The following is a 129,352-nucleotide window of genomic DNA, read 5'->3' on the forward strand; positions in this document are numbered from 1 at the left end:
TTTATAAAAAAAAAAAAAAAACACACACATTTCCTGAAGAAGTTGTATATTTTCCCATAAAGAATATTCGATTTCAAAGAAAAATGTATAATTTCATTTAAAAAAAAAACTGCTCCATCCTCCACAGCATCACCAGTTTGATGCCGGAACGCATGAAAGAAATTCTTCCATTAGATCGACTGAAAACGTAACGCGTCTTTTAAATTTTGACAGCCTGTAATTAGGGTCTTTAGTTATTGCAAAAATTACAATTTCGTCAGGGAATCTGTTAGCTTATTTTTAGTGGCTACCGCGTACGCAGCAAAACTTGGACGCGATAAGCATTTTCACGGAGTATAATACGAGGACGTCAAAGAAACGATACGAGAGTGCGGCGGGGTGTTCGACGTTCTCGGTGCCTCATGGAGCCCGGTTCATAGGTCGCCGGGTCGCCGGGGTCACACGTTCTCCGCTTTCGAGGTTGGCTTATGGACCCTCCAGAGCTTCGACCCGTTCAGCTCGGATCCGATGCTCCGGGTCTTCGGGGTCTCCTTCGAATCCCACAGGCCGTATTTTACCGCGATATCTTACGCGTCTGGAGATGATCGTCAAGACCGGCGCAGCTTGCACCATGCCGCATATTTACGGACGGAAAATTTCACGGGAATCTTGGATTTTATTGAGTTTCTCTGTCACGTCTATTACGCAGGGTAATAATTCTTATTATAGGGGGTCACGTGGAAGATACTCGAAAGTTGTGACTTTTTTTGGCTCGCACACGCTGAACAGGAATTGTGTTTTTTTTTTCTTTTTTTTGAAACAATGTGCATTTTCACTTGACGATACAGACTGTCAATGTTTCTACATGATCGATTCTTGTAGAATTTAGCGACGTTTTATTCGATCGAAGAAACACATCCCAATAAAGTAGGACTAGATTTTTTATTAGTTCGGAAATTTCTACCATTTGTTTCATCGTCGCCATTTTGACTATTGTGCAATCAAAGTTTATGTGGTTGAAATAAAATTAGGTGTTTTGATCTGTACCATGCGTACATGAACACTCATTTTTTAAGTAATAAAGTGAATATAATTGAATGTTGAAACTTTCCAGCGAAAACTTTGTCAAACCAGTTGAATTTTATTAACGAATTTAATGATCGAATTGTTATGTGAAAAGTCACATATTTTTCCTCGCATGCGATTCACTTGATATTTTGCATAAATGGGCTTTTGAGATCGCTGTTTATGAATCTGGTTTCAAAATTCGAAAATTAAAATTGGCGGACAGGCAAAAACAACAACGAGAAAATTTTTCAAATAATTCTGTGAAATTTTTCGGTATTTACCAAGTATGTACAAAAATTGGCATTTGGATTTTCACAACGGATTAACAGAGACTGTTTGTTTTTCGTGGAAAACTACGAGTTTTGACCATTTATTTACACTTACCATTTCAACAATAAATAAATAAATAAATTTTACATGACTTTTTAGACTTGGCAATATTCCGGGTACCGTGTGCAATCGAAAAAACTCAGCATTTGTTATAAAAAAAATGTGGTTTGATTCGTAAAGAGATGTAAAAAAAAAAAAAAAAAAAACATGCGGAACGCTGGGCGTACCGGCGTGAATTAAAGGGTTAAAAGAACAGGACTCGAAGAAGATTTCGGTTCCGCCAGTACGAAGAATGACACGCGTAGGTATAAATTGAGCTCGCAACGTGCAACGGATCGTTCGCAGCGCATCTGGATCAGCGGGCATTCCGCCTCTGCCGTCATCGTCGTCGTTTGACATTTGACAAGAGCGTGGGTCAGGAAGGTCGCGTAGGTCGCGCGTCGACCGCAGCCCTGACCCTTGGCCCATCCATCCCTCCCCCCTACCCTGATCCAAAACCGTACGAGAAACTCCGTCGCGACGGGTGCCGCCTGCGGCTACGAGATCAGGTTCACAACCAGTACGAATCGAAAGAAACCAGCCGTCGTGACGCGTTTGCCGAATACACTCGCCTAATTGCGTCGCTCCGAATCGATAACGAAATATGGAAATCTAAGTCGCGCGTTTCTTCTTCCCGCGTATGTCGTCTTTTTTATTTTTATTGTTTTTATTTATTTTATTTTTGGTTTTATTCCAATCGTTTCTAATCTTTTTTTTTTTTTGGTTCTTTATCGCGCCTCTATCGTGTAAAATGCTCCAGGTGGAAGTGTGTGACAGATTTTCCGAAGGAATCTAGAACGACTTGGAAAGTTGATTGTTTCTGCTGGTTCGAAGTTGCACGGTGACTTGTGTCGGATAGGTGATGCAGCCTGCGAGGTTTTCCTAGTTTTGTTTTTACTGCCAATTATTTAACAGTGCATGTACGTTAACTCCCCAACACCTGTCACCGAATCGCTCCTCTAGACCTGCGCTATGTCAGTAATAACCTGCGATTAAGTCTGTCAAGTACGCGGCGCGATCAGCATTGATATTTGTAATAACGTACGTAAACGAGATTTGTAAAGAAACGTTAAATGTGTAACAGTAATACCGTGGCTCAAGAACGTGGTTTACGAATCGGAGCTTCCAGTCGGCAAGCGTTAATTATACCTCGAGTATTATAAAGGTGTAACGTTGAGTATAAGTCAGAGTATTCATTCTTGTCGAAGCAGTGTTGCTTTTTATTAGCTATAAGCTGTGCTTTTACGTTTTGCAACAGAAATGCAGATTCCATTGCGAACGCGAAACTTGATCGATTTTAAGCTGTGAAATATCGCGCATACGTCTTGGGTTTTTACTGGTCGAGAATTGTTGCTCTCAAATTTGATCAACATCATTGTCATTATGTATATGTGTATGTTTTTGTTGATCGACATCGTTATCGAGCAACATTCGACGCTTTCACTACGGTCAAGCAAGACTCGTTGATGTACGTATATATACGTTTTGTATTTTTTGCCATCCCCGTTTGGTGTAGGTCGAAGGCTCGGCGGCTCTCGACTTATACCCGGCACGTCGTCGTCGTTCTCGTATAAGATAATAGACGTCAAATGTCGTGTCAAAGTTCAAGTGTCATAAGGCTAGCTCATTGTAGGCAAATGCCACCTTATACCACCAACTGCTTTTCTGCTTTTCACGCATTATACGTATATTTCTGTGCTCGCATATATGTGTGTATATATATACATATGGGTTGCATATTCGACGAAATATGACGAATTATTCCCTCAGTTTGTGTGTACAATTCGCTCGCGTTTTAACCTGGATCTTTGCAGTCATATTTGCGCACCTACCTCAGTCCATTTCAGGATGAATTGATTCAACACAGTACGATTGTTTTTTGCAAGATTTTTAATGTCAAATTTGCATGCCGATTATGGTACTCAATGATTTGTGCTTCTTTCGTTATGACAAAATATGCACTCCAAGAATTATGTACACGGGGAATTCTGTGCGAATCCAACCAATGCAGTTCTGATCTTCACCATTTTTCATTTCGTTGCTCAAATTTTTTTCTGCGACTTTTCCAATCCTGAAACAGTACCCTGAATTTTTTCAGATTTTTTATTTGACTGGTTAATTGTTTATAATTATTGAGAATGATTGTGAAAAAGACCTTTTGGGAAATACTCAAAAACTGTATCTTTCTTTTCCAAACATTTCAAGACTGGCCCGTTTTTTTTCTATTTTTTTTGTTTCAGCACTCAATTTTTCTGATCAACTAAAACATTGTTCAGACGGTATGAAAATACAAAAAAATTCTCAAAACTTTTATTCTTCCTTTACAGCATTTCTAGATCGGTTTCATTACGAAGTTGATAGCAAAAATTGAATGCGCTAAAAAAAAATAGACAAGAATTGCTCGATAAAGGAATCAGTCTGGAAATGTTTTAAGTGAAAAGTAGAAGTTTTGAGAATATTTCGGGAACTTTCAGATCATGCTGAAAAAAAAAAAAAATTGAAAAAATCGGCTCATCATGGGTCCGGTCTGGAAATGTTTGGAATAGAAAATACAGTTTCTGGTAATTTGTTGAGAATTTTAAAAGGGGTCCTTATCAAAATCACTTCGAATATTTATAATTAATTGAACAGTTGAATATGAAATTTGGAAAAATTCAGGATACCATTTCAGAGTTGGGACAATTGCAGAATTTTTTTTTTTTTAACTGCATCAGAAATCGTGAGGATCAGACGTTGGTCGGGTTTGCATTGAATTCCCCATATATGTATAGTATATATAAATATGCTTTGATGGAAAATATCGGACAGTGTAAGCAACATACACGTATGAATATACATCCGACGTATTCGGTTGTAGATTTTTGTCTCGTCGATTAATTTACTTCTTCTTTTACACGCAACTTGTTTCCGCACGAGTGATATTCACGTATGGATTTCAGTCGATAATGTCGCGTTTGACGATTATTTGCATAATTATTACGGCGCGTGGCTGAAACGCCCACGCGGATCGCTCGCTACCTCGTTTCATCTTAATTTTATTCTCCGACTCTGTATAAAAGGAAGCCTCGAGGTCCTCCTTTGCTTGCCGCGCTGCGTCAAGTTCGCATCTATCATATATCTATTAGTAGAGGTATGCACGTTTTTGCGCGTGTGCGATTTGCCTAAGTCGTAAGGAAATTCTTATACCAACGCGCAAAATTACCGCGACCAACTTCCATTGCGCGTGTTGTGGAAGACTTAAGATTGCAGTATACATCGCACTTCAACACTTCCGCACCATTGTTAAGTCTTTATCCGATTATACGGTTACAGATCGGTTAATTGCACGATTGTTATGCGCGCACTCGTGAAAATTTAATTGCTTAATTTCTACAACTTTGACTTTGTACGTGAGAAATTTTTATTCTTTTTCACAGATCTGCTATAATTTGTAGGTACATTTATACATTTCAATATTTATAGAGAATGATATTTTTTTCAGTTCATCATTTATTTTTATAGTCGAGTAAATTTTTCGACAGTTAATTTTTTTTTTCCTTCGGTATCCTTTTTTTCGCCTTCCATTTTGTTAAAAATGCGTAAACATCATCAAGCGTTGTATACACATTTCTTAGAACAATTATATACGGTAACAAAAAATCTCGAAAAGGCCCTCAGCAGAATTCTTATGGAATTTGACTCCCGGTTAAATTGACTAGATTTTCAGTATGTCATAGTACATATCCTCACGAACACAAGTACAAGTACAAATTAATTGTTGGGCAACAAAATGCTTTAATGGGAAAATACGTGATTACAGTTCGAAGTCGGAAACAAGACTGTTTTTACAATAATATTGGTCGATGCAGCAACTTTATTCATTTTGTGTGACATGTGAAAGTTTTAATGCTTATTTTATCTGCGACGACTACTAGATAAGAAAAAAGAGCGACACGGGTAATTTCACTCTTTCCAACCGTACAATACAAAGCGTGGACTACCATTTCATCATCGAAGCGGGTATGGATTTAAGGGGGGCGGGGGGGGGGGGGGGGGGGGGCTGCAGGGGCTATAGCCCCGGGCCCCGCACGCTCAAGGGCCCCCAAATTTGCAACTGGCACTTTAAAAACGGATTAGTGAATTAAATTCCGGTCATCTTTTTTTTTTAGAATTTTTTTTTTCATTTTGCATCTCCAGAAACCAATTCAAATAATTTAAAATGTCAAAAATGTGATATCAATATTATTATCAAATAATAATTTTTTTATTGATTGATACAGTTCTTTTCTCGATTCTGCAGCGCTGCTCATTCATTGAACTTATTTGGCCAGAGTAGTGCTGAATCATGCGGAGAGTCCACAAAGTTTTTTATGTTTTTGCAAAAATTGTATGCTTCTTTTTCGGCTTCTACCCATCGTTGGACTGTATTAACAACCAAAATTAATAACCCGAATACGAAGCATTTAACTTTGAAAATTTTCTTCTATTTGCAAAGACATTGTCCTCACGCAGGGCCCCGAAAAATGTGTGTAACCCCAGGCCCCTTGCACATTAAATCCGGCCTTGCCTTTCCTGGCTAATCGGAACCCCAGGAACTCAGAAAACGCAGCGAAAGTAGCCTGGGATCAACAGAAAAGAAGTTACGATGGAAAAAGCACCAGCTGAAAAATGTCGAAAACTCAGGTTCTCGTTTTTCGGCTCTAACTCTTCATACGTTGCTCGCAGCGTATCGGGACTGCGCCCAATCGTTTTCTCTCACAAAATTACGTCGGAATAGTGCATCCAAGAATTTATTCCAGCACTTTTCAAAATCGCGAAAATTTTCGCCAAAAATGCAAAGGGGTTAGCCTTACTTTTTTGCCTAATTTTCGACCGGAAATTTTTGGTCTCAGATTCGATTTGTATGACCCTTTCTGATCGAAGCAACGATTTTTCTACAGCTGCTGCGATTCGCGGTATAAACGGATTTCGAGTTCGATTCTCGCCGAATTTCGAGACACACGCGAGGATCGAGGCAGATACGCTTTATTCGTGCATGGCCTGGAAGAGCGGCGCTCCTCGACAACGCCTCCTCCTATCCAGCCTCCGCCACCTCCCGGAGGTCCGCCCACCGGGGTCCTCCTCGATCCCGGGGCTTCTTTGCTCGCCGCGAACTCCCACGCGACGCGCTCGATCTCGATCTCGACTCTCTTCTCCCAGCCTCTCGCCTCGCGCCGCGATACAGCCTCTCTTTCATCTCGCGCGCTTTTGTAGCTCTTACGTTTATGCCTACCTATGGAGGCTCGCGTTAGGATGCCGGACCCGGACCCACCCAGCATCCTCCGCTCACGTCGCGCCGATTAAAACCGTGCGACCCACCTTCGAGGATTAACGTGCGAATTTGACCGAAATCGGCCGGACGAGGATTCGCTGATTTTAAAAGCGAAATGTTAACCCGGGTGATCGATTCTTTGGAGCCTTATTGGAATTTCATTTATCCCAATGTAATCCCGCATGAATTCGGATGAGAGATGAATAGGAAATAAGAAATGAAATATCTATTTATATATAACGATCGAAGGGATTTATAGCGATGCTTGAATTTGAACGGATCATTTTGGTTTGATTTTTTTTTAAATTTAAAATCCCTTCGAAACGACAAACGATCTGTACAGTATTTCTTTTTCTCCATACATGTTACAAGATCCTTGTACATTTCATGAAATAAACTTGCTGTAAATTAGTAATTAAATTGAAAGAGAGGAAGAAAAATGAAAGGCAAAAAAGGGGGGAAAAAATGGTGATTTAAGTGCAGAAGGATTTTAATAACCGTATACCGTAATCCAGCAGTTGAAGACGCAATGACGGTCATGTGTGATACACACGACTGCGTCACATTTCACCAACGCGTGTAATAAATTTACCAACTAATGTGCAGAAAATTAGTTGAGGTTTATTTTACTCAACGATCTTCCGTGTGTACATAATGCGTATGTTCACACGTGCGTTTAAGCTCGCAAATAGTTATTTCGTGTACATGCATTTCACGTATTTATATACACCAAGTTTTGCACCGAAGGATACACGTATAATATTATACGCATGTGCGCAAACCTGTAATAATATACAACGTAGCTCGAAACACCGTGGCTGAACGCATTTCACTCGTAAGAAATAATTCTCATTAGCCAAGACATGCGACGAGAGTGGTGTGCCTGTATTATATAAACGTTTAGCAAGAACGAAAAGAAAAGAAAAAAAGGAGACAAAAGAGAAAGAGAAATATGAATAAAAACGGTAAAATACCCGCCATAATTCATTGTACCATTTAACTTGCTGTATGGAAACGGAGAACATATGTGTGTGTGTGTGTGTGTGTTGTGTTTATACATTATACAGCACTTGTTGTACACACACATAGTACATACATAGTAAAAGTTTCTTTTATCAACTGTAGCAGAGTCGTCGAAACGTTAGAACGATAAATCAGTAATCGAAAAATTAAGTTTACATGAATTTAAAGAGAAAAGAAAATCGATTTCGTAACTAGTGTATTATTCTCCCGGGTAAATAAATAAATAATTTCTTGCCTATAGAGACTTTTGCAAGTGCTTGGATTATTGAATTTTTAGTTTAAAATTTAGCGGTATGTGCGCATACACCATACGTGGTACACGAAGCTGCGTGCGAACGAATAACTCTTCAACATTATTCCGAGCCGTGACATCCAGGGATTTCAGCAATTCTATAATATTATAATTCAGAGGGCGGCATTTACCCGCTTGTTACCACATTATGCGTGTACAGGTACAGTTTAGTTGACAGTGTTACGGTAGACAGGGACTAATAGACCTTATCGCGTGAAGTGTATTTATGCATACCGACGCCGCGTGGTTTGACAGACAAGGTTTATGCGCGAGCTGGCGACTTTATCGAGTGTTAAAACGCACCTCGGACACACTCGCTGCAAGCCGACGCGTGTTATTCGATCAGAGCATGGCTGTACCACCTTTGATAACCGCGTTGAATATGATCCGTGTGATACGCGTGACGTTATTATTATAATTACTTCAACTCGTCAACTTTTCGATTATGCGTGATATTTAGAAATTTTATGAATTCGTCGATCTACCGTTGAAATTTTCGGCTATTCAACTTGCAACGCGCCATGTTCGATCTTGGCTGCGGATTTCGAATTTTGTCCGATTACTTCAGAGGTAACATTATTCGCTGTACGATGTAATCTGTAAGTTTTATTACCTGAAATTCTCCGAGTCTCTGCAGAATTTTATATGCTTGTTAGGTACACGCTGGTTTCGGGTATAATTGTGGTAAAATAGTCCAAACTTCGTTTTTCTTTTCTCTTCAGGCACTTTTCAATCTCCTTGCTTACACGTGTGGGTCGATAAATTAGTCATTTTCCTGGTTAATTGGAAGTTTCATTTGATGCAACGAAAAAGTTGAAGTGTATTTTATCAATAATTTTCTGAGAACAAGAAGAAAAAAAAAAATGTACACGTATAATATGGAGACCGGTTTTCGAAAGGATATATTCGTGTAATAATTACCGGCGCTACGTCCGCGAGTGATTTGCATATATTGCAAGAATTCAAAAAAGCTTCGAAAACACGGAATTCCAGTGGTTAGCAATCAAGGTACAAGAGGCGATATAAAAAATAGGTGGTAAAAAAACACGACGAATCGGTGAATGACTCTTCTTCACCTCGCATCATCAACGTCACCGTAATATCGCCGACGAACGGAAAGTAACATAATAAAAATGTCGGGCCGGCCGTCTCATTATACAAAGACGCCGAAAAATTCCACGAACTATCAGCTTATTAGAGGTGCAGTACGAAAATCGTGGAAACGGTCAACGGTTTTACACGATCCGAGTGTTACGGCCATACGTCAGCTTAAAACTTTGAAGCTTTTTTCCTAAAATAAAATTTTTGTATTTTGAGTCCGCCATGTTGGATCCGATATTTTTAATTTTGACATTTTGACGTCGGATTCGTTTTTAACGACAAAAACACAATATTACCGAGTCATACTTTTCTAATCACCAGAACCTTCCCACAGTTACGTTTATTCTGTAAAAACAGGCGTTTTCAACATTTTGTTTATTTATAGCGCTCACTGTATTCGCGGAATCATCGTAATCCTTCTTGAAACATCAACATCTTCGAAATCTTCGAAGTCCTGTTATGCGCAAAATAAAAAAAAAAAAAAAAAAAGACAGCGATATATAAAAAATTGAATATAAATCTTGAATAACCGATTCGAAAAAGGTGTCTGATATACGAGACTCTGTGCCGCAAAAGGTTAAAGGACTTACAATTAACAGTCTGAGCCATTCGTGACAACGTCTAGGCACATACACAAAGCACATACGAGACATGCACGATATATGGAAATCGTAGTCGCGGCATTAAGTTCGCGTGGTCCAATTAAACGGGCGTCTTCCATTGCATTATACATATAGTTGTGACATTTTTTCATTCGCTTAATTGACTCGTTAATGAGACGCGGTTGGAAAATTAAAAGAGGCGTAAAAAATTAGTTCGGAAAAACGAAAGAGAGAGAGAGAGACAGAGATAGAGAGAGAGAGAGAGTGGGAAGAGGTTAGAAAAATCTTCGCCGTCTTACATACACCGTCCGCGGTTAACAACCACCCTGCATCTCTCCTCTTCCTCCTCCTTCTTCTTCTTCTGCAAGGCATCCGATCCTCGGTGGTCAGTCTCGTATACATCACTGATCAATTACGAGGGCTGCCCTGATTTATCAACGTATTTCTAATCAACTAGCCGGCTATGCGAAGGGCACCGGAGGACCCCTGAATCGGTATTAGTTAACGTTGTCGGATAGCCGGGTGCACCGGCTGCCAGCTTCGTGCTCCTGGATCGATCCTCCGGGTCCAGCATGCTAAACAGTGTTCGGCTTCGTGGGTGGCGTCTGTATTTAAAGCTGGGCTCAACCGGACCTGACGATACGCGCTTATTGACGTATCGACGTTGATCAATCCGATCGGCATCGAGGCTTTGTCGAAATTTCAAACGCCGCGATCGAGTCGTTCGGTTCGGATCTTGTGGTATTCAAAATACGAATCGACTCATTACGATGGGATCGTTACGGATCGGGCAGAGGTGAGGAGAAATATCTCACGTACGAGTTTGTCGACTGAAAAAGTGTACGACAAAAAGCAGGAAATAGTCGTTCAACGAGTCATCGGAACGGCGCTTATAAGCGACAAGGCTTCGATCTGATCGGTGCTTAGCAATCAGGGTTCGATTGGATTTAATCTGATTGGTGCTTTGTCGAACTTTTGACTGCAGCAACGCCGTCGTAATTAACTTCCCTGTACTTTACGGACACTTTTTATACTCGGAGATAGTCCTTCTTGTCTCTGCCCTTCATGGAATTGGGACAAACTCGACTCGAAATTAATTGCCAATCTGTGTGTGACCTCCGTCGTTTAACGTCTTACGATATTTTGTTTTCTCTTACAGATTCCGAGATCAACGCAGCGTCGGATGACACCTCCGTCGGTAACCCTTTCGGTGAGTCTTCGAACCTCGACTTTAACTTATCCTTTGATGTACGTAACGGTGATTTGCTAATCGTTGAAATACTATTTCGTTCCTTTCTTTCTCGCGAACTAACTCCGTGCTGATGCCACTGTGCGCAGCTGAGGTAGATTCTAGGAACTGAAATCTCTGCTACTGAGTTACGAGCAGAAGCTGCAACAATTTCATGCCACGGAACGATCGTTTTGCCGATATAATTTACCAAGGGTATAAACTGCCTTTCCGTGAAAATTACTCCCGATCGCACCACGCTGGTCTTTCTAATTCCTTTTTCAACACGATTTCGACGAAGGGCTCGCGACCCAACCCGATTCACCCGTACACCGATCAGTAGGGGTCTGATAAATATGTATTAAAAATTACAAAACATAAATGTAACGTAGACTCGATCAACTAAAATATGGAAAATAAAAACCGCATTTTCCGGCTCCAAACGTCGTACTTCGTACGTATAGAAAACCGAACACATCTAATCTAGGCCCTACTGATCAGATTTGTGCTATAAAAACGGAAGAGTTCCGGGGATCGTTTAGACCTATAATGAAAACGATGAATCTTTATGAAATACTTAGTCCGACCCTTACAAAGAACCTCATCAAAAGTGGGGCCAAACCATGCAACGGCTACTCTTTAGCGTTTATCTAATCGTTCGTCGTCTGAAATCGTCGATTCGAAACCATTCGTGCTTCGGCGTTCGGGCTTACGTCTGCACACCGAGCATGTTTTCAATGCTGATGTCCTTTTCTATAAACGACCGTTCGACGAAACGTTTTAAAATTTCGCAATCCTCAACGAGATCACGGTTTTACACACGCAGTAACCGTAAACACACAGTTGGTACGTAGAGAAAAATTTATTGTTTCATGTAATTACACTTCTTTCCTCGCGACGATAGAGTTACTTGCCTACCTTCGTATGTTGGAGGCAAGGGACCGGAAGACGGTAATAAAAGCGATCCAAGAGGCAAAGCATGAAAATGCGAGCGACCGTCTCGCGCGTCCCGCGTGAGCAGCTTTTGCAGGATGGGATGGAAGGCAGCGGATCCTCGCATCGCACGCGTGTGTTGCGAGTCTCTCCGATGAACTTGCATCGCCGATGCAGCTACCGCGTACCGTGCCAAAGACATATAATATATATACGCGTGTGTGCATGCTTCGGATGATTTGCACGCGATGCTATAAATTAGCTCAAGCTGAATTTTTTCACCTCAGTCGCGGCAGGCTCTGATTCGAGATTATTATTATTTTTTTTTTTTATTTCTTTTATTTCTTTATTTTTATTACCGTATCTACACTTTCCTGCCACGGAATGATCTTTTTCTTGTGTTACGCCTCGACAGCGAGAACCGATGCATATATTTCCAGCTTCAGCTCTGTCTGTATCCTGCGGGTTTAATACTCCGTTCAAACTGTCAATTGAGCAATTAGATTGTGTATTTATAATCCCTCTGCCAGCTTCTCTACATACATATGTGTATATGTGTGTCTTTTCGTATAACGCGTATATACGGTCGGAGACTTAATATTATCCGCGGATAAAGTACCGGCGATAACTTAAGAGCGCGACGGCTGTATAATACCGGTGTCATTCAATCTGGATATCGTTCGCTTTGATTTATAGTACAAAAACTCGATTAACATCGACGTCTTCTGCTGCTACTGCCGCTGCTCCACTGTTTCTGCATAACTCGAGATCACTTGCTTCGATTTATGGTCTTAACTTGTACGTTGTACCAGAATTGCATGTATATGCAACTTGAAATGTGAAATTCAGTCTAATTAACAAGAGAATTAATACCCGATATATACTAAATCATTAATGCGATTTCACAAAACGAAAGAAATCATTCGTCCTTTTTCACAATTATTTTTCACCGTCAAACTTGTTTCTCAAAGGGTTATAAACGGATCGCTACTCTATCTCGGGTAGGAATGATCAAATTGTTTCATTGTCGGTATAAGAAGTTTGGACTGTGTAATTCGCGCGGATCAAACAACTGCGAAGTGTACAAAATTTCGGTAAGGAATTTTTCCTTGAATGTAATTTTGAATCACCCGCATAGGCAACGAAGTTCGCCTCGACAATGTACGAGAAGTCAGACTCTTTCTCTATCTCTTATTTTATTTCAGTTTTACCTTGTTCTACGCGTACATTCCTTTATACCTTTACATTTGGTTTCACCTCTTTCAATTTTCCTATTACTGCTTCACTTCTGTTTCTAATTCTTGTCCAACATTGTTGTGGTAAAATAATTCTAATCTATCTACCTATCTATCTCTTTTTATCGGTACGTTTATTTCTTCATCGTTACTTTCCTTATTTATTTACTAAACTTTTTAAATTTTATCTTATTACATTATCATGTTTTTTTTTTCCGTTCAATTACGTTTTTCCTTCACTACGTCGACTTTTCATGCCACCTTCGGGAACTTGTCCCAAGTTAAATAAATTCCAAATTTAATTATCTCTTCCTCCTCCTTTTACTCCCGACGTTCAGTTTTGTGGTAAGAATAAAAAAAAAGAAAAAAAAAGAAAGAATAATAATAATTTCAAGATGGGCGTAGAGGACGAAACAAATGTACCCGACAGTTAATACCGCGACGACGCGAAGCGTTATACTTGGAACTGCGCCATCAGTTAAAGGCGATTCGTACGTACGTACATAAGACAACCTCCAGGTATTAATAATAAGGGCATGGGAGAGAGAGCTCGGATCCCGCCGGCCTGCGTGCCCCGGTTCTCTTTTTTACCTCGAGCAAATATTTTTTCTTTTTTTTTTTTCAACCTGTTTGTTTTGCGGTCCCTCCCTCCCTCATCTTCTTTTTATTTCACTTCGTAGCTTTTCCGTATAATCCACCGTCCCGATCGCAATACACGCACGCGAGTTGACCGTATAACCCGGGGATGTGTGGAACTTTATTTACTCCCTTTCGTTGTTGTTGTTGTTTCTGTTTTTTAGTTTATTTTTTTAAATTTTTTTGCTTCTCTATTTGTTCCTTTACCCGCGTGCGCACGGCGCTCTTGCCGGTAGCTCCGCTGCGGCGCGGCAGGAAGAGGAGGAGGAGGAGGTGGAGGAGGAGGAGGGCTTCCTCGGGTCTTGGAAGTCTCCCTTCGGTCGTGCCCGGCACGCCCACGGCTACCACTGCGGGTCCGGAGGGAAGAGAGAAGCTGAGATGCTGCGCCGGCAATCAACAGTTTTACACCTCGATTACTCACCTACACCATCGCACGTGTAACGATACGCCGGATGTATTCTGGACCGCTTGTCCATCGCTCACGTGCACGATTCTCGAACATGTCGGGCTTCTTCTTCGGACGCGGACCGCGCTTAGGTGCAGCGGTGATCTAACAATAAGCTACCGCAGGGAGACTTGTTACAATTGTGTAACGCGCCGCTACGCCGACTACCGAAACCCGTGACTAATACCATAAGAAATTATCAGCCGTTACATTGCTCTCCAGATTTTTAGGGGATGATCGCGGATCTTTGTTTAATTACTCGTTTTAGGTACGATTGTGATCGTCGGTTGGATGAACAGAATTCGGAAAATTGAATATAAGATGCCGAAGATATTTGATTTTATTCCGCGGTAACGTACGTTGAGAAGAGAGTTTGTTTACTGTTGACAAACGTAGGTTTCAATATGGTGATATAAATGTTACGTTATCATTAACAGATTTTAGTTGAGCCAAATAGAATTTTTTAGCTGTTAACTGATCTCTATCGATCGCTATTTGGCTAAACTCAGATTTTTAAATAGTAACAAAACGTGTATTTCGCCATGTTCAAATATATGCACTCTTTGCCCGGTGTTTAATTGTAACCTTAAATCGAGGGAAAATAAGCTAGACGCGAATAGTCGAGTGATTTCTTTCAATTCGCTGAAAGCGCAATCGAAAACCTTATCATTCGTCAAAGTTTGACGGAAGAGAGATACCATTATTTGGAAAAAGACATAATTTCAAATTACGCGATTCGCGGATATTCTCTTTACCCGAAAATCTAAACATTTCCAAAATTCTACGTAATCTTTTCTTTCTTTCTTTTTTTTTTTCCATCATACGTTTCATTTAGAAATCAGACTTACGGAAGATAGAAGAGGGAAGAACGGCTGCTCTTTACACTTGATAATTATACATACATTGAACTCGGTGACAGATATTTCGAACGAACAGGTATATAATGCCCACAGATGCAGCTCGGCAAGAGCCCGCCTGCAGGTACTTACCTCTACCTATCTTCACTACGGATGGATCTTTTGAAATTTAAAACTACTCAAGAGACGCGCCCGCTCTTTAAGCTGGGTGTATGCGATGTGTGAAGAACGGCTGTATGAAATGAATTTGAATACATTATCGCTTATATGCGGGTAAATATTATCTATACTTATAATATACATATCTGGAAGAGCACGGAGAGTTTGGTCTGTTGCTCCATGAAATCACTGCGGAGAGTGTATTATCGTCTCTTTTTTTTTTTTTTTATTTATTTTTCATAATACGAGAAAAAGAAGGTGATAAACCTGACGTTAAACGGCTTAGCCACGTATACCTTATATTATATTTACGTAATAGTGCGTGTACGAGTTTGACTTAAACCTCCTGTCATCCGTATCTTCAAACCGGAAAACTCGCCGAGGCTGCAACGCACCTCGCTCAATCCACATTGGCGTTTTAATTGAGATCTTACGGACGTCGAATGTATATTCATGGTCTGTAAATCAGCGGACGTTTCCGTAAAAACGATTCAACGTAACTTTGTTATCCCCGGGGTTTTCCCCCAGGCGAAGCTTCTTCTTGTACAAAATGTTTCTCCGCTTCTTTGTCGAGGCGTAACGCATATCCCCGTCAAAGTGGCCGTATCTTGCAACTTAAATCACTGGCCAAATCTTAAGCTAAGTCGCGTTGTTGTTCCGATAGTTCGTAAACTTGTATAAATCGCAGGCTATTTCAGTCGCTTCGCGGTGGTAATTTAATTTTCTTACACCTGGTTATTACAGGATCGTCGGGGGCTGAAAATGAATTTATTTTTCAAGCCAAACTTATTTACTATTCTCGAAAATTTAGATTCGTATCGATTTAGTCGGTTGTATGTATGAATATGATACCTTTTTACAGCGACGAGTGAAATCTTTTCCATTTTAATATACGGTGAATATATGCAATGTTCTACGTTTCAGTGCGTGTTAAAAGAGAACAGAAAGCGAATCGTTTTACCTCCGTGTCGTAATATTATACGTATACGTACACATATTATGCTGTGGGCTACGCGGCACGTTATTATGTAATTCATAAAATACGACGACGTTTATTATCCGGTAGATATAATTGAAAATGCATTTTATCCAAGTTAATTTATATTGAAACAATTAAGCATTAATGTCCGTTGATAATCTCTGCCTTTGGCCGTTACTCTCGCCGGTAGTATGAGCGGGATATGTATAATATGTATATATATATGTGTGTGTGCGTGTATTGAAAAGCTTACGAAAAAAGGGCTGAAATTTTTTCAATCGCTCGTCTTTACCCTATGATTTTTTAAACCCATCTGAAAAAATCCAAATTGATTTTTATAAAATAAGGAAAAAAAAATATTTCGTTACCGATATGAAACATTTTCACACAAGATTCAGAGTAGGACCTCGTTTTTTTCTATTTCTTTTAAATCGATTTTTATACTTGCACACCTGTTAAAAATATATTATAATAGATACCGTATCTCTGATTTGATGAATGATTTTTTAAAGAGATTTACGATTTCTTTCAAAATCTTATCAAAGATTTTGGAACGCCTCATATACGTATATTTACATGTGTCTCTATGTATCTATACGTACGAGTCACGTACGCCTGAAAAAAATTGTTAAAGGTATCCTACTGTAATTTTTTCCTTCTCGTACTCATATCTATTTTATAAATATATTATCGGGGGCGCATTTTTTCCATAGACTTATTTTTATCCCATTCAAGTGTTATCCATTAGTTTTTATGAAATTACTACGATTGCGCGCGGTGAATCGTTATAAGTGTAGAAAGTAGTACAAACACCTGTAACTATAGACTTAACGGGTTTTTCGAATCACTCGACTATACCGGAACAGATGTGATGGAGTGAATTATTATAGCGCCGCAATAATTCATTACCAATATTACGTAGTAAAAATGTTTTTCTTTTTTTTTTTTTTTCTCGTCGAAAAATGTAGTCAGAATTAGCACAATTCATACGATATAATTCTCGGGTTTGATTTGAATTTTGTACTCGAAAAATCGAGATCTGACATGACTTTTTTTATGATTTGATGGAAATTGAAGTAATCTAATTTTTGGAAAATAAAATAGACAAGTGTTAGGAAGATTTTAATATTGTTGTGAAAGCAAATGAGATCGATGGTGAATCTAGACTCTCTAGTCTACAATATTAGTTTCAGGAACTTAGCCAATTGATTATTGAGCATCGGCTTATAGAGTATACGTATAACTTCTGTTCCAATTATAATCCGTACGTGTCAAATAGATCTGATTCTCCTCACGTAGACGGTGTACCTATTCGTATCTATCTATCTATCTTCTACGTGTATAAAAGCAACGCGAGTGAAAGCCGAGGTGAGAAAGATACAGATCGATCGATAATGATCCAATATAATGGTACATCCGCGTGAAGTAATTGCGCAATAATGCTGCTGGCCCATCAATTTCTTTGATTTGAAAAAGGTAGTGTAAAAAAATTTGGATCACAGACACAAACGCGTTGTTGGTATATTGATCTATAATTGAATGCATGTATAGACGAATAGGTATATGTATATGTTATATACATGGGTAAGCATAAGAATATTTCTTTGCTGTTAACATACGAAATATTTTATCGTCTGATCAGTTCCGAGTTTCGTTCTTCTCTTATCTTTTATTCTTTACTTTTTCTGTACGTTGGTAAAAAGCAGAATGTAAATGTGTCGTGTTTTTCAATTACTAAAAATATGCGTACACTTGAGTATAATATATTTCATTTTGCGAAATAATTACGTCGAACAGTCTTCTGACAATGAATCAATTATGTTTGTACGTTTCATCAGTCTTATTCAGAGGTGAATTGAAACGTTCGCTTCTCGTTGGAATGACAGAGTAGGGAGAAAAACAGGCAGTTCAGATTGAGAGAGAAATTGGCGAGCAATCAGAAAACATTTCTTGTCAATGTCTTTTCTTATCGTCACCCGGGGAATTTGGGAATTATTTGTCACGACGAAATCTATCACTTTCTTTTCCTCCTTCATCTCGTCTCTTATTTCTTTCACTTTCATACTTTCTCATAATTAGCGATCAATCGAGGATGTCAAGTTTTTTAAAATTACAAACAGAGGCTGTGATCGCCGGCTTGGTACAACTTAAGAAAAAGGAAAAAAAATCGCGTTACTCTACTTACATTCCTGTCTTATTCTCGTACGAATCAATGCGAATTCGCGTCCCGCGGCGGAAGCGCAACATTTACAGAGAACCAGGAAGGGCATTAAAGTCGAATGAAAAAAACATGACAACGAAAAGTAAGGGAAACGGAGGAAATACAGCTGCGGAGGAAGAGGAGCAAATATCTCTCCGCGGGGTCGTCACGGGGCAAAAAGTCACGCTGGATAAATCTATAGCAACGGCTCTCGGCTATTATTGTGGAGCCAACCATAGCCTGCTGGCCAGCATGGGTTGAGGTGACCGGAAGTGCGTCATTGGCGGACGTGCAGCACCGAGAGAACCAGCTGGGCCTACACTCAGCGCTTCGATAACCATGCCGAGCCGCGATATCATCTCAATTCCACTCAGCTCAGTTCAGATCTACGTGCTCATTTATGCTGTACACGCTTCTTCTCGTCCCCTTCCAGAACAGAAGTGTGTTAATTCCATGGGACCAATTAAACTTTATGTTCAAAATTAATGGTTCTTCGCAAAATTACAATTCAAGCGTATAAATGATTGGTAATTGTCTTGGATCTTGGTTTAGGGTCTATGCGATACAAAATGTACGTCATACCGACCGTGAAAATGGTCTAAAAGTTGACCATGGTTTGGGCACGTCAAACCATTAACCAAGGTTCAGTTCCACCATATCTTTCCGTCATACTGCATTTTCGATTCTGGGTTCAAGGATCACGTGGATCGTTGGACGGAGGTATCCGCGAGTCGATGTTACAGAGTTTGCGAATGGGATCGGCGATCCGTTCTCTGGACCCGACACATCGATCTCTCCTTCTCTCTCACATCGAGGAAAGAAGCTGCCAAGTGCTTCCCGGCTTAACGCGGCACCCGAGGAACCGGAGCCCCGCCTCCTGGGCACGGGTTGTTCTTTCTAGATCGAAGATTACATCGATTGTTGGCAAGCCGAAGAAGGAGATAGAGTGAGAGAGAGAGAGAGAGAAGGGCGGCCGCGTACTCGAGCGGCAGGTTACACCGTATCGGTTTGCCGAATTGAATCGCCGCATGTATGGAACAAGGTGGGCAGCAAACTCATGGTGAGGAACGTCTCGCGATGGCCGCCGTCGTTAGCCATTCCATCAAAGCGATAGCGGATTGAAGAATTGTCGTCATTGGGTCTCTTCCTCCCCCCCCCCCCTCCCCCCTCCCCCCTTATTATTAAAAAATATATTCTATTTGTCGAGCATATTAACTCTCGGGCGAGTGTGTGTGTGTATAAAGAAGCGGATGTGCAATGTTGACATTATCTCGTACGTGCGCGTCACATTTTTATATGTAATCTGCGTAAAAGATCAGATATTCTGAAATTACCTTGATTGATTTTCGAGGCCGTTGACTTGTCGTAGTACACGTGGAAATTTTTCACCGTCTCGATTGGACTTTATTCAAAGTTCCACGTGTTTCTTCTCTCGTTCGTTTCTAGTATTTTTCTTCCCTGGTTGATTCGGATCACGCTTCGCGTACCCAGAACTATGCCTGCAGACCGTCCTCGATATAATGCACCGGGAACTTTCATTGACCAATTTTTTTTATTTTTCTTTTCTTCTTTTAGACGTCTTCAACAACGAACCTGTATATCCATCGCAAGGAACGGAGATCCTGATGAACTTGACTCGCGTCGCGACTGAAGAACTAGCTGAGCTTGAATCGCGAGCTAAGTTTACCATCCATCTCTGGTACTTCTTTTTGCGACCGGACTTTAATACTCCCGGAGTATCATTATAGCGGAGCCAGTCGTTCTTGGCAGATCACGGACTGCGCATCGAGTGACCGCAACAATACACTAGATTGAAGCCCCATTTTTTCGGCCCAATTTCGTCTTCTTCTTCCTCTTCTTTTTCTTCTTCTTCCTGTTCTCTCTCTCTCTCTCTCTCTCTCTCTCTCTCTCTCTCTCTCTCTCTGCGGGTCATCACGTCCGTTCGACTGTCCGACAGGTGATCCTTGACGAGCCTTGTAACATAGAAGGAATTATTGTAGGATACTGTAGAGACGAGGTTGATCCACTGGTCTTCACCATTTCCGATCTAACAATAAGATTCTTGCCAGTCTCTTACAGGGAAGGTATAATCCCAGGTCGATCTCCGATTCGATTGCTTTTGTAATATGTAAGCGACACGTATTTTTTTATCCACCATAAAATACTTTAAAGAGGTGGAACCACCCTTCAAAGTAATGCACCTTAAGGTGCGATTTGGCACCCTCCCTTAAAGTGTTTAATGGCACTTGAAAAAAAATACATGTCGCTTAGTTTTTAGGCCACTGTAACACATTGCAAAAAAAAAATCAAATCGCAGAGATCGACCTGGGATACGTTCCTTGTTAGAAGAGGGTAATTGAACCGAGATAGCGGTGATTATTCGTCGGATGACTACATTCTCATAATCTGGACTAATGAATTTACCGGAAAGTAGTCAATTATTCCCAACTCACGAAACTCTTTGAGGAGAAACGAGGCCGCGGCGAACGGAGACAAGGAACCAGATGAGTGAAAAAGCACAGTTCTAGCATCGTTACACAAGCCATCGAGGTGAAACGCGTGAACGGGTCTTTGAAGATTACCTGGGAAGTGAATTATGCTTGTACAGCTTTATAACTGGGCACACATCGGTCACCTACTCGTCAGTTGTACACGAAAGGAGAAACACTTGTACCACTGATCATCAAGAGTACTGCAAAGGTGGCCAAGGGAAGGCAGGTGATGGATCTTGAGTGGATCTCACCTTGGTAGTGTCGGTATATTGAATGGTTTACAGCTTTTAGAATAAAATTCTAGATCCTTCTCTCCTCCGTCTATGACCACTCCGCAGATCTCTTTTCTCTGGAAGTGGGTATGCCCACTCTTACAATCTTCTTCTCTCGGTTCAAGCTACCCCCGAGGCACCTTCCCAAACAATTTTCTCGTCTCCAGAGCGGTGCGGATCGCTCGTAAATAAAAGATAATCTATTCCACCCGGAAGATAAAAAAAATGAACAATGCGGCTTCGGGTCAGTTTGTCTCGGCGAGGCGCATTCGAGCGCCACTTTCAACGGCGAACGGACGAACTGGACGAACTGCTCTCTGCTGCTGCCGCTTTTGCCGTTGATGCCGATGCTGCCCTCCAGGGTGAACGATCTTCCAGTTATTCATTTTTAGCCTCGCTCATTCCTCCGATTTTATGACGCAAAAATTATTAAATTGCACTTTGTGCTGCTCGAGCGGCGGGTCGGCCAGTCCGTGCTTCCTAAGAACAGAAGAGAACCAAGAATCGAGAACCGAGTTCAACTCAAAGCTCTCTTTTCACGTGACGTATCCATCCGTGCCCGCCACTCTTGCCGGGACCATGTTCCACCATTAAGCGCAATAAAAGTATATCGTCCTTTGATTTTACTCCGGAGCGATTCTCCGACGTCGGGTCCGAGTCATTCATCTCCGATCATGCGGCTTAGGCTCACCGCACCGTGATCCGAAACATCGAGTTCGACTGGTTATACTAATTGAAAGAAAAGTCTCATTTTGTTGTTTTTCATTTGGAAATGAGTGTAACTACAGTAAAATCAGCATCGTTGAAGTGTAATTTTCAAACATTGTTCGAATTGCAAAAATAAATGTATACAATTGGTGGCTTCTTGTTAGTATGATTATACAGTTGCTGATGCTACGTTTGATGACTGTTGAAACATTACGAATCTGTGTGTTCATTGGGCTACAACTTTTTCTGACGAACGCAAGATCTTGAAATCACTTTCTTCTAGAATCAAAAATTTCACCACCATAGAATTTATGATCACTGATGAGAAAAGGAAAAAGAAAAAATAAACTCGTCTTCATTTCGTAGCCTTGTCTGAAATCGCATACGGCGATACCGTAAGAGCATGGATGCCCGTATAATGATATCAAAATGGGCGTAATAGGAAATGGCCTGGCGGAGCTTCGAGTTATCCGAAAGACACTAAATTCACTTGTCCGTCATTTTGTATATATACGGTGTATTATAATTGCGCAGTATATTTCATAGGGTCGTAATTAAGTGAGAGAGCCCGTTGAGTCGCTTTACGATATTTTAAGTCGACTCGAGTCTTGATTCGAACGCGCGCGGCCGCGTAAACGCGTCACGCGTCGATGATGGCGTCTCGTGAACATTATGTGGAAAAAAAAGCGCATTCCGTGGGACGTCGAACGTCTTCATTGCCGCTGCAGCGCTTCGGAGTTATTAATCGTAAATCTCCTATTATCGGTTTATTCTCTCTGACGACGGTCGTCCCATCGGCGACACGAGTTTCTCTCTCTCTCTCCCCCCCATCTTTTTCTCTCCTATCCTCGGGCATTTCGGAGACGCGGCCGCAGAAAATTAATCGCCTAGTCTCGGATTACCTCGCGTTACTAATTGGATATCGATGCAAACACGGCCGGCAACCCTGGTCTAATAATGTTATCTGATTGCTCGATGAACGTTAGAATCTGATGCTCGGACATATTTTATCGACCCTCGTTCTCCGTGTGTTTCTCCCGCCCCCCCCCCTCCCCCCTTCTTATTCATTAAAAAATTTCAAAATGATTTTTTCTTTTTTTTTTTTTGAAACTGGTTATCAGGTACGCATTTCTTGTTCTAATTCAATTAGACTTACATATTTATGTCATTTATTTATCGGTTTGTTTGTTTTTTTTTTCCTCTCGCTCGAGGCTGGATCAGTTTTATTGTCACTTCGACATCCGGTCTCCGCTTCTTCGGTTCTTTATCATCGTTATTTTTCTTATTCTTTTTTTTTCTTTCTCTCTTCTTCTTCTCTTTCATTTCGTTCGAGGTTCAACGGTACTACTCTAATTTTCATCGGTCATCCTGGGGGCGGGGGGGATTTCTGTGTCGTGATGCAGGATCGAACGCGGAGAGTTAAAAGTCAACCATGTAAAATTTGTTAACGTCAATCGTTCCAGCTCTGTCCATTCAACCAGATCGGCCGCTTTTATCAATGACTTTTGTAACCCCGAAATCTCTCTCTCTTTCTCTCTCATTCTCTCATTCCCTCTTCTTTCTCCGTCTCCTTCATTCTCTCCTTTTCTCGGTGTAAATTCGGCCCGTGACGTATATATACACTCTGCAGCTGCACTAAATTTAATTTATCGATGTCTTACCGGCTGTTGAGAAGTCGCGTAAATATCGCGATCGTCTTTACACTAAACTACGATTCATTTAGCAATACATTGCGAGAATATGCGAGGCGTATATTTTACTTGACGTTTTTTCTCCTCCTATGTTCACTCGATTCATTTATTTACACGCATATACCGCGGCATAAGAATATATGGATTCCTGCACGTCTGTATGGAAAAAGTCGCGAAAGTAATTATATTCAGGTTGTAAAATTTGCAAGTAGAGTCAATTTTGACGGTGTTGTCGAGACGACGACAACGACGTGATTACAGTTGAAAAAACATTCTCCGTCGTATTATAAGGCAAACACGAAAATTTTAAACTTGTAGCGAGAAGGTATGTATTAAAATTGTCGTTAATTGAAACGGTGAATCTCCAATTCATTATTCCCGAGAAACGATTCGGTATAACAAATTTACGATTGATGTTTGACGTTCGTTCGATCTACACTTTCGACGCTACGGACGTCTCAATTTATATACTTACAAACTTACATGCAAGATTTGTCGTAAAAAGGCGAGGTCTGTTCAACGCTCGCTTATAAACCAATGATAATTAGCCGGAGTAAGGAATGAAAATAAATTACAGGCGTATAAATATGCGCGGCGTGTATACAGCAATAAACTACAATACTGTTGCGTGAAAGGGCGTGACTAAAAATCTGGCGAATATTTTTGACGAGAATCAACTCTTACGAAAATATCGCGAATCTTGATCAGTGGATAATCACGGCACAAGTGAGAAAAATCCGTTATATCCGTGTTTGAATAGTCGTATATATCTGCTCGTTTCTTCAAATAGTATAATGTCACATATTCGTGCTCATTTATCTTCTCTCGAGTGGACGATAAATTAATAAAGAAACCGGCGGTATACATTTTCAACTCATTTGGAGGAAAAGAAAGGTTCAATATTAAGCTTGAAAAATTCTTACAAATAACACAGGTCCGCAATCAAAAGACTGCACAGATTTTTACACTGTAACTTATAGACTTTTACTCAGTCAAACCGGAAAAATACTCAACAAGTTCCACGTCAGGTTTTTTCCTTGAACTTATATTCGTAGTTTCATTTAGAGTTCAACTCATGTTTAATTGAAAACCTAGTATCCTGTATTCTTGATTCGAAAAATCCAATGCAAAAGTGATTTCTTACTTCTGTTTAAGAATAAATCGTAAAATACATAATAAATAATTTTTCAATCAACTCATAATTTATTCGTTTAAAAATCGGAACAAACGTAATTTCCATTTCCAGCGACTCGTTCCGTTTTTCCCCACGAACGACGTTGATGACGATCTTAAGTTTCCCGCCGTAACAGCTCCGGGTTGTCTATAGACGTAAAAAACCCGATCCAAACGACATCCCAGGTTTCAGGGTATCCGCCCTCATTCGAACCCGAAACACGCCGCCTGCTCAGGATATCCTATCTTTTCTCCGGATTTTAGTGCCGTTGCGACGCGCTCAATACGACGTCTCAATTAACTCCTCACACATATATATGTATATATATTTGTTTACGCTATATATCGAAATGCTTTTAGGTGTCTGGTGGTAGCTTTTTTTCTCTCCTCTTCCTCGTGTTTTCATCCTTTTGGACCGATAAACGTGGTTAGGAAACGAGGCTGGAACGGGACGTCGACGTGGAAGTGTCAGTTTTATGAGGGATTAATATAAAGACTCTCGAATTCTCGATGGAGAGATCCCGTTTGATTAGAAGGAAGTAACTTGAAATGGTCCATCACGCGATGATGTGAAATTGATGAAAAAAACATAATATTGATAGCAATAACAATAATAACGAAAGAAGAAATTATACCTAGATTTAAGTGAGAATTATTCCACAATCAACAGTTTGCTTTTATTTTCTGTTTCTCTTTTCTCGAAAGCTTGATTCAATAATCATCATTATTTACTATATATTCCAATTCATATTATTATCCATTGCCCAATGGGTTTAAGTACTTAAACTGTACAAGTATTTGCTTGCGTCCTGCACTAACATTGGACGGATCCTTAAGCACGTATGCATTTACAGACATAATGTATAAGGTACCTGCCCGTAATATCTGCTCAACAAAGCAAGCAGTCGTAAGGTTGTAAAAATGAGCGTAGAAAACGCTTTTGTCGGTTAATACGTCATAATGGCAATATATGTATTTACAGAAACTAATTGCAGGAACAATTACAGTTTCTTCGTGTACCTGTTTCGGTTTATTATAGTGCAGCTGGTGTATATATGCGTGCACTAATATACTTCGCGATTGTTCATTGCACCGCGTTTCGTACCATGACCTCGTAATTAGGGATACTTTGCTTTCCGTAACGCGATAAACCCTCTGATAATTTTACTGGTCAAGTCGATAATGATTTTTTTTTTTTTTCTTACATTTATTCTCACGGCGTTCTTTCTCCTTGACTACGGATCTTCTTGTACAATGCAAATTACCTATCCACGCTACTGGTCAGAGAATTCTGGAAAACCTGGAAATGTCACGGTATTCGAAACTTCTGCAACAGTCACGGAAATGTCGGATGTTTTTGCGAAAAGTCGGAAAATCGTCTACTGTATTTTTTTCTTCGCACAAATACGTCCCGTGATTTTTTTTTAAGCTTCAGATAAATTAGATCGACAACACACTTTTTCTTTACCATTGCCGGAAGATTTTCATCAAACTTTGAATATTCCGAAATATCAACTTACAAAAGATTTTACTCATCGGCCGGATGAGACAGTGTGACCCAAATGACAGTTCGTACTGTCATGAGTATATACTTTTTCAATTTGCTATAACCAATTTACCCGAATTGTTCAGATTTTCGTTTCGAAAACTTGGAAAAGTCGGGGAATTTCGTGATAGAGATTTAATGGCCGCTCTGACATGTGCGTTACGAAATTTGCCAGAAGCGAGTCGAAATAAATTAGCCTCAGATCTTTTTGTTTTTTGTAAACTCTTTTCTCCGGCTTGAATCGTCAGTCCGAAATATCATATTTGAATGTAATGTATATATATGGAGAACGTAATAATTTTGTACAGGTGTTCTTACACCGTGGACGTAACGTTTTTTCGCTAATTTTCTTATTCGTTTTTTTTTCAGTACACGGTGGTTGTTAACAAGTGTTGATCCTTCTGCCGTTATTTAGAGATATTTTCGACGAGTGGCAAAGCCCGCAAACGGTATATTCTTTGCTAACGGTATTAGGTTATACAAAACTCATTGAACAAGTTGCACCTGCAACAAGACTACAGCAGCGAATTGTTTCAAACTCTATTTGAATAATTGCCAAATTACTGTCTACAGTAGGTATTATCGTTTCTGTCCGAACGGCTAAAACGCAGCGCAATAATTCATCATATTGATTGATAAATTCCGAACGTCTTCGCGTCAAAATATACCGTTAGGATCAATTCATCGATCATTGATTCAATTTGCTGCAGCTGTTGCTTTTAGTTGTGATCTTCAGGCTGATATTCAACAACGTCATCGGCAATGAAAACACCTTGCACAGGGTTCGATTTCACCTTTAACCTTCAAAGTGAAACATGCGGACATCTTCCGCGTCTTGCCGTTGTTTTCGCCATTTAAAGGGATCCAAAAATTCTGAAAAAATTCAGGCAACTTCTTCGAGGCTTCTAGTCCAAGATCCGACAGTCTGGGGTTTTTTTTATTTTCGTAGAGGGGAGAACGCCGCGCGCCTTCTTGTTTGCAAAATATATTTACACATGGCAAGAAATCACGCGAACGGGAAACACTCCATGTTTCACTTCAAAGGTTAATTCGCGCAATTCGTTATCTCGGGCGAATGAGCTGGGATTTTTTTCAAAGCCGCAAGGTTAATCACCGCGATTAACGGATACAGCTCAGTTCGCTGCACGTCGTCGCGACGCTGCAGTTAGAAGCGGTTAATTTTCTCCTCGATAATGTAGCTGCATACGACGATTAAAACGATTTTAATTACCGTCGCCATCACGGCCCACTCGCGTGTCCCCACGTAAGCACACGTTACATGGATATGGATGGGGAACGGAATGGACTCGAGGCAGCTCGCAAGGCGCGCGCGCGCCGGTTTCTACTCTCAAAACGTATAATTTTAAACACGTAATTCCTTACGAAGAAGCAGAATAAGAAGAAGACGGAGGAGGAAAAGGACCAGAAGAGGAAGAAGAAGAAGAAGAAGAGGAATAATGTGGCAATAAAATGAACGAAAAGTAGGTATCGTCCGTCCATCCAGCGCTCACGCATCGCTGGATCGTGTCACGACCACCACTTCCATTCCAGTACCTACCTACTCTTTCTCTCTAAGTGGCTACGCGGCGTTACTACGCGTGTGGAGTACACGCTTAACAAGTGCGCGGTGGATATCTGGTTTAATAGTTGGGCGAGGATATATACCTGCGTATTTGCGGCCTCTCAGCTCTTGCCGTTATATCGCTACAGCCTTCGAATCCGAGTCAACCTGCCGCCGGTAGCCGGCAAAAGCTGCCTCCACGAGCCGACGTGTCACATTTTATTACCCTCGGTAGCGTATCGGTGAATTTTCGATGCCATTCGTTTACGGTCGTTTTTTTTTTTTTTTTTTTTTTTTTTTCCCTTCAGTTGCATGGTTGTTTTAGGATTTATTTATTTTGATTTTTTCGTTGTTAGTACACCAGTCTTACGCACAGGTTCCTGTAACTTCCTGCAGGTTTCTTACGTTTGTAATTTATTGTTGGTTGATCAATAATAATAATAATGATTAATCCGACCCGAAATCTCGTGATAATTCTTTCAGAGAATTTTATATTTAATTTGAAAATTTTTCAACCTGTTTTCGGGTTAAAATGAAGAAAAACTTGATGAGAATGGACGTTTCGGCCCTAATGGCAACTCCTCAAAACACCTTTTACAACAGAATTCGAAGAGAAAGAAAAGGAAAAAGAATAGAATGTAACGGTGGTTGACTTGCACTGAGATACGTAAAACCGGCATCAGTGCCGAGAGTTAAAAGAAAAAATTTACACCGAAGAACAAACGTCAAAATGAGCGCAGGTTCGACGTCTACAAAGGCAGGTTGAAAACAACAATCATATTTTTTATCTAGTACTAATCAGGAACGATTTTTAGAAAATCTTCAAATCGTGCACTGTGAAAATGAGTCCCATTATTTCTGACACGTTTTATTGTAAAAACGGCATGCAAATAGAAAAAAAAAGGAACAACCACGGAAATTATCCATTTTATCAATATGGGAGCGTCCGAGACGCGTGAACTGGACATAAATCATCGCCGATGTTAAAATCGCTTTTGTCTGAATCCTCTGCAATTAATTTGTACCGTTAGCAAAGAGTGGGCGCAGGGAAGCTGCGGCACATGAAGACGTTGTAGCCCCTTGTCTCGCAGGAGCTTCCTCAGGAACCTGAACGCGCCTATCCAGACCGTGGTCGTAAATCATTGGAATAAATACACGCTCGATATACGCCACCGGTTGGTATAGGCACTGTGCGCTGGCCTCCGGTTTTCTGGATAAATGCACTCACGGCTTATTACTGCACTCGACCGCCTCTCATGTTACACGCGAAGTTTCAATCATACGAATTTAACGACACTGCGAGTGATGATGGCGAGGATTTTTAAAGAAATTCAATTCACGGTAGCACAAAAAGTACGTCGGATACGGAATTTCAACGACGTTGAAGTCAGCGACGTCGGTGTGCATAAACGATACGTTTATTTTATTTATTTATTTATTTATTTTTCTTCATAATAAAATTTATGTAATAATTTCAAATCTTATATACATAGAAAAACAAAAACAAAGTGACTAATTATTTAAGTGGAACATGATTTTAAATGAGCAAAATTGCGATCTGAAAAGTCTGCCACTGAATTTTTCGTTATAGTTCGCAAATCTATAATGTCACGATACGAATCTTCTCCGGCTCGAGTTTCGTTCGTGTCTCGACCAGTGGTCAATTCCGATTATATCTGGCACACATAAATTATACATCAACATACGTGACAGCTGTGATTCTCCGCACGAGTTTGACATATTGTCACGATTTATATCGCGGATTTGTTCATTTCATAGGCGTAAAACCGCGATTCGCGATTCCAAAAGAATTTTGTTCTCATTTCCGAGTGAAATATCGGGATATGATTGTAAAATCGCGACGAGCTATAATAAAGTGAAAATTATATCTACACGCTAGCGTGAGGCAAAAATCTTTAGGGTTTAGACAGTTATCGACAATTATAACAGAATTTCTCTCGAATAGATGTATTGAAAAATAATTGTTTTTGTATTCTGATATCGGTTAGGAAATTAAAAAAAAACAAAAAAAACAATGAATCCTTTTGTGCTTCTGATTAAAATAAGTACGTAATTGTGCAATATTTGTACAGAACTTATCTAGATGCTAAAGAGAGATAGATCAGATCAGATCAAATCATATGTGGGTTTATTAATGCCGTAGCCTAATATTAAGCCCTGAGGCAATTTGGTTGAGGTACAACATCGTGGATAATTGAGTGAAATACGATATAAAAAAGAAAAATAGAAAGAAAATAAGTAGTTTTGCAAAAAGAGGGAAGAAAAATAAATAAATACAAATGTAAGTACAAGACGGGAAGAAAGAGAGAAAAGCTGAATTATTTAAAAGTAGAACATGACGACAGAATGAGAAGTTTACATTAGTAAAATAGAAAGAGAGAGAGAGAGAGAGAGGAAGGGAGAAACGCTTACTCACCCTGAGACAAGTCCCCTCGGGCATTATGTAGAACATCGATGTAAACGTAAAATGTGAACAGGTATAAAATACCATAAAACCGACAAGAAGATTAGAAGCAAAGTTGAGAAAGCATAACAGAGAGTTGATAAAAGTAGGTAGAAGTGAATACTACAGATATTAGCAATAAGTTGGAAAGATGAATACACAGATGAAAGCAAGAAAAGATAGAAGAAAGAGAAGAGATAAAAGTAACGATAAAACAAGTTGACGGTGAGACAGAGGAACATGATTGAACCGAATGCGAGCAGGTATGTATGGATAAAGAGTACGGTGGAGGGCGGGAGGGAGGGAGTCGCAGTGACAGGCATAGAGCGTTCGTTCGGCCGTGCGTCGCGGACGATTGTGCTCCTACTCCTTCAGGGCGAGACGGAGCTCCGTGTGGCCGAAGCGACTCCCCATGTGACCGATCCCCCACCTAATTCCGTTGTACCTGCGGGACGAGGGCCTGCCTACCTGCCGCCCGTTGCCCCGCTCCCATTCCGACGCGGACCCTCGCGGCAGGTGCACCGAACCAAGTGCTGCGCCAACCTGCGCTCTGCTGGATCATCTCCTCTGTCGCATCGCAAGTGTCGCATATTTCGCGGATTTCCGTCATCCCCGAGACGCGCGGTCTATTTACAATTGTCATAATTATAACGGCTGTAAGGAAACGGGAATTGCCGGTGTGCTCCGCGCGAGGACGAGGAGGAGGGAGTGAGGAACGAACCAACCGACGACCCTCTATGTCGCTGTTATCGATAAGGCGTCCGATATCGTACCTCCTGTTACTACTTGTGAAACAGTGATTTTACTTCGTTGTCACTACCGTCTTAATAATCCGATCATCGAGAGACACGTTTACGAGTCGGAGAAAATTACCTCCGCGATTCGCCGTCGTCATCCTCGTTATCATCATCACCAATGCATCTGTGTGAAACAGTGAACGATATATTTTTTTTTAACCACCGCCCATCCTGCCTGACCGCGCCACGTGCAGCGCATGTCACATGGGATTTACGCCGGAGGACGACGACGCGTCGAGCTTAATTAAAGGACCCACCGGCTAGGCCGGGTCCATGAATTAGCCATCCTCAGACCCGGAACGCCGCCACCGTCGCCAAGCTAATTAAGTGACAGTTCGAACCGTGGGATAAGTCGACAGGTGCATCGGCCAAGGTCGACGACGCTCCGGAAGGACGAACGTTGCCTTCAAGCCCTTTCTCCGTACGCCTCGATCTCACCCTACGGCCTGAAGTGTCTCCTCTCTCTCTCTCTCTCTCTTTCTCTCTTTCTCTTTCTTTGTCTCTTTCTCTTTCTCTCTCTCTCCCCGTTTTATCGCGACGAGTCCTAATCGTCGTCGAAGGAATCAATCGATCGATCGTCGGAGAGAAATCCCCCCTCCCTGCCTACCTCCATCCCTTGTTTCAACGCTGAGGCTGCGGGTAAACATTTGCAAACTGGACATTTTGACGAACGTTACACCGGGACGATCGGAGTGGCGATGTCCGCGGGTCGTTGAGAGGATGAGGGAGCTCGACACCGAGAGCCCCGTCGTCTGGCCGGCTTGGTGCTATACTGGTGAGTCGATTTACTTGCCTTCGGCTTTTTTTTTTTTGTTTTTACCCTCCCCCACCTTCCTCTAATTTTAAGTCGTCGAAAAGAAACGGCGCTTTCATTCTAAACGCTCGCTCGACTCTCTATTTCAATCCTATATTCCTTTTCATGAGGATTAGGTCGGTAACGTTGCTGTAACGATCACGCGTGTTTGGGAAAAATCGTTATTTCGCACCTTCGAGAATGTTGGAATTTTAGTAAATCGTGATAAAGGAAACGTAATCTTATTTTTAAAAATCAACTTCTTCAAAGTCGTTGTAAAATTGTGCAATAATGATTTTTTTTCGTCATGTTTCGTTGCGTTAACCTTAATAAATTCAGCCTCATTCCTTTTCTCGATCTTTCCAAAATATTGTCAAGGTTTCCTTCGATCTCAAAGTGTCCAGAATTATCGCGTCTTTGAGGCAATGTCGTCAAATACAACCCTTCGTTAAGTCACTGATAGTATATTCGTCTGCAGAGTGCAAAGTAACCGTTGAATGTGTATAATATTTTTGTGAGAAAAATTAGCTCGTCAATTTTCAGTGAAATTCTTCAAGACCTAATAGTAATTCTTGCTTGTTGCTTGGCGACAATTAGTTGACCGTCACGCGTGGAAAATCGATACACCGATGATAATTAAGCCGTTGCAGAAATCAACTCGCTGCGATTTATCGCATAGCGGTTGTTAATTTGATTAATTGGGAAAACTTTGTGATGACGTTGCGATTTGGTGATTTGTTGCCCGAAAAAACTGGCGTGATTTTGAGGTTGCAGCCTCGGCCTGGATCGGAGATCTATAAATCGAGAGATAATACTAGCGCGGTTCGCTGAGCCGGAACGTATATCGCGGACTCCGCATTGACGAGTTTTCACGCTTAGAACCGTACTTCCTCTTCTCCTAATTCTTATACCTTCAAATATACGAAATTAGGAACTAATCGAAAAATACCGCGAGAATTCTCTGCCACAGCGGTCGATTCTAACCGACGTCTCACTCGGTTATTCTAATCCTTTGCATGTACGCCGGTGTTTGTGTTAAATTTATGATCAATCGAAATGATATTTTTCACAAGTGATTTAGTTAATTTTACATCAACAGACAAATAGATTTTATTTTCGTATAATATTACATCGGACTTGAATAGTTTGTGTATAAGTACCACATTCAATTGATAATTGAAGCAATAACAAACTTTCGATCGTTCAAAGTTTGGTTTTTGCTGCATTTTTATTTTTGCACTTAATCATTATTTGAATTAATCATAAAATTCGTATTTTATGATAGCAGAAATTAAATATTTCACTGGAATTCTATTGAAAATTTACAAAGCAAACAAGTATATGCTAGAAGAATAAAGATTCGCGACGAGAACGCGATGATTATAGATTACAGAAGAATTCGCAATAATCGAATAACCGGATTGAGAATTGACTGTTTATTTTTTTCTTTTTCCGTTCTTGTTTGCTCTCGGCCTATCAAGTAATTTGCTGCTGCTGCTGCTGCTGCCAAGAAAAAAATCGTCACGTTTTTTATCAGAGCCTCGGGGAATATTAACTGAAACATTGTCGCGAGTGTATTATATTTTAATTAGGTTACAAGAAGTTTCAATCACCTGTTATCATCGTATCCGCGTGTAGCAGGCGTATGACGGCAATTACTTGTGGAAATTAATGTCATTACAGCGGGTTAAACGGTCAGCCGTTGAGAAGGAAGCAAATGAGAAAAAATTTAATTACCGACACTTGGCATAAACAAGTATAATATATACCTACACACAAAAACACCTACATACGCATACGCATATGATTATTCGAGTCTCCAAAGGACGCCGCTCATTATACTCAAAGTCCTCGAAAGCTCGCTAAAAAATCTCGAGTATTATAGCCCTTGCGTCAAAGTGTATTTACTTTGGCTAATCAAATGTACCGTTTTCAATTCCGCGGGAGGGGGGGGGGGGGGGGAGTAAACCAGTCGAATAGAAATAAAACTAAAAGATCCTGACGACGATAAAGCCGTCGGTATTGTATTGTAATAACGGAGAGAGGAGTAGAATTTTGTTGGTACGAAGCGGGTAAGAAGGGTGTATGTACGGAACGAAGAACATACACAGTGACAAAGAAAATGTAGGTAGGTACGTATGCGTACGTATAATGTTGACGGAGATGATTTTAGCGCAGCTGTACGCCGCCGTCAGGCATTTACACGCAGGTACCGATATTACGTACCGTCGAATATGACGAATGATTGATTGCGTACAAAGTTTTTAATCGTAAATTGCTTTTTGCTCTACGTTCGCCGGTGCGTGTAATACCTTAAGGTCCGAGGCGTTCTATTCTCGATTCTATTTTTTTCGATACATTACGGGCGATGCGCGTTGCACCAACACAGGCACGGGAACCTCGTGTAGAAATTAACACCAGCATTGCCTAGGAGCCTGCAGGTCGCGGCTCCCGCTGACCCCGGCTAAAAGTCGAATTATGCAGTGTACACAGGCCATAAATTAACGTTTTTTGTCGGCGCTCACCGCTGGTAAAAGGTTTCTTTTTTGGCTCTGGTTTCAAACGGTAAAGCGAATCCAATCGCGTTTGCCTAGCCCCGTGGGTTCGTATTAAAAACTTTTCGTCTGTAATGATCGACGTGCTCACCGAACACCGCACACGGCCCACTGTCGGATTAATAATTTACTCCGGATGTACGTACCTAATGCTGTAGGTACTCGCTGCGCGCTGGTTAAGCACACGGAAGAAAGATCTCGCTTCGACATTCGGATATTCAAATCAAACACCTTTATATATGTAAAATACCGTAAGGCGTACACATGAAAATAAATAAAAAATATTACAACAATTGGTAGCGATCTCTAAATATCTTTGCTACCAAATTTTCGAGTATCGTCTTAAAAAAAAAAGTTAAAAAATGAACCACCTTAATTTACACAGAGTTGCGGTGGTTCGGCACCGCCACGGATTCGAAGAAACTTTAGCCGCTGACATTCGTGTATAGAAACCCAATCAACTGTTTCGTTATTTATTTGACAGACTAGTGTCGCTTTTTTTATGGGTCTCGGAATAATTTGCAATCGTAGAGAATGCACAGCTATTGCAGGTACGTTGCTCGTTGTTGTGGTTTTTTTTTTTCTTCATTTCCGTTTTGGGTAGGTAAAGTTCAGACTTCGTTCTAATCGACTGTGGAGCAAAAATGAAACTTGACGTATTTTTCGACAACCGCATTCATCACCTCAAGCATGAATCCTCCAATGCTGAGAAAATTGGGCGAGTCTATCACTGTCGGCATTCGGTATAGCGGCGGCGATCCGGGCCTCAAACGAAAGCTGGCAAGTCATTTTCGGCAATAATAGCGAAGCTATTAGTTTCAAACAGCGTGGCTTCCCTGGACAACAGCAACAACTGCTTTTTGGACTATGACTTACAGAGGGGTTGAATCAGTGTAGCAGCAGCGGCTAGTCCATTTCTAATCGTCGAAGTATGTTGAGTATTCTACAGAAACTTACTCATTCATAGATGGTTTACAGGTCAGGTTACATATTTTGTCCTACCAGTCATGCAATTAACGCTGAATCGAACCTTATAATCAATTTTTTTTTTCTATCTTCTCGGGATTTTGAAACTTTTTTCTTATTTGAATTGATTTGTGCGAAGGTCGAAAAAGCTGTTAAATTTACGCCGAAAGAGGTTTTTTAATCATCGAATCTTACTCCGCGATGCATGAGTATACGATTTTTCCTCCGGTTTTTCCTCCGGATTATTCCTTCGGTGACGCTAAGAGCTATTGTGGTCAGCTAAACGAACAGCTGACCCAACTAATTAACCAATACCTATACTCCTTACGTAAGTGACAAATTATTGTATACCAGAAACCGCTAATTTAGTCGAACAAAGAGATATTACCTGCTAAATTTGGTATTTGAAGAAAACCACAAATCTTAGTTCAGCAATCACGGTAAATGTCATATCGTGAAAGGGTCGAGTGTAAAGGCGATCGGGCAAACGGGGTTAATCATTGTATGTGTGTGTGTCTGTGTAAAAAGAGAGATCGTTAGCGGATACAAACTGCATTATAGCCGAGTCCATTAGCCCAAGTACGAGAACCGCTGGTCTCTTTGGCGTCGGTCAAAACTTTATTTTGTGCCCCCGTGTAAACGTATCTACCAGTTGTACCGCTCATGCTGCACGTGTTGTACGCAAGAACCTAACGTAACTTCTACTTGGGCTTTGCATTGTACTGCAGATATGGTTGCTGATTACAATTATGATATGGTAGCTGCGGCTTACACGCGCACCGATTACTATCCTTAAATCTTTTCAGCCAATGTCTTATTGTGTTATCGGCTTATTGTAGCCGCAGTCTTGCGATTCGACGATTGATCTGTGAACCCGGTTGAGTAACTGCGATCGATAGGTTTGACCGTTTCATCAAAGATTAACGTCACACTCGCTTGGCCACACGGCTTGGGGAGTCAAAGAATGGTGGTAGTGCGAAAATCAGAATGTTTCAAAAGTCGATCGAAGCTATCGGTTATTGAACGAAGCTGAAGCTGGCAGCCAAAATTTCCAGCCCAACCTTTTCAAGTTTTTGGAATTAGAAAAATTCAGTTCGGTATTTTATTAAATTTTGATTCTCAGTCTCGTGTTATTAATGGACTCGTAAGTGTAGGTATTTCATGTCGCTTGTGTTTGTATTGTAAAGTTAATTTTCTAGCCAAGAAATTTGGATCGAATTCATTTTTTTCACAAACAATGTGCAAGCTTAACTTTCTCTGTGAATTTGAAGGCGCTATGGTTGGAGCTGCCAATTTTATCGCTAGGAAATCTTGTCGTTCACTAGTCCTCGGTAGTTCGAGAGTGACAGAAAAGACAGAGTGTGAGAAAGCCAGAGAGAGAAAGAGAAAGAGAAAGAGAAAGAGAAAGAGAAAGAGAGTGGGAGCTCTAGAGAAAAGAAATAGGGAAAGTTCGAAAAAAGCTGGTAAATTATACCTTCGTTTACTTTGGCGAGGGTTTGTCTAAGCGTCTTCTTTCACCGACCCCCTAAATACACCTCAATATTCTCCTTTCAACTCACGTAATCCCTCAGCTTAATGGTTTATATATGTACCGTAGACTCGAATTCTTAAAACCACCTGTTTGGTATGGAATTGTGGGAAAAATATATTTTCAACTTTACGTCACGGATGAGTGGCTGTATTTTTACGGACGCGTCGAGCCAGTCGGTAATGATACCAAACAGATGTATGTATTCACTATGCAGTGACCGACCATTCATCCCGAATCATTCGGCTGTTCAGGTGGTTCGCTTCCAAATTGATCATGCTGTAGCTTCTCTCTCTCTCTATGTCTCTCCCTCTATCACGATATGAAAAATGTGTCGTTTCTCCAAAGGAACTCTGTCCAGAGAAAACTGCATAGCCGTTTCCGCCGTTTATATTTTGAAAGCACCTTTTTCGCAAATGCGGAAACCTTGGCGATTAGGAATCAGATCAACTTGTCAACTTGCAACCTTGCATTTTTTTTTTTTGACACTGTCGATAGTAGAAATTGCTTAATCTTTCTTGTCGGCAAGTAGCGTGAAGCGACGGTAAGTGCGAGGTACTTGAGTCTCCGCATATTTAGATGTCACCGACGGCGTCTGCATCCCACGATGACCGGCACTTGGCACCGTGTTGGTATGACGTCTGGCTTGAGCGTCCCTTTCGAATACCAAATAGCCCGAAGGCGTTTGCCTCAGCCCCCGCAGCCGGTCTCTAAAAACCCTTTGTTGTCCAGTCAACTTCCTGTACGTAAATTCAAACACTATTTTTACTTATCTTGTATTTCGTTTTGTGTACCACGACGACTCGGAACACGCCCACGCTTTGTTTAGTTTTTCCCCATTCCTAGGGACGTCGAATATTCTCAACGCTATTCAACGTAGGGCTGAGAATGTAAAAGAGATAGAGATACGGCGCGAGGCGTGATTTTCATCGGATACTGGAAAAGCGAGAAATTGAGAATTTGCGAGAGGACGGCCGCAACCCGCCTCAAGCGTGACTTAATTTAGACTTTGGAGGGAGGGAAGGAGAGAAATATGTGAGTGAAAATCAAGAAGGGTGCACCGTAAATATGTTTAAATGCTGTAAATATGCCGGGAGATGCGGTAAAACGGCGAGTTTACGAGGATCGTCTTATGTGAAGCGGGGGGGGGGGGCTGCGAGAAGAGCGAAAGAGGCTCCCATGGACGAGAAAGGACGGGGACGATCGTGAAAATGAGGCGATGGAGATCTCCGGGTTGATATAGACGTGTTTTCAGCCATTATTTCAACTCGACACTTTCTTAAGGACGTCTACGACCCTTGGAACGCTCTTACGCGGCCCTTCAACTTCCTAATACGCCTAATTGTATTTAAGACTGTACCGGAGTTCCCAATATGCATAATTCTTAGCGAGTCGGTTGTGGAATTCGAATCTCATTACACTATGCGTTGTGTTGTTAACATCGGACGGCAATTGAATCCATCGCTGCACCCTCGAAGATAAAATGAAATCCAACATTTTTTGTATGGGCGCGAATGGACCGTTGGAATTATTTCCAGTGAACGACAACGACGCTCTGTTCGCTTGAATACCTGTAAACGGGGTCATCCTTTCTCACGGTTTAGACGCTTTCAACGTTTTTGGTGTTTTGAAAAATCATTGATACAGACCAATCGAAATGCATCGCGGAAAGATCACTCAGAGACGTCGATAAAATCTACCTTTGATGAATCATCTTTCTTTCAAAAGTATCGTAAATTATCTTACTTCACTTATCCTGGGGATTCGGAGAGTGGAAAGTCAACCAGTACACCTTTGACGATGGCATGCGCGAAACGGGATGAGGATATTAACGTCTTTTTCAAGTAAGGAGAGGCGATTGGTCGGGCGAAGGTTAGTTGCTTGTTAAGTCGCGAGGATGACACTCGCCGCCGAAGCGTGTAACCTGACCTGACTGCAACTGCAGGGTGCTGCTGCCAGGGAGGAAGAGAAGACCGCGGCTTTCCTCCTCTTCCTCCTCCTCCTCCTCGTAGCCTGCTGTTTTTATCTCCCCATATTTCAGGATGATTCCACGGTTAATGCTACGTCCTGGGAATACGAGCGCGGCTGTATTGCCTCCCCGAGTGAACCGCACCCGGCTCTCTACTGGTTGACAACTCACCTAACGCTCAGCTTCCATGCCCGATCAGAGAAAACGTTCCCAACCAAGTTCCAACTTACATTATCCCTGTGTATCTAAGTACCGTAATCCCACCACCATCCAGTACTCTGCTGCTGGAAATAATCTGTGTGTGAATGTTGGCATTTTTTTCTCCTCCGTTATCCTGTACAAGTTTACACGTATGTACTACCTCGAAATGGGCGGTGAACGGTAAATTTTATTGAAATTCGCACATTTTCATGCAATAGAAGTGTTCGTTGATTTTTTTTCTTATCCTTTCTTTTTTTTTTTTTTTTTTTTACCGGCTCAAGAACAACGTCTGTCCGTTATTTTTCGAACCACCTAGTCCCATGTAGTTTATCAACCCAAGCATTCGACATCATTCTCCGCCTACAACCTGTATCAGGTTGCACTTGGGTTCGCAGGTCCGAAATCCTTCACGAGGTTACGTAACCCATAACAAAGATGGTACTTATCGTCTATTTCGACACGCATAGATCGTTGGTAGATTTTCAGGGCAGCAAACTCTTTCGAATTCAATCTTACAAATTTTTTCCACCTTCAATTTGATGTGCCTGTGGTGATGATGTAGAAAAACCCCGAAACGTGACAGTCTTTAACAAACTCCTGCTCGTCCTCCGTCAATCTCTCCATGTGTTCAGTTTTTCTCATTCGATATTTATTTCTCTTTATTCTCCAAGCCAGATCTCGTACATCAGAATCAGCGCCTTCTTATCCTTTCGAAATAGCCAAAGCGTTATAAAAATCCAAAATCCTAGCGATATGAACTTAGCGACATGGTCAGGTGTAACTCTTTCAAGTCAGTTCCGTTATTCTTGCGGACCTTCCGTTGGTCGTAAAAAAAGTCCCACGTCGAAAATAAAAGGTTTGAAAAAATATCCACGCATTTTGGTTTGTCAGAGATTTGTTTTTTCTTTTCTACTTCGTCTCGTTCCTATTTCTTTTTACACATCGTGAACTTCACTCCGTATAGTAGAGCCGTTTGGAGCCACTTAACGCCGATTGTGAGTTCTACTCAACCACCGAGGTGAGTGCTGAAGCCCGGCCTTTCAGTGCATCCATGAATGTGAAAGATGGTGCAATAAAGAGGTGCAAGAACGTTAGTCGCGGCACTGGACTCTTTTGATTAACCTTCGATATTCCGGCTTGCAGGTATATAAACCCGAAGCCTGTCGATTAATGTTGGAATTGTTGCGATTCTCGCATGAACGAAAATTATTATACTTGCCGAATTTCCAATCCTTGCTCGCTAATCGTTCATCACGAATCGTTTCACCTCTCAGCATCCTCCGGTAATTTGTCAAGGCATTATGCAACGGGCCCCGTTTCGATCCAGAACACGAGGCTGAATTCTATTGTTTTTTAATCGACTTTATGCTACGCGAAGAAAAACTCGATTGACCGCTTTCGTTAGAACGTGGACACACCTGAGTCACCGCCGTTCTGACTCAGGGATATTTGAGTCTGCTGCACACCACCGGCTAAAGAAAAACCATAAGACAGATTCCGTTCGCTGCCACGTCGTAGCCCCGAGCTATTATTCGGTGGTAATTTGCTGACAATAATACGTGCTCCGCACCGAATTACGACATGCAGTTATTTCTTCTCGGATCAACATCGTACAAACAAATGGATAAACAAATACCATGGTCAATTTGTTCGTTCGGCAGTTTCAGCCATTATCAACTGCGCCCATTATTCGTAAACCCTTCTGCCTCCAAATACTTTTTTTTTAAGCTCAATATCTGGCTTCTCGACCAGTATTTTAAATGTGTTCTCAAAAGCTTTTCGAATCATTTGTACTCTTTAGGGAAATTTCCTGGATGTTATTCTTGAGTTTATGAGGTGCTTATTAGTCCATAATGCTGGCTACAAATCGATTCTTAGTGGAAAAAAGAATTCCAGAAAATAAAGCTATGAATCGATTTTATCGAAAGAGTGAATAGCTTTCTCTGGGTGTACGTGTAAAAATGCACGATTTAAAAGTATCGGAGTGACCGATTTTTCTTCTTGCGGTAAAAATCCGGAACCACCGCAAACGGTAATTCTGTTGAAGATAATTCCCTTACATGCATATACGCGTCTCGAGGATCGTAAAGAGGGAAATATTTGAACAGTTACTTTAACGTTTATTACTGCACGAGGGCTGCAGAATTGCATGAAAGAAGTTGTCGGGTATAATTAGCGCAGCCCGCGACAGTGCGGTTGACTTTACTTTCTTACTGCACTATAGAGCGGCATCAACCTTTGACCAATAAAAATTCGGGCCCAACGGTCTTACCGTCAAGCTTATCCAGGGAGGCGATATTTGCACCGCGAATCTGTCAATTAGCGAATTTCAATCCGGTCTGCATCCTCAAAGAACGATCTTATATTATTACTTGTAATAATCTTTCGCAATATTGTTAATTTTTCACGTAACCGAAGGTGAAATATGTAGGTGCGCGTATAACTTGTCAACTTTTATTTTGGAGAAATTTGTTTATCAGCGGAAGGATCGTTATCCCAACTTGTTTTCGAACCGTTCTGTCTAATCACAGCATAGCCGGACGACTCTGACGCGACGGGGCCAAATTAACGACGCATTTCACAATTGGTTCATTAGCCGGGGGCGTCGTCGCGGGCCTGCATGTGACATTGCGTTTCAATTAGCAGGCATTGATCGCCGAGTCGAGTAGGTGGTGACCACCGGGTCGCTTCTCAGCCACGCATTTCTCAGCCTATAGTCGGCTATTCGAGATCGGCGATGAACGCGGAGAGGCCGTAGCGATAAAACGAGATCGTTAACTCGGGTGCTCTCGCGTCGGTGAGAAAACATGAAATTTTAACTCTGGTTGCTGGTATCGAAGAAGCGAAAACTTATTACGATCCGTACGAAGTCCCGGTAATCGCGTTTAATAAACGTTATTTAGTGTCTTCAAGTTCTCGGTTATTATCATTTATTACTTTCTTCGACATTCGAGGCACGATATTGCTTCGGGCAGGCGTCTAACGTACCTAGGAGCATTAGGAATCGGCTTTATCTGAAACGTATAAAAATGTCAGAAAATTGGTAAAATTTATCGACCTAGGTCGGAATTATGTATCGTCAGTGATAATCAAAAATGATGCAAACTGGTGTGATTAATGCCGTGGGTCACACGCAGCATCTGGTTGTGTACTTGTGTTATATCGGGTAAGTTCATCGGCCATTAGTTGAGTTTCGATGCCAATTTGACGGAAGTTGTATCGATAATTAATTAACCCTCGAATGTGGTACACTCATACATGCCTGTACATGTCGGCTAGCCTGCTCCGTCGCTACTTACGCTATTGGTGGCGTGAATATTTATGGCTGAGCTAATCATTGTAAATCATTCTAATTCACCTCGTAACCATACGATCCAAACACATGCACAAACACGCACACGTTGTATACGTAAAGCTTACAGAATACCATTCGTGGCTGAAATTAGCAAGGATTCTTTAACGCTATTTTATACTCCTACATGCGTATATACCAGTAACACAGAAGGATGAATAGGTACAACTGTGAAACTGTTATATCTGATCCGTCGATTCACTTTCGATACATCGCCGATCGCGCACTATATCAAGAAGATAACCCGATTTCTAAACGTTTCTCGAAACCTAACGCTTTGTGTAATAAATATGTTATACTCGTATATCCGCAATGACACCTATTGGTGAGTATTCCGGTGTTGGAGTGTTCCAACAAGTTTTAGAAATTGTCGCTACGCAATTTGAGCATTTAAATAGAAATCAATTTGCTACAACGAATCGACAACTCATAAACTATAGATGCTATTATTACAGTTACGAAATCATAACTGAATCAATATAGTTGCGACGTTTTTTTCCGGTTGTGATAATATCGTAGCCAAACGATGAACGTGGTTAGCATAACAGGCAGGAATTTCTCCTTCGGGGCTACTGTTCGATGTGCCATGTAAGAGAAGCAGACCTGGAAGCGGCCTTGAGATGAAAAGGATAGAAAAAAGTGCATAGAAAGCAATATAAAAAAAGACAAAGAGTGATGAAAAATAAACCGGATAAACATTTAACTAAGAAGGCAAGAAGAGGGCTGCCGTAACGGCAGCACGGGCAGCATCATCATCGAAGGTTGATTGCCGGACGCCTCGAAGACCCGCCGACGCCGGGCCAACTGCACTCGTGCTCTGATCTATACGCGTGTACGGACAGGTTGCACACATACGTGATCATCGATGCGGTCTTATGGGTGACGGGCGCACACCTTCGTTCCTCGAGGTGTAGGTAACCTCGGGTTAGGCACATGCGTGTAGGAGCGAAGTGGTGGCTGGACAGCAGTTCAGTCAGTGATGGAGATCGCTGGCTGGGCAGGCAGTACTAATTAACTGAGGAATGCTGTATCTAGATTGAAATCTGGGTGACCCGCCGCCCCGGGGGCACCTCGGCCAACCTCACCTTCTCCTACCGCTTCTTCTTCTCTGACTCTTGTGCTCTGCTCCGACTTCACCGCGCGTCGTAAGCGACGGGGTGCAACATCGGCATGGCTTCTTCGACGCTCGGCATGTTCACCGTGATAGTGCAACTGGTGACAAGTAGTTTTGCTATTCTTGATTTACAAGAAACTTGCATCGACTTTTCATCGCGATCAGTTCACTGATATATCGCGTTTTCGTAACACGTATTCAGTGCTGCTTTGCTTATGGTAGGTATTACCAATCCAAAAGACACGAAGTGCGCGGTGCCAAAGTTTACAAGTTGCACTTGGTCTCTCTCTCTTTCTCTCTCCTTGGACGTGATGGATTTCGAACAGCGTTCAGTGCGCGGTGAAACTCGTTCTCCTCTGCAGTATCAACTGCGTAAATCGATGTTATATGTATCTGGGACAGACCGGGCAAGGGAGTTTATCTGCCTACCTTCAATAATTGTCGGTAATTAATCAGGTGTACCGTGTGGTCTCTTTTTACACCGAGTTCTCCCAAGCCAAGTGATGCATGCAACGAGTTGATCGATCAACTCGCCTACTTAGATCGCGACGAGTGGCAGAGTTTAAATGACCACCCACTTATACTTTCCAGTATTATCTTCATTATTCCCAACTGACGGATATTGAGGTTCTTATAGCGCCGAAGATCAAACGTTGATATGCCAAGCCTGCATGTGGGATGTTGCCGTAGAAATCCACTGCCTGAAACACAGATCAATGTATAACCTTGCCACTATCGGAATCGATCGATGCTATTTAATCTACCATTGTGCGATAGCGTAGACGTGTACGGGTACGGGTATAATATATGTGCAAAAGGTCGTGAATAGCGATCCATCAAAACTCCCACGCGTCGACGAGTTTGCATGGTTCGTAGCCTCGAGTTCAGAATTCAGGTTCGATTCAGCGGTTCAAATCTACCGCTGCTCCTACAACGTTTATACCGGAATTTGAGAGGAACGCATTTTCAAGAATCTATCAAATCCGGTAATGATATTACATTTGTTCGAAACGACCGCAACCAGTGAATTAATTCCGGACGCTGTGTTAGCCAGGTATCAGATTTTCTCTGGTATCGTGTACCTATCGTATGGCGTCTACGGTTGTCATAATTTCACGATGATATACGGTGAGCATGCACCAGGTAGAGGGGTGCTGCCGCCTTCCTGGTTAACAAGAGCGAGCAATAGATACTTGCTCAACTGTCAACAGCTGTCAAACAGAGTCTGGCGGTGTTGCTTTGCAACGGAGGTGTGTAAGCTCGGATACAAATGTGAGTATCTACATGTCTGTGCGTGTCCGCGTGCTCGAGGTGGTTACGATCTCGAGTATCTGCAGCGCCGCGAGGAGTCGAGGGCAAGACAAACAGCGACTGCCCACGCAGCGGCTATACGACTGGTAAGATATCTCGGTAAGGGGACTCCGGGGCACCGATGGATCCCATAGATCGTTTCCCGAGCTTGATCGAGGAGTGTTTAAGCGACGGCGCCAACAGGGGGTCCTCCTTCGTATTCTCAACTACGGCCAACCGAACGAACTCCGATCGGCGTGATACTTCAAGAAGTGAGCTGCACGGCTGAATCAGGAACCGATTCCGATCTTGCTCAGTTTTTATTCGTAATACGATGCCAACGTCACGGAGAGATCAAAGATGAGGAGAAACAAACTCATCGCGCAATATTTTTGTACCGATTGTGCGTGAATAGCTACACTGATTGTGAGATTTCCGTGTATTACAATAATCCGCATGTACGACAGCCGGCAAATATGTTTTATATTTAGTCTTTCCACCTTTTTTTTTTACATCTTTTGTTTTTGAGAGGGGGAATGTGCGACTAATCTACGCTTATCGGAGTCGCATCGTTTGCCAGCGGGCGATGCTGTGCGCCCGAAACAGCCAGTTACTCCTGTAGTAATGAATGGATCTTTCGCGCCTCGCCCACGCCTGACTGCCTCTCCGCCCGTCCGGCTCTACACCTCGAATCTCATATTATACCGTATGGCGTGTGAAAGGCTTCGGGTAATTAATTATCTTGAGCGATCGCTGGGCAGGAGCTCTCGAGCAAGGATCGTTTGGGAGGAGCACTCGCCGCGCCTCGTTGATTTCCTCTATCAGCTACTATATGAGCCGCTGACGTCTAAAATTCAATCATGTTATGTGTGCACCTTGTATCCTGCACTTAAGTCCCGGAGTATCAAAAACTTGCCGTCGATCGTAAATACGAGCTTGCGAAATAAAGGTAAAAAAAAGTGGGAAATTGTTTGAATTGCAGATCGTATATCATTAATTGTGTCATGTTTCCAGGACTTTCCACCCGCTAAAACTAAATCCTTACATAAGACTTGACGCCACGTTCTCTGGATCCAAGATCGAAAGTATTAACTTGAATCAATCTTGACCGTAGAAATGTTGTGATGATCGAGGGAAGCGAAACAAAAAAAGAAAAAAAAAAAAAACCAAACTGAATAAATAACGCCTATTTTAAACCGGTCCCATCACCGTTGTCGTGTCGCTACGTGACGTTCACCTGCCGCCGGTCGATCGGACCTAAGCGACAGGTAAGAAACTAGGACTGCGGATTGAAGCGGGCGGGGAACCTGGCTTGAGCAGCTCTCTTCCTGAACGCGAACAGAAGTTGTTTCAAGCCAGCGACGAGGAGGGGCCCGTCACGAACTCCAGGCTAATTGTCCAGGAGATTGCACCCGCGGTTGCCACCGCTGCAGCCGCACTCCTGCGCTTCGCTCACTGCGCCCCACCCTACGACTCCTGTCCAAGGCATAGCTGTATATTCGCCTCGACCTCAACCCGGAACATGGACGTCCGAACAATGTCGCTTAATGAGGGCACCGCTGCAAACGCAGGTGGAGAGAGTCCTTCGTGATCTGACGAGGAGCTGATGGTTCTTTACTGATTCGTGTGACGAGAGTCGAGATGCTTTTTTGACGACATGACCTCAGTCATTATTCACTGCGAAAACCTTGATGCAAAGTTTCATCGTTAAGACCCAATAGGTCACTTGGGGTGAATTTCACCCCAAATATGATTCAAACTCCTCGTAGAGTCCCTTAGTCGTGAAAATGGGAAATGGGCCTCATGGCGCCATTCTTCACATGAAGTAACGACCTGCTCTTCGACATGTTTGACACTTTCGTCAACTTTGCCGATGTTTTACAATATATAAACAATGAATTTTGGCTAAGAAAACTGAGAGAGAGCTTTTTCTGCGATCCTTAAACAATACTTAGATATCTTATTTTTCAGATTGTTGGATCTCATTTTTGAAGCAATATATTACGTTTGGGTTGAATTTCACCCAGTGTGACCGCTATGCGATTCTACTGAGGTGTGACCTACTAGGGTTAACGTCAATTGAAAAGCTTTACATATGACCTAGGCTGAAGCAAAAGAAAAATAATGGAGGAGATAGAGCTGTTGAATTCTAAAGTCTAGAGGAAAAAAAGGAACGGAAAGGCGGTTTGGGGGGTGGTGGTCCAGCACAGATAAAGGACAACTCTATATAATATGCCCAAAACCTTTTAGACCGTAACGTCAGATCGCGAAGACAAAACCATTCATCCAGCCGGAGGTAGGCCGCCGAGCTGATAGTCGGTCGGGCAGCTAGGCAGACAGGCAGGCCGGACGAGCACATACCATTGCCTTATGCGACGTGTGACTCCAGACTCGTGACTCGTGACTTGAGTGGGCCCGATGGTCTGCGCAGCTCCTTGCCTCCTTACTTGCAGTGCGTCGTCGGCACCAGGGGCCCGCCGCACGCGCTTCGCTGCAGTGTAAACGCACTTAGGGCCACAGTGTATGGGTCTCTGTCCATTTTATTGTTAGCGTGTCTGCACCAGGGCTGAGGGTTCAAACGGTGCGGGGTCACGCAGGTCGTTGATACGCGGCCTTGGTTCTCCCCGAGGCGGATTGAACCGGGTACGAAGAGCTTTTTTTTCAATTACCGTTCAGCCCGCTTCTGCAGCTTCGTTTTTCACCCAAGTGACAGCCTCGCGTCGACATCTTTGAAAGTTAATTCCTTCATATTTATGGTACACGTAATGAATGCTCGTACTGTGGTACTCGGCCGCCGCCACGACGTCGGTGCCGGGTAATGGTTGGATATCTCAATTGTTATTTGTCGTTAATGTCACTTGTTTGTCCTATTAGGGATAGCTTATGCAGTCGAAGGCAGGAAGAGACTAGCGGCGACAAACTGTTGCGCATGTAGATGTTACGTCGGAGTTGGATGTAAACGTTGAACTCGGAATGGAGAAATCTACCTTCTTACCGCGCCGCTACGAATATGACATTTCCTCGACGATTCAGAATCATACGGATAAGATTATACGGAAGAATTGTTGACTTTCCAGCAGTACGATGCGACGATCTATAGCAATAAGTTTTTGGTAGCTAATAACCATCATGCTTGAATATCGCATAAGGAGTGCAGAGGTCAAATCTATTGAAAGAATTGTGAGCTTAGAATTGTTGGGACGTATCGCGAGAGGTGAGAAGAAGGAATGAAATTCGCGGTTAGGCGAGTGCCTTTTTAACGTATATCTCAACGCTCAGGTACCGGGTGTCCGAACAAAGGTGTCAGGTGGTTTCGTCCGGCGTTAGAGAAACGCTAATCCTTTAATATCACTTTACAACCTCGTCTCTCGATCTCGAAGTGTCAGGTCGGGCGTGACATTAGTCCGGCGTTATCTTGACCCAGGATCTCGGCCGCGGGCGGGCGGGTCCCACAGACCTGGCAGCCCGGCACCGATATCTGGGGACATCTCACGGCGATATTCCTTCTCTCGGTTCGACAGGGTCCGGGCTCCGTGCAGCTCGTGGGCTTATCACCTGCCCGCAGCATCGCGACACACCGGCACGAAGTCGAGGCGGACGCCTTGGACACGTGTGCGAACTGCGAATGCACACCTGGATGACGCGACGCGGCGGCTGGGCGCGGCCAGTGTGCAGCATAAATCGTTCCAGAAGTGGAGCGACACCGTTTCCACGTGTTGGTGATCAGGGGTGCGCGCCTCCTTTGCAGCGCGCACGTTCAGAGGACGCCTGCCTGACCTCACCGGAGAACCTCGATGACCCGAACCGGTCCGCCCTGCGTCCGATGTGGAGCAGCGGTTCTCAGCCGGTACGCGATTGCCCACTGAGCTACACGCCGTGACCGCGAACGATTTACGATACTGAAGGAATCGGGAACGCGTTCGTGCAGAGTGTCCGCAGGTTTATTCGGGCTGAATTGTTTCTCACTAAAAAGAGAAAGTAAGTTAGATGTAGGTATTGGTAGAACCCGAGACGCGTGGCGTAACGTAAAAAATTATTACTTTTTAGGCTACTATCTACCTACTATCTTTCGTATTGCTCGTTTGCTTGTTCGTTCGCTTGTGTGTTCTCAGTGAGCTCGGGTGCCAGACCCGGGAACGCTAATTTTGTAACCGTTATACAGATCGATACGTATCCTTGGCCTCTCTTTCGACACCGGCCTACGTACGTACGCCTCTTGCTATCATGCGCGCCTTAGGTCGACGTTGCGATAAATGATACCTGCGATTGATACGAAATAATAGGCTCGTCTTCCTTCCTTCCTTCCGTCGACTTGTGGACAATTCATTCGCTCTTCACACTTGCGGCATTCCGATTTTTATTCGAGCTTTTAGAAATCGAGGAGGTGCGTGTCGCCGTTAAACTGCCCCGAGGTAAAGCTGTTTGGATCCTCGTAGTTAGGTCGTTATTTCTGGGATTGACGAGGGGACTCGGGTTACCCGATATCTTGCCAATGCTTATTAAGCCATGTCGTGTATACGATCGGTTTTAGAGGACGTTAAATCAGCGTGGGAGTGGGGCATGGTAACAAAGTATCGACGCCTTCGTTGGAATTCATTGCTCGTTGTGCTCCGCGACAAACATTTTCACGTTCTTTAGTGTCCCCATTGAAGGGAACCTTTAACACTTTGTCGATTGATACCGCAACCTCCGATCCTACGATCGACAGTCGCGTAGCACAACCAGGGCGTTAAAGTGTTTGATTTAATCGATAACAAGAGATCAGTTTCAGTTTATCAATTCGCAAGATAAGTCTAACGACAGGCGCAATTGCCCGCGCTTGTACGACGTTGATCGATCACCTCACGGTACTGTCTAACCGTGCAGATACCATTCTTTCCAATTATGTGAAGACTGAACGGCTACGGGCAAGGAGAAGGATAAAATAATAGATTGAACAAAGTCTGCGAAAAAGAAAGAAATAAATAAATTCTTGGCTAGCCGTCGCGTTACGCCTGTTCAATTTCAAACCAGTTCTGTAGATCCTCATTAAAGATCTATCTTCTCAGTATAGCTGCTGCACGCTTGACTTTCCGTGATTCGTGAGTAGCTGGATGTCCGATGCTTTTTCTAATCGACACTGTTATTTCATAAGGGGTAAAAACTTTCGGTACTTATGCAGGAGAAAGATATTCCGTAACAAAGTTCGCGAATTGCAGCCCAGGAATAATGGATAATGGTTATTGGCGAACGTGTGTCTGGGACAAAGAAAGAAGGTGGCAAAATGAACGATTTTTCTTTACACTCGTCGAAGCACGCCGTAGCTTACCTCCAGACGTATATCTACGTGTCGTGGTTTCTGTTTACCGTCAAGCTGGAAGCAGGGACCGCGAGAGGCGGAGAGGAGAGACTCTCCGAGGGGGACAGAGAGCTGACGAGAGAGTGAAGAGTTACGCAACGGTAAACCATCGTCACCTTTATAACAGTGTCACCTCTGACTTTTGCGGAGCGCTGTTGACACCGGGCGTGTATCTGCCTATACGTATGCATAAGGCATGTACGCATACGTGTGTAACGCTCGTCATGTGTGGCGCTCGTGTTTGCCGTCGTCTTGGCTTCGCGACTCGCTCGTTCCTCCTCGGTTGCGTTCGCGAAGCGCTATATGTACCCACGTACATACTTATATGTACGCACAATGCGGAGAGGAGGTTTTGCGTCAGCGATTTTGACCCCGGCGACAGCGAGGTCTAACCTCTTGCGGTCCAGCTGGTCAGACTCACCGTGCATAATTCCTGCCATCAACTATCTTCGCTCTTTCATCCCAAAGTCACAGTCCACTGCCGCGCGTACTCTCCAGTCTCTGGATACGGTGCTTGGATCGCTGTGAATTTTGCAACACGACGTTCCTCTTATTCCTGCGACCATTGTCAAAGTGGACAAGTATCTTATTTTGAGTCTCGCATTTTGTATCGCTTATCACTACATGTACGTCTACGATATACATGTATATTCGAGAACGAGTTTAATCCACTATTTAATCCGCGTCCTTTTCTTCGATTGCGTCATTCTACGATACCCATCTACGTGTGAAATTTCCACGACTACGCGACACTCCCGAGAGACAGATAACCATGTTGGTCGAAGGAGTGATGCCGCGGCGCTTCGCGTCCTCCCGAAGGGAGAGGAGGAAGAAGGTGGGGTGCGTGTAGATATGGCACGAGGTTCGTCATAAACGTCTTCATCCGTAAGATACGAGTCGCCGTGGGCGAGATCGCGCGTTTAACCTTTACGAGGTGGGGTACCGTATGCATGTGTACGTCCGTACCTCCATACCACTCTATTGTACTTTACTTGCGTGTGGCGCAGGACGTGCAGGACGCACCTTGTGTTCTGTTATACCATAGGAAGGCCATTCGTATCCATAGGGTTTCACTCCCGTTCGGGTTCTGTCATACGATATCAGGAAACTGCACCTCAACCGAAATTGTACACCCAAGGAAATATCTTGGTTAAATTCCCCTGGTCCGTTGAATTTTTAATTTGATTTGTATTTTGCAGTAGCAGCGTACGGTTGTCAAGTGACCTGAATTACTGACGGTCAATTACTTTGACTATCGCTCAGTTTTCTTTCTTTTTTTTTTTTTGAAAATACCGCAGTAACACAACATTTGCAATTGAGGTATTGTGCTTGAACGTTTACGGTAGTTTCACATACTTTTGTAATGTAACTTGAACGAATAAGATTATCAATTTTTTCTAACAATAAGGTCGTCGTCGCATCCAGGCGCCGGTCTCACTGCATCGAATCGATCCTCGGCTTTCATTAGCTGACAGGCTTAAGCTGGAACCATTCAATATCGTCGGTTCGACCTTCTTCGAAGACGGTAAAGTTGAGCGGTGCCTGCCAGACGATCGGATGTGGACCGATCGTGTTTCGAGCGCAGAGTCTATCTTGTCTAAATTGTTATTTGTATTCCGGTCCCGGTGAAATTCCTCGAGGATTAGTGTGTTGGCGTCGGTGTGTGTGGGTTGGGCAGAGCACTGCTGCACAATAACATATATCCCATGCCTACACGCAACTACGAGTGAAGTCCCTCGTCCCGATGCGGCGTATATGCCAGACTCTCGACACTCGCGTATACACCTTATACCCGTTTGCGGAGGACTCTAGCCTCCAGCAGTCACCGATCTGAGGTCTCGACCTCACCGTGTCAGAGGTGATGCCGCACCCCGCATTGTGCCCTGCCCACGTGACGGGAGTACGCGTCGTCATTCATGTCACTCTCTGCCCTCCCCCTCCCCCCTCTTCGTTCCCACGTCGCCGTAACCCAACTATTCCCCGTGTTTCTTGTTCCTTTTCTCGTCTCCTCGTTCCCTCGTGGATCCGAAAGACGGGAGACCATCTCGAATGTTTTTTTTTATTATTATTATTTGTACGCGACATTTTTTTTTTCACTCCTTCCATTGATTTATGGAGCTTTTAGAGTTGAGAGATATTTGCGATGTTAAAATCAGGATTCGTTTCTCTTCTTTTGGCAATAAAATTTTCGAGAAGTTACCTACTCTTGATACAATAAATCCTGGGTCATTTGATGTGTATCATAGCTTGCATTCCACGTTTTTCGTCGCTTAAATTGAATAGCCTTAAAATTGAGAGTAAATGAGTTGGCAAGTTTTTAATAGTCGTAAAGCAATTAATTTCATCGTGCAATAAATCTGCGCCGCGAGATGCTCGGATTATTTTATTCTATACCTAGAAACTGCGCGAATAAGTGCGTGACGATAAAAGCTAATAAAAAGGAGAATAAAATTAAATAGCAATCAAAGTGTAATATTATTCCGTTTCGAAATTTTTTTATTTTTTTTTGTCAATCTTTTTGCCTGACATTTGAGGTGAAATGAGTAAATTACCATGCGTGAATTTTTAGACACTGATTTAGAACTGCACCGAAACGAGTTGAGCGGGTATGAGTCACGGCGAAGACTTACGTGTGACAACAAGTTATTGAAACAGAGACAATGAGTTGTCCATCGACGATGTTTCGAAGCTGGAAGTCTTTAACAATTGCTTCTTATCAACCGTGAAATCATTTTTGACACGTGTGTTAATGTACAAGTATTATGTACCTATATACATACACACAGGCAGGTTGGCTGCATAAAGCGTGGGGCGTATGGTACGGGTGAAAAATATACGTCGAAGAATTCACATAGGAAGTTTCCACTTTCTCTATTTTATGTTTATTAAAATGCTTGTGGTAGGTTTATAGATTAAAGTTCAAGAGGCTTGAAACACTTTGACTTATTTATACGCACATACATGCATAGAAATAATCTCTTTTTCTTCTCTTTGTTTGTTACAGGTAAGCTCTCTTCGGCCACATCCTATAACGCGTCTTCCGCTCACGAGACACGTCAAAAAACAAAAAATCCCGGTGACTATAATCTTGTGAGTTTTTTTTTTTTAGATATATCTATGTGATACTTGCGAGAGGAATTAGGTGTTTAACCACTTTCATTTAGCTCCAAATTCTGAACTTTGAGTTATCTAAATATGTCTGTAACCTTGCGAATGGTTATGGATAGAAGAATGTAGAAAAGGCATCTTCAAAGTTTGCAACCTCAACTTTAAAATGATTTTTCTCAAATTTTACTCTTATCCATTCCACCCACGGCAAGTTTATAATTACGATATTAATTCTTGCTTAGTCTTTAGTTTTTTTAATGGTTTTATGGATAAAGAGACAAAACAAGCTGGTAAAACAGTATTTTCGCGATACTTTTCATTAGAATGAAAAGGGAAGCGTCTGTCGGTCTGTCTGACTAACTTTCGCGATAGTTATTCAACGAGAAAAAATAATTATGAAGTAAAAGTATAGGTTTCTCGGTTAAACGTTGAGAATCGATTAATTTAAGGTAAATCCGGAACTTCAAATCAAACCGGATATGCCAATTTTTTATGACTATCATTTGATTTTAAAATCCTGTAAGTTTAAAATTTTTTCATCCAGCCGCTTTCGAGATCAACGCAGGAGTTTGTTGAACAGAACGACAGATATTCATTTTTCTAAAAACCTGTTTTTCGTATTATCAAGTTTCGAAAACGTGAACATTCGTTGAGATTAGAAAAAATGATTCTCGACCATAATCAGTACGTTTCTTATATCACCAAAGGTGAAGAATCAACGCGCCTGTTTTGTGCAAAAAATTTGCATCGGTATTTTACTCGTGCACGCGATAACGAAACAAAGAGATTCGACCTCCCGGTGGTATAATGAAGATGTGGATCTTGTTGTAACAAGAGGTGGTACGTGGCAGGAGCTATTAATTCATGCATGCATTGTTGTGTGTCAAGGCGTGTCTGTCGGCAGATGGTCGTGACGAGATATCGCAAAGGAGTCCGTGCTGTGCTAAACTTATCCCTGGAGTCGTTGCGGCTGCATGCCGTTGCACAGCTTCTTCATGAAATAATTTAACTCGAGCGCTCCGCAGTTCGCTGCAGGCCCAAAGGATCATGAACCAGAGACAGAAGACCAGAGTAGGTGCTAGTCGTCGAATTTTATCGCTTTTCCTCGCGATGTACGGCGTGGGCCCATTTATGGGTTCTTCTCCATCACGCCCCAATAACTCTCCGGAATTTTCTGTACCGCACGATTATACCACCACAGCCGTTTTACATAAAACATGAATCTAGTTTTCACAATTCCCAGTCAGATCTCTCCAATTTACAAGTAAATGTTGCGCTCTCGCGCGATATCCCGTTTCTCGCATCTTATTTTTTTCCTAAACTGCTCAATTGACCATATGCCGTGTGGCCGTTTGATAATTTGGTTTTTCTCCTCGTCTTATTTTACACCAACACTTCCTCCAGACGGTTATCTCTGATCTACGATCTATAACTCAGCGCGTATTATTACTCGGCCAATCGTCACTCCCGCGACTTTTTGCGAATATTTTATACCGACGTCCAGGCAATGCAGTCTTGGAGAATTTTTAACGACACTCGCGCAAGCGAGACCGTTGGCCATAAGCGCGCCTCCGGCCGGGTCAAAGGTCGGGCTGAAAGGAAGGATCAACCGCGGCGTCGAGACCCGGGGCCCGGGGCGAGGATAAGACTCGCCGCAGGCCGTAAGCCGAGTCAGGCTGTATTATCAAGGATCTGCAGGTCGTCGCCGACTCGCGACAGCCGCGTCAAACACATGTTACATCGCGCCACCAGGTCCCGAGTCTTCTTCACTTCCTCAACGTCCTTGGTCGGCACGAATCACTGTGCAACGAGTATTCAATTACCCACGCCGCACACTCGCTCATACATCCATATCTATATTGAAATTTTTGCGCCACGCCACCGACAAGACGGAAACAACTTTTCCACGCTCACTTGTATGCAGACTTCAGTGTTATATGCCTCCTAAAAATACGATGCATGTAAAACACATAGGTATTACACAACTATTCGGGAAGGGTAAAAAAAATTTATGATGAATTTGTAATTAGTTCAATCCTACGATAGTTCAGTGTATCGCCTAGAGTTATTCCAAGTTTGTTTTTTTTTTTTTATTATTATTGGGTTACCTGAAAGCGATAATAAGCGGAGACACTTGTTCGGATGGAAAGCATTCCAAATACTTTGTGAAACCTTTTGAACTGCTGAATTGTGAAGTTGGAGGGTTTTGGGAGCCTTTTTCTCGGGTCGAAATAAATGATGAGAAATGGAAGGTGGGCCGAAAACTGGCGGTTAGGCCCCTATTGCAGATAAGTTTCCCTGTTGGATACCGAAACGGAGTTGGAAGCGCCGCGACGGTTCATTAGCGCGGTATATCAGAGCCCGACATTCCTCGGGACGACCTTTCGACCGTCCGGGGTCATCGCGAGAGGGAGTTCAGGGTCCCGACCCAGGTAACTTTCGTGTATCGGGTGTCTCGAAAAATACATCAGCCGTTTCACTTCTCCTACGGCTCGGCACGCGGGGCAGCAGCGTTTATACATATACATCAACGATTCTCATCTCCTCATCACGTCCTTCTGATCATGCGTAAGATAATTCCGTGCCTCTGAGCTAGCAGAAAAGTTGAGAATATCCTCGTCCACCACCGTATATGCATGCGCTTACGTCGCGCGCTAATTAATATCACTTCACACTTTCCCTACCATATGTGTTTACGCGTCCAACTATCCTCACGCTCCCTGAATGAAAATAAACGGAAAATTTCTAAAGCTGACGGCTGTTGCTCGTGCTTCCACGGGGTTTCAAGACGGGCGTAATGAAGACAAGCTGGTATATCCGATTCACAACGTCTTTTATCAAATTCGTAATTAATCATGCCGCCATGTGATGACTAGAAGGGACGAGATTGGGGAAAAAGGGAATACTTGGGCAGAAGGAAATAATCGAATCTCTTGGGATGACCGTGTTTTGCTATGTTAACATAACTTGATACTTACTGTATATATCAGCGGATTTTTGGCACAAGTAGAATTGAGATGTCTTCTCTGATATTATTAATCACCTGTCATGTTCATCTCTTCTTATTTGCATATATAATTACGATAAATCGAGGAACATGACACTTGGGCAAAAGGGACGTGGAGTGATTCTTCAACTTTATAAGTTTGAAATTCTACTCTGTCTTCATGTTAGAAACCGTAAAGCTTTGGTAGGCTTGACTTGGTAGTAGCGCAATAGTCGGATATTGCAACTCTTCGGAGACTGCTGCGTACTGCGAGAATGTATGTACACTAAATTGTTCGTTTAAAAAAGTGAAAATTCCCCCCCCCCCCCCCCCCCCCCCCCCGCTCCGAGTACAATTCAACACGTCTTGTTGATGCAGTCTGTCTAAATCGTGACATGCGGACGTACTTGAGAGTCATTAGAAGCAAATTTATGACTGCGAAGTATCTTGAAATATTATGCAGTCACCCAGAGGCGTCACCGACATTTTTGGTCAGGTAGTTAGGTAGTCGGCGGTGGTGAGAATCTGAGGAGGACCAGAGAATAAGCGATGACGTCGTCTGCTAATCCTCTTAACTCCTCAGTTTCATCCAGCTTGTCCACATCCACGATGAATAATGATTTGGCGCACGGTCTTCACCACGCGGGTACAAGGGTGAAGGCGGCTGGTTAATGGAATGGTGGAATATGAGGAGAGGGCAAAGGTGGAAGGGAGAGTCGAGGTGCCGCGTGTCCTCCGAGCGACCCAAAACGTGTTTTCACTTCGTGTCTCGCCTCGTTCCTTACCTTACCTCACCTCACCTCACCTCACCTTTACCTACACAAATGTCTTCGCAGGCTGACTCTGAGATGAAGAAACGGCACAATAATCTGTTTCCAGTGAACTGGAACCGTCGATAAAAGGCTGCCAGTAAAACATGGAGCGAGCATTCGGGAAGTTCCTACCGCCGTGTAGGACTCACCGCACTTCACTCGTTTACGAAAATGGCGAAGCAATTTTTGCGATAGCTCGTACCAGCTACGCGGTGACCTGTGCGCTGATTGTGAACCAGCTAGGAAGGTATTCGTCTCCCGGTAGGAACGTCAGCGCAGCTGACGCAAAACGCGAAATGTCACAGACAATTGGCAATGTGCTAGTGGTGGGTACCTGCAAAGATGACTCGTCGACCGGCTGCCAGTGGCGTCGGGTAGGCTACCATGACCTTCGGATGACCTATGGCAGCCTCGACCCTTTGTCGCCGTGACGACGCTTCTCACCGAGGAATAAGAAGAAACCCTCGAAGAAACCACTATAATAATCCATCTTGGTGAGTAGCCGCGTCATCGCACGAGGTGCAAGATGCAACGCTGCATGCCACGCTGCAACGGTGCCTTTTATACTCGGTTTCTCTTCGCGGAGCAGGTCTTCGAGTGCCGCAGGTACCTGCCGCCATCCTGCAGTCGGAAGTTACGATGGGAAGACAACGCTTCGTCCCTGTTTTACGAGCCGACATCTGTCCGATGCGCTCGCGAAATGCAACTCGGCATGACCTCGTGGCCGTTTTTCTCCGGCCGTAACCGGGGTCACCGTACCCACCTGGGGCCCTACGATGATTCTTGAGAATGCCGTGAATGTACGATTGAGACGTCGCGTAGTCGTCCGGTCCCGGTACTCGGTAACCAAAATTACCGGCCCTGTCAAGGATCCCGCGTCCCTCTTTCAGGCTCGCCAAGAGGCCGCCGCCATCTCGGCTCCTTCTTTATTTCCACCTTATAGTGTACAGGGGATCAGGTCCTCGACGGCGTCCCTTTGTGACTCCCGCTCGCGGATCTTCCAAACTTTCGTTCGGTAATTACCAGAGTTTTTAGTACATCCTTTTCTAACCGTTATCCAAGATCCCGGTAAAAAATATCCTTACTTTGCTTCCCGAGGACTGTCTCTTAATTCGCTTCTTCTTCTTCTTCTTCTTCTTCTTCTCAACCTCTCCAGTTTCTTATTTTCTCTACCATGGGGTCTCGGACGATCACGATCCTGAAAGCCAAAAGCCATTTCTTTCAACTGTCGAGTATCAGGAAGTTTCTTTTCCGTGGTAACCGTGAAGCGGCTCTTTGTGTGCTGAAATGGACGGGGATGAGGTCTGTGCGGCGAAAAGTTAATGGTGAATTGTAGGTACGAGTTCTTTTATTAAAGTTTGGTGCGATTAACGCTAAAAATCAATCCTAAATCCATCAGGCTTTTAAATTTAGACTTGGAAAAGAATTAATCTAATTATGAGGGACGTTTTCTTAGAACTGTTATGCCACTCACAATAGTAAACAGTCGTTTCGCAATCGGAGTGAATTAGAAATTTAACAAATTAAATTAGTGAGCTACTCCACCATTCTCTAAATATCAATCAGTGAACAGTTACTGATCAATAGTGATAAGTATACGAAACAGTGAATAGTAATCCAATGCAACACGCAGTAGAATGTTGCGGTGTATTGAATCGGTAAGATTGACACACCGGTTGAATCCGTAATCGAGCGATGAGTCGAGGCCACTGATTAACTCTTCGCTATTGCTGTCCGATAGAGATCTGTTTTACAGATTCAAATGCAGGGATGACGGGAACTTTTACCTAACACAAAATCTTTAAATCTATCTTCTTCTGAAAAAAAGAAGATCCCAAGTTTTGCCGCTGCGTAGATTAAAGGTTGAACCACCGAACGTCGGCGAAAAGCCAGAATCTTTCAACCAGAGTCTGCAGGGTTGAGAGTCTTCCTTAATTGTTTAAGAACGTATGGAAGGTAACGCCGACCGAGACAATGGGAGCTAATCGGTTTGAGGAATGCGTTGCTTATTGGCTGGCACGAATGCGGCCCCCTTTTCGAGTCAGCAACTCGGCTGAGGAGGAAAACGACAGCGACAGCGACAGCGACACTGAATCGTCGTCGTCGTCGTCGCCGTCATCGTTTGACCTTCGCTCCAAACTCGGGGCGCGGCTACCTGGACGCCTGACACCGCGATGCTCCGCGCCGCCGCCACGCCAGTAATAAACACTTGCCGATCACGTGGCCGTGCCATTGTGTCGCACCTTCGCTCTTTTAGCTCTGTTCCCTGACACGTTCCCGCTATATCTCCGACTGTAAACAGCTGACGTGCTTTGTTAAAGAGCGCCTCACGCCCGGCCGACCCAAGGTCATTACGGTCGCATAAGAGATTTTAACGCCACGGTCCTACGGACGTCGGCGTCGTCGATACTATCCACTCCATTCGCTCCTAGTGCACTCGATTTTCATTATGCTGAATAACGGTTACGCTTTTTCACATGACCTTTTAGCGGTAAGTACCTACGACAGTTCACCATTTTAAATATTTACACAAATTAATGCAGAATGTCGGCAAAAAAAATTTAGTGCTTTGCGGTATGCCGATCAAAGCGATGTATTCAAATGAACCAGGTCGTCGAACGAGTGGAAGGTATACTAGCATCGTATTGCGCAAAAGTAGCACAATATTGTTCATTTACATTGTTGGATGTATAACATTTTTCAATGTGGTCGCACATCTGATGGAAAGATTGTTTGAAAATTACGAATACGATTGTTCGTTTCCGAAACTAGGAAGTTCACAGGAAATAGACATCAATCTGGTGCCTGTAACAGGACGAATTTTCTTCAATTTTGTACGGTTTACTGTCCAATATAATGATTCGAGGCACGATCAAAAGTCAAGTACGATTTCTTGATGAAAACTTCTGGTTGGTTTATATGGAAACTACAAAAGAAATTGCGGTGCTAAATGTAGAAGCTATTGATAGTTTTTTGGCAGGTAATTGACACAGAATAGAATCAATAAAGATTCGCTAAGAAATTGACAAAATTTTACGAAAGTATTGACTTTGCACGGTCTTGAATCGGGATTGAATCGATATACTTGAACTGCATAGTTGCCCCCGGATGTATCGGAAACGACGTGACGTCGTCTGAAAGGAAGCGACTCCGATACGGAAATACATCCGGCTCAGGTTCCTCATAAGTATGTTCGTGCCAAAGCAGCGACTCGAATATATCTTGGCTTCCGAATCTCTTCCTCGTTATCTTCTTCCATTTCTTATTCTTATTTGATCGATAATTTGTCAGAGACTGGCATATAGTGGCGCTAAAGATCTCGGTCCGTTTGGAGAAATTTGAGAATATCACCTTACTAATTAAATATCCAGTAAATGGCTACTCGCACCTTGCGGTGAAAGCGTTCCGTTCACGTTTTCCGTGGCTTTGAACAGCGATCGCTGTCTTCGCTATGGTGACTGGTTAATTATGCCGTCCGGAATTAAACCTTGATTGAAAATTTCATCTCCGCAATCTAGTCCCGTAATGATTCATTGTTTAGATTTACATCCGTGATTGTTGAAAACGACAAGATACAGATGCTTCGTCGACGAACGGAAAATACTTATCTTCAAAATTATTCGGAGGTCAAACCAGGGTTGGTATGCAGGGTTATCGGGGCTATACGCGACATTCTTTGCTTTACTAATGTATAATATAATATAATAATCTATCCGAAGAAGCTTTTAACGCGGGAATAATTAATGCTACCCAAAACACATTCCCCGGCAATTATTATTCCTGTCACACAGCACTTCTTTTTTGACCCCGCGGGTCAATTCGTTTACCAAGAGGCTGTGCAGGATAATTTATGCTCCCCACCACACCGCCATTCGGCACCGTCTGGCTACTACTTCGGGTTCCTCCGATCACACTGTATTCGGCTACGTCCTAGCCGCACACCTATTTATTTCTGTATTTTATTTTATTTTATTTTATTCTATTTTCTCCCTCTTCTTCTCTCTATTCCTTTTTGTTTTCTTTTTCAAGTGTTTACTTCGTAGAATAACCGGCGGAAGTTGCGCGTCGATTAACCGCGATGATGAACAAACTTTTTTCGGCATCAGAGTTCACCAACGTATTCGCTTCTATGATATGGTATTTAATTCAGCGAATTTAACGTAGAATAAGAAAAAGTACCTCCTAAATCTCTTCGTGCGTAACTGAAACCGGATTGTACGAATTCAGGTGGGTCGGCTTAAGCTGACGCCTTGCGTGGTGTATTCGTATGCGATTTTATTCAGATGCCTTGCACGCTCTTACGGAAGATTCTCGGCTATTTCGTCACATAGATACCTCGAGTCGTGACGAGTCGGAAAAATTAGCCGTCGAATATACGACGTGAAGGGTATGAAGCTTGTTACCGTTTACGAGAACTCGTATTTTTTTTGTAGCACGCCTATTACAGGCACGCACTACATATAATACGCACCGTAGGAGAGTATATGAATCAAATCTAGGAACCCGAATCCTCTATTTGCCTAACTGTATCGCAGCGCTGAATCTCCGCGGATGAGAGCTCTGCAGAAAGAAGAGGAACGAACGGGTGTCGAGAGTCTGTGTGTATACTCACCTGACGCCGAAGAAGTAGCACCTATAAATACGGGTTTAGAAGATGAGGCGGCGGGGCGTGATGATTTTGTGAACAAACTGCAGAAACTCACCTTCTTTTTCTTCATCTTTATCTTCTTCTTACCGAGGAGGAGGTATAAACGTCGCACCGGTAAACTAACACGTCAATAAATAAATAAAAACCGACGGTACAGTGTGGTAGGCAGGTATGCTTTTGCTGCTGCTACTTCTGGTTCTGAGCACGACCTCATCCTTTGCTCGGTGTGATCGTAAAGTAAACTTCGTCGTTGAATCGCTCCCGATGATGCGGCGGTGGCAGTCGAGCTGCATCACGTGCGTCTTCTGAAAGCCGCGGACGTGTGATAAAAAAAAAATATATAAAATAAGAATAATAATAATAAATAAAAGGAAAAAAAGATACGAAGGGAAATAAAACACACGAGTAAAATTGTTTGGAAATAGATGTGCGAGAAATTGAACCAACAGCCTGAGCATTGTTCGCCCCGTACCTCGCTGCACCACCCCGGAGATGGACGGACGTTCTGGTCGGACCGATTTGGTGGACGCCTTAGAAAACCTTCTCTTCTCTTCGCGAAGGTACACCCAGGGTGTGAAATCTCGTAACGACGTGTTAAAATCAACTAACATCGCTCACGTGTTACAGCTATCGTTAACAACGGTAAGCCTCTTATAGATTGCTACACCTTTCTCTTACCATTACTAACTGGCTACAAAGCAGAACTCATTTGTCGTCTCGGTACCGCCGTGGAACGTTTGCGCCTAAGGGGTCATCTTACGTCTTGGTCCAAGTAGGTACGATTGTCTGGTCGCATTTTTCGACATTGCGCCAATAATACTCGAGGAACGCGGTAGGATTGCCGTGTATTCGGACTGTGTTCGAAAACGTCGACTTGTCGATTAAAAAATTCGAATTAGGGAGTCTCGTGCGGAGTTGATCGGAATCGCGTACGTAATTAATTCGGCGGTCCCGTTTTCCGCTACCACAAAGTTTTCCCCGTGTTGAAAAGTCTGCACGCCAGCCGATGAAACGTGCGTGTTTCACTGTGCGCAATAGAGCCGTTTTTGTACCCAGGACATGTACCTGTGCTTGAACGGCTTTTTAATTAGGTACCCACTTGTGTTAAAGTCGACCAAATGAACGAACGAACGAACGAACCAACTCCATATAGAAGCGGCGGTAGCTACACGGCTGGTGGTGGTGGACTAGCCCGAACACGTTCAGCAAATATCATAACCGTCGGAGCTTTCGACTCCTGGTTATAGTAGTCCGTCGAGTTATTTGCTTGCCCGACGCGGGCTTTGCCCTGTGAATATTTGACCAGCCTGAAAAACGGTATGGAATGGATCCCGTGTGTAATACTCATCACCGGCTCTCCGCATATGTTGTGCCACGTTATACTTATATTTGTATGCGAAACGTAGATCATGCCTGCATCTGTACGAGTTGACGGCGTGTTCTAATGCACGCACCCATTTGCCTCTGTGTTCGTTCGTGTGCGTAAGCAAATATGCATATACGAATTATGTACGCCATATAGTGCAGTGTGTAAGTATATTACGCACCTGTTCAAGTATACCAAGTATACCTAACTGCGATCAAGTATTATGTATGTACACGTCTGTCGAGAGACGGATAGCAGGCAGAGAGACCGGGTGCTGCTGCGGAGTAAGTATAAGAAAAACACCGAGTCGTAAGCCCTGCAGAGTTACGTAGAGCCAGTGACAAACGACCCAGGTGTCATTTCTCTGATTTCGTTGCCCACGGCTCTCGATTTGCAGCGAGTATGACCGCGATGGATACCGCAGGTAACGTTCGTGTCCGAAAAGACACGAGTACCTGTATCCTACATCTTGTATCCTCGCGTGGCGCGATGTCGTCGACACTGCGATTCTCCACTCTGTGGTACGCGTGATTATCACTGAGCTTACGTAGCTCCAGAATTTTGCAGTTTGTTGGATACCAGCTGCATTGTGCGTACCCGAAGCTATAATCACGGTTCAATCAACCCCGCATGATCTCTTCGTCTCGTCGGCAGCTGCTGCACCGGCAGGAGTGACCGCAAACTACGAAGCGGATCACAGGAACGTCAGTTGAACGAGTATCGCTGAGTGGCAAGTCGTGTCGCGTGCCCCAAGGGCCGACCTTTTTGTGCCGTTTAATTGCGATCCCAAGTTACCCGCGTTGTTATCTCGCCCTGCTTCGGACCGGGTGCAGGTATGTCTTGCTGCTGGATCGCAAGTCGCGCTTCTTCTCCATCCTCCGTAGCAAACACACTGTCTCCCTTCTTTCTCTTTTCTTTCTTATCCTCGTTCTCTCGACGAGTGAATATATCAAATCGCGGACCCGTTGCTGCCGAAGGAGAAAAGGGGAAAGAAGAAAATCAAGATGAAGAAGAAGGAGAAGAAGAAGTAGAAGCACACGTGGACAGATGAAAGAGGAATTGCAATTTGTTCGGTTTTCCAATATATCTAAGAAATGGAGGAAGTAAAAAGGAAGACAAGATTCCGTCCCATTCAATGCGTTTCGACATCCGACCTGACGTGTGTTATATTCGTATGACATACCTCCTCTACACACGTATAATACATTACCAACTTTACGGATCTTATTACATATGAACTGCCGACAGACAGCTGGACGACGATGTCGAACAGCGTTGATGGGAGTAAGCAAAAGAAGAGCTTTGCCACGGTTGACGGACTCTGGCGTTGAGGGTCCGCTTCTTCTAACCACGAACCAACCTAATCGTTGATTCCGTACAAGGCGTGCCTTAAGCCTACGCGGTTATTTCTAGTTTACACACACGCACACACACACCGTACACAAATCGCCCCAGCAGCTAACCGATTTTAAAAATATATTTATCTCGAGTTTTTTTCCCGCGTTTAGGTCTACACGATGTGCATACAGCTACGCATATTATCGCCTTTTATGCCCATTTACGAAACACGCTTCAAGAAGGACTGAAAAATCCTACTAAAGTGACTCGAATTTTATTCAAATATTTATCGTTCAGACGAATGTCCCCTCGTTCATCGGGATAACTTTGTGAACCATGGGTCGAAAAGTTGAATGATTTATCACATCGTCGATGTTGGCGCGAGTATTTCCGAGTGACTTGTTCCCGTTGTAACTTTAATGTGACTTGTAACCGAAACGACGGAGTGTTGACGGGCTGCTGGTGTAATTTTGGGTACGACGTGTCCTCGTGCCTTGTATATCTCATACGCGGGTACCTGCATATATACGAAACGCGGCAATATCGTCATCGTCATCGGATTCTCTGACCAACACGCGGCCATCGATACCTGTACCACAGTATGCGCAGCGACGCGTTATCGCTTGTGCAGGTTGTCTGCTCGTTAAAATTATTCAAATATCGATGCTACCATTCGATAACCATTCACGCTCTTACGTTCGACCACGCGTCTTTCCTCGATCTCTCCCGTGTATGCCAACGCCGATCGGACAGGCAAACCTTCCGTGCGACGACGACTGCCACGCCAACGCTCTCTGATACTTATATTTCGAAGAAAAAAAAAACGTCAAAAACGATAGAAGGAATTTTATGTACGGACTGACGCGAGGGGAAATCATGAGCGGTAAGAGAAGAGTCGACTTTGACAGCTGATGAGAAAAATAGAAGATGTTCATTGACGATAAATATCGTGTAGCGGAATCGGATCAACGGTCAACTAACTGGAACGAACTTTATGCAAACCGAGTATTCGTTAACCTTGTTCGAAAACGGTAATTTTATCGTCTTATACGGTATAAAGTATGACCTACGACCCATCGTCAATTTCTGACGATCACCACAGCAAAGTGATTACCCGACTTGACCGAGCGGCCATAAATTTTTCCGATTTGTCAAAGCTATCTTGATCGCCATGCGAGCACCATGGTCAATCTGACGCACACCTTGCAGCACCCGCGGGCGGGGGGTGCCATTTTACGACAACAACAATGCCCGAAGGGGCTGCATTCCCGCCTCCAGCAAACTCCGAAAAGACGGTGGAGATAGCTGGTTGGGTTATCTTTGGCGAAGGAAGGCGCCAAGGTGCGCGACCTGATAAGATCGCCGACGGAGTGCAGTTTCGGCTCTGAAGGTAGGGGAGTTCGCCTTGCTCGGCGAAGATTCTGCGCCGTTAACGACTGCCATAAATTATCGGATGTATTCCGAGCGGCTACCGGACACTGACCTTTGTCCCTCTTTCGGATGAATACAAAGCGGGAAACTACCGCAAAGCTACACGTAACACTGGGCAATCGCTGCGGCCAAGAATTACGGGTAATACCGATCCCTCCATTTATTGCCAACATAAATCCTCCCATCCTAGCGCCACTTGTCGTGGATTCCTTGCACAGGATCCTTGAACGAGGAGTGCGCGTTTGTTCAGGGATCAGGGCGGCTGTGTCAGCTCGCGGAACTTTGAAACGGTTGGTCAGGTCTTGGTAAATCGATTGGCGATTCGATCAATTCCGATCACGGTCCGATGGAATGCGGAGAGATATGGTGACGTTTAATTTTTCTTCATTTCTTTAACTTTCTTGATCCTTGTCATTGAGTCGTGGGACAATTTTATTGAACTTCTTGCAACCGAAGTGTTTTTTTTTTTTTTTTTTCACCATACACGGAATTTCATTGAGTAGCTTGATCGTTCATCGTGATTGAAATTTTTATCACCTAGTATATTTTTGTCGAGCCGTTCCTAGAAGAGGTTACAAAAATTTTCACGTATTTGGATTGAGGAAGAGAGAGAGAGAGAGAGAGAAAGAGAACGAGACAGAGAATGAACGCCACGTGTTAGTTTACTACGCAAGGATTATGTCCACCGGGGCGAAACGTTCCTAACAACCTCGGAAAGTTTACGACTCCGAATTACTGCCCAATTATGGAAATTCGTACCGGCTAATGAATCCGTTTCTGCCACCTCGCATTCCCCACGAGAAGCATATAATTTTTTTCATCTATGTACGGATGATAACTTACATAACGAGAAAATTTGATTATTTATCCATTCGTGGATCGATCTCGCAACCATTCCGAGCTTCTCGTTTCGTTCTCTTCCTATTTCTCTCTCTCTCTCCCCCTCTTGGTGAAATCTATATTTTATTTGATTGGAGAAAATATACCTATCGTTTCGATTACCGGCTGCATGAAAAAGAGTGTGACGACGTCGAGTGGATCTTTGAGTAGGCGCGGTCGCGTGTGGTGCGCAACAAGAAAGACGTCGGATATACCGAAGTAGCTACCATACAATCCCACGCAAGTTGTGTTCGGGTAATACGAGGTGTGTTTAACCGAAACGTGCACCTGCTATTAACGCTATTTAAATGATATTCGGGCTCATTGCGAACGTGACTATAGAACCGATGGATGCCCGCCTAGAACCACTCGGCGACTTCACTGGTTTACCCGCGCGTGTGTATCCGAGAGCTGGTGAAATAATCATAATTATTCTTCACCGTTCCGAGGAGCCACTTTGTACGTAAATAGTTTAAACATCTTGTCGTCTTGCAGTGCTACTCTGCAACTACTTGCCAGTTGTCAACCACATCGAACTCCCGGATGAGTATGAGAGAGTTAAGTAAACAGGTGACAAAAAACTATGACAAATAAGTCCACCTGCTTTACGCGGGACAGGTTTTTGAAACGTAGACAAGAAGGAAAGAGAAAAAATGATTTCAAAACATTTTCGCTGTTCATCCCTATAACTGATTCAATTGAAATGTTCAAGTGAAAAAGCGTTCACTGAGGAGACTTGCTTGCGTAATTAGTTTTCTGGGCGAACTCAGGTTCTCAGACTTGTTTTAGTTTATTGACAATCAACAATTCATGGTAGTTCTAGGTATACAAAAATCTACCAATCATAATATTTGGAGTAAATAACTCAATCTTATATGAACACGTAGGTATGTGAAGTTTTTACAATTAACCAGTCACGATAAATACTGGTGAAAACTTGTGCAGCGATGATGATTAGGTTACGAAATTATTGTGTGGGTACAGTACAAGTTTATATTTTCTGCATCAGGCGTATAAATCTATACTTTGGGAATTTTTGACTGCTGAAAATTTCATACATGCCACCCATGCGGTATCATCCGCGATGTAACAGTATATCGTATTAAAATACACCTGACCGGGGTGAAAAATAAAACTGAAATTTTAATGCGTGAGTGAGATATCCAAGAGAGATACGATGTCATTTCTTTCTTCGCGTACCGCGGCTGCGGACATTGGATCCTGATATAATGTGAAATAAGAAGAAGGAGAAAGCAAAGTGAGGAAAAATGAAGAAACGAATGGGAAAAAACGAGTGAAAAGCACTAAACCAACTTTACGCGCTGCGCAAGTTTATTGCCTTGTGAGACTTTGAGCGTGCGCGCCTTCGGGCGTCGCCGAGGATGCAGTTTTTTAGTTTTATAACAGGTATTCAGGTGCCTGTACTGTACACGCAGGATAACAACGTCTGTCATACTCTCCGAAAATCTGATTACAGCGAGCGAAGTTCTCGGATTGAATTTTTTAATTAGGTGCAGGGCTTATTCACAAGTGCCTAGTAATAGTCAATCGGAAAACGCGGTGCGGAATGAGCGCGGTTTATATCTTCATTTCAGAATATACTATATTACCGCATGCGTGTACGCGCGAGAAACCAAGAAGATCGGCAAAGCGTGTAACGAAGGCCTTCGAATAATTAGGTTCTATTTTATGCGGTGGTATTTTATCCACTCGTTGGCTCATATTCCCCCGCGTGGAGACATTTCCTTGTCATTTATTGGTTTTTAGGTACACGCTCGTCCGTTCATTATACACGCGCATTGCATCCATGGGATACGTGTAGCTACGTACGAAAAAGCGAGTAGAGAACGAAAGAAGGGAGGACAAATTTACAACCGACAAGATTTTAATTACGGTAATTACCCGCGGTGGGAACTTGATTCTGATCTTATTCCTTTGCGCACGTATATTGAAAAACAAACGCAGGCACAGACACTCACACACACACACGCGAGTTGAAACCGAGTCGTGCGCGGTATTAGACGTTAGAAATGTACACACGCACCCGGTCTTACCAATATATACGAGCATGCGCACTTCGTATACTTAGTACTACGCCGATTAATTATCTTTAGAAATTGTCACTGTAAAATTAATTGACTTCTGCATCTCCGAGGCATGATGTTTATACAACCTCATACCGCGGACTCCGAATGCCTTGCTTATCTTTATCTTCGAGTAGATAATAAACTTATTCTCATATGTACGCGTCCATGCTGTACCTTCCTTACGATCCAGCACCTCCGACATTTCTGCTATCTGATTGTCAACCAGGATCATTCGAGTTCTATGCTCAGTCGCGATCGATCTCAGATATATTGTAGAAAATGACAAACAAAAAGAAAAGACAGAGCTGTAGAATTTCTTTTTACCTTAGAAATTCAAGAAAGCTCGCGGCATTTTTGTCCGTAAAGTGCCCTGTATTTGAATCTCTCGGAATTTTTCGCTTCTGGAATGAATCTCATGGATAAGCAGGAAGTGGACTGATCGACAGAAGGCATTGAAGGTCGAAATATGCGGCGGAATAATTAGATACACGTAAACTCTAACCACAAGGCGACCTCTGGATACCAATAAGCGGTCGTTTCTTGCCAACCAAGATCGATACTCAACGACGACGACGGCAGCGGCCATTCGTTACAGTTTGTAATCATTCGAGTCGAACGGTCGACCATATTTTCACTGGTGCATGACGATCCGCACTGCGGTTTAACTCTGCTTCGGAAATACACAGCATCAAAGAATTCAGAGCGATGTACACGGTACATCTGCCTCAACGGTAGTCAATCTCCTTGTTCTCATGTATTATAATGCAAGTATGACGAATGAACAGAACCAGGTTTTGACATGTGGAAACTCAAAGCCAGCTTGAACGAAGGTGTGCGACGGATGACTGCAGTTGGAAACGTGAACGATTCTGTTCCCTCCTCACTTTATCCTGCGTCCAGCGTAAAATTAGCTGCAATTAAGGGTTTTTTATCGTTTCAGGTGAGGTGGCGGGTGAGACCGTATCCTCGGGTGGCGGTACTCGAGTTGGGGACCGCGGTGAAGCGGCCGATCTAGCAACTCACACGGAGACGAACGACGGTGACACCCTGGCTGCTAACGCAGCGGTGGACGGCAGGGACGCCCGGGGCGGCAGCCCTCAGGGTGCGCACCTTTCTGGAGCCGCAACCCCCAGGCCGCCTCGAGGTCGCAGGCGGCAGAACCAAAACGGACTCGACACCGCTCAGGTGAGAAAACTGTGCTCCAAGTCCATCAGGATTGGTCAAGTCAAACCCCACGATAGTCCACCAGAGGCTGGTGATCGTGCATTAATTTTTGTGCCAGATTTTTTACCCCCAGAATATTCTTTTCATATACTTTTCAGACTTATTGACAGGCCGTTCGAAATCTGGTTTACAGGCTTCTCACTCACAAGGAAGGTATCCCAGGTCGATCTCTCCGATTTAATTTTTTTTGGAATTTTTTTTGGCACGGATTTGTTTTTATCTACTATTAAACACACTTTAAGGGGGTGAAAACGATCCCCAAAGATGGGCACCCGATGGGTTGATCTCTTCATGTGGTAGACGGATTTGAATCAAACCAACGCTGTAATGTTGCTATTCATAGAATCTACCGGCTATTCATATCAGTAAAACATTTCAGCGTTGGCTTCATTCAAATCCATCAAGTGCATTAAGCAATCATCCCGTTGAGTATCCATATTTAGGGGTCATTTTCACCCCCTCCAAGTGTTTAATGGCAGGTAAACAAAAAAAAACGTGTCGCATAGTTTTTACTCTGATACGACACGTTAAAAAATAAATCCAATCGGCAAGATCATGAGATCGACATGGAATACCTTCCTTGTCAGACCGCTGCGAGAGACGAGTAACGATTTGTTTGTTTATTCTGTTGTCTTTTCTGTAGAGTGTGTTTGTATTGTACACGTAGAGAGACTTGCAATGTGTATTGTGGAAAGGACAGTATGTGCACTGAGTGGAAGCAGCGTCAGCATCAGCGTCAGCATCAGCAGCAGCATTATAAGAAGAAGCGAGACTTGCGCGAGACGCTTAGTGTCACGGCGGTGTTGCCCGCGAGGAGTCAACTGTTACGCCACACGCTGCCTTCATTACCATATCTCAGATGCAATCTGTTCGTAGGATTAATGCTAGGAGATATTTCCCTGCTTCTGACTATGTCCGTGCATGTATGTGCTTACCTACCTTGAGGTCTTTCTAAGTGAATCTAGACAGAATTTACCCTGTTACCGGTAGACGGCTGTCGGATAACGTCGGATTATCAACGAACAATAAGTCTAATCTCATGTGCCGGATAAGCATGGCGCTGTGTTGAACGCGTGTCCAATAATCGCCTGAAATTTTCCACCACGGTCCCTATTTCTTACGATTTTTCTTCTTCTTCAACTGATTTTCCCTTTGAAGCGTGAGTAGATGAGAACGGGGCTTGAATTTTGTATTACAGGTAAAAACGGAGCGGCTAACACCCGACAATAATTCGACGTCGTCAAGGAGCGTGACCCCGCTGTCGCTGAGTCATCCAGGTACGCCTCCTAATGCGACGTCACTCGGGGGACCGGAAGGCCCCCAGCCTCCGCATCATCTCAAGCACATGGAGCAGATGATGGGCAGAAACTACAGCGACTTCATGAGGAGTCTCGCAGCGAAGTACAATAACGCCCATCCGAACGAGTAAGCGAGACACACAAGTTATATTCTTATTATCTTTGTCTCTCATTAACTCGTTCGGAGAGTCTTTCAACTTTGGATAAACAGTAATAACAGGCTGAATTATTACGCATTATTTAAATACTCGTTTTCATTCGTTGAGACTTTATTAATCTAGAGCCAAGATCTGCGACGATTTGTCACATTGGGAAAACTGAGAGATATATATATATATATATATATATATATATATATATATATATATATACACACACATTTGTGTATACATCGATAAATCGTGATTGTATAATATAGCTATATCGTTGAGAGATACACGTGAAAAAAGAATAGAGCAAAACAAAATTCAAATTATCCGACATACCCGTTTACTGACACGACGAGGCGAGGTGACAAATCGGGTTTCTCGATCTTATCAGTGGTCTGCACAGTTGGTGACGCCTAATTCCACGGTACAAATATTGTACACATGCATTACACACATATCGCGCGTTGGCCGGCTAGGCGTCGCACGGCTGAACCGTGTCGCACGGGTTTATAATTTCATAATTCGTTCGACAGTGCGCGATCGTATCTGTGAGGCGATATAGCTGCGAGGTACGAGAGACTCGTAGGTACAGATGAAATGTGTGCCTAACTGCACGTAACGCGTGTCTGTAACCGGCAAAGAATTTCAAATGATCGCCAAACGATCACGCAATGGTAATTAGAAAAATTGGAATATCTGTCCACACCTCGCCTGTCGCATTCCGCACGCGATATAAAACGCGTTCCGTGTACGCGCAGCATCGGGAATCTGTCATCGCGGAAAAACCTGTCGTATCTCCTTGCACACATCGTGAACGAGAATATCTTTTTCTCTCTTTCAGCTACTTCAGCACCCCGAGAAACGGGTTTACACCCGGTCTCGATCCGAGGTTTCCGGCTTTCAAGGCCGGATCAGCGCCATTCGTGGGCCTCATGGCACCCCTGGTCGCACCTCAGCCACAAACCGTCCCGACGACCTCACCTCTGTCGAATAACGACGCGAAAGAGCAGAAGCAGGAAACAGTGTTCAACAATCCAGTCTTTCCAGCGATGCTCGATATGTCCTCGACGCAGGCCCTCATCCACATGGTCAGGACCGCCAACGCGGCGCAGAACGTGGCCGAGCTCGAGACTTACCTGAAGGGTGAGTGCCTATTTTTTCTTGACTTGCCTTTGGTCACCTTTCTCGATATCGGAGTTCTGAACCCGTCCTCTTCGCATTTGTCCCGATCACCAGGAGCTAACAAGAGGGACGCGGCTGTGACGAGTCCTCTCGATCTCTCGAATTCCGGGGGATTCGCACCCCGTAAGAGACAGCGGACTGAAATTAAGAGGCCGGAAAGCGTCTCGCCCAAGCCAAAACCAGCCCAACGTACCAGCACACCGCCACCCGTCAGGTGTCCATCATTGTGCGGTCACATGCCTTGCGGCGATGGTCAGTCCGTCAACAGGTGGTCCGTCGACGATGTCGTCAACTACGTCTCGTCCATCGATATATGCTCCGAGTATGCCCAGGTGAGTTTCTCCACCACTATTATCTTAGCTATTCTTGTTCGTAACATTCCATGAACTTCGCATGTCACGCGTCGACAGACAACCTAAACGTTAACCACCGACTGTATATACAGCTCGACTACTTTGCACTTACTAGAAATCAGTCCAAGTCCCCATGGTGTGATCAGTAGTGTGCGTCGTGGAAAATCGCGATTACTGTTACGGCTATGCGGACGATATTTCGATTTATCCTCGATCGGGGAATAGGCAGTACTCGATGCAGCTGCGGAGTAGGTATTTCAGCGCATAAAGTAGTGCCGCGGGTATAGACACATCAGTCAATTGGACAGGAGCAGGAAGACGTACGGGTCCATTCCGTCGACGTCGCGGTCCCAGGGAGCGTTGTAATGACCCTGCTGCATGCAGTGGGGACTTGCAGCGATGCCTTCAACATCCCGACGTGTTCTTACCTTCCGGACACCTCGGATACACGAGACTTAGTCCCCGACTCGCTTTCTCTCGAACATACAGGGACCTCGGCATAGCGAGATTGTACCGGTGAAATTTCCCTGTCGTCTAGGTTCCATGCATGCGCCATATATAACACGCGCCGCAGTCGGCTGCCGCATGTGCAGAAATTGTGATACAGTTTTTATTATCGGTTTATTCGCGGTCTTTCGTGCTTCGGTTGTAACAAAAGTAAGAAAATAGCAAGAAGAAAAAAACGAACTTATTTCTGTGGCAGATACTCTGCAGTTTAAAGACGTAGACACGACGACATGATAGAAAATACGGAAATAAAGAGATTCGTTGGTTGACTGTTTGACACATGTTTTGTAAGGTTGAACATTGCCTAGAGAGTTGAAATCGCGCCTTGGAAAAGATTGACAGCTCTTACGGTAGTATGGTATCAATTTATTTGCAAATAGACGCGAAGAAAATTGAGGAAAAAAAATAATGTAAAAAGTACAAGTCATTTCCGTTTTTGAAATGAAAAAGTTCTGGAAACTCTACACTACGCATCCTTGCAGGTATCATCTGCCCAAGTGACACATTAGGCTATTCGTTGTAATTAGGTATGCTAATTAGACAATTTAACGGGACACGTGCTAGGCCGATAAAATTTACGATTAAGAAAATAGATTTTTTACCTGATAAAATCTGGCATAAACATGTGCGTTGAGAATCGTCGCTTGGTTGCGAATCGAAGCGTGTTAAAATTCGTCCATGAACATTGTTCATCGATCGTTATACACCATTACCGAGAGTTTCTGAAGTCAGCCTGAAACGTGTCTCACCAATACTGTGCAATACTCGCCAGAGATAAAAAAATATCTCAATTGTTCATTTTGCTCGAGTTTCCCCCTGTGGAGGTGTTTGCAGGATAAGAGAACTGAGCCCCGTCACTTTCTCGGATACCGTTGCATGCGGTCGGTGTTATATTTAATCGCGGAGCACCTGGTCGGTCTGCGTCCTTGTATTGTCACTCGAAGAAAAAAGATATTAGGTGAAAAAAAAAGAGGGGAGAACAACAAAGACGTCGGCACAGAGGTTCGTGTAGCACAACGTGTAGCCAATCGGTTGCGTGATCGCGCGTGTATAATAAAATCTATTCCACGATGTGTGGATACTTGGATAGCTTGTAGGGGGGGTTACACAACCGATCTATCTCGAGAGGTTTATACCCACTCTCAGCACCAATGTGACGACTCGAACGGAGTCTCGAGTTCGCTTCAATCCACTCCACTCCGCTCGACTCTAGTCGAGCGAGAGATCCAGTTAAGGATTTTGTCTACTAAATCAAGTCTCGCAAGATTCAACTTTCCCCGCCGTGGTTCATCCCGTCGTATATATACGTATGTATGAACGTATATACATACTTACTAAATAAAACTTGAGAATTGTGCAACGGTCTGCTAAACTCTTCTCTTCCTCCTACCGTCATCTCCGCTAAGGTAATCTCTTCGGGCGACATTGCGCTTCTACCAAACCCTGCTTCACGCTACTACCTATCACGGATTTCCCGTCCAAAGTCCAAGAAACATTCGCATTCGTTCTCTGCTGATGCGCGAAAAGGTTATTTTTCATTTTTTTGAAAAGCACATTTTTTACATCCAGCAACTTTTTGTTACGTTAAATGAACGGCTTAGACTCCTCAGATCATTATTGAGGGTTACCAAATACAGATCGGGGTACTTGAAGGAAATGGTTTCATTATCGTTTTTCATTGGAATCAATGTCGAGCAAAGACGTGTAACGAAGTTCCGTAATTGAGAAACTAAAAAGCGATAGGATATCAAGGTGCGCCACCGGGTACGCTTTGACGGTGGAAAAGGGTTTCAATTCCGTATCCGTTTCTCGGCCTCTTCCCATACGAGTTCGTCCCGTTTGTTGGGTGATCGACTGGCGCACGTCGCGTAGGGTATACCTACCCATACTTTCTAACGAGCAAGAGCAGAGCATGATCTGAACCAAGTTGACCTCTTGTTACATCGAAGTTAACATGTAACACCTTCACACACGTACCACACTCTGCAACGGGCTTGCCGCAGCAATCAATTAATCATTAATAAGCGATAATCGTGAGTCGAGACAAAGCACGACGCTTTGCATTACATTGCATAGCATCGCATAACATCGCATCGCGGCAGCCGATGGGAAGAAAATATTCATTAGCCGATTTCAATACTATATCTACACCTCCATTCCTCTTCTTCATCATGGACCGAGCTCATCTTGCTTTCGTCCGATTAATTCGGCTGACCTTGGAGGGTCCTGGATACCGAGCTTGATTGCAAGTACGAATTGGTCTTGGACCACCCTTGGTAGTAATCTGAAGACCTTCCGGGTGGTCCGCAGCTTCCTGTAATTTACCGAGAGAGAGATACCTTTACTCGGCACCACCGGGCCACCGGGCTAGAAGCTGATGGAGCCGCCACGGTGTGTGGCAGTAATAATCTGATTGTTAGCTAATCGTAAGTTTCGAGGCGAAGAAAACTGAGATTACAGCTGTGTTTAATATAATGCAAAGCTAAATGCCAAATGTAAAGTCTTTGCGGTGAATTATTACTTACATAATTGCGAAGAATCTTGATCAACTATCGCCTGCTGCATTAGCACGTGCCACTGCACGTATCATCAAAAAAAAAAACAAAAAAAAACGCAACATCTTAATAATATCGGTTTCTAATTTTTGGCCTATGTAAATCCGAATAAGTAGAAAGCGGTATTTCCTCATGTGAATGGATTTTGACCACTACTTTGGCGGCCGTTAATGGTTCCTGATGGAGCAGCGCGTGGTCGGTCATCGGTCAGCGATCGGCGGGCCTGGTTTCCTCCTAACCGCGACTACAATCTCGTCGCTGGGACTAATTGGTCCGTTCAGCCACGTGCGCGCTTTCTCTCTTTCAACCCGCTTCATCTCATCATCTGTCAATAATCCGATGTCTATCAAGCCTTCAATCGATCGTTTCAGGCAAGCATCAACTATTCTTGATAATGCGCAAGCCGATTAGAAAAAAATATTCTGGATTCCCCTGATTCTTCCACGCTTTTTTCTATCAACTTCTCTCTCTATGTTTGATTTCATACGCCATTCCATTTTACTCTGCACTGTTACACTTGTGCTCACTAAACGTTACGTACTCTTCTGCAATCGTACAATGTTCTTCGTCGAACTTGCCGCGGTCCTAATTTCCTAGTGTATAACTGTTATATGTACGCCGATACGAGATAGATAATGGTAATGAGCTGTAGATCGTGTTCCCCATCCTCGAGCCATCACTCACGTTTTCATACTCGTGGTTGCTTCACGATGACTCCTCCATCGCCAGCTGGCGGTGAATCGTTTTCACTGCAACGCCATTATACCGCGAGATCAGCCACGATCATATGCTCTGCTACGTATAACCCACACATGAACCAGCTAGAAGATATGCACCATTGTTATACCGAGGGCCGCAGTAATGACCAGGCATAGAATCACATCGGTGATGAATGTCATAGCCCGAGGTTAGAAGTAACAATAATCCGAATGAATTATCACTGAATCCGAGAGATCGTTATAAATTGGTGCCATATATTATTAGGAAGCTTTTTCCAAATACGCAGAGTTTCACGTCCGGGATTTCTTCAAATGATTATACAATTCAAAGGTGAAAACCGGGGGAAGAGGAATGCTCGTAATCACTTTAAAGATTGCGTCTGGTGCTCATCACTCGTATAACTTCTTGTCCACTTGCAGTAGCTTACCCAGATAATTCCACTATCCAAAGAAGTGTTTCCATTTCACACTTCGTTCACGCGACACAAAGGATGTTTTCCTTCTGCTGAACCATCTATTGTTTGACGTAAAAACTCCGTCAACTCGCGCATTGTGCTCGTGTCAACCCCTGTCTCCACTGTCTTCCTGAATCGAGTCCCATACACTGGCCATCAAACGATACTACGGCCAGCACTGTGTCATCGTTCAAGCCTGTAGGCCGGCACGCGATTAGAAATTTCAGATACAGATATTCTGAGCTGTTTATCTCGATTCGTTCTTTGCAGATTTATTACTTTTATCCTAATTATTCTCCTTCAAAGAGTGATAATTTTGTGTTTTGTTTTTATCCAAACGATACACGAATATGAGTTAACTAGATAGCAATACATCTTATCTCGAACTTCTTTGGCCGGGAACAGTAAAACGGTGTGCAGTTATAACGGAACGTTGTACTGTTATGCAGCTAGGCGGCATCCCGCTGCGTCAAGAACGAGAGTCACCAATCATGTTCCTCACGAACGACACCTGCCAGTCGAAGCGGACGTCAGGGTTCCTTATTCGACCTTGCCGAGGTCGGACTCATCGGAACTGAATGTCATCTCGAGTTTGCAGGTGTCTGAGAGACGGGCTGGATTTCTCTTTGAGATTTCCCGTACTGACCGACGAAACTACTTCGGGAAAATCTCATTCACCAGAGGCTGTACGAATTCCCACGTGAATACATCAAGTGATCGTGGAATTTTTCTTCGGTCAAAGAATTCCGCTCTATGCCTAGATTGAACCTTTAACTTTCCCTACGGAAGACACGTAGAGAAGGATGGATACCTATCTCGTTATCATTTGCAAGGCATTATGCAACCGGCGCGCGGCTGCTTTGAAGCGCTCGATGCAATACGCGCGGCGGCGTAAACGAGCTGGGAATCACGAATCACGTGCTCTGATATGTGCCCCTTTTTCCTCTTCGGCTGACGCTCGTAATACGTAGAACGAACCGCGTAGTTAAACGTGGTTGATGAATGAGCTGCCCTCACCTTTGCTTCACCTCGATACCTACCTACCTGATCACGTGATCCACCAACGCGGAGGTCCCTTCCGTGTGACAGATCTGGGTTGCGCTACACGTCGTCACGCCATTTCGCTCTTAGACGAGCTCACTTGCGTTACGTTACATTGCATCACTTTGCCAACCCTTCCTTGTATTTATCACGTACTAGCATTGCGGATAAACGTGAGGGCACCTTAAGTATTCGATTCAGCAAAAATAGAGAAAATTGAGAAGGGGAGACAGCTTTTACGGTTCATGCAGTGCTCGTCTTTGTCCGAGTAATGCTGAACTCTATAATGTATTGATCATATTTATGTACGCTCAGATAAAGGAAAAGGCTTTTGCATCTGTGTGGGAGGTATAGAATCAGGCTGACAGTTTCGAGGATGTACGAGACGAATAGCCTTTCTACGTGAACTATGAAGTCATGCGCATTGCGATTAGTCAAGCAAGCGTGGCGTGCCCTAATGGGGATCGTTAACTTTGCCTGTTAAGAGAAGAGCTCGATGAGTATAAGCGATTGTGACAGGAAGGAAAGAAGGCATTAGCACCAAGGCAGCCTCGCGATTCCCTCGATTCACTCAATCCTATTAGCCATTACTGCACGAACATTGCTTACTCTTCTCGGGCGACTTATTGTCATGAAATTAAACGTTGGAAAGCGCGTCACTTCTTCGGGGATTATGATAAAACGTCTATGTCAAATTCATTCTTCCGATACTTGAAAGAATCCGTTAACACTCATGTCCTCTACCTTACCTCTTGGTACTTGTGTCACCTCTACTCGCCGTCATGTCTTCTGTAATTTTGTCGACTCAGTCATGGTCTCACTCACGTTTCCTGCGACGGACTCCATGTGCTTGGTAATAGTAACCGCGTGAAGACCATGTCCAGATCCTGTACCAGCGCTAATGCAACGACAATCAGCAGCTCTTCCAATCATCGATGTTGTTCGTCTTACCGTCTCGGTCTGTGAGCTTGACTTATTCGTCGAAATATCTGCAGGCCCTTCGAGCTCCATCGAATAGTAAAAATAATCAACTGTCTTGGTAAGTCGGTTTGACTGGTACATGTTCCTAGCTGTAGCGTTCTTCGGTGTTGGCGCGTAAAGGCAGCAGTCTAACATATAAGAATATCGGCAAGCCTAAAGTGTTAAGAAGATTTATTACCCTCGGTATAACAGGCAGCGACGGTGGTGGCGCCGCTGCCGATCGATCCAACCGACATACGGGACGGATGGAGGATACTTTCCCAGTACCTGACCGACTGCCGTCTGAGTAAGCGAACAAGATAATGCTATTTAAAGCGAATTGAGCATATCGTATGAACACAATGAGGTAACAACCCGGTGGTACCGGGGATGGGATCGCCATCGCCTATATACCACCGAGCATGGCAGTCTGAGGCAGTCAGGCATCGACATGATTTAGAAATGCGGCCGTGTCGAAATCACACAACGTGGAACATGTGTCTGATTGTGAGAGACGTGCGAGGCATGTGACCCCGCCGGTTGTACCCATATGTACGCCTTTTGCTCGGCTCTGATATCTTCAACACATCTACAAATATAGGCCGAGCTGTTCGTACGTCGTTATATACCCGTGTTTGCTGCAGTGATATATCATACACCACGTATAATGCATGCATGCATGCATGCGCGCATCGCTATGGAGTAGGAGAAAGAGAGAAAAACACATACCCGACGACCAGCCAGCTCATGCACCTCACCTACGGTAACGCCACAGACGCCACCAGCTTTCTTTACCTGTACACAGAGTCGTGCAACATTGCTTCTGATCTAGCTAGCTGCTAACCAGCCGCGTTATTTGAGCATATGATAAACATGATACCCCGTGTTTCCCCTTTGGTGCGCCAGATAGCGTTGCTGGTGCCAATTTAACAAAACGTGATTACTACATTACTCGGTCAGTTTATCCGTGAATCCAAAAAATAAAAAATATCGATCCATTCGTATTATGTCGCTTTTCATCTGCCTCATGTACAATGATGGGGCGATACTGTTGCGTCATAGTATATGGGGACCACACGCGTCTAGTAAACGATTTCCAGTCGTTGGATATGATCACTAACGTTAGATTGCAGCTGCATATTAGCGAGGCTAAGGCTAGGAACTACATTGATATATGGTGCAAAAAAAAATCCTCGACTGCGTGGAATCGTGGTTTTGAATCAAACCGATAAGATCTCCGCGTTAAGCTTGTGACAGTAACTGCAGAGCAATTATGAAATGGTAGAAGGGGTGAAATAACCGGAATGACGCGCGCTGTACCCGTGTAATCTGTGGCGTTGCTTCCGGCTACGGCAGCAGGCTGATGCCGCGGCGGAAAATACGTCTCTTGGTATACGCTGGTCGAGATGCTGGTGAAGAGCTTAAGAAGAGGAGCAGCGTACGGCGCCGATTTAACCCTCTTCCAAAAATAAATCACGAAACGCTGATCATTAAGCCCGCGTTTCGTCCCGGGGCGAGGCAGGCGCAAGAACTTTGCGTAGCTTGGAGGGATTATGCAGACCGCGTGCTGAGAAATGGTAGACCGGTGGTTACCCAACCCACCACTGGCCTCATCGCCTCGGGGGTACTTGTGAATTCAAAACTCACTTAAATACGGATAGGTGCAGAGGTTACGGCGTTATACAAGGGAAGAATTGACCGATTCAACATTCGTGACATGTAAACTCTTTGGAAGGGGAATGAAAACTCAAAAACTGCGTGTTCGTTTCCTGAAACTAAAGTTAACAACCTTTTGGACCAAAATACGGTGGTTCAGTCGACGCCGGGTTTCGTGTGCAACAAACCACCTGACGTTTTAATGGAATCTGCAATCTTTTCCCACCACAAACAATACGCCCGTAACGCAGAACTGCAAAATTAAACCCCGACCACTGCCGATAAGTATACAATGTCGCGGTTCCGACTTTGTTGGATGGAAACGACGACGCCAGTAATTGCTCAGAAGTTGAGAAAAATGACTGACAATGTTCTCCTTGGAAACGATAGAGCCAGGACCGACTTCCCAGGCAGAGAGTACTCGCTGTTTTGAAAGAAACTATACTGTACGTCGGACCCTCCTCTGCCTTCTTACTCTTCGTCTTCTTCTTCTTTTTTCTTCTTCGTCTTCTTCTTCTTCTCCTTCTACTTCGGGCTGCTGAACGTAGACCCGTTCGAATGCTGCCGGCGGGGACAATTACGCAGATGTGCGGCTGGGAGGACGCGCGTGAGCGTGAGCCTGGCGTGCCGTCGAGGGGCCCTCTTGGGCCCAGACGCGTACGGCGCACACCTACGCGACGTTGATACACGCTTCGCGGCCCAACCACCTCGGGGAATTAGTATGCGGAAGATCCGGAGTGTGGGCTTATACTCTCATCCGTGTGAGCTTGCGGGTGTGCGTGCTCGCCGAGTGATTACAGAGCTCGAGCCTCTGCTTGCCCCTGGCGCGTGCGTTCGAGTTCACGTTCACGTCCCGTCAGCCATCATCCTCCTGGTCCCGAGCTCGAAGCTTCGAAGCCTCCAAGTTCTAAGAACTGGCTCTCGACCGCCGTCGACCGTCCACCCGTCTCCTCGTCCCCCGTTCGAAGGAGAGTTTTATTGCGGGAGAATTGGGTGAGCTCTCCTGATACGCCGCATGGCGGGGCCATCTCGATCATCGATGTATCTTCACGGACAAATGGCCACTTCTGGCAGCGGGTAATCCGCCTCCAGCTCGCGGTGATGCGCTAACGGAAGCAGAGCGGGCTAGGAAGACGAGTATGAGAGTATACTGGGGATAATTGAGATGAGAAATAATGATGGGAATGATGGTTATCCACGGAATGATGGTATGATTTGATCCGCGACAACGACGACCCTGAATCGTTGTGGCAACGGCAACGGCAACGGCAACGGATATGCATCGGCGCGTAAAATCAAGTCGACCGAAATGTAAAAAGTAGCGCGCGAAGCGATGCGAGGACAACACGGCATCGTCGACCTAATAACAGTCATCGGGAAATTCCACGGGCTGAAGGCACCGCGAAGAAGACTCGAGCCTCGACTAAGAAGACGGGGAAAAAGCCGCAAGCTTCGTGCAAGGTGGTTTGTGAGGTTGGCCTCTACACAGCCGTGATGACCGTCGCCAACTCCTCCTGCTCCACCGGCAGCTATGCCCACGGATTCGATGACGCGAGGCGAACCGACCTCCATAATGACACCTCCAATCTAGATCGATGCTATGATGATCGCCGGCTTCTACGTCGCCCGGAGAAACCGCGCCTTCACGGTCTTAAGCCCATCCGTGCGTAAATGGTGCCGATGACACAGCCCTGCGGGAGGTAGCGGTCTCCGGTACATCTTGCGAACATCGCGCGCGAAGTTGGAAAGCATCTTGAGAGTTGTTCGGAACTTACAAACTTGGATGAATTAGGATAACGATTACCGATATCGTGCTATGGGCTGGTTGACGAAATTGCGTTTCACCTGCAGCAGCGCAATATCTTCTGATTGGAAACAGGAGAATGGTAACGAAATAATATCGCTACGTCAAACAGTACATTGTTTGCTCGCCTCCGCGTTGTTCTTGATCTCGAACTGAGAGGTTGGATGGATCGAGCTGTGGTGCGGGCTGAACGTGCCCGGAGCGACCTCTGACATTTGTGGCTTTGTTACCCCCGTAAGAGCTCGTGGGTAATAGTTTGGAGGCATTACTTTTTTCTCTTCGCCTTTTTTACTTCGTTTCGATTGGGTTCTTATGTACTTTTTTGTTTTATTCCTTCAGAAAAGTTACACCGCCGGTCGGTGAGTCACTCTATTTACAATTGGCCAACAAAAGAGGGTCTATGTTGAAAATTTTTTCATCTTCTCCACCCGTTTGCGGTATCGAGTTGAGACAAGGACGAGGGTCCGAGACCTGGTCATAGGTCATGCACAGAAGGAGGAGATGTATTCAGGTAGCTTTATTATTGGTAGGTGCACCGATCGATCGAAAATTGAGCAATTACCTAGGGATAATTAGACGGTTTATAAGTCAATAAATTACGTCGTTCTGCAGCAGACAGCATAGGCGGCGAGCTTTTGCTCAACGAAAAGACAATGCCGTTCGGCGGCTGTGTATTGCGCAGGGTACGGTTATGGAAGAACAATGCCGAGCACTCGGCCGGCGCGAGCAGGCTGATAGGGTCAGGGGGTCAGACCCCTGAGGGAGCTCGCATGACTCTGATGCTCTTCACCTGCCCTCCTCCCTCTTTCTCCCCGCCCCCTGGCCCCTGGAACGGAGCTGGCGATGCCCTCCCCCTGAGTCCTGCCATTTCTTCATCTCAACGGGGCACCCGCAGCCGCAGCCTGGTCCGATCCCAATGAAAGATCACGTGATCATAAATTATCCTCTTTGTTCACAAATAATCATGCTCTGATTACCGCGCCGGCGACGGTACCTACGTCCGGAACACAATAGGTCCTCTCTCCATCCAACCGCGGAGCTGAACCTCGGAGCGTTCGTTTCAGCGAATCTTGAATCTCTCGCGACGGGAAATCGACTCGCCGAAATTGCACCACCTGGGGGCTCCGCTCTGCGCCCTTTGTGAAATCCGCCTTACCCGCTCGGTCTTCGCGTCCGCAGACGCCGAATGCATCTCCCGAGCGCAGATCGAGATTCCCCGGTGAACTGCATTCGTACGTGTCCGTCCGCCGTGCGCGTCCCTGCGGGCACGGGGGTCCGCAGAAGGTCATCTCGAGGTCTCGTAATGACGGACCCCAACGCTGCAATCACGGCAGCCCGAGAGACCGGCCACGTGGCGCTCAGACACTGCAACTAACCTCCCGGAGCGTTTACCCTGGTAAACATTGTTCGCCGGTCTTGCATCTTCGCTAATGGAACCATATGGACTTGATTCGCGAACGGACTGGAACTCTATCGGGACCGAGTCACCGGGATATGAAGTGCTCCGCTATTTTGGGGTCAGCCGACCCCCCTCTCATCGTATTCGTCCCATTCGCTCGATCGGAGTGAATATTCACCTCTCCTCCTAAGTGCAAAAAATCTCGGGACATTCACTCCTCCAGCTATCGCCAGTCCTAATCTGGTGCGCAGTCGTCCCACCACACGGAGTGCCTCTACACGAGACGTCAACGACTACCCATTTCCCCAAAGATATATCGTCGCCTCTGTAACCCTTCTCAATTCTTTACCGATCCGCTATATATGCCGTCGTCATTGTTTGTTATCTAACACATTACCCACCGTTCGTCTCTCTCGCTCCGTAGCAGGGAATGAAACAACACGTTTCTTGTCGGGACTCGGTCACGATTCATTGTCCACGATTCCCTGCATATACTGCAGCAGCCTCGATTTCTTATGTAAAGAGATACGCGGTTCACCCGGCTTGGCTCTCAGTTTCCCTAACGCGGCAATACATGGACGGGGATAGAAATTGATCATTAGTCACCAGTCATTAGCCATTTGTCATTACAAATCGAGATCTCAACGGCGCAGCAATGATTACGCGTCAGTTTCATTCCCTTCAATGCGTCTCCGCTCTGACATATTTATGTAAAATATTTACGTCCACGGTAATGTTACTGCGACGATTTAGTTTACCCGATCGCATTATGAGTAGTGGATCGTAACTCCGAGAAGTGACGAGAAATTTCACTCGGTAAAGTTGGTAGGTACGCGGTGCTGGAAGCCTTTCAGGCCACAATGCACAGTGTCATGGGATTAAATGACCGGTGGTCCCACGGGCTGGATCAGGCCCCATCTACTCCTCACTCTCTCTTATGGGACCGAACCGATAAGCACCTCCATCGCGGCGAGTCACTCCCTTGTAATTACATACCGCAACCAACAGGGGGGTTGGGGCAACCGACGGCAGAGGGGCAGGGGGTAAGGACGTGGTGGAACCACGGTACTGTATACCGACAATTAGCCTCTTTTTGACTCCCTGTTTATTGGCCCAACAATTGATTTCGATAACATTTCTCTTCCCGTTCTTCTTCTCCTTCTTTTTCTTTTTCCCTTTTATCAAATCCTTTTTCAACTTATTTTCTTACTTCTGTGGTGCTTCCCACGAGGAACTTCATTAAATTTTTCTTACTTTTCACTCGTTTTCTGTTTTTGATCAAGTAGATGATTAAAGAAGACTTTTAAGGTGTGCTCTCGTGTCATCAAGTAGACTTAGTATGTAATACACGTAAAGTGAGATTTTGATTTGTTTGTGTTCTGGGTGTTGTATTTGCTATAATTATAGCATAACGACACGTAGGAAATTGCACGACAATCATTAAACGCGAACTATTTGATTCATTACTTGATTACCCAGCACATTACACGACCTTTTGGTATGAAGATGACAAAAAACATTCTCCAGTTACAAAACATTAATTTTCGGATTTTTTCTTCCTCGTCAGTTTCACCAGTAAGATTACGGAAAGTTATGTGCAAATCCACGATTTGTGGTAATGTGTTTATAAGAACCGGTAATTCGAACTAACTGGCCGGTTAAGGCGCTTATGGGTTACATTCGCGAAGGCATTGGATAAAGTATTGATTACAATTAGCATAGCTATCATCGTAGCGACCAGTAATAACTACTGAAGTTTGTATATCTGATTTGCCGTCTCAATCGCGAGGATGTATTATTCATAGAGAAGACAGAAGTAAAAGTTTAAAGTTGTCGTACGAATACACCTTGATATCGCCGCTTGATTTTGTTTAAGACTCACACACCTATTAATGCATATATCTTTCTTTAACGATGTAACTAATAAAATTAATCCATGTAACGTCTTATGTAATATTTATGAACACATTCCCAACACGGCGAGTACATTGATTTAACTATATATGAAATATGTTAGTATAAATAGGTGATTTAAGTACAGCAGTAAATAGATATGTGCATTACATACCTGTCTTATCTGACGCGTTTTTTAATATATCCTATAGATGCGAAGCAAAACTAACATGACAACAATAAACGAAAGCTGGATTCGTGTAACGACCTTGGTTGCGAGAAGAATTAAATGCCTATATTGCGTAAAAAAAAGTTTCTAAATTATGTTTCACAGATTAATCACCTTCATTACAAGTAAAGCCCACAACCTTTGACCGTATACCACAAGACGAACAGCCTTGAATTGCGACGTTGAACACCCGTGGTATACATAAGCAAAATTAACATAAATCGGCAATTTAATCAGGAATTCTTTCACCTTCCGCTCCTGTTGACCAGGCGAAGACCTGTTGTGTACACATCGACGCTCATAAATGTTCCGACTTTTATCATAATTTTAATCTCTCGAAGACTACGGCACGGAGGTGTATTAACCCGCGGTAATTTCGGCCAGTGGTGGAGAAGCTGCTGCCGGTTCGATCTCATCCGACGGCTCCTGCCACGTCGCAGTAACGACGGAGCTACTTTTTCTTTATTTCCATTTTGTTATTATTTCTCGTGTGCTCTTTTTTCTCTCGCTGCAATGTCGCCCTGTCGCGCTGTCAATAATACAATGGCGGTGATTATACGGTGAGTTAGGGGGACTGACTAGTCGCTCTCTGGGCTGGTCCCCATGGTCCCATTGACACTCCTTTTATTGGACTTCTCGGAGATGAGGAGCAGGGGCCCTGCGAACGGTCCATATAGATGATATCACGTGGGACCCGTGTCGCTCCTTCAGGTTCCTCTCCTCCGCGATGTTAACCGGAATCGATTACTTCCACAAGAGAGAACACTCTTCCTCTCCCTCCACCTACTGTCCAACATTTTATAAAAGCACCCAGTAACGCTGAGACTCCCCAAGGGCCAAAACAACTCTGAGAGATATCTCGCTGGTACTGTCGCGTTATCGAATGACTCTGGTCTCATCGTCAGGGGGAGTTCGCTCGAAGTTGATCCCTTTGTGATCCTGACGATTTTGCGCAAACTCGTGCAGGGCGTTGCAGTATCTGAAAACATTGCAATGTACCCGGTTAGATAAGACGAAAATAGTGGTAGACGAAATTGATCAATCCTTGAATAAGCCCGCAGCGTAACCCTCAGCGCGCGAACCTAACGGTACCAAATTGCTGACATAGAAGTGTATATCCAGCGCGGAATACTGCTCTGGGATACCAAGCCGTCGTCTCGAGTACAGCACACGGAAAGTCGACCACCTGTGCCACAAGCCGCGCATCGTTTATGCCATGCTTTTTCTTTCCGCGCAACGCCAAGACGCTGCAATCAACCCAAGGAGTCCAATTATCGTTTGGAATACGCCTAGTCGCTGCTACATACAACGGTCGCCAAAGTGCTCGGGTACATACGCACACTTGCCCTGTCTCGACGAGGAGGTGTTTGTGTAGCAGGTAGGCTCGCTACGTGGACACACACTCATCATCGACGGATGGCGTCCTCAACGGAAGGCCCTCCGGGGATGCGGCGGAGAGCTGAGAGCTAGAAGTAGAAGATAAAAAAAAAAAAACGAAGAGGAAAAAAGAGAAGAAAAATAAGAAGAGGAAGAAATTTGTTTGACGATTACCGCGCGACGTTCTCCTCCGATCCCCTAGGCCCCATCTTCGCGCAATGGCGGGGAGAGGGCACGGTGTACACGACACAGAAGAGGATAGCCGGATAGATGGATAGAGAAATAAACTGTGCGCGATGTTCGAGGACGCGGAACGATCTGCAGGTTGACCGAACGTCCGTACCTCCCCCTACTCCGGAGAACCACCCACCGCGATGCTCATGGACAGATCTGTATCACCTCATCTCAATGGTATCTGTGTACCTACGTACCCACCGTCTTGTATCAACTCTGCAGAGCCGACAACTATTTTTGTCATTTTCTTCACTTTACACGATATCCCTTCTCGCCTGGTCGCGATCAGTACTGTTATAATATAGCCATTTCGACGGAACGTACTAACCTGCCTTTACCCGAATGTCCTTTACAGGGTACGGATTGGTGAGCTCAGCTGCATGAACGGGAAAAAACCGCGTCGTATAAAGTATACATACACTCATCTGGAACGGATCTGATAGACGTTGATGATCGGATGAACGGTTAAATGATCTTACGGAAATCTTGAAGAATGTGTAACCAACGACTACCTATATTTATATTGCATTCCGCAAATGCCGTATTCAACTCCCAAGTACGATCCATTAGCGAAAAAGCAAGCATGCTTAAAAATGTGTAATAAGAGTCAAAACTCACTCGGTGTCCTCTGCAGTGATATTAAAGAGCATGGAAGAGTGCAACAGGCCAGTCAGGTGCCCAGTACAACACTCATCCACCCACCTATCCTATCCTGTCCTGTCCTGTCCTATCCCATCCTATCCTATCGTGCCCCATTCATAAACAAGTTGGCTAACAAATCGGAAAACTGCCAAGACCATAACTTCTGTGGTTCGCGGCGGCGTTAACCGGTGCTGATTTACAGAGCCGTTAATTACATCGGCGTGCATCGGTGTGTACAGCATCGACGCGACGCGCGCGGCATACGGTGGTGAACGTCGGAGAGGATGGACGCCCGTATCCTCGTCGCAGAGCGTAATTATTTCCACGGTGAAACCCGTTCTCAATCTCTCGGGCTCGACTTCTGCTGAAACTCTGCGTAGATCTGCCGCAGTGACGCGAATCTGAGAAGAAGAAGAACAAGATGAAGACGAAGATGAAGATGAAGAAGAAGAAGAAGAAAGATCTTATTTCTACGCCAGATCCACGGAAAGATCTAATGCATTGCAGGGACTTCTATCCGTACCTTGTGTGTTCTTCGTCTCCTGCACTCTCCATCACTCGAGCCATCATTTTCTCGTTCTGTTTTTTTATCCGTTATTGCATAAAAACATTAGGCATTGTTTGCGTTAGCCTGAATACGTGAAGAAAGTATTACAGTGCACGTTCTCGGCAGTATTATAAACAATCTTCGAAGGAGGTAAAACTGAACAACAAACCAGCAGCAGCCTACACACACGTGTATGTATATACATGTGTACACAAAAAGGGAAGCTGTTATGCACTGATTGGTCCTCACTGACTCGTCGGCCAATGCCGACCGCTTGCGACTATAAAACCAACTGGAGGGAGGCAGGGAGGAATAAGGAGGGCACGAGGGATAGGAAGAGTGCGAGGGAGATAAGAGAAAACATTCCTGCACGTCACCGTGGCCGCCCAGTGGCTACCCGCGTCCCAACCGCGGGAGACTCTTATATAATTAACCATTAAATTATAAGTTTGGCTATTGAACCACCGCGAGCAGACTAGAAGTAATTACGGTGCGAAAAGAGAACAATAAAAAAAAAAGAAAAAGGAAAAAAAACAAACTGACTAAATAGAGAATGAAAAATTCTAATAAACCAAAGAAAGAAAGGCCGATTGATGCCGTGTACGCAAGCTGCGTATGTATACAATACAAATATACTTATAATGTAAATGTCTAACAATGGGGTTGAGAAATGAAGGACCGATCACGCGGAAAGGTACCACATACTTTGCCCAAAGTTTTTCATAATTTTATTTTTTTTTGCTTCACCACTGTCGGGTGAAAGGCATATCGAGGGAGGGTACGCATGTTCTCTTGCAACCGCACCTTCATCTTTCCAGTTTAATGATTGCGCGTTAGATCCGATCGATCATTACAGTTTTTAATGATCACAGCGCGTATTAATGATCGCGAGATACCTGGGCAGGTTGGTATGTGTGCGAACCTATGTATGGTGAAACTGCAACGCTTGGAATTTTCACGCGCGCGATGATCCAGTAAATTGATTTGTGTGGTACCAATGAGGAAGAAGAAAAAGTTCACGTTGTTTGAATCGGTATAAAATCGTTAAAATTTTCCATGTATTTAGTTGATGTATACTCCCTTCGACCGAGTACTTTTTCCTCGAATGAATTCGTATCAGATATCGCGGTTACAAAAAGAGCACGCGGCTCGTTGAACCGCGGACAGCGTTTCACAGCACGAGTCGCGACCTCTGCACTCACTGTGAGTTGGCGCGAGATAAGCTCGAGCTGCAAAAGGTAAAGCGAAGAGTCGCGAAGAGGTACGTACACACATGCAAACAAACTGCAATCTAACCAGCGTGGTCGGAAAAGTGCAGAACCCAAGAGGCGGTAGCTCTCTCACTTACAACTGGCATTAATTAACACGAGTTCGTTAGTAACCTTATCCCGCTCAGCAGATGTGTCAAATAAATAAACTGGTGATGCGAAAATGAAGCGGGAAATTGCCTCGACTGTACACCATTGCGATACGCTTTATTTACGGTTCAAAGTCAACGTGTGTACAAGTTTTGGAGTTTTTTTGTCTTGGAGTTGAGGTACGTTATTGCAACTTCGTTAATGAACACTTGTCGCAAACATGAGTCATCGACAGCTGAAATTTTCCGAAATAGATACTCAACGTAGTTGAAGCACATATTGAGAAATTAGTCGGCCGCAAGGAGAAGCGGCAGCAGCAGACTGTATATAAAGATTAGTAAATCGAAGCGGATTGCGTGGGTGGAGCGCGCGGCACCCCATCTTAACCTCTTTAGAGTCGACCACACACGATGCGATCAGATCCTCGCTTCCCCTGGAGCGTCCCTCAGCCTTCGTCTCTCTCTCGGCTCAGGACGTCAAGAGGCAGCAGTGGAACGTGGCCTCGTCGATCGAGATGCACTTTGACTTTGAGCTCGTAGAAGCACAGCGCCGCCATCGCAACCCGCGTTACTCGCTTGGCTTGTTAACTCCGACTAGCTCTTATAAGTCTGACCTTGTCCCCCGATTCAACTGCCCCGTGGAATCGATTCTCTGGAGCCGAAACGTCGCCGGCTTGACTGCCGCCCTTATTAAGCGGAAATAGTAGAAACTCTCTGAGTGCCCGGTCATAGGGCTCTGGAGTTGGCGGACTCGTGGAAACGGCTAGATTCTTGCAGAGCCGTAACTCAGATAGCTTCCAACTTAGGTATCATGGGATCTCGAGACAACATTGTCCATTGTCCTCTGTCGGTCTTTTGGAATGGTGGCTTCGCGTTGATCCACTTACGCATTAATTCGGTTTTCTCTAACCCGTCTTGCGCAATGCGGCCTGCCGCAGCGTGGCGCGGCGCTGCCTCAGGTCCCGACAAAAACTCAATCAACGAGTGAAATAGTATCGATTAAAATGTAATCAAAGGAGGTGGTGCTGCTGAGCTGTGTACCTGCTCCGTACGTGGAAGGGCATACAGGCGACTCTGAAACTTTTGACGAGAGCGCAAACTCAACGCTCGGTCACAATCGGCTCTCAGGCGCCGTTCTAATCTTTTCAAAGCGCCTCCGAGCGATCAAACACATTTCCGGGAATCTACCCTCTGTATATATCTATCATCGATGATGATTTCCGCATCTGCAAACTTTTGAATTGGAATTCGGAAGCAGAATTGAATATAACCGCCACCTTTGTGTGCTGATATTTGAAAAACAAATAACAATTTGAGGACTTGCCTACCGTCGTGAAAACATTTCCTTCCTGCCGATTGTGGGTGAATTTTATTTGACAAGAAACGGGTACCAGGAAATCTAACCTGCAACTCGCCGTACTGAACGACTAGACTTCTACACTGGACGCTCCGAACAATTAGCCGAGTTATTGCTGCGGGCAGATGCCTCGGTGGTAATAATTATCACTGGGCTACCCCCTGCTGCCCTGTAATTAATAACATAGCAAGCTCTTTGTGCCCGAAGATCGACCCCGCTTCTGACGATCTATGAAAGTGCTTTTCAAATTATCCTGCACCTCCGTTACACTTGTTTCTTTTCAATACAACAGTTAGTTAGTTCGTTAGCTGGCTGGATTGTAGGCACTCGGTTAGTTAGCAAGTTCCTAGCTATCGTGGTGCTAGCATTGCCCGCGACACGACGTTCTCGGAAATAAATCGGAACGCGGCGGGTAAGTATTCGTGGTGAATCATTCGCGAACTGGTTTTACCTTTGTGTATGATTCAAGTCAAATCGGGTGGTATGTAGTAAATGAGTAATCTAATGCGCCTCGGAGAGCCTGCAAATTGATCGATCATTTTGACGAGAATTATGTGGAGGCGCTCTTGTACGTACACGCTAGGTGGCCAGGTGTGCGGCAATTTCTTTTTTGGGTATGCGTTATAGTGTAGAAACACTGGGGAACGTTAGCGAACTTTTTGCACACCGGCTGTCATTTTTCTTCAATTTAGTATACATGTAATACCTTCTTTGTTGCAGGTAAGAATCCATTACTGCTTAATGCTTTGCGCCGCCAATACCTCGACTGGCAGCCGTAAGTACCTAATTTAAACTAGACTCGGTTACAATCCTTCGTCTGTAAGTGTTGACCTCCATTACTCATAGTTGGTACAGGCAATCCATGCACGCTTTCAACCGGCTCGTTTGAACACCGCGAGAATGAAGCAGCGTGCTTATGTCGAAAGAGAAAAGAAAAAATAATTATATAATTGCAAATTTTGCAAAAGTGAGGGAGCAAAAAAAAAATATGGGTAGGGGGTGGGGTATGGGGGTGGGGACTAGAGAAATCGACGAGGGCATTAAGCCTCGGATGTTGTAGAGGCGGGTGAAGTAACCGGATACACGTTGTTGAAGTTGGCTTAAAGGACCGAGCGTAAATCTCATTTCTCGAGGCATTAAGGCATATTTGTCTATTAGAAGGTATATAAGGCTCCAACCTCGACGTCGTCGTCGTCGTCGTCTTCGACTCGAGATCGCATCGCTTCTCGTAACTGAGCGTTGTCAACAGATCGTTAAGATTTACTTTGCCGTTCTCCACCTCCTCCTTGCTTCTCGTCGAAGGCGGCTGCAGGTGTGCACCGTATGCGACAGTCTCCGGCTCTTCTCTCGGAGCCAGAGTTGCTGTGCGTGAAGAGGAGCCCCCGACAGGGACCCTGTGTCGTATCGGCGACTTGAATCGTCATCCGTCATTGCGAACGATCACTAACGCTCATGAAGTGCTTCTTGCGCAGCAAAAGGATTCCTTACGAAATGTTGCTGTTACCGACCCCCGATGGCGGAAGCACCGAAGTCCGGTAGTAGACAGGTTAAATAAATGTCAAATGCTCCAATAGTCCGGTAGGAATGTTTCGTAATGGATGTTTATCGGACTCGTGTCATACGCGTGCGGATCGCAAAGCGTGCTTCTTGTTACCAATGATGGCTTCTGCAGTCTACAGATGTATAAGTCGAGAAACCTCGGGCCGCGACTATGAGGCAAACAATACCAGTTTATCATTCGCACGGTTTACTCGGAGCGGCACGTGTGCGCCGCTTATTTCCGTCCGGGAAACATAAGTAGTGTTCATCATGCTACCGTGTAGCAAGAAGAACGCGCGCCACTGTTAAGCGTGCCAGGGAATATTACCTCGACGATGTTGCCTTGGAACCGACGCGTACGTACGTGTTCGCGAGTCTGATTCTTGTTTGTACATGGGAGGCACATCGGCTATGGGATCGGGTCAACGAGGGCAGTGCGTGGGTCGCGTCACTTGCCCGATGGCAAACGATCCGCAAATATCTCTTCGAGACCGCGTACGGCTTCAGCCTCTCCGTCCGGTAAGAACCTAAGTTTTAAGCACCGTCTGGAGCTCTTCGGACATGATTGCATTTGCATTAAACACGCTCACGGCATCGCAGATTTATCTGTCCTAGGGTTTATTTATTTAGAGTTATGGCAACGCTGAGTCAGTCCGACCCCACGGCGACCGATGCCGACCAATAACGTATGGTAATGCGGGCTCGATTGATTTTTCTGCTTTTATTGCCTTCGTACTTGTGTTCGTACAACTGCCGCGGAACCGCCTGTAAGAGGATATCATCCAGTACCTCCCATTTTTCTTCTCATTTCGAATATTTCACGGCCTAACTCAGAATCATTATTCTTTTATCTTTCGCTTAGAGCTAACTAATAATTGATGACACGTAATCTTTAGCACTGATCAGTTTCGACAATGCTTGAAAACGGCTATAAATCCGTTTAAAAAAAAGGAACTTTTTTTATAAACCATTTATAGTACCCGTTGCCGATTTCCGGAGACTTTGAATACCCAGTCTGTAAAAATCGGTATCGGTATATAAGCATCAGTACGCGTTCCACGCGCAACGACCGCGGTAATATCACCGGATATCGAATCCCTCGGGTCTTTATCTCGAATGAAAAGAGCTGATAGATACAATGGTTGAGTTGTGGAGGTATTGCCGTTGATTTTTGTTCATGGTAACAGCATGCATAATACCTAATACCTTGGCAGTACTATCGAGGGACGCAGTATACTTGCTGGAGAACATGACACTTTGTCATATTTATAGAGTCTCTGTTGCAACGAGTAGGTAGGTAGGTAGGAGGTAGGAAGGTAGGTAGATACCTACGTCACGTTCGAAACGGGGCTGTTCGCCTTCTGTTCTCGTAGTCACCGCCGGTTTGCCAGGCAGCGTGATTCGATCTCGCGTAAAATGTGATACGGATTAGACAGTTTATATCTCACTCCGCGGTCGGTCGGACTGTTTAGCTGCATGCTGCATGCGGCGTTATGCCTACCTTCCTACCTTCTCCTCCTCGGGTTGTACACCCAGGCATATTGGAAAGGTGCCCGAGCAGAGCCTCGCGCCTCTTGACTTACGACCACGGTGCGCTCCAGTGGCGCACTAGATGCAATTCCCCGGTACCCTAACAACTCAACGTAGGATTGCCGGCTGATACATGTGTGTTGGAGACTCCGGCTCGTTACGTCACGACGATGAGATCTGCCTGGCCACGTATGTCACCTCTTGGACCGAACGACCAACTCCTCGAAAGCTGCACTCGCATTTTTACATGTACATGCAGAATTTCTTATCCACCACAGTGTGTATTACGAGAAGAAGAGGAGAAAATCTTTGGGAACAAAAGTACGAGTATCCACACGCGTGTGTGTATTTTATTTTTTTCCGTATAACGCACAACTCGAACTACCGGCAATCGTCGCTAGTCACGGATCAGTTGGCACTGAATATATTCATGGTCCTACACGGTTTTTGCATCATGCATGGAGTTAACTGTCCAGCGTGACTCTTTATACCGTTGACAGATGCTGTCTATCACGTCGCATTTTCGAGAAAATTGGATCTGAAATCAGTATCGATTCTTACTGAGCAGTGAATGCCAATGTCCATGATCTAATTGAACCGGGCCTCTCCCGGACTCTGTTACTCGAGATTAATTGTTTGACAAAAAATGAAGCATCTTTTTGTCTCGGTTTTTTGGATCGAAGATACCGGGGAGAACCAATAACCGTCAAGTGTAACGGGAAGAGCGATGAAGATCACAAAAAGAATGACAACGTTGTGAACCCGGTGTAGGACGGACACGAAAGTGCGCGACATCAGTTCGGGTCACGCTTGACCGGGAGCCGGTGAGCGTGAGCGTGAGCAAAGAGTGCCGAGAGGACGGCACGGCGTTCTCTCTCTTCGTCCCGCTGCCGGCTCTCTAGGGTTCTGTTTCGTTGAGAGGATCGAGCGATCTTCTCCGCTGGTTCGACATGGAGTACAAAGTTAATCAATTAGGACTGAAACAACGATCTGAGTCAAAGAAGTGACCAGCGCGCAGCGTCTTGAATCACGTCCGATGATGTAGCGCCTGACGGAATGACCGGGCCTCGCCTCTTCGCGAGGTCTCACGATCATACGACCCATTTATGCCGGATTAACCGCTTCCTAAAGATCGCTTAAAGCTTATTCGGTTCGTCGGAACTTGTGAATCGGCGTTTTCGAAATATTCTCGAGAACACCGAGACCGATCGAAGAAAACGAAGGATAAACTACGAACCAATTCTTCAAATCAAAAGCTATCCCGATGTAGCGATATCGTCGTAGGTATTCGACTACTAAAATTCGACTCGAAAAATTAACCAGACATCGTGAACGAGCTCGATCTTCGTGCAAAGCTTGATCGCGAGCTAATCTTAAGATGGAGAAAACGGTGGTTTCAACTTGTCGAGCTTTTTCACTTCCTGGGATACTCTCGAGATGAAATCCATGTATGGCAGAGGGCCGAAATGCAGTAGAAACATTTGGCAAAAGGTGGGTTCAAGGAACTCAAGAAAGGGGAAGGGGTAGGGGAGATCGGAGCGACCAAACTGTCGGAGAACTTGTTGTGTCTCGAAAGATCAAAGGTTGCCGCGACTCGCCAGGGCTTCGTTTGAAACGCTGTTGGTTATTCTCTCTGTTGGGCAGTAGTACAAGGTGTCTCCAGAGTTATTAGCAGCGAACAAGCAATTAGTTATTTACATGTCTACACATGCAAGCTTTTGAATGATACCGCGTTTACATCTCTTCAAAGGGGCAATTAAATCCTCGTTCGTGACTCTCTATACACAACGTGTCCACAAGCACGAGATGTTAAGAAACAATCAAGACTAAACGGACATGCTCCGTGATTTCGGTTATATACTATCCGGACAAACAGTTTCTTGCACCTCGTCGCCGAAGTCATTTTCCCATAATTACTACAATTCAGTTGCTGTGTAAATTAATTTCAAGTATCACACCGGGGTTCCACAAATGTCTTTCTCCGTCAGCTTACAGTCAAAACCTCTTCGACTCAAGATATCTTCGTCGGCATTTGCGCAACACCTGCAGGCTGGGATCGTCCGGCCCCGGCCAACCTTGCGTTACTTTTTATAGTCTCGGGCGTAGGTAGCCTCCGTGACATTATACGCGTCATTTTTATACACACATGAACGATCGGCTCGCCGGCCCTCTCGTCGGGCACCAAAATGTCAGTCGCGTTCGAGGAGACGGTGATCGATGTCGTTCTGCCGCTAACTCTCGCTACTCTTTCGGTGCCCCACCCGCAGCACAGCATCGGGCAGATGGGAATCAGGATCCCAGTTACAGTCGGTTCTGTTCGCCTGCAACGATAAGCGATAGCGCTGCAGCCTACATACCAACGCCCAAGACAACCACCACCACCACTTCGCTCTGCGTTGTTTCCCGTATCGTCCCCGCGGACCCCGTCGTCTCTTCAGATCGAGAATACTACCGGTCCTATTGTCAACTCGACCCCCTGGCCAGAAAGCATCGCCAACAAGCTCGATGAACCGAGTAGGTGGTGTATAGGTTCCATCCTGGTGGCGAACAACCTGTAACTCGGGATGATATCTTGTATCGCTTGGACCATCGCCGTCGTCGAGCAGTCTATGCGCATTTTGGTGCGGGATATCAGTGCGAATTTCGCATTCGTGAAATTCCTCGGCGTTGCAACTACTGGCCGTCCAAGGTGCTGCGCATAGCCCGGACTCCCGTGCCTACCAGAGTAGATCTTGCCGCGATATCTATCCAACCTCCCGGAGGTCTAGTCGCCGTGCAGAGTACGGTCGCACCACATGTCGAGTACCCGGGTTCACCTGAGGTCATTGCAAGGTTGCCTTTCAAGACACACCAACCAGCCCGAGTCTCGCCACGCCGCGCCGTGCCCGCTTCGCACTCCATCGCATCTAGCCGCCTAGCTCTTCTCCCTCCTAGGAAGTATGCGAGCATCTAGATTCCTCCGCGTTTCTATCCAACAATCAATTCGCCATCCGCAGTATTTACGCACAGTCCCAAAACACTAGTTTCTGGTGGCATTAGCACTTCTTACCCTGGCAATTAAGGAAATTATACAGCAAGAGCTCAGGAGTTTCTGTATCACTGGCATCAGCCGCATATCGATCTCACTATCAGCGTGAAGAAATGCCAGGAAAGTAAAAACCGCAAAAAATTTCTGTCGCAGTTTGAGAGTATAAGCCCTTACTGTGATTGCCTAAAAATTTCCAGCACGGTGGATAGTCGAAGTGGATAACCAGGATAGTTGGCATATTTTCATCTGGGGTCGTGCAGGACAGTGACGATGAAGTGATGGGGATAGCTGGAATTTGTATAAGTACCTATGGTAGAATATAACGAGCATCGTATAGTGATGCTAATTGAAGATGAGAAGAGAGAGAGGGAGAGAGTAAGAAGAAAATGTATAAAAAATCTCGGACGAAGCAGCCGTCGGACAGTCGGTCCGAAGGTACCTTCTGGACCCGTTTCAAAAGTCAATCACTTTTATCGTATGATCGACGAACGGGGAGAAGCAACCGCGGTCGAGTCACCCGGATGGATGAAGCAAATGGTAGCCGCTCATTGTCGGAGACAAATCTCAATGATCGGCGCTGATCCTTGTTGCGGCGGGGCGGCGGATCAGGAGAGCTTAGGTACGTCAGCTCGTGAGTAGCCCCCGATGCAGCTCCTCTCGTCCATGGGAATCTCGGCTGTACCTGTACAAATGTCTTGTATGATAATAATACATTTAACTACTATTCAGCGTGATCCGATGTGGGAACACGATTCGAAGGAAACCGTGTTCTCGAGCACGCGGTTGTTCTACGAGGTTTCCTCGGCTTATGTTCTTCCGTGTTTCTCCTCGTCGCCTACTTCGCCACTTTCTGCATCCCGTTCTCTCTCTCTCTCTCTCTCTCTCTCTCTCTCTCTCTCTCTCTCTCTCTCTCTCTCTCTCTCTCTCTCTCTCTCTCTCTCGTTCACGTCGTATATTACCTCGATAATGACTCCATGTGTACCGCAAGGACGTTTACAAGGGTGTTCGGCGACCTGAAAGGCTTGAATATCTTTCGAATCTCTCTCGGGTGTCTTGAAATATGAAATCGTAGAGCTGATATTGGAATTCCACGACTGTTTACATTGTTTACAACATTTCTACATTGTGGAACTTTGCATTGTATCCGGCAATTTGCTTACGGTACGAAATTTTCATAGTCCAATACCGGTTGGAAATTTTCTTCTCTGCGCTCGATTGTACAGATGGGATTAATGTTTACTGTAAACCGAAACAAGAGAATGGAATTATCTGCGGAGAATTGTTGTGCCTGAATGCGGAAATGATAATCGGTGCCAGAACTGAACCACGGATGTTTTCGTAACGGATAATCGCGTGTCGAAGATGTTCTAACCCCTAAACGATGGTCATCGCACGTTTCCGGTGTGCAGTTTGCTTGGGTTCAGGTGCCTCGGTGAATATCCTCGTCGCATGCAGGCCGTCGCTCGGTTGGTCTAGAATCAGGGAACCGGGAGAGGCACGCGGCGAGCCAGCAACCAGGCCAGATCATATGAATAAGACGTGTTCGCGAAAGCGTATAGCTGCTTCATTACCAGGAAACCAGTTAGTTATGCTAATATCAACTTATAAACCCTTCATTACTGCTGATGAGCAATTAATACGCCTGACTGCCCACCTGCTCTCTCGACTGCCCTCCCTTCGCTCCGCTAGTCTTCGCTAATGTTCTTTGAATGTCCCTCAATTATACGGTGACAGGGACCAGGGCGAAACTCCTCTTCTTTTTTTACCGTAGACCACACTCGGCCAGATGTGCACTTCTCTTAAAAACGACGGTATTCATATCCCACTGAAAAGTTTCTTACAACAGGATCGGTTGCATGGCTTCACAGAACAGTTGAATCTCCGAGGCTCGTGATATTAATAAAAAAAACACTTTACACGGTTTGTTGTCCGTCTGTGCCTACCATTAGATACTCGTCGCTCATCCCTACGCTATTTGTTGATGAATTTTCAACATGCGCTTCGTATCGGTCCGAGTAATATTTTGTTACCATCATCAGAGTAGATACACCGCGTACGCGGTGACCGCGAGCAAGTGAGACACGGATCTAGATTCAGATCATTACGCTGAAGTAAAACTTGAGCCGAGCACCGGACGGACCGAGGTGCAGTCCTTGTCCTTGTGTTCCATTTGCTTCAGGCTGACGCGGCGATGACGCCGACGGGATAATCGGGAGAACGACTTCCTCTAGCAGAAACTCAAACGCCTCTACGAATCCTCATTATCGTTGCCCCTCTCCCTGTGGTTTGACTTGACGAAATCTAGACCTGTACGTTGAATACCGTGGAATTATGCTCAACTGATTTAAAATGTAACCTTTTGCCAAGGAGCCACCTCGGTCGTAAATACAGATATTCAGAAGAAGGAGATAAAAAAAAAACAAGAAATGTAAATTAAGGAGGAAAAAAAATTGTCAACTCCATTGCATTACATGGACGTATAAAGTGAGGCTGAACGGGCGTAAAATGTTAATTATTTCAAGGCTGTTGCAGCGTCGTCGGCCGAAAGAGCAACGGAGAAAGAAAAAAGGCAACAAATAAATAAAACGAAACAGCCGAGCGGATCGAGAATACGTGGGCAGATGAGGTGGTGCATAGTAGCGTGATTTAAAAACTGAATCAATTAACATTTCGCCGTTCACCGGTGTGGCGCTGCATATACATACGGACGAAACCTGCGTACTGCATTAGCATATTTATACTTCTTAAATCTCTGGAGAGTCCCGTCGCCGGCGTGTGTGCAGGATATCGTGAGTCCCGCGAGCGAAGAAACGTTCCAAGTTCATTAAAACAAGAAGATGGAAGACGAAGAGAAGAAGAAGAAGAGGACGAAACCTCCGCACCGGCACTCAAATCGTCGATCGATCGCACATAATTTTCTCAAGGCAATAAATACGGGCCCTCCGCCTCTATGAGTTCGGCATCGGCCGACAATCGATAGCCGCGGACGTACGTCGGAAGCCGCACCGGCTCCCGGCTTCTCACCGCGGCGCTCCCGCCGCCCGTCACCCGGCGACGATCCCAGATCCGATCGAACCGGAGCACCGGGAACGCAGGCCTCCGGGCCCCGGCAGCACCGGGATGTTGATCTGGTTAGGCCGGTGCCAGCGGCCTATGCGGTCCGCGTCTCCCGCCAGCCGCCGCTCGCGGGGCGTCGCGGGGTGACCTCGGCAGGGAGTGGCGGGTCACCGGTCCTCGAGCCGATCGCGGCGTCGTCGTCGCGACGCGGACCCACCCGACCCAGCCAACCGCCGAGGGCCCAGGGGCCCAGCCTAACCTTAGGTAACCCCGTTTCGCCCGACGCTGCTGCAGCCGGCCGCTTCCCGGGCCCCTGATCCAGCCGCACCAGCCGCTCTCGCGTTGATACCTGTGTGTTTGCCGGTGCTGACCGCTTCGCGGTACTTTTTGCACGCCGTTCGACATGCGGGACCTCGCGTACACGTCGTTTGACATTTTCAATACTTTTTGCCCCCCCCCCCCCCCCCTCTCTCCTCCTCTCCCCCGTTCTCTCGTTTCTTCGCGACCGTTTGCGCTTTATTCAATTTCTTCCAGCTTCGCTCCGTTCGCTAAACTTGCCCGCGAGACAGGTGTACGCGGGTTTGGTTGAACTGTGCGTCGAGTATGTCAGAAAGTATTGTCCCGAGCGCGGAGAGAGCCTGATCGCAATATCCTGTTGACCCCCATTTCCTGAGACAAATCTCCGCGCGCTTAAATTTACCGTCTCTGCTGCTTTCCAATTTAACGATTTTGTACACCTCTTATTGGAATGGTATACCTGCAAATATTACGCTACTGTGCATTAATGTGTGCACGGATAGCCATTCGCAGATTGAAATCAAATGGCCAGTTAGCTGGAACATTTGAAAGTGATAAAAAACTTCCGAGTGATTTGCCTGAGGAAGCGCATAATTCCTAAACGATTCTCCACTTCTGAACGTTCTCGATCTCTCGTCTATGCTTAAAGTATCACATGCGAAACTCTTGAGGACTTATTATAATTGCTCGAGAACAACATGCGGTATATAACGAATTGGAATACCGAGCATCTCGATGTCCTGCGCGACTATAGCGCAGCACGCAAAGCGTTGTTTTTCATCTTTCTTCTTCATCTTCTTCTTCCACTTCAGTACCAACCAATTACCGTTCCTTAGAGTGCCATGTTGGATTTTGATTTACGCTGAGTGGCAATCACAGGCATATCCTTCGACTCTTCAAAAAGTTATTACTTATCGGCTGCGGAATCGCAAGTTCTCCCGCTTGTACTAACTGGAATGAAATTGTGCCCTTGCTGGCCGCAACTTCAGCATTTGCGTAATTGATGAGACGGATGGTAACGCGCAGTGATGAACGAGTAAAATGTCGCAAAGGTGTTTTAGACTTTTTAAAATAAGTGTAACCACTCATGCTGACACGTATAATTGGATTACTCTCCTCAAAATCCGTTTTAGCTGCACGACTCGACCCGAAAATGAAAATTCCATTTCTCGAACCAGACAGCGGTAGGTACGCGTGCTGATTACGGTCAACCCACTCGCGACATCGCCGTTCGCAAATGTATATCTTTACTGTATAGAAAAGCAGCGTTTTCGGATGATCGAAGGAGATTTCGTACGGTGGTTTTTATAGTTCGCCCGACAAGTGGTCAGCGACGCATGAATATATCAATAAATCTGTCGGTCCTAGGTGAAACCGTTGATTATTTGAACATTCCACTCCCGATGGTCACTCGGCGTGTATTTTATAGACGTGTCTTGGGAGCTCTTCCGTTTGTTCGAGAAGCAAGCGAGAGACCACCGGTTGAGGCCGAAGCTGAGCGGGAGCCAGTCCAGGCATCCGCCGAGTAAAGAAACCCCTTGAAAACTAATACGATAGGTTCGCGCCGCGGCGGCGAGGGTCAACAGCGGACGTAGTTGCGGTCACAGGGATATATCATCTTCGTGCTGCACCGCGGGCGACCTGGGAAGACAACCTGTATTTTCTCCACCCAGTTCCAAACTCCACAGGCTCGGGATCCGTCCCGAAGACCCCCGAGCGTATGTTGCGGACGACTCGGTCGGCAACAATTACTTCTTCTTCAAACACGTTATTAGCAACTATCGTTCCATAACGCAATCACCTACTCGCGAAGATCGGGATAACCGAAATGCCAACCCGAGGCGACCTGACATCGAGTTCAACGTATATGCTAATTCAGGAGAGAGGAGAATTTCTACGCACATGTATTCCGAATTCGTTGATTCATATTCGGAACTGGGTCCTGCGGGACGCGCATAAGGGCGTAGCAAAATCACAGTGAAACAAACCTCGTTTAATTTGCTAATATTCATTCGCATGTGCAAGAAACCCCCGTCATCTTCTCGCTAATTGCTCGCCGCTGCATGGCGAGCTGCAGTCGTACAGTTCGTACTTAATTACCTCTTATAGCTTCTCTCGCAAAAAATGCTAATGAATCTACCTCCGCCTCCTCATTCCTCCCCAACTCGCACCCGTATCTCATCTTCTTGCGATATTTAGCCGAGACATCTGATACGCTCGTTTCTACCCAGCGTATTAAACGAATCGGAACCAGTGTTCTCAAAATTTTGAAAGTTGTTTCGGTAGTGCAATTCGTGCATATTTTCTACACCACGAATACCCAGACGATCGACTGGAAATCACAGTTAGAAAAATCACCGAAAACCGGGTTTCAGGTAAATCTGACCAGTTGTAAATAAATTGACCAAAAGATATACCAGAAATCGAGTATTCGACAAATCATTTCCGATGAAAAATGTCGGCTTCAGAGGATTACAACCGCCTTGTAGATCGCGAAGCTCCGTTAAAAGCAACGGCCGCAAACAACTCATCCAAGGTTGGATATCATCTTACCGCCGAATCAATTCTCGTCGAATGGTTCCGTGCCCGCAATCGAGGGCGACCGAGGATGAGTTACATAAAATGAAACCCTTATCCAGCGCTTTTATGGCGCGGTAATTAGCGATCACTCGAGCTGAAGGCAGCAGCACCTAGAGACTAACCGGCAGCATCAGCATCATAAACACAAAGAGGTCGAGTCACGCGTGCTCTGCCGTGGTGGAGACCGGTTGTGGGCTGGTCGATGGTTCGTGCGTATGGCCTAGCCGGAGAAGAAGAAGGTTGGATCGGAGAAAGAACGACTGCGAGGCGTATACCCACGTAAGTTGGTAGTTGCGTGCAGCATCCGGCGGAGTTTGCTACAACACCCGGAATATTTCATTCATAACGAGTGTCGGTGAGTTGGTAGCGAGGCCTCGTCGTATTCCCCGAAGAACGAGGAGCAGGCCAGCCGGCAGCTCGATCACTTTCCAGCATCCGTGAGTGCTGTTCCTTCTAATTGCCCGGCTGGTACTCTCGGCCGGATCCTCGGGGCACTCGCTTCTTCACCCCGCCCCTGCTTCGTTCCGACTGCGGACCTTCTGCCCCCAGGTGAATGAAATTGTTCTCCGGTCCTCTTTCTCCGGCTTCAAGAAATTTATTTGCCACCGCCGTATGCTGCTGCCTCGTGAATATATGACTTGAGAGATGTATCGCGTGTCCCGACCGACCGTCCTTCTGTGATCTATTCAAAGAGAAATTTCACCCGGTATACTATCGTATAAATGCTGACGCTGCCCGTCTTACCGCACGTTTGTTATTAACTGTCCAGACCGATGGTTTGTTATTATATACATACGTATCGTGTATGCACGCTGTGGGTACTGCAGGATCGCCCGGGACGATATTTTTAGACGTTTAATTACAACGTAGGTACACTGCAGCTATATGTATACCCGTTGTTCGTCAATAATAAGAGCGTACGTACGCCTCGAAACCACAGTTGCCGCCTTACGTTCGTTTTCACTTCGAATATCAGCATAAATTAGCGAGGACGACAGCCTCGGTTTATTTTCTACAAAAAGACGCGAAGAAATAGGATTTGTTGAATTTAGCAAATGGATTTATAAGTTTATTAACAAAATCATCTCACTTCAGTCGGTTGACATTCACGCCCGTTCACTCAACATCGCGAACTATTACGCAGACCGGCGTGTATTCTTATCTCTGGTTTTTTTTTTTTTTTTTTCTTACGATTTCACTCAATCATTTATATTAGTCCCTGGCAAAGAAATATCGCAGTTCAAATTCTTTATGTTACGTGTGCACAAAGTCGGATCTATAAATATGAAAGTACACATCGTAAATTAATCGGGCGTTTCTCTGTCAACTTAATAGGATGGATCGAAAATGGAGATATTAGGCAAGAACAAAAATACAAGTTTGCAATGATCCAGAAGAAAGCGGTCAAAGTTGTCAAACTGATTAAAAATGTTACAAGGTAATTCGCAGATTAACATCGAGTTGAAGAATGATCTGTGAAAGAGGTTCAATAATTTGATTCGCTAAAGATAACAAGAGAAGGATGAAATATTCTGTATTTCTTTTCCGAATATCGAAGTTAACTTTCCATATTAATATTAACTTTTATCTGCTTATAACGTAGCATAAATTTATCTAGACGAATAATTTTGATAATACATAGAGATACATTGAACAAGCAATTAAGTTCAGCCAGTTTGATTTATCCCCTTGTCTATGCGGCCTCCGAATTCCTTTCATTTTATAAAAACTTGCAAAATTTTGGTGAACCAACCCCTTTACGCTTGATGTTAATTTTTCAGAACTTTCGGGAGCACCGAATAGACGGCGCCGCGCTTCCGCTTCTCTCCGAGGACCACCTGACGGGTCCGATGAGGATGAAGTTGGGCCCGGCACTGAAGCTGCGGGCCCTTCTGGCCCGGAAACTCGGGGCCTGCACGGTTTGTCTGCACTGCGCCCACTGTCACCAGACCCCGCTTCCGGCGCTGAGCGCCGCGGCGGCCGCCGTGGCGACGACGCAGACACCCGGAAGGCGGCCGAGCAGTACCGGAAACTGACAAATGGCGGCGGAGACTCCGGGGCCTGAGGTCGATCTGAACCGAGCCCTGAGAATAGAGCGCCGGGCTGCAAAGCCCGTACGAAAACCGGAAGTCGTCTTCAAGAAGCCGATAAAGCAATGACGTCGGCTCTCTTCGAACTCCGCGATCCGGAGACTCCGCCATTTTCATTTTTTTTTACCCACATCTTCACTTCGAGCAACCCCCGTCCTCCACACCGAGCGAGCGTACTTCAAAGCTACACGTATCTGTCAAACTTCGAGTGATATATTTATTGAGGTACGGACTTGACTCTCTCCTCTCTCTCTCTCTCTCTCTCTCATTAGAAAGAGACGTGCTCTATTTTTTTTTTTTTTTTTTTTACAAATCATTTCCTCATATCTCTTACGAAGTCCGCCACCCGCCGTTCATTCGAACGATTGTTAAGTTGACAAATAATTGAAGTTCCACTTCATCGCTTGACATTTTAACTTTAATTTTAGTCTTTGTGTCAAGTTTGTTGCACAATTTTTACGAGTGAAACCTGCACCGAGTTAGTTCAGTATTCAAAATCACGCATACGTCCGAGTTGTTTACGATGGGTTTCAAAGACTGCATCATACAGCAATTGAACTGATTTCAAGTATATGATAATCGATCCTCAATCTTCGCGACGAACTACTTAATCATTTTTTCGAGTACAGACTGTCATACTTTCTAGATCGTGAATAGTACTTAGCGTCAAAACATGAACGTCGGAATTAAAAGGAATCGTAGCCCTACTTATGCATCGAACTTCGTTTTAACTTCACGTTGCTAATTTTGATTCGGAACTTTTACCGTCAATTGCAAATCATTCATAACCGTATGTAGATTTCGTAACGCAACTGTGACTAGTGACGGTGAGTTACAATTTTCGGTAATAACGGAAAACGGGCGAGAAACAATATCTTACAACAATATTAAACGAATCGCAAACTCTACTAGCATGTCTTCCGTGTAACTGGCATTTAAATTATATGCACCGCGTATAAAAGTATTGAGAGTATATTCGTACGTATCTCTGACAGCAACAAATATTAGAATATGGTATATATTTTGTACACATGGTTTGACAAATATTGATTATAAATATACCTACCTGCTAGATGCTACAGTGCCTTGGAGATAAAAATTTGTTTATCAAAATCGATCGTAGAGCGTTCGCTTAAGAACAATTGTACATAAAATCTGTATACACATATTCATATATCTGTATATATTTACACACGATACACTCCGTAGTTGTGTAGAAATTTTTTTCATACAATTCCTGATTTTGTTGAATAAATTATCACAGGAGGAAAGTCAACGATTACACAGAAATGCAACGTGCGGAGGCCACAGGAGGACATTAATATGTTACGTATGTGAATATAGTTTAAAGTATATATTTAAGGGACGAAGAAGAAAGTATCGGAAGAAGTTGGAACACTGTAAGAGGGAAGAAAGAAATATCTAAATTAACGGTACTATTATGTATACCCATGTGCAATAACAATAATATTTTGATATATATAAATATATGAATATACATATATATGTATATTATATATAGGCGAAGTATAAAATAATAATAATGAGTGTGTATGTATATAACTTTATAGGAAATACGTATTTGCTCAAATCGTTGTTTCTTTTTTTTTTATATTTTAACAAAGTTTTTATATATCTATATATAAAAATATATATATATATTAATGAATAATAATTATAATATACTAAATTATATTTTTGCTAACATTCTCTACGTGCAAAATTTTTAAACAGACATATTGAGAAAACTTGCGAATGAAAACCAAACTAGGCGCGCAAACATGCACACACACTCACACGACGGACGGAATCCAGTTACGTTGTAAAAATCATGATCTCGTCTACGACTATAGGCGAGCGCGCTATGATTGTATGTAAGATACATGAATAATGGTATCTAGCCGGAGCGGATAATGTACATTATTTGAAAAGTCTTTATTTATTCAGAGGATAACCGTTGCCTTATTGTATTCAAAACTAAGTAAAGTGGAGAGGAAAATTAGAACGCATTATAGAGTAAGATAGTGGACACTTAGTAGTTACACGATTACATAGCCTTAAGGGACACAAGTAGCTTATACATGCATGGATCATGTAAACGTAGACCCAGTTTATTATTCGAGCAGTATTTTTAGATTTATACCTTCAGCTGAATTTACTGCATATTGAGAATAATTTTTATTTTATTTTTTTGTTGTTATCGACGCCACACTTATGGCTCCAATTCGATTCGGTAAATACATTTACTAAAGTATCCCGCTGTACAAACAAAACTATATATAATTTCCTTTTTTGTCTGTATATAACTGGCACTGGTTATATTCATTTTAACAATTACTATCCTTTAACTATCAAAATCAATATAGGATGAAATTAACGAGAAACATGTATGGTGAGGTTGAAATGAAACGAGTGAGCTGTACAGTAAATTTCTACAATGAATAGAGTTTGCAATACGGACGTGAAGGAAAAAATAAAATTTTTGATAACACTAACTTTATTTATTCTATACGAAAAGTGTAATCGAGTTTGAATTATTAGTCCCTAATGAATATTTTTGATATCGTTGTGTGAACAAACTTGTGTAATAGAGAAATGAAAATTATAGACGACTGTATACTATAATATAAATCAGCGGCCTTTACTTAATTCTTACATAACGAATAGACGCATACATACATGTACATATTGCTTAAGCATTTATTTATATACCATGCTTATAACTGTAGTATTTTATTTAGTCATTAATACAAGATACATCTTACGTTATGTCAATTTTGTGATACTACTCTGACTTCTTCAACGGTTCACATTTACTATTTCCCAATCCCTACAACTCTGACAGTGTACCTATGAGTGTTGATCGTTACGATGAGACAATCTGTCATTATTATGTAAAATAGAAATTACTGGTGAAGAGGTAACAGTGCATTGTTTCTGTTGAAATAAACTTGTTGGAGACAAAATGTAACCATTTTTGTTTGGAAGTAGCTACTTTTGGGATGCTGCAACACAGCGGGGTTCTGATCTTGCATTGTTACTAACGGATTCTCAAATCCTTTCTCAGTCATGAGACCATCTTGAATTTGAAAATGATATCAAAAATCATTCAATTTGTATGACTTTTTCCTGACGAATTGGAACCCCAGGAACTCAGAGAACGCAGCTAAAGGAGCGTTGGATCAACGGGAGAGAAGATACAAGGAAAAAAGCACCTGCTGCAAAATGTCGTAAATTCAGGTTTTCGTTTTTTGGCTGTAACTTTCGATGCGTTGATCGCAGCGTATTGGGACTGCGCCCAATCGATTTCTCTCGCAAAATTACGTCGGAATAGTGCCACAATTAATTTATTCCAGCACTTTTGAAAATCGCGAAAATTTTCGCCAAAAATACAAAGGGTTTAACCTTCCTTTTTTTTTGACCAAAAAATTTTTCGTCTCAGAATTGATTCGTATAACTCTTTTCCGACCAATTGGACCCCAAGGAACTCAGAAAACGCAGCAAAAGGAGCCTGGGATCAACGGGAGAGAAGATACGAGAAAAAAAGTACCTGCTGAAAAATGTCGGAAATTCAGGTTTTCGTTTTTTGGCTGTAACTTTCGATGCGTTGATCGCAGCGTATTGGGACTGCGCCCAATCGATTTCTCTCGCAAAATTACGTCGGAATAGTACCGCAATTAATTTATTCCAGCACTTTTGAAAATCGCGAAAATTTTCGCCAAAAATACAAAGGGGTTAACCTTCCTTTTTTTTTGACCAAAAAATTTTTCGTCTCAGAATTGATTCGTACGACTCTTTTCCGACCAATTGAACCCCAAGGAACTCAGAAAACGCAGCAAAAGGAGCGTTGGATCAACGGGAGAGAAGATACGAGGAAAAAAGCACCTGCTGCAAAATGTCGAAATTTCAGGTTTTCGTTTTTTGGCTGTAACTTTCGATGCGTTGATCGCAGCGTATTGGGACTGCGCCCAATCGATTTCTCTCGCAAAATTACGTCGGAATAGTGCCTGAAAGAATTGATTCCAGCACTTTCGAAAATCGCGAAAATTTTCGCCAAAAATACAAAGGGGTTAACCTTCCTTTTTTTTTGACCGAAAAATTTTTCGTCTCAGAATTGATTCGTATGACTCTTTTCCGACCAATTGGACCCCAAGGAACTCAGAAAACGCAGCAAAAGGAGCGTGGGATCAACGGGAGAGAAGATACGAGGAAAAAAGCACCTGCTGAAAAATGTCGAAAATTCAGGTTTTCGTTTTTTGGCTGTAACTTTCGATGCGTTGATCGCAGCGTATTGGGACTGCGCCCAACCGATTTCTCTCGCAAAATTACGTCGGAATAGTACCACAATTAATTTATTTCAGCACTTTTGAAAATCGCGAAAATTTTCGCCAAAAATACAAAGGGGTTAACCTTCCTTTTTTTTTGACCAAAAAATTTTTCGTCTCAGAATTGATTCGTATGACTCTTTTCCGACCAATTGGACCCCAAGGAACTCAGAAAACGCAGCAAAAGGAGCGTGGGATCAACGAGAGAAGATACGAGGAAAAAAGCACCTGCTGAAAAATGTCGAAAATTCAGGTTTTCGTTTTTTGGCTGTAACTTTCGATGCGTTGATCGCAGCGTATTGGGACTGCGCCCAATCGATTTCTCTCGCAAAATTACGTCGGAATAGTACCACAATTAATTTATTCCAGCACTTTTGAAAATCGCGAAAATTTTCGCTAAAAATACAAAGGGGTTAACCTTCCTTTTTTTTTGACCAAAAAATTTTTCGTCTCAGAATTGATTCGTACGACTCTTTTCCGACCAATTGGACCCCAAGGAACTCAGAAAACGCAGCAAAAGGAGCGTTGGATCAACGGGAGAGAAGATACGAGGAAAAAAGCACCTGCTGCAAAATGTCGAAAATTCAGGTTTTCGTTTTTTGGCTGTAACTTTCGATGCGTTGATCGCAGCGTATTGGGACTGCGCCCAACCGATTTCTCTCGCAAAATTACGACGGAATAGTGCCTGAAAGAATTGATTCCAGCACTTTCGAAAATCGCGAAAATTTTCGCCAAAAATACAAAGGGGTTAACCTTCCTTTTTTTTTGACCGAAAAATTTTTCGTCTCAGAATTGATTCGTATGACTCTTTTCCGACCAATTGGACCCCAAGGAACTCAGAAAACGCAGCAAAAGGAGCGTGGGATCAACGGGAGAGAAGATACGAGGAAAAAAGCACCTGCTGAAAAATGTCGAAAATTCAGGTTTTCGTTTTTTGGCTGTAACTTTCGATGCGTTGATCGCAGCGTATTGGGACTGCGCCCAACCGATTTCTCTCGCAAAATTACGTCGGAATAGTACCACAATTAATTTATTTCAGCACTTTTGAAAATCGCGAAAATTTTCGCCAAAAATACAAAGGGGTTAACCTTCCTTTTTTTTTGACCAAAAAATTTTTCGTCTCAGAATTGATTCGTATGACTCTTTTCCGACCAATTGGACCCCAAGGAACTCAGAAAACGCAGCAAAAGGAGCGTGGGATCAACGAGAGAAGATACGAGAAAAAAAGTACCTGCTGAAAAATGTCGGAAATTCAGGTTTTCGTTTTTTGGCTGTAACTTTCGATGCGTTGATCGCAGCGTATTGGGACTGCGCCCAATCGATTTCTCTCGCAAAATTACGTCGGAATAGTACCGCAATTAATTTATTCCAGCACTTTTGAAAATCGCGAAAATTTTCGCCAAAAATACAAAGGGGTTAACCTTCCTTTTTTTTTGACCAAAAAATTTTTCGTCTCAGAATTGATTCGTACGACTCTTTTCCGACCAATTGAACCCCAAGGAACTCAGAAAACGCAGCAAAAGGAGCGTTGGATCAACGGGAGAGAAGATACGAGGAAAAAAGCACCTGCTGCAAAATGTCGAAATTTCAGGTTTTCGTTTTTTGGCTGTAACTTTCGATGCGTTGATCGCAGCGTATTGGGACTGCGCCCAATCGATTTCTCTCGCAAAATTACGTCGGAATAGTGCCTGAAAGAATTGATTCCAGCACTTTCGAAAATCGCGAAAATTTTCGCCAAAAATACAAAGGGGTTAACCTTCCTTTTTTTTTGACCGAAAAATTTTTCGTCTCAGAATTGATTCGTATGACTCTTTTCCGACCAATTGGACCCCAAGGAACTCAGAAAACGCAGCAAAAGGAGCGTGGGATCAACGGGAGAGAAGATACGAGGAAAAAAGCACCTGCTGAAAAATGTCGAAAATTCAGGTTTTCGTTTTTTGGCTGTAACTTTCGATGCGTTGATCGCAGCGTATTGGGACTGCGCCCAACCGATTTCTCTCGCAAAATTACGTCGGAATAGTACCACAATTAATTTATTTCAGCACTTTTGAAAATCGCGAAAATTTTCGCCAAAAATACAAAGGGGTTAACCTTCCTTTTTTTTTGACCAAAAAATTTTTCGTCTCAGAATTGATTCGTATGACTCTTTTCCGACCAATTGGACCCCAAGGAACTCAGAAAACGCAGCAAAAGGAGCGTGGGATCAACGAGAGAAGATACGAGGAAAAAAGCACCTGCTGAAAAATGTCGAAAATTCAGGTTTTCGTTTTTTGGCTGTAACTTTCGATGCGTTGATCGCAGCGTATTGGGACTGCGCCCAATCGATTTCTCTCGCAAAATTACGTCGGAATAGTACCACAATTAATTTATTCCAGCACTTTTGAAAATCGCGAAAATTTTCGCTAAAAATACAAAGGGGTTAACCTTCCTTTTTTTTTGACCAAAAAATTTTTCGTCTCAGAATTGATTCGTACGACTCTTTTCCGACCAATTGGACCCCAAGGAACTCAGAAAACGCAGCAAAAGGAGCGTTGGATCAACGGGAGAGAAGATACGAGGAAAAAAGCACCTGCTGCAAAATGTCGAAAATTCAGGTTTTCGTTTTTTGGCTGTAACTTTCGATGCGTTGATCGCAGCGTATTGGGACTGCGCCCAACCGATTTCTCTCGCAAAATTACGACGGAATAGTGCCTGAAAGAATTGATTCCAGCACTTTCGAAAATCGCGAAAATTTTCGCCAAAAATACAAAGGGGTTAACCTTCCTTTTTTTTTGACCGAAAAATTTTTCGTCTCAGAATTGATTCGTATGACTCTTTTCCGACCAATTGGACCCCAAGGAACTCAGAAAACGCAGCAAAAGGAGCGTGGGATCAACGGGAGAGAAGATACGAGGAAAAAAGCACCTGCTGAAAAATGTCGAAAATTCAGGTTTTCGTTTTTTGGCTGTAACTTTCGATGCGTTGATCGCAGCGTATTGGGACTGCGCCCAACCGATTTCTCTCGCAAAATTACGTCGGAATAGTACCACAATTAATTTATTTCAGCACTTTTGAAAATCGCGAAAATTTTCGCCAAAAATACAAAGGGGTTAACCTTCCTTTTTTTTTGACCAAAAAATTTTTCGTCTCAGAATTGATTCGTATGACTCTTTTCCGACCAATTGGACCCCAAGGAACTCAGAAAACGCAGCAAAAGGAGCGTGGGATCAACGAGAGAAGATACGAGGAAAAAAGCACCTGCTGAAAAATGTCGAAAATTCAGGTTTTCGTTTTTTGGCTGTAACTTTCGATGCGTTGATCGCAGCGTATTGGGACTGCGCCCAATCGATTTCTCTCGCAAAATTACGTCGGAATAGTACCACAATTAATTTATTCCAGCACTTTTGAAAATCGCGAAAATTTTCGCTAAAAATACAAAGGGGTTAACCTTCCTTTTTTTTTGACCAAAAAATTTTTCGTCTCAGAATTGATTCGTACGACTCTTTTCCGACCAATTGGACCCCAAGGAACTCAGAAAACGCAGCAAAAGGAGCGTTGGATCAACGGGAGAGAAGATACGAGGAAAAAAGCACCTGCTGCAAAATGTCGAAAATTCAGGTTTTCGTTTTTTGGCTGTAACTTTCGATGCGTTGATCGCAGCGTATTGGGACTGCGCTCAATCGATTTCTCTCGCAAAATTACGACGGAATAGTGCCTGAAAGAATTGATTCCAGCACTTTCGAAAATCGCGAAAATTTTCGCCAAAAATACAAAGGGGTTAACCTTCCTTTTTTTTTGACCGAAAAATTTTTCGTCTCAGAATTGATTCGTATGACTCTTTTCCGACCAATTGGACCCCAAGGAACTCAGAAAACGCAGCAAAAGGAGCGTGGGATCAACGGGAGAGAAGATACGAGGAAAAAAGCACCTGCTGAAAAATGTCGAAAATTCAGGTTTTCGTTTTTTGGCTGTAACTTTCGATGCGTTGATCGCAGCGTATTGGGACTGCGCCCAATCGATTTCTCTCGCAAAATTACGTCGGAATAGTACCGCAATTAATTTATTCCAGCACTTTCGAAAATCGCGAAAATTTTCGCCAAAAATACAAAGGGGTTAACCTTCCTTTTTTTTTGACCGAAAAATTTTTCGTCTCAGAATTGATTCGTATGACTCTTTTCCGACCAATTGGACCCCAAGGAACTCAGAAAACGCAGCAAAAGGAGCGTGGGATCAACGGGAGAGAAGATACGAGGTAAAAAGCACCTGCTGAAAAATGTCGAAAATTCAGGTTTTCGTTTTTTGGCTGTAACTTTCGATGCGTTGATCGCAGCGTATTGGGACTGCGCTCAATCGATTTCTCTCGCAAAATTACGACGGAATAGTGCCTGAAAGAATTGATTCCAGCACTTTCGAAAATCGCGAAAATTTTCGCCAAAAATACAAAGGGGTTAACCTTCCTTTTTTTTTGACCGAAAAATTTTTCGTCTCAGAATTGATTCGTATGACTCTTTTCCGACCAATTGGACCCCAAGGAACTCAGAAAACGCAGCAAAAGGAGCGTGGGATCAACGGGAGAGAAGATACGAGGAAAAAAGCACCTGCTGAAAAATGTCGAAAATTCAGGTTTTCGTTTTTTGGCTGTAACTTTCGATGCGTTGATCGCAGCGTATTGGGACTGCGCCCAATCGATTTCTCTCGCAAAATTACGTCGGAATAGTACCGCAATTAATTTATTCCAGCACTTTCGAAAATCGCGAAAATTTTCGCCAAAAATACAAAGGGGTTAACCTTCCTTTTTTTTTGACCGAAAAATTTTTCGTCTCAGAATTGATTCGTATGACTCTTTTCCGACCAATTGGACCCCAAGGAACTCAGAAAACGCAGCAAAAGGAGCGTGGGATCAACGGGAGAGAAGATACGAGGTAAAAAGCACCTGCTGAAAAATGTCGAAAATTCAGGTTTTCGTTTTTTGGCTGTAACTTTCGATGCGTTGATCGCAGCGTATTGGGACTGCGCCCAATCGATTTCTCTCGCAAAATTACGTCGGAATAGTACCGCAATTAATTTATTCCAGCACTTTCGAAAATCGCGAAAATTTTCGCCAAAAATACAAAGCGGTTAACCTTCCTTTTTTTTTGACCGAAAAATTTTTCGTCTCAGATTTGATTCGTATGACTCTTTTCCGACCAATTGGACCCCAAGGAACTCAGAAAACGCAGCAAAAGGAGCGTGGGATCAACGGGAGAGAGGATACGAGGAAAAAAGCACCTGCTGAAGAATGTCGAAAATTCAGGTTTTTGTTTTTTGGCTGAACTTTCGATGCGTTGATCGCAGCGTATTGGGACTGCGCTCAATCGATTTCTCTCGCAAAATCACGTCGGAATAGTGCCACAATTAATTCATTCCAGCACTTTTGAAAATCGCGAAAATTTTCGCCGAAAATACAAAGGGGTTAACCTTCCTTTTTTTTTGACCAAAAAATTTTTCGCCTTTGAATTGATTCGTACGACTCTTTTCCGACCAATTGGACCCCAAGGAACTCAGAAAACGCAGCAAAAGGAGCGTTGGATCAACGGGAGAGAAGATACGAGGAAAAAAGCACCTGCTGAAAAATGTCGAAAATTCAGGTTTTCGTTTTTTGGCTGTAACTTTCGATGCGTTGATCGCAGCGTATTGGGACTGCGCCCAACCGATTTCTCTCGCAAAATTACGTCGGAATAGTACCACAATTAATTTATTTCAGCACTTTTGAAAATCGCGAAAATTTTCGCCAAAAATACAAAGGGGTTAACCTTCCTTTTTTTTTGACCAAAAAATTTTTCGTCTCAGAATTGATTCGTATGACTCTTTTCCGACCAATTGGACCCCAAGGAACTCAGAAAACGCAGCAAAAGGAGCGTGGGATCAACGAGAGAAGATACGAGGAAAAAAGCACCTGCTGAAAAATGTCGAAAATTCAGGTTTTCGTTTTTTGGCTGTAACTTTCGATGCGTTGATCGCAGCGTATTGGGACTGCGCCCAATCGATTTCTCTCGCAAAATTACGTCGGAATAGTACCACAATTAATTTATTCCAGCACTTTTGAAAATCGCGAAAATTTTCGCTAAAAATACAAAGGGGTTAACCTTCCTTTTTTTTTGACCAAAAAATTTTTCGTCTCAGAATTGATTCGTACGACTCTTTTCCGACCAATTGGACCCCAAGGAACTCAGAAAACGCAGCAAAAGGAGCGTTGGATCAACGGGAGAGAAGATACGAGGAAAAAAGCACCTGCTGCAAAATGTCGAAAATTCAGGTTTTCGTTTTTTGGCTGTAACTTTCGATGCGTTGATCGCAGCGTATTGGGACTGCGCCCAACCGATTTCTCTCGCAAAATTACGACGGAATAGTGCCTGAAAGAATTGATTCCAGCACTTTCGAAAATCGCGAAAATTTTCGCCAAAAATACAAAGGGGTTAACCTTCCTTTTTTTTTGACCGAAAAATTTTTCGTCTCAGAATTGATTCGTACGACTCTTTTCCGACCAATTGGACCCCAAGGAACTCAGAAAACGCAGCAAAAGGAGCGTTGGATCAACGGGAGAGAAGATACGAGGAAAAAAGCACCTGCTGAAAAATGTCGAAAATTCAGGTTTTCGTTTTTTGGCTGTAACTTTCGATGCGTTGATCGCAGCGTATTGGGACTGCGCCCAACCGATTTCTCTCGCAAAATTACGTCGGAATAGTACCACAATTAATTTATTTCAGCACTTTTGAAAATCGCGAAAATTTTCGCCAAAAATACAAAGGGGTTAACCTTCCTTTTTTTTTGACCAAAAAATTTTTCGTCTCAGAATTGATTCGTATGACTCTTTTCCGACCAATTGGACCCCAAGGAACTCAGAAAACGCAGCAAAAGGAGCGTGGGATCAACGAGAGAAGATACGAGGAAAAAAGCACCTGCTGAAAAATGTCGAAAATTCAGGTTTTCGTTTTTTGGCTGTAACTTTCGATGCGTTGATCGCAGCGTATTGGGACTGCGCCCAATCGATTTCTCTCGCAAAATTACGTCGGAATAGTACCACAATTAATTTATTCCAGCACTTTTGAAAATCGCGAAAATTTTCGCTAAAAATACAAAGGGGTTAACCTTCCTTTTTTTTTGACCAAAAAATTTTTCGTCTCAGAATTGATTCGTACGACTCTTTTCCGACCAATTGGACCCCAAGGAACTCAGAAAACGCAGCAAAAGGAGCGTTGGATCAACGGGAGAGAAGATACGAGGAAAAAAGCACCTGCTGCAAAATGTCGAAAATTCAGGTTTTCGTTTTTTGGCTGTAACTTTCGATGCGTTGATCGCAGCGTATTGGGACTGCGCCCAACCGATTTCTCTCGCAAAATTACGACGGAATAGTGCCTGAAAGAATTGATTCCAGCACTTTCGAAAATCGCGAAAATTTTCGCCAAAAATACAAAGGGGTTAACCTTCCTTTTTTTTTGACCGAAAAATTTTTCGTCTCAGAATTGATTCGTATGACTCTTTTCCGACCAATTGGACCCCAAGGAACTCAGAAAACGCAGCAAAAGGAGCGTGGGATCAACGGGAGAGAAGATACGAGGAAAAAAGCACCTGCTGAAAAATGTCGAAAATTCAGGTTTTCGTTTTTTGGCTGTAACTTTCGATGCGTTGATCGCAGCGTATTGGGACTGCGCCCAACCGATTTCTCTCGCAAAATTACGTCGGAATAGTACCACAATTAATTTATTTCAGCACTTTTGAAAATCGCGAAAATTTTCGCCAAAAATACAAAGGGGTTAACCTTCCTTTTTTTTTGACCAAAAAATTTTTCGTCTCAGAATTGATTCGTATGACTCTTTTCCGACCAATTGGACCCCAAGGAACTCAGAAAACGCAGCAAAAGGAGCGTGGGATCAACGAGAGAAGATACGAGGAAAAAAGCACCTGCTGAAAAATGTCGAAAATTCAGGTTTTCGTTTTTTGGCTGTAACTTTCGATGCGTTGATCGCAGCGTATTGGGACTGCGCCCAATCGATTTCTCTCGCAAAATTACGTCGGAATAGTACCACAATTAATTTATTCCAGCACTTTTGAAAATCGCGAAAATTTTCGCTAAAAATACAAAGGGGTTAACCTTCCTTTTTTTTTGACCAAAAAATTTTTCGTCTCAGAATTGATTCGTACGACTCTTTTCCGACCAATTGGACCCCAAGGAACTCAGAAAACGCAGCAAAAGGAGCGTTGGATCAACGGGAGAGAAGATACGAGGAAAAAAGCACCTGCTGCAAAATGTCGAAAATTCAGGTTTTCGTTTTTTGGCTGTAACTTTCGATGCGTTGATCGCAGCGTATTGGGACTGCGCTCAATCGATTTCTCTCGCAAAATTACGACGGAATAGTGCCTGAAAGAATTGATTCCAGCACTTTCGAAAATCGCGAAAATTTTCGCCAAAAATACAAAGGGGTTAACCTTCCTTTTTTTTTGACCGAAAAATTTTTCGTCTCAGAATTGATTCGTATGACTCTTTTCCGACCAATTGGACCCCAAGGAACTCAGAAAACGCAGCAAAAGGAGCGTGGGATCAACGGGAGAGAAGATACGAGGAAAAAAGCACCTGCTGAAAAATGTCGAAAATTCAGGTTTTCGTTTTTTGGCTGTAACTTTCGATGCGTTGATCGCAGCGTATTGGGACTGCGCCCAATCGATTTCTCTCGCAAAATTACGTCGGAATAGTACCGCAATTAATTTATTCCAGCACTTTCGAAAATCGCAAAAATTTTCGCCAAAAATACAAAGGGGTTAACCTTCCTTTTTTTTTGACCGAAAAATTTTTCGTCTCAGAATTGATTCGTATGACTCTTTTCCGACCAATTGGACCCCAAGGAACTCAGAAAACGCAGCAAAAGGAGCGTGGGATCAACGGGAGAGAAGATACGAGGTAAAAAGCACCTGCTGAAAAATGTCGAAAATTCAGGTTTTCGTTTTTTGGCTGTAACTTTCGATGCGTCGATCGCAGCGTATTGGGACTGCGCCCAATCGATTTCTCTCGCAAAATTACGTCGGAATAGTACCGCAATTAATTTATTCCAGCACTTTCGAAAATCGCAAAAATTTTCGCCAAAAATACAAAGGGGTTAACCTTCCTTTTTTTTTGACCGAAAAATTTTTCGTCTCAGAATTGATTCGTATGACTCTTTTCCGACCAATTGGACCCCAAGGAACTCAGAAAACGCAGCAAAAGGAGCGTGGGATCAACGGGAGAGAAGATACGAGGAAAAAAGCACCTGCTGAAAAATGTCGAAAATTCAGGTTTTCGTTTTTTGGCTGTAACTTTCGATGCGTTGATCGCAGCGTATTGGGACTGCGCCCAATCGATTTCTCTCGCAAAATTACGTCGGAATAGTACCGCAATTAATTTATTCCAGCACTTTCGAAAATCGCAAAAATTTTCGCCAAAAATACAAAGGGGTTAACCTTCCTTTTTTTTTGACCGAAAAATTTTTCGTCTCAGAATTGATTCGTATGACTCTTTTCCGACCAATTGGACCCCAAGGAACTCAGAAAACGCAGCAAAAGGAGCGTGGGATCAACGGGAGAGAAGATACGAGGTAAAAAGCACCTGCTGAAAAATGTCGAAAATTCAGGTTTTCGTTTTTTGGCTGTAACTTTCGATGCGTTGATCGCAGCGTATTGGGACTGCGCCCAATCGATTTCTCTCGCAAAATTACGTCGGAATAGTACCGCAATTAATTTATTCCAGCACTTTCGAAAATCGCGAAAATTTTCGCCAAAAATACAAAGGGGTTAACCTTCCTTTTTTTTTGACCGAAAAATTTTTCGTCTCAGATTTGATTCGTATGACTCTTTTCCGACCAATTGGACCCCAAGGAACTCAGAAAACGCAGCAAAAGGAGCGTGGGATCAACGGGAGAGAGGATGCGAGGAAAAAAGCACCTGCTGAAGAATGTCGAAAATTCAGGTTTTTGTTTTTTGGCTGAACTTTCGATGCGTTGATCGCAGCGTATTGGGACTGCGCTCAATCGATTTCTCTCGCAAAATCACGTCGGAATAGTGCCACAATTAATTTATTCCAGCACTTTTGAAAATCGCGAAAATTTTCGCCGAAAATACAAAGGGGTTAACCTTCCTTTTTTTTTGACCAAAAAATTTTTCGCCTCAGAATTGATTCGTACGACTCTTTTCCGACCAATTGGACCCCAAGGAACTCAGAAAACGCAGCAAAAGGAGCGTTGGATCAACGGGAGAGAAGATACGAGGAAAAAAGCACCTGCTGCAAAATGTCGAAAATTCAGGTTTTCGTTTTTTGGCTGTAACTTTCGATGCGGTGATCGCAGCGTATTGGGACTGCGCCCAATCGATTTCTCTCGCAAAATTAGGTCGGAATAGTGCCTGAAAGAATTGATTCCAGCACTTTCGAAAATCGCGAAAATTTTCGCCAAAAATACAAAGGGGTTAACCTTCCTTTTTTTTTGACCGAAAAATTTTTCGTCTCAGAATTGATTCGTATGACTCTTTTCCGACCAATTGGACCCCAAGGAACTCAGAAAACGCAGCAAAAGGAGCGTGTGATCAACGGGAGAGAAGATACGAGGAAAAAAGCACCTGCTGAAAAATGTCGAAAATTCAGGTTTTCGTTTTTTGGCTGTAACTTTCGATGCGTTGATCGCAGCGTATTGGGACTGCGCCCAATCGATTTCTCTCGCAAAATTACGTCGGAATAGTGCCTGGAAGAATTGATTCCAGCACTTTCGAAAATCGCGAAAATTTTCGCCAAAAATACAAAGGGGTTAACCTTCCTTTTTTTTTGACCGAAAAATTTTTCGTCTCAGAATTGATTCGTACGACTCTTTTCCGACCAATTGGACCCCAAGGAACTCAGAAAACGCAGCAAAAGGAGCGTTGGATCAACGGGAGAGAAGATACGAGGAAAAAAGCACCTGCTGCAAAATGTCGAAAATTCAGGTTTTCGTTTTTTGGCTGTAACTTTCGATGCGTTGATCGCAGCGTATTGGGACTGCGCTCAATCGATTTCTCTCGCAAAATTACGACGGAATAGTGCCTGAAAGAATTGATTCCAGCACTTTCGAAAATCGCGAAAATTTTCGCCAAAAATACAAAGGGGTTAACCTTCCTTTTTTTTTGACCGAAAAATTTTTCGTCTCAGAATTGATTCGTATGACTCTTTTCCGACCAATTGGACCCCAAGGAACTCAGAAAACGCAGCAAAAGGAGCGTGGGATCAACGGGAGAGAAGATACGAGGAAAAAAGCACCTGCTGAAAAATGTCGAAAATTCAGGTTTTCGTTTTTTGGCTGTAACTTTCGATGCGTTGATCGCAGCGTATTGGGACTGCGCCCAATCGATTTCTCTCGCAAAATTACGTCGGAATAGTACCGCAATTAATTTATTCCAGCACTTTCGAAAATCGCGAAAATTTTCGCCAAAAATACAAAGGGGTTAACCTTCCTTTTTTTTTGACCGAAAAATTTTTCGTCTCAGAATTGATTCGTATGACTCTTTTCCGACCAATTGGACCCCAAGGAACTCAGAAAACGCAGCAAAAGGAGCGTGGGATCAACGGGAGAGAAGATACGAGGTAAAAAGCACCTGCTGAAAAATGTCGAAAATTCAGGTTTTCGTTTTTTGGCTGTAACTTTCGATGCGTTGATCGCAGCGTATTGGGACTGCGCCCAATCGATTTCTCTCGCAAAATTACGTCGGAATAGTACCGCAATTAATTTATTCCAGCACTTTCGAAAATCGCGAAAATTTTCGCCAAAAATACAAAGCGGTTAACCTTCCTTTTTTTTTGACCGAAAAATTTTTCGTCTCAGATTTGATTCGTATGACTCTTTTCCGACCAATTGGACCCCAAGGAACTCAGAAAACGCAGCAAAAGGAGCGTGGGATCAACGGGAGAGAGGATACGAGGAAAAAAGCACCTGCTGAAGAATGTCGAAAATTCAGGTTTTTGTTTTTTGGCTGAACTTTCGATGCGTTGATCGCAGCGTATTGGGACTGCGCTCAATCGATTTCTCTCGCAAAATCACGTCGGAATAGTGCCACAATTAATTCATTCCAGCACTTTTGAAAATCGCGAAAATTTTCGCCGAAAATACAAAGGGGTTAACCTTCCTTTTTTTTTGACCAAAAAATTTTTCGCCTTTGAATTGATTCGTACGACTCTTTTCCGACCAATTGGACCCCAAGGAACTCAGAAAACGCAGCAAAAGGAGCGTTGGATCAACGGGAGAGAAGATACGAGGAAAAAAGCACCTGCTGCAAAATGTCGAAAATTCAGGTTTTCGTTTTTTGGCTGTAACTTTCGATGCGGTGATCGCAGCGTATTGGGACTGCGCCCAATCGATTTCTCTCGCAAAATTAGGTCGGAATAGTGCCTGAAAGAATTGATTCCAGCACTTTCGAAAATCGCGAAAATTTTCGCCAAAAATACAAAGGGGTTAACCTTCCTTTTTTTTTGACCGAAAAATTTTTCGTCTCAGAATTGATTCGTATGACTCTTTTCCGACCAATTGGACCCCAAGGAACTCAGAAAACGCAGCAAAAGGAGCGTGGGATCAACGGGAGAGAAGATACGAGGAAAAAAGCACCTGCTGAAAAATGTCGAAAATTCAGGTTTTCGTTTTTTGGCTGTAACTTTCGATGCGTTGATCGCAGCGTATTGGGACTGCGCCCAATCGATTTCTCTCGCAAAATTACGTCGGAATAGTGCCTGGAAGAATTGATTCCAGCGTTTTCGAAAATCGCGAAAATTTTCGCCAAAAATACAAAGGGGTTAACCTTCCTTTTTTTTTGACCGAAAAATTTTTCGTCTCAGAATTGATTCGTATGACTCTTTTCCGACCAATTGGACCCCAAGGAACTCAGAAAACGCAGCAAAAGGAGCGTGGGATCAACGGGAGAGAAGATACGAGGAAAAAAGCACCTGCTGAAAAATGTCGAAAATTCAGGTTTTTGTTTTTTGGCTGTAACTTTCGATGCGTTGATCGCAGCGTATTGGGACTGCGCTCAATCGATTTCTCTCGCAAAATCACGTCGGAATAGTGCCACAATTGATTTATTCCAGCACTTTTGAAAATCGCGAAAATTTCCGCCAAAAATACAAAGGGGTTAACCTTCCTTTTTTTTTGACCAAAAAATTTTTCGTCTCAGAATTGATTCGTACGACTCTTTTCCGACCAATTGGACCCCAAGGAACTCAGAAAACGCAGCAAAAGGAGCGTTGGATCAACGGGAGAGAAGATACGAGGAAAAAAGCACCTGCTGCAAAATGTCGAAAATTCAGGTTTTCGTTTTTTGGCTGTAACTTTCGATGCGTTGATCGCAGCGTATTGGGACTGCGCCCAATCGATTTCTCTCGCAAAATTACGTCGGAATAGTGCCTGAAAGAATTGATTCCAGAACTTTCGAGAATCGCGGAAATTTTCGCCAAAAATACAAAGGGGTTAACCTTCCTTTTTTTTTGACCAAAAAATTTTTCGTCTCAGAATTGATTCGTATGACTCTTTTCCGACCAATTGGACCCCAAGGAACTCAGAAAACGCAGCAAAAGGAGCGTGGGATCAACGGAAGAGAAGATACGAGGAAAGAAGCACCTGCTGCAAAATGTCGAAAATTCAGGTTTTCGTTTTTTGGCTGTAACTTTCGATGCGTTGATCGCAGCGTATTGGGACTGCGCTCAATCGATTTCTCTCGCGAAATCACGGCGGAATAGTGCCACAATTGATTTATTCCAGCACTTTTGAAAATCGCGAAAATTTTCGCCAAAAATACAAAGGGGTTAACCTTCCTTTTTTTTTGACCAAAAAATTTTTCGCCTCAGAATTGATTCGTACGACTCTTTTCCGACCAATTGGACCCCAAGGAACTCAGAAAACGCAGCAAAAGGAGCGTTGGATCAACGGGAGAGAAGATACGAGGAAAAAAGCACCTGCTGCAAAATGTCGAAAATTCAGGTTTTCGTTTTTTGGCTGTAACTTTCGATGCGGTGATCGCAGCGTATTGGGACTGCGCCCAATCGATTTCTCTCGCAAAATCACGTCGGAATAGTGCCACAATTAATTTATTCCAGCACTTTTGAAAATCGCGAAAATTTTCGCCAAAAATACAAAGGGGTTAACCTTCCTTTTTTTTTGACCAAAAAATTTTTCGTCTCAGAATTGATTCGTATGACTCTTTTCCGATCAATTGGACCCCAAGGAACCCAGAAAACGCAGCAAAAGGAGCGTGGGATCAACGGGAAAGAAGATACGAGGAAAAAAGTACCTGCTGAAAAATGTCGAAAATTCAGGTTTTTGTTTTTTGGCTGTAACTTTCGATGCGTTGATCGCAGCGGATTGGGACTGCGCCCAATCGATTTCTCTCGCGAAATCACGTCGGAATAGTGTCACAATCGATTTATTTCAGCAATTTTGAAAATCGCGAAAATTTTCGCCGAAAATACAAAGGGGTTAACCTTCCTTTTTTTTTGACCAAAAAATTTTTCGTCTCAGAATTGATTCGTATGACTCTTTCCCGACCAATTGGACCCCAAGGAACTCAGAAAACGCAGCAAAAGGAGCGTGGGATCAACGGGAGAGAAGATACGAGGAAAAAAGCACCTGCTGAAAAATGTCGAAAATTCAGGTTTTCGTTTTGTGGCTGTAACTTTCGATGCGTTGATCGCAGCGTATTGGGACTGCGCCCAATCGATTTCTCTCGCAAAATTACGTCGGAATGGTGCCACAATTAATTTATTCCAGCACTTTCGGAAATCGCGAGAATTTTCGCCAAAAATACAAAGGGGTTAACCTTCCTTTTTTTTTGACTAAAAAATTTTTCGTCTCAGAATTGATTCGAATGACTCTTTTCCGACCAATTGGACCCCAAGGAACTCAGAAAACGCAGCAAAAGGAGCGTGGGATCAACGGGAGAGAAGATACGAGGAAAAAAGCACCTGCTGCAAAATGTCGAAAATTCAGGTTTTCGTTTTTTGGCTGTAACTTTCGATGCGTTGATCGCAGCGCATTGGGACTGCGCCCAATCGATATTTCTCGCAAAATTACGTCGGAATAGTGCCACAATTAATTCATTCCAGCACTTTTGAAAATCGCGAAAATTTTCGCCAAAAATACAAAGGGGTTAACCTTCCTTTTTTTTTGACCAAAAAATTTTTCGTCTCAGAATTGATTCGTATGACTCTTTTCCGACCAATTGGACCCCAAGGAACTCAGAAAACGCAGCAAAAGGAGCCTGGGATCAACGGGAGAGAAGATACGAGGAAAAAAGCACCTGCTGAAAAATGACGAAAATTCAGGTTTTCGTTTTTTGGCTGTAACTTTCGATGCGTTGATCGCAGCGTATTGGGACTGCGCCCAATCGATTTCTCTCGCAAAATCACGTCGGAATAGTGTCACAATCGATTTATTTCAGCACTTTTGAAAATCGCGAAAATTTTCGCCGAAAATACAAAGGGGTCAACACTCCTTTTTTTTTGACCGAAAAATTTTTCGTCTCAGAATTGATTCGTATGACTCTTTCCCGACCAATTGGACCCCAAGGAACTCAGAAAACGCAGCAAAAGGAGCCTGGGATCAACGGGAGAGAAGATACGAGGAAAAAAGCACCTGCTGAAAAATGACGAAAATTCAGGTTTTCGTTTTTTGGCTGTAACTTTCGATGCGTTGATCGCAGCGTATTGGGACTGCGCCCAATCGATTTCTCTCGCAAAATTACGTCGGAATAGTGCCACAATTAATTTATTCCAGCACTTTTGAAAATCGCGAAAATTTTCGCCAAAAATACAAAGGGGTTAACCTTCCTTTTTTTTTGACCAAAAAATTTTTCGTCTCAGAATTGATTCGTATGACTCTTTTCCGACCAATTGGACCCCAAGGAACTCAGAAAACGCAGCAAAAGGAGCGTGGGATCAACGGGAGAGAAGATACGAGGAAAAAAGCACCTGCTGCAAAATGTCGAAAATTCAGGTTTTCGTTTTTTGGCTGTAACTTTCGATGCGTTGATCGCAGCGCATTGGGACTGCGCCCAATCGATATTTCTCGCAAAATTACGTCGGAATAGTGCCACAATTAATTCATTCCAGCACTTTTGAAAATCGCAAAAATTTTCGCCAAAAATACAAAGGGGTTAACCTTCCTTTTTTTTTGACCAAAAAATTTTTCGTCTCAGAATTGATTCGTATGACTCTTTTCCGACCAATTGGACCCCAAGGAACTCAGAAAACGCAGCAAAAGGAGCCTGGGATCAACGGGAGAGAAGATACGAGGAAAAAAGCACCTGCTGAAAAATGACGAAAATTCAGGTTTTCGTTTTTTGGCTGTAACTTTCGATGCGTTGATCGCAGCGTATTGGGACTGCGCCCAATCGATTTCTCTCGCAAAATCACGTCGGAATAGTGTCACAATCGATTTATTTCAGCACTTTTGAAAATCGCGAAAATTTTCGCCGAAAATACAAAGGGGTCAACACTCCTTTTTTTTTGACCGAAAAATTTTTCGTCTCAGAATTGATTCGTATGACTCTTTCCCGACCAATTGGACCCCAAGGAACTCAGAAAACGCAGCAAAAGGAGCCTGGGATCAACGGGAGAGAAGATACGAGGAAAAAAGCACCTGCTGAAAAATGACGAAAATTCAGGTTTTCGTTTTTTGGCTGTAACTTTCGATGCGTTGATCGCAGCGTATTGGGACTGCGCCCAATCGATTTCTCTCGCAAAATTACGTCGGAATAGTGCCACAATTAATTTATTCCAGCACTTTTGAAAATCGCGAAAATTTTCGCCAAAAATACAAAGGGGTTAACCTTCCTTTTTTTTTGACCAAAAAATTTTTCGTCTCAGAATTGATTCGTATGACTCTTTTCCGACCAATTGGACCCCAAGGAACTCAGAGAACGCAGCAAAAGGAGCGTTGGATCAACGGGAGAGAAGATACGAGGAAAAAAGCACCTGCTGCAAAATGTCGAAAATTCAGGTTTTCGTTTTTTGGCTGTAACTTTCGATGCGTTGATCGCAGCGTATTGGGACTGCGCCCAATCGATTTCTCTCGCAAAATTACGTCGGAATAGTGCCTGAAAGAATTGATTCCAGCACTTTCGAAAATCGCGAAAATTTTCGCCAAAAATACAAAGGGGTTAACCTTCCTTTTTTTTTGACCAAAAAATTTTTCGTCTCAGAATTGATTCGTATGACTCTTTCCCGACCAATTGGACCCCAAGGAACTCAGAGAACGCAGCAAAAGGAGCGTTGGATCAACGGGAGAGAAGATACGAGAAAAATAGCACCTGCTGCAAAATGTCGAAAATCCAGGTTTTCGTTTTTTGGCTGTAACTTTCGATGCGTTGATCGCAGCGTATTGGGACTGCGCCCAATCGATTTCTCTCGCAAAATTACGTCGGAATAGTGCCACAATTAATTTCTTCCAGCACTTTTGAAAATCGCGAAAATTTTTGCCAAAAATACAAAGGGGTTAACCTTCCTTTTTTTTTGACCAAAAAATTTTTCGTCTCAGAATTGATTCGTATGACTCTTTTCCGACCAATTGGACCCCAAGGAACTCAGAAAACGCAGTAAAAGGAGCGTGGGATCAACGGGAGAGAAGATACGAGGAAAAAAGCACCTGCTGCAAAATGTCGAAAATTCAGGTTTTCGTTTTTTGGCTGTAACTTTCGATGCGTTGATCGCAGCGTATTGGGACTGCGCCCAATCGATTTCTCTCGCAAAATTACGTCGGAATAGTGTCACAATTAATTTATTCCAGCACTTTTGAAAATCGCGAAAATTTTCGCCAAAAATACAAAGGGGTTAACCTTCCTTTTTTTTCGACCAAAAAATTTTTCGTCTCAGAATTGATTCGTATGACTCTTTCCCGACCAATTGGACCCCAAGGAACTCAGAAAACGCAGCAAAAGGAGCCAGGGATCAACGGGAGAGAAGATACGAGGGAAAAAGCACCTGCTGAAAAATGTCGAAAATTCAGGTTTTCGTTTTTTGGCTGTAACTTTCGATGCGTTGATCGCAGCGTATTGGGACTGCGCCCAATCGATTTCTCTCGCAAAATTACGTCGGAATAGTACCACAATTAATTTATTCCAGCACGTTTGAAGATCGCGAAAATTTTCGCCAAAAATACAAAGGGGTTAACCTTCCTTTTTTTTTGACCAAAAAATTTTTCGTCTCAGAATTGATTCGTATGACTCTCTCCCGACCAATTGGACCCCAAGGAACTCAGGGAACGCAGCAAAAGGAGCGTTGGATCAACGGGAGAGAAGATACGAGGAAAAAAGCACCCGCTGCAAAATGTCGAAAATTCAGGTTTTCGTTTTTTGGCTGTAACTTTCGATGCGTTGATCGCAGCGTATTGGGACTGCGCTCAATCGATTTCTCTCGCAAAATCACGTCGGAATAGTGCCACAATTAATTTATTCCAGCACTTTTGAAAATCGCGAAAATTTTCGCCAAAAATACAATACCTTCCTTTTTTTTTGACCAAAAAATTTTTCGTCTCAGAATTGATTCGTATGACTCTTTTCCGACCAATTGGACCCCAAGGAACCCAGAAAACGCAGCAAAAGGAGCGTGGGATCAACGGGAAAGAAGATACGAGGAAAAAAGTACCTGCTGAAAAATGTCGAAAATTCAGGTTTTCGTTTTTTGGCTGTAACTTTCGATGCGTTGATCGCAGCGTAGTGGGACTGCGCCCAATCGATTTCTCTCGCAAAATTACGTCGGAATAGTGCCACAATTAATTTATTCCAGCACTTTCGAAAATCGCGAGAATTTTCGCCAAAAATACAAAGGGGTTAACCTTCCTTTTTTTTTGACCAAAAAATTTTTCGTCTCAGAATTGATTCGTATGACTCTTTTCCGACCAATTGGACCACAAGGAACTCAGAAAACGCAGCAAAAGGAGCGTGGGATCAACGGGAGAGAAGATACGAGGAAAAAAGCACCTGCTGAAAAATGTCGAAAATTCAGGTTTTCGTTTTTTGGCTGTAACTTTCGATGCGTTGATCGCAGCGTATTGGGACTGCGCCCAATCGATTTCTCTCGCAAAATTACGTCGGAATAGTGCCACAATTAATTTCTTCCAG

General features: G+C 43.8%; 1 protein-coding gene across 2 annotated transcripts; it reads left to right on the forward strand.

The window, feature by feature from the left end:
* The first annotated feature begins 30,809 nt into the window (after positions 1-30,809).
* On the forward strand, positions 30,810-108,891 carry LOC124181000. 2 transcript variants are annotated; one of them, XM_046567049.1, is made up of 8 exons: positions 30,810-31,875; positions 69,802-70,046; positions 71,284-71,510; positions 72,374-72,675; positions 72,769-73,046; positions 92,520-92,574; positions 105,612-106,145; positions 107,185-108,891. In XM_046567049.1, the coding sequence occupies exons 1-7, from the start codon at positions 31,821-31,823 to the stop codon at positions 105,893-105,895; spliced, it is 1,446 nt and encodes a 481-aa protein (XP_046423005.1). In that variant the 5' UTR covers positions 30,810-31,820; the 3' UTR covers positions 105,896-106,145; positions 107,185-108,891. The 2 variants fall into 2 exon arrangements, with proteins under 2 accessions (XP_046423005.1, XP_046423006.1); XM_046567050.1 differs by lacking the exon at positions 92,520-92,574.
* The last annotated feature ends 20,461 nt before the right edge of the window (positions 108,892-129,352 follow it).

This window comes from Neodiprion fabricii, chromosome 4 (assembly GCF_021155785.1).
Source record: "Neodiprion fabricii isolate iyNeoFabr1 chromosome 4, iyNeoFabr1.1, whole genome shotgun sequence".
Lineage (NCBI taxonomy): Eukaryota > Metazoa > Arthropoda > Insecta > Hymenoptera > Diprionidae > Neodiprion > Neodiprion fabricii.

Excerpts from the sequence above, each read along its gene's own strand:
- LOC124181000 (XM_046567049.1), top strand. The coding sequence starts at position 31,821 with ATGAGGGAGCTCGACACCGAGAGCCCCGTCGTCTGGCCGGCTTGGTGC. Across the intron at positions 31,876-69,801 it reads GCCGGCTTGGTGCTATACTG|GTGAGGTGGCGGGTGAGACC; the intron begins GTGAGTCGATTT and ends TTATCGTTTCAG. Across the intron at positions 73,047-92,519 it reads TATGCTCCGAGTATGCCCAG|GTAAGAATCCATTACTGCTT; the intron begins GTGAGTTTCTCC and ends TCTTTGTTGCAG.